Below are 144,179 nucleotides of genomic sequence, written 5' to 3' on the forward strand. Positions count from 1 at the left end.
CTTTAAGTGGCAGATTAGGATATGCTGTAGTTTTTCTAGCCAACCACTGTCTGTCTGAAAATGGTTTTCCAGAATTGCTTATATTTTTCAGATTAACAGACATGATGTTACATGAAGGGCTTGTTTCGTTCTAAATGCCTACAAAAAATAATAGGAGGCTTTAAGTAAGCCCATTTTTAAAGCCATTTCTAGGTTATTTCTAATTATCTTTGTAGTGTCCTCATTATTAAATGTCATTCCTGTTAACAAAGTCCATTGCCTTATCTGGGACATTGGTCTTAATGTTCCATCCATTAGAATCCAATTTTAACAATGACAGAATGATCTCTCACTGCGTTTCATTGTCTGCATCTACAGGCATTTCATTATTGCTTTGTGACTGTCTAGTTGGAAGATGAGACTGTCCTGGCTCTGAATGCTTCCCTTTTGGGATTCTCTATTACTGTAAGGCACAAGCTACCAGGAAGTTATCCTGCGTAAAGCTCTGCTGAAATTAATTCAGGATGAATGTAAGATAATTTCCTAGTGGATTTTGCCCTTTGGTAAAGGTACACATTGGGAGGGGAAGTTTAGCAATAACAGAGAAACGGCTTTTTATGTATTTAATATTTTAATTTACGTTTCATTTTTAATTTTAATTTAAAATTGATGAGGTGGTTTTCAACAATTGAAAAAAATAATGGCAATAAAACACTGTATAAAAGTAGGCAAAACCAACAGCAGGATAAAATTGTTACAACCCTTCTGAAAAGGATTAACTAATAGCAGAAAAAGAGAGGAAAGAACCTCTGATATAAATTAGTTTGCAACAAACAAGTCAAAAACAAAAACATAAGGTCAGGGCAAGAATGAAAACCCATGAAAAATACACCCATCTAACCAACTAGAAAAGGTCTTAAAGGACATCAGATTTAGCACCAGACAGGCAATTGTGTGGAGTATATTTCATAGGCATGGGGCCCACAATGGAAAAGGTTCAGCTGCTGTGCTCAGTTGCTGTCAAGACCTCCCCTGAGCCAGTCTCAAAATGGGATGATGAGTAAGAAAAGGAGTACACCTGTGGCACCCCAGGATGTCCAAGAAGGCACTTGGAAGGACAGCACAACACTTTAAGTCTGGGCAGGACCAGAGCTCTCACTCTGGTGACTGGAGGGGTAGAGGTATAAAAGTCTTCAGTTGGGATCCCACATGTGCAGATTCAACACAGTGTAATGTCAGTAGGTATACCTGCCTGGGTTATGCTCTGCTGAGTGAGTGCTAGCTCTCCAGAAACTATCCTGTTTCCTTGTTTATTATTCCTTTGTGGATGTTCAACCTGTTACCCTTCTACCTGTGTGGGGCTGTGGCTATCACCTCTGAAGGTAGGGGCACATGGAGCAGAGTTTTCAGTGAAGATCCTTCAGAAGAGTTTGTTTGCTATTGTTGTGGAATTCCGATAAGCTTCTACAGAATTCCCAGCTTCCAAATAACATAGTTTGCAAACAATTGCATTAGTATAATATGTTCAGTTTGATTTTTCAAATATGTCTTCTATCCACAATCACTGTCTCAATAAAGTTTTGAGATGTATTTTAATTCAATCAGTTTGAATTAAATGAAAAAACGTAATAAATGTTTGTGGAGGAAAATCTGTTATACCATCAGATTAATTGCAAAGGTCAATAGTTCAGCTGTGGAGCACATACTTGACCTGTCCATTCTCTAGTTAGAAAGAGCGTGAGCACAACGGAGAAGAGAGGCCTGTGCTTGAGACTGTAAAAAGCTACTGCCCACGCTGCTAGAACAAATTTTGCGAGAAACTGGAAAAGCAATAAATTCCCTGACTTAAATAATTGGCTCAACAAGGTTAAAGAAACCTATGCTTTAATTAAGCTGACATACTATAACAGGGGTCTGCAAACTGCGGCTCCCGAGCCGCATGCGGCTCTTTGGCCCGAACTTGGTTCGGAGGCCCAGCTCTCACACCCGCTAGCGCCGGCAGCCGGCTGCGGAACCGGCGCACCTGAGAGAGCGAGCGAGAGAGAGCAGGCGAGCGGGCGCGCTGTCTCTCCCCCCCACACCGTGGAGAATGGCCGGGTCCCCCTTTCCCTTGCCCTCAATGGTTGGGAGGCTAAAGCCTCCCCTCCCCTCTAGCCATGCAATTGCTGGGCGGGCGGCTCGGCGGTTCCTGGCCCCCCCGCCTATCAGCTGTTGGGCGGGGCGGGCTTCCTTTGGTAGACCTGGCCTCCGGCTGAGTCCCATTGGGAGGCCATGTCTACCCACTGGCTTTCTTGGCGGTAGACCTGGACTCCGAGGAGGGGAAAAAGTCCCCCTTCAGAGGCTAGGTCTACCAATTGGCTTCTATGGTCCTCCGGAGGCCAGGTCTACTGCCAAGAAAGCCAGTGGGTAGACCTGGCCTCCCAATGGGACTCAGCTAGAGGCCAGGTCTACCAATAGGCTTTTATGGCGGTAGACCAGGCCTCCAGACGAGGACTCCGGATGGGGACAGGGAAATGGCAGGGACTTACAATTTAATTTTTATCAATAAATAAGATCACTATTAAGTATGATATCAAGTTTTATTCAGTGTACCTATAGTTTAATTAAGACTTAAAACTTTAATTAAAGTTTATTAAGTTAATAAACAGTGTACCTACCTATATAGTTTAAGAAATTTGGCTCTCAAAAGAAATCTCAATCGTTGTACTGTTGATATTTGGCTCTTTTGACTAATGAGTTTGCCGACCCCTGTACTATAATAATGATAAAAATACCGAAGAACTTGATGCTCGCTGGAATTCAACAGTTTTAAGGATGGAGAAAGTATTCTAATGTGTAAATTGTAGAGAGTGAGTGATATAATAATAATGTGGATTTTAGTTAAATAGACAAATAGAGTATTGTTTGATTAAGCGCTATGGGTATTTTAGTTATATTAGCGCTGTTTTAGTTTTGTTTTTAAATAATTTGTATCACCAGTATTTGATTTTTTTAAAGTAATGTTATATCTATGGGTTTTTTTCTCTTTTTTATTGTACGATTAAATGATTAACGGGTAGGTGGACCAAAGTTTTAGCTGTGTACATGGTAGCTCCTTATGGTCAGTTTGCTTTTTCCCTTTCCTGCCCAGTGGCACTCCTGCTGGAGTCACCTTTCATTGGCTATTCTTTCCATTTTAAATTATGAATTATTAATAAATGTAGTATCTCTGTTTACTGTCACTGAATGCTAAACTCAGATTGAATACAAGAAGAGGAAATCACACTGGCCTGCTCATGTTTCAAGGTTCTGCCAGTATTAAACTACTGTTAGTGGAGACCTGTCAAAATATGGCATTTGCCCATTGCAGGTGCACAAAACAACAACAAAAACAACAACAAAACAACAACCCTCCAAGCCACTTAAAATAACAGTCTCTGGACTTAATAGACTTATTACAGAGCTTGCTGCACCCCTCCCTCTGATGAACCCATGAGCAGGGTCTGTGGACTTGTGCCCCAAAGCCTGGCCCTAATAACATCGTTGCTCTGAAAACCCTGGAAGTAATGAGGGTCAGCGTTTGAGCCTGCATAGAGTATTTTCTCCTCACCATTGAATAATCTCAGTTCGTTTATCATGTACATGGAATGGAACTTGGAAGTGACAGTTTGTCCATGCCCCCACCTTTTTTCCTAGGTGGAGTCCTAGAGTGAATGAAATGGGATACTTATTTTTAAAATTTCTGATCTGCTTTCTCCAAAAAACCAAAGTAACAAAACCAAACAATACCCCTTGCACATTAAAAACAATCATAGTTACTTTGATGCGTATATGGTGAAATTATTAAAAGTGTCCTGCCGCTGATTCATCAACAGAAAGCCATCTGAAGTAGAAAGGTTTTGCGCCCTTCTCAAAACCCCTTTAAGATGAAGACTCCCACCTTTCCGTAAACAAGGCATTCTAGAATCTACAGGCCACAGTGCTAAAGGTAAATGCCCCTATCCAAATCTGAAGCAGCATTAGAAAACCTGACTGCAATTAGTGTGTGTACCTGATATAGAGAGAAAGGTACATAGGTCCAAGACCATGTACTGCCTTTGAAGTTAAAACCAGCACTATTAATTGGATTCAGAAGGATGCCAATAACCAGTGTGGAAGTTTTTCTGACCTTGTCAGTCAAACTGTTCCACCAGGTGGGAGCCATGACACAGCATGCTTGGGTAAGAAGAAGCTACTATTTTCTGTAGGTATCTATATTTAGGATTGTCATATTATGATGATTATTGAAATAAAAATGTATTGGTTGATGAAGAAATATTGGATAAGGGCTGATGTTTTATCAGGCATACTACTTTACTTCTTTTATATTTGTTGGTTAGTTATTAGGAGAGGATTTATGGTTAAATTTATGCTTAAACTATATACCTGTAAATGTGGTTTACATAATACATAAATTAAGAATGCTTCTGTATGGGCAATCTCTATTCTTGCTGGTTTATTGAGTGGCACTTCCAAAACACCTTGCTTAGGTGAATGAAGCTGTCACAGTAGAACACAGAGGGAGAGGAATACTGCAGATATGAGAGACCCAGGCCATAAGAAACTTTAATAGCCAGCACCTTGAATTGAACCAGGAAAAAACTTAATAGTCAACAGAGTAACTACAGAATAGGTGTAATATGCTCACTCCACCTACGTCTTATAGTAGTAAAGCTTCACCATCTGTACCTTCTGACGTTTCTGAGTTGTCTTTAAGGGAAATCCCAGGTAGAACTCATTGCAATAGTCTATTGTTGAGGTTAATGTTGACCATACTGGCTGGGTCAAGTTAGGCAACCTATCTGCTAAATGGAGGGAAGAAAGCATTTTTGTTGTTGGATTAACTTGCTTCTCCACAGAATAATCCCCTTCTTCTAACTGAGTCAGCCAGGTTCAGTTGAACCCCACTGAATGTGGGAAGCATAAGGCTCTCCAAGATCTTGCTGACTAGCACCATCTCCATATTGCCAAGATTCAGTTAGCCACTTGACTACAGTAACCAGGCATTGGCTCAAGACATCTATGGTAATGATCCAAACACAGAACTGGATGTCATCAGCATATTGATTCTCAAAATCACAGACAAACTCTTCACAGGACTATACATAAAGATTAAACAACATGAGAGATAAAACTGAACCCTGGGGAACAATAGTCCCACAATGATCACATCTGGTCTCTAACAACTATATAATGAGTTTATTCTGTAAAAATATTATTTAAACCAATCCAAAGAATATCCCTGGATGCTTACCTCTGTCCCCAAACATCTTAACAGGAAGTCATGTATCAAAGATACTGATAAATCCAAAAATAGCAACAATGAAATTGTCTACATTCAAATGGAGATCAGCTAAAGCCACCAATGCTGTTTCTGTCCCATAACCAGGCCTGAAAACAGCTTGAAAAAGGTCAAGGGCAGACATGTCATCCAGGAAGACCTGAAGATGCCCCGCCACCATTCTTTCCATTATTTTGCCCTGTGAGGGTAGATTAGAGACTGGAAATAAATGTTCATGTCATTCTTTCCCAATTATGTTTGTTAAAGGAATGGATGAATAATTGCCTCCTTTAGTGACTAAGGAAAGGTGCTCTTTGTTAATAATTGATTCATAATGGAACCAGGGGAATCATTAATCTGCTCCTTACACTCTTTCAGTAACCAAAACGAAGTAGGATCAACAGTAGAAGTGGTGGCCTTCACAACTCCAAGATCCTGCTGACACCCATCAGGGTAACCAAGTTGAAATTATCTACAAGGGATATAGTGGATACCTCTAGTGCCTGAACCTGCCATACAAATGAGAACATTATTTGAGAGACGTTGAGCAAAAACTTCACAAAAGTGTAATAGCCAATTCTTGAAAATTCAAAGACATACGATTAGGAGTCAAGAAGTGCTAAAATACCCTGAGCAATTGATCCAGATGTGAACAAGCTGATGCAATGGTAGCAGACAACTAAGATGTCATTAGAGCTATTAGCACCACATTATCAGCCTTCAAATAAGCTCCATATCATGCTCAGTCAGATTCACTTTGTTCTTTGCCAATGATGTCTCCGCACCTCTTCAAGACACTGAACTTCATAGTAAACCATGGTGCTGGATTTGCCTTGGGGGGAGAAGACGACATTGGAGAGCAGCCCTGTTAATCCCTTCCAGGAGCTTTGAATTTCAAGCTTTCATTGCAGTGTCAACATAGCTGCCATTGGGGAACTTAAAACCCCCACAGCATTTATGCATGGTTGCTATAACCTCCTTTATTCAGTGTTTCAGCCAGGATCTAACTTTTCAGTATGCACGATATCCCATTCCTTGGTAGCTCGATGCTGTTTTGATGCAAAACCAACCCAGGTCTTCCCGTTCCTCTGTTAATCTGACTTTTCTCTCTCCCCTGAGCTCAGCCCGGCTCAAAGCAGCGTGCAGATGACTAAACAGGGGGGAAACACAGAAGATTGGCTTCTCTCACAGCCAATCATGAAGCAGTGTATAAAGAGGCAGGGATTCAAGTGCTTCCTGCTACCTCGGAGCTCTTTCTGAGCAAAAGAAAATCTTTTTAAAAACGAGGCTTGGATTTCTCCCTCTCCCACTTCTTTCAGATTGCTCCATTTTTTGGTTTTTGTTCTTAAAGTGCTTTTTATGTGGCGGTTGGGTTTGGAGGGAAGGAAATCTTCTCTCACAGTGAGCACTGCGAAGTAAACCAATGACAGAACAGCATTTAAAGGGGTGGGACTTGATCTGAGCTTGGGAGACTGCTTTTCTGTATTCATGGCTCGATTAGCACGTAGTTTCGTCCCTGATCATTCAAGCCAATGCATTCAGTTTCCCCCAGATTGGGTTACATTAATGTGCAATGAACCCAGGTCCAACCAGGGAGATCCAACCCATGCATAGATCCACAAATCTCTGCAAGTGGATCATTTTAACTTCCCCCCGCTGCTGTGGAAGGGGTTGTTTTCACATTAATGCACGCCTTAAGCAGACAGTGGCCAAACCATGGCAAAGGTTGAACAATGGCATAGGATGTGATTCTAATAATGGATCCATTCCAGGCTACCTAAAAAACAACCATCCATTTAAGGCCACCATGGAATGGGGGCAATTCAGATTGAGGCAGTGATGCCGGGTGTGTGTTAATCCTTCTCCTGTGCCATTTTCCTGATTTCAGTTACTCCTCCAGAGCTGTTTCTTAACCTGTGAAGAAAAGCATACAAATAGCAGCTCTGGAAGGATGCTTAGTACTGCGTGGTGGAAGGAACTTTCTTCCTAGCACCAGAACCGTTATCCAACTCTCCACTTCCCTTGCTTTCAAAATGACAGATCTCCCTGATTCCCACCATTCCCAGTCACCACCACCTCCGTCTCTTAGGGAGTCAGGGATAATCTATTTGTCCTCATTCAGTCAAGTGCAGATCCTAAATATTAATTCAGGACAGACAAAACAGTCTCTTCACGTTTAAAGAAAGAGGTGGCTTGTTGTCACCACTATACTTATTTATTTATTGTAGTTATAGTCCACCTTTTTCATTGAGACACAAATTGGATCACACAGCATAAGTCAGCAATAGTGCATGCAAAGAGACATCTAGTAAACACAGTGTAGATGGATACAACCCTGACTCGGATGGCTCAGGCTAGCCCAATTTTGTCAGATCTCAGAAGTTAATCAGGTCAGTCAATAGGAGACCACCAAGTCCAGGAGTGCTACACAGAGGCAGGCAATGGCAAAGCACCTCTGTTGATCTTTTGCCTTGAAAACCCTATGGGATTGCCGTAAATTGGCTGCAATTTGAAGGCACTTTACATACACACTTAGGTTGACACAATCAAATGAGGAGACATCTAATGAGCAATGTACTATGATTACTGAAATATGAATGAGTGTAGCACAGGGGTGGGGAATGTCAGGCCCAGGGGCCGTTTAAGGCCCGTGAAATCGTTTGGTCTGGCCCTTTGTGGGTCCTGGCAGATCTCTAGCTCAGAAGGATCTAAGACTGGTGATCCGCACCCTCCGGTGGACAGGAACAGCCTCTATTCAAGGCAGATGTGAGTTTGTTTTGTCAGAAAAGGAACCTATTTTCCCCCTTGCAGAAGAGTCATTAGCTATGGAGCTGCTAGGACAGCCCAATAAACTGTGTTAACCCTTTCCCACCCGGGCTGTGGGACAGAATGCGCGCGCGGGTGGGGTGGGGGGAGTTCTTAGGCAGCGTGTCCTCATTTCATCCCTGCAGGGGGAGGTAGCAGGAGCCGGCTGCAGAATCTGGCCCCAACCGCGTGGAGCAGGAGCAACTCCGTTGTGCAGCTGGACGGCTATGCCCGGCTGGTGCAAAAGACCATCCTGTGCCACCAGGTGGGCGAGTGCGCCACTGGTTGGATGCCTGCCTGCGTGCACGGGTGTGTGTGTGTGTGTCATCTGGGGCAGCTGCCTGCTTGGGGCTCGGTTGGCTAATTTTTAAGTTGATAATTTGGCACGGCCACCGAACGATGTTCTAAATATCCAAGTGGCCCTTGGTGGAAAAAAGGTCCCCCACTCCTGGTCTCAGTTAAAGGAACGGGCAACCTGTCTTTTCAGCCGCCTTTTCCTGACGCTTCTGTCCCTTCACAACATGAGGAAGTTGCCCGCGTGACGCTTTCCCCACTGCCCATTGGGTTTTTATAGGCCGACTTTCTCTACCACTTAAAAAGGACAAGAGTCCAGTAGCACCTTAAAGACTAACAAAAATATTTTCTGGTCGGGTGTGAGCTTTCGTGAGCCACAGCTCACTTCTTCAGATACAGCTCGAATGTGAATCACATCAGTCTTTAAGTAGAGGAGAGTGAATTCAGACAAGCATTAGTATGTAAATGTTAACAGTATGTAAATGTGAATAGCAGGCTTGATGGGATTAGGTGTGGTATGCAGAAGAGTCTGTGATGTCCAGGGGAGAGATGGGTGTGGAGAAACCAGCATTGGTCATGGGCCATGAATGCAAGGTCTTTATTCAGCCCACGTAAATGCACTGACTTTAGTTTGAATATCAACTGTAATTCAGCAGTTTTGAAGTCTTTAAGGGGCTCCTGGACTCTGGCCCTTTTTGACTACCGCAAGCAGACCAACACGGCTGCCCACTGGGAATTAGCTACCACTTAAGGGAGGCTCCAACCGGCTTACGCTCACCTTCCCTTCCCCTCTCCGCAACAGACCCCCTGTGAGGTAGGCGGAGCTGAGAGAGTGTGACCAGCCCAGCGTCGCCCAGCTGGCTCCATTTGCCCATTGGGTAACGCTTCAGGGGCTGGGTTGTAACTGGTCCAGCTGGTGACCCCCTCCTGCCGGCCCCTCCCCCTCCTCCCCCACGCGCCAAAGGCGAGGGGAGGGGGCGCGCGCGGACAGTGGCGGGAGAAAGGGCGGGCGGGGTCTTTCAGGCGTTGTCCCCGCCCCCTCCCCTGGCTGGGGCTGGAGGCCCCGCCCCCTCCCTCCCTCCCTCCTCCGCGGAGCCGGCCAGGAGCGCCATGCGAGGGGCGGCTGCAGACGGCAGGTGCCAGCGCGCCTCGCAGCACTGTGGCGCCGGGGCTCCAGCGGCCTCGGGAGGCTTTCCCCACGGGGGACTTGGAGCCGAGCATGTCGGTGGCCACCGGGGCCGGGGAGCCGGCGGCCGCCGCCGGAGCCGGCGGGAGCCGCGTTTTCTTCCAGAGCCCCCGCGGCGGCGGCGGCGGCTCTTCCCGGGAGGAGCCGGGGGTCGCCCCGGCGGCGGCGGCGCACGTCCAGCAGCAGCAGCAGCGGCGCCATCAGCAGGGCAAAGTGACGGTCAAGTACGACCGCAAAGAGCTGCGCAAGAGGCTGGCGCTGGAGGAGTGGATCGTGGAGCAGCTCGGGCGGCTCTACGGCTGCGAGGTACCCGCCGGCGGGGCCGGGCGGGGGCGGGCCCCGCCCCAATCCCCCCGGGGTCAGGTCGGGGCCGCCCCGCGGTCCGGGCGCCGCGCCCAGCTCCTGCCACGCAGCCCTGGGGAGAAAAGGCACGGGGGCCGGAGCCGCCTTTCTGCCCGGCTCCAGCCAGGAGGTGGCCGGGATCGAACGCGCGGACGTTCTTCCCTGTTCCAGCCAGGATCCAGCCAGGATCGAACGCCACGAACGTTCGAAGAACGTTCGTGGCGTTCGATCCTGGCTGGATCCTGGCTGGAACAGGGAAGAACGTCCGCGCGTTCGAAGAACGTTCGTGGCGTTCGATCCTGGCTGGATCCTGGCTGGAACAGGGAAGAACGTCCGCGCGTTCGAAGAACGTTCGTGGCGTTCGATCCTGGCTGGATCCTGGCTGGAACAGGGAAGAACGTCCGCGCGTTCGAAGAACGTTCGTGCGTTCGATCCTGGCTGGCACAGGGATAGAACGTCCGCGCGTTCGAAGAACGTTCGTGGCGTTCGATCCTGGCTGGCACAGGGAAGGACGTCCGCGCGTTCGATCCCGGCTGCGTCCTGGCTGGAGCCGGGCAGAAAGGCGGCTCCGGCGCCCGTGCGCTTTTCTCCCCTGGAGTCCGCCTGGGCCCATCTGTCCGAGCGAGGCACCCTCTGCGGCACCCTTGAGCTCGGCGCTGTTTCTGCATAGTGTTTTCTCCACCCACCCCGGCAATTGTCTGCCCATGCCTTCTGATGGAAGGAATGTCTGAAATCGTCGCCGTTTTGGAAGGGCTTTTAACTGTATGAGGACCTCCCTGGCCGGGCGGCAGGGGCAGCCGCCTGCAGGTGTCCCTGGCGATCTTGGGGCTCCCCTCGCTTCTTGTCCAGTGTGTGTGTGTGTGATTTGTCTTTTATTTTCCTGGAAAGGAAGAAAGTGGACAGTTCTCACTCCAGACTGCAAAATCCCCTTGTAGGGGGTGGGGTGGGGGGTCTCTCCAGCGGTCTCTAGGCATTTTGTGGTGGAGGGGTTTCTCGGTGCTTCTGCGTGCAGGGTCTCCTCCCCTGTGTCGCCTGACTGCATATTCCACTGTGGTGGTTCTGCCTACAGCAGCTGAGCTGAAATCCTGCGCCCTGCATGCGGAGAAGCTCTGATTTGCAAGGGTGATTTCTTCGCTGTTCTTCCTGGCTTTGACACCTCCTGCTTATGAGGTTGCCTGCTGTTGATAATTATAGACATCTTGTAAGATGATCAGTCTGCTCTGTGATCTCTCTGTGTGATGGCAAATTGCAGGTTTAGGAGGCAACTAGATTTAATTGGCTTAAAAATCCATGGTTTCTTAGGCTAAGTGGGGTCTCTTGACTTCATAATATTGTGGAAAAGGGGGAGACCGTAGTTGTCATTTTCCAGTTTCTGTTACCTTTGCATTGTAAATTCGACCCCGTGGGGCTTTGATAAGACTGGCAGTGATTAGATGTATTTTTAAAACTGAGTATTGCCTATCCCAATTTTCTCTCTAGCCAACTTGGAAGAAAAGAGATCAAAGCCCTTGGGGAGGGGATTAGATTTCAGTGTTTCTAAAGAGACGGTTTGGGGTGGAATGTGTCCAGGCTTGTGTGCACAGGCAAGCTAAATGGGAATCCGGTTTATTTTCTTATATACTGGGAATCTTTCTGTTGAAAGACCAGGGGCTGTTACATGGGAACAATGCTCAATGCAAGAGTCAACTTCAGTGGGGGTCGATGAGCAGGAGCCAAAGGGAATCATTCAAATGCTCATCAGGTTAGCAAACAGTGCACTCCCCCCTCCCAATAAAAAGAGAGAGTGATGGGAAGAACAAATGCTTGATTTCCGCTGCATTAAACAGGTTCTAAATGTGCCCTTGGGGACTTCTGTTCCTGTGACTTTGTCTGTTATGGTAGGTAGCTTCTTTTTCAACAGCAAGCTAGAGAAATAGCTTTTGTCTGTTATAAACCCAGGATTATTTAGTCCTGGCAGCTGCTGAATAGTTAATGTCAAAGAGGTCTGCTTCTCACTGAGTTGATGAACCTGGCTTTGGGCTGGAGTAGCCATTAAAACTGTGACTGAATGCTGTTCTAGCCCCACCACCTTCAATTCCCTGCATATTTCTGCCTAGATGACAGGAATCCTTCTTCTTATATAGTAGTTTTCTATGTGAGGGAATTCCTTTTTTTTGGGGGGGGAGTGAGTATTCTAGCATGTGAGGCCTACCCTGCAGTCTCAATTGGTATATTCCAAGTATGGATTTACCATTTTAGTGAGGGCTGTACTAGACTTGAAGGAGCCTGTTTTGTCTTATTTCTGCTGTGTCGCCATAAAGCAGGGGTAGGAAAGGGAAAATAGACCCTCTGCCCTCAACTTTTCATACGTTGCTGTCAGTCTCAGGCATTTGCCTCTAGCATCCCTCAAGCATACTCATCCAGACAGGTAGATCTGAAGCAGTAAAACTTTATTAGGAACTAAAAAGCAAATTAAAAGAACTAATTGCTCGCAGGCAAGCGAGGATAGCAATGGAGAGCAAGTACAGGCTACCTGCTTAAAAACGTTAGGACAAGAGAGTAAGATAAACATTGCTAGGCAAACGGTGTTTGTCCACTTGCTAGGCAATGTTTATCTTACTCTCATGTCAAGAGCCCGTCTGGATCTTGTGTTTAGTGAAGAACCTGACATTCTGCCCCCCTTAAGGCCCCTCCACCTCCCCTAACAATGGACGAGGGTTCTCAGGATAGGCTTCATGAAACTGGCGGACCAGGCGGGGGGCAGCTACGTGGTGTTCCGCCACCCACTCACCATGACTGGGACTTAGATGTTTCCAATGTACCAGGTAGTGTAGGGTCTTATTATGCACCCGAGAGTCCAAAATTTTGGAAATCTCGTTCTTCACCTTGAACCAACACCAGGGAACCTGGGGCAGGTTCGGGATGCCACTCGGAGGCAGCCACATAATTTTTAAACAAACTGATATGGAACACTGGGTGGATACCTTTCAAGGACTTAGGAAGATTGAGTTCCACTGTGACTTCATTAATGAGCTGAGACACCGGAAAGGGTCCCACATACTTTTCACTGAGCTTCTTACACGGGTGAGGGGAGCCAAGGTTTTTTGTGGACAGGTAGACCTTGTCTCCCACCTTGATGTCCCACCCCGAAGAACAGTGTTTGTCCACTTGAGCCTTGTACCGGCTTTTGGCCTTTTCCAGGTTCTTTTGCAACCAGGGCCAGGTGTTTTGCACTATGTTTACCCACTCATCCACCTCGGCATCGGTCTCCCCACCCGAGAGACTCACGTTTTCCAAGGGACCGAAGTCTTTACCATACATCACCTGAAAAGGGCTAAACCCAGTGGATTGGTGAGTAGAGTTATTATAAGCATATTCAGCAAAAGGCAAAAGATCCATCCAATCGTTTTGATGGTAGTTTACATAGCAACGTAAGTAACATTCTAGTACCGAGTTGACCCGCTTGGTCTGACCATCAGTCTGGGTGTGATAAGTGCTGGACAAACCTTGTTCCACCCCCACCAACTTAAGAAAAGCCCTCCAAAACTTTGCCACAAACTGTGGGCCACGGTCGGAGACCACCTTACGCGGGAAGGAGTGATATTTAAAGACATGTGACACAAACATACGAGCTAGTTTCTGAGCCATGGGAAGCCCCGTGCAAGGGACTAAATGTACTTGCTTAGAAAAAAGGTCCATTACCACCCATAGTACAGTTTCCCCCCGGCTGGGAGGAAGATCCATGATGAAATCCATGGTTATAACTTCCCAAGGAGCCAAAGGTGTCTTTAGAGGCTTTAAAAGTCCGGGCGGCTTCCCCATCACCTGTTTGGCGGAGGCACAAGTGGCACAGCTGCGAATAAGAGTCCAAGTCCCACCTCATTCCCAGCCACCAAAATTGCCAGCGCAAAAGGTGCAAGGTCTTGACGAACCCAAAATGTCCTGCTACTTTCGACCCATGGCCCCAACCCATCCCCTCCCTCCGGAGAGTCACGGGGAAGTATAATTTGTTTTCCAGAAACCAGCACCCGTCCCTTTGAACCATTTTGTCAGGCAGACTGTGCGTGGCTTCCTCTGCCTGACACACTTGAATTAACACAGTTCTGAAGGAGTCTGGTACCCCCTCCAAGGGGCCTGTTCTCCCTGCCTGTGAACGGGTGAGAACCGCCAGTCCGAGCAAAATCCCCTGCTGCTCCGGAGTAAAGAGCGAGTCCGTGGGACGGTCCACTTTACTCTGATACTGGGGGAGGCAGGAGACCGCATCTGCCAGGTGGTTCTGCTTGCTGGGTACATGCTTGGGACGGGACCGGCACATTTGTAATCCGAGACCCCGTTGGGTCGAGTGGGGTAGTACTTGGCACTTCCTGGCCGGTTGACTTGAGGTTGAGAGTGGTGGTTTCTCGTTTCCCTCCAGGAGTCACGCTGTTCCGATGGTCCTTGCCTCCTGTCCGAGTCATCTCCACCTTGGCCGGACGTTGAGTTGCAGGGGAAACTTCGGCTCAGGAAGGACAGGCGGCGGCAAAATGTCCCATTCCGCCACAAAGTAGACACGCGCCATTCTGAAAGCGTCGTGCCCTCTCCGCCGCTGGGGCAGCCGCCCTCCGCGTAGGCCAGTAATTCCCTTTGGGAGCTGCCCGCTTCATCCGCGGCCCCAATTCTTGTGCTTTACGTTGTTTAGACAGGTTCAGCAACTGCTGGCGGTTTTCATCTTCCACCGCTAGCTGGATGCACCCCTCGAGATCAGGGGAGTCCCCTTGCATGAAGGCCCAGTGTAGTATCTCTGAATTCAAGCCTTCACAGAAATACTGCACACGTGAAGCTTCCCTCCAGTCCACAACTTTACTAGCTAGCAGTTGGAATTCATTTGCAAACTGCATCACCAACTTGGATCCCTGGCGAAGCTGCAGCAGCGCCGTCTTGGCCCGCTCGCTTTGGTGTGGATCCTCAAAACGCCGTCTGAGTGTGAACATGAAGTCATCAAGGGTCTGCAGCGCACGGGTCCGTAGATCATACTGCTGGACCATCCAGGCCGCCACTTCTCCTTCCAGTAGCGAAGCCACATACCGCACCCGGCTCTCTTCCGACTGGAAAGCGGCTGACTGCTCCCTAATAAAACCATCCACTTGGATAAAAAAATAGGGAAGCTTGTCTCCAGAGCCGTCAAAGGACGACTGTAACTCCCTCCGGAAGACTGGTAGTTGTGGTGGGGGCGGTGGGGGCGCCGGCAGCACCGGGGTGCAGGTGCCTGCAGCGATGGAGGCTGTGGAAGTACGAGCAGCCCCAGGGGACCTGTCCCACCACGGGCGGAGCAGGGCGTGCTCGACGTAGCTCGTCCACATTTTGCCATAGTCCCTCCAGTAAGCCCCGCAGTGTAGCTACCTGTTCGACCAGTTCATGGTTTTGGTGCTGGAGGAGTCGGTAATCCTCGTCCCGCTCTCGCCACTTCTGCGTCTGGAGATCAAAGTCCTCGTCCCTTTCCTGCCATGTCTGTGTCTGGCGCAGTCCCGTGCCCCACAGCGGCTGTTCTTCAGGGACCCCCGTCGCCCCCATCCAAGAGCCGACAGTATAATCCCAGTCCTCCTCCGGCAAGACGGAGCCCGCTTCCCGCCACCGCCGGGTATTAACGTGTGAAGGTACCCACTGCCGAGGAGACTCAGCCAAAGCTGCAGGCAAACGTCGGGAAGTCCGGGCATGCCTCCATCCATGCCCCAAGACCTCGGTTTCTCCTCCGGAACCTTGGGGTTCACCGGCTCCTCCGGCAACCTAGGCTCCCCTTCTGAAACTGTGAGGTTCACCGGCTCTTGGTCAGGAGCAAGCGGCTTCGTAGTGTGGGGTACTTTGGGGTCCGGAGCTTCATTCATTGTGTGGGGGAGAACATGGCACCTCACCCCGAAAAAGGGAATTGCTATCCTAATGTCAGTCTCAGGCGTTTGCCTCTAGCATCCCTCAAGCATACTCATCCAGACAGGTAGATCTGAAGAAGTAAAACTTTATTAGGAACTAAAAAGCAAATTAAAAGAACTAACTGCACGCAGGCAGGCGAGGTTAGCAATGGAGAGCAAGTACAGGCTACCTGCTTAAAAACATTAGGACAAGAGAGTAAGATAAACATTGCTAGGCAACAGCGAGATAGGCATTTCCCATGAATGAAGACACAACACGCCACAGCTGTGATAACAGGCACTAATGAAGTATACACAGGAGCTTCCAAGCCCTGGGATCCAAGGACTTGACTTGTGGCCAGAACTTGGCCTGAACTCATGTCAAGAGCCCGTCTGGATCTTGCGTTTAGTGAAGAACCTGACTGTTGCTTCCATAGGCCCTCATATTGGATATCTGAGCTGGCTTGGGGAGAAAAGTCACTGAAGCAACTGGGGTGGTTTGGTTCCCTGCACTTGAATGCTGGTGTTTGTTTTTTTTTAGTAAGATTCTCACCTCCACTTTCTACTTCAACCAGGCAGATGTGAATAAACAAATATGGCTGCCCTTCCATGCCTATTTCAGCCCTAGGCTGTACAATACACTTGCATTGATTCTATAAGTACTACATCACAGTGACCTTTAGAATAGTAGCCTAACTGGGAACTAATAAGAGAACAAAAAATCTGACAATTGCTTCCATTAGAGGTTCCTGTAGTCACATGAAACATCAGTGCTAAAAGTGGAGGAAGCAAATCTGGATCTTCTTTTGGTAATTTTGTCATCTTCTATGGAGTTACCAGTAGCACGATGTAATGGTGGGTTCAAATACCCATTCAGCTGTGAATCTCACTGGGTGACCTTGGGCTGTGTCATTCTCTTTCCGCCTGACTTATCTCACGGGGTGGCTGCGAAGACAAACATGGCGGAGAGAGCTTGAGCTCCTTGGGTGTTTGGGACTGAGCTCTTTGGAGGCAGCTCAGGATAAAAACGTGGAGGGATTGCTGTACAACTCCTCTCACTCTAAACATGGCCCTCTTGCAGTTATATTTTGTAATCCAACAAGACAATAGTGTGAAGTCTGTATGTTCGTTTTCCTTAATTGTCTGTATGTTCGTTTTCCTTAATTGTGAGTATGGTACTTACCAAATTAGTGAATGCCATTAAATTAGTAAGTTACCTGTGAACCTTGATGGTAATGGTTTGGGGTGAGCATGTAGCCTCAGCTGTTCTCCTTTGCCTCCTCACTTCTCAAACATTCTCAGACAGTTTTAGAGTTATAGAGGATTGGTGGTTGTATTGCTGACACCTTCACCTTCACTTGTCTTTCCAATCTGGGATGGGGAGAAGGGGAAGTGGGCTGGTTACCTGCTCCTTCTGTTCAGAGCATCAAGTCCAAACATTCCTCATCCTCTGCAATCCTGGAATTTCCTTTGGGGATGGGAAGATGTTTAACATTGTCTCCCTTGCAAACGATGTTGGGAACGGCTGGGGGTGGTCTTCCCTGTGCTACAGCTTTACTGTGCCCTGCCCATCCCTGTGCTGTCCCCATCTTTGCTGTAGGGAGTGGCTGTAGTCCTGGGTTAGGGGAAGGATGCAATAAGAGGATCTGGAGAATGAGGTTGACCTGGAGGAAGTCAAGGGAGAACAATGGGGCAGAGCAAAGGAGGGGCTGGAGCTGCCCCTCAGTGGGATACAAGTATGGAGGAGGTGCTGGAGCTGCCCTTTGGCTTGAGGCCACCACTGCAAGTCTTTGCAAGCCTCCCCCCTAGATCTTAATAATTGAGGGCATTTGTCTCCCACTTCACAAACTGGGTGTGAAACATCAGTGTGGGTGGACTTGTTTCTCCATTTCTCTCCCCTCCCCCTCCAGCCCAACTTGTGGTTGGTCACTCACTCCAAAGTCCAAATTGGACGTTAACATTAGATGCATGCAAGTGTTCAAGAGATTATCTTTCAAGTGAAGAGAAGACATGAGAGGCTGCAAGCTAAGCATAAGACAGGTTTGCTCGACCTTTCCCCTCCAGTTATTTTTATGTTCCAAACAATTAGCTCATTCTAACTGGTGTTCTTGCATGCTGGGGAAAAACATATGAGTGGATGTAACTGTGTGCAATTGTAAGGAATCTGAGCAAGGAAAAATGGCTGGAGTTAGAAGTGTGGCAGCTTCTCTCTAAGCTTCCCACACAACATGTGTCAGAGCGGATGCAAGGATGGGTAAAATGGATGGATGAATGAAAAGATGTGTGTTTCTGAGGTGTAATGTCCATTTTGGCGTCATTGAGCTTGGTTCTATATTGGGGTGGCTTTCGGGGTAGAGGAAAACTAGCCTTTATGCGCTCCTTCCTCCTCCTATATAGTTCTAGTTTCCCTTATATGTTATTTTAAATAACTCATTGGGATACAAGTTGAATGTTGGGAATTGGCTTTTACATATAATGATGAAATACTCAAAATGCTTTACTAATTAAACATTGCTGCTTGTGAGTGTCTTTGGCTGCTGGTTGGGATTCATTCATTCTGAATTGAGCATGATTGAGTAAATGAATGAGTGAATTTTCAACCTGTACAAAATACTTTTTTTATTTTGTTGGGCTGGGTGGGCGAGAATGGCTTCTCTCCTTTCTTTAATTTTGGCATGCCCTTTGTAGCATGGGGTTGTTAAAGCATGGGAATATTAAAGCAAGATAAAACATTATGTGTTGTGCACATAAGGCCTTGTGTACTTCCAAACTATTTTAACTAAGATGATATAAACCCTCAAACAGCACTATATAAATGCTAAGTGTTGTCATTTGTGTGCCATAATTGTGGTGCATAGATCAGGAATGTTCAAAACCTGCAGACAGAATTCAGTTTTCCCTGTTTCTAACTGCTGAGGAAAATCCATTTGCCTAATGGAATGTGGATGTTCAGCAAATTTGCCTTTGGTACATCAGTGAGAAAGACTGGGTGTATTTTTCTTTTGATTTCACTGCATCATGGGTCTAACAGGCTTAAGGCAGCCTGAAGATATCTTGGGCTTGTGAGAATGAAAATGTTCAGCATTAAATGAATACATAATAGTTACCCAAATAACGTGCACAATTTTGAAATGCCACAATTGACCAGAATTCACGAGTCTTTTGGTAATGTCTAAACTCATAGTTCAGGAAGGTGACTGTGGAAATTTTTATTCTGGCTTTCTGCCTTGCATCTACTCGAGTTCAAATTCATGTTATTTGTTAACTCTGTATTTAACAGACTGAGTTTGTTGTTGAATCGTTCATACACTGTAGTCCACAGTAAGTTTGTATGGCTTATGTACCATGATAGTATATGAATTTACAATGACAAGCACAATCACTTAAATGCAGAGTTAGTGGGTTATGTGAATTTGCACTGAGGAATCTGGAAGGGCAAAGGTGAATATCTCTAATGTTTAATAGCTTGAAGGCATTTTCTATAGCTAGCTTTTCAAACCATTAATTATTTAGAACGTCTTGTCCAGAGCAGTATATAGGTAAAAGTTCTCCCCCCACCCAGTTTCTTCCAAAATAACTTTGCTGTAGTTTTGTATGAATGGTTCCCTTCTATGGAGTAACACACTGGCAGGTTGCAGTCTATATAGAATTGCAGTCTGTCTATATAGAATATATAGTCTATATAGAATTGCGGTATTAACAGTATGAGTTCACCCACCGAGTCTTAGTTGCTCAGCAGTTAAAACAATTCTGTTAACTATTCTGTAATATGTAAATGTATTATTTTAAAGCCACACCATTTTCCAAAGAGCAGGGAAATAATGTGTGGGGTACAATTATTTCTCTGTTATTATTATATATTGCAAGTGAGGATGCAAGTTTTTACACCAAGAAAAAAAAACCCCATAGCCTTTGGGAGTTTGTTAAGACTGATCCTACCTCTTCCTGTTACCTGGTTTATCCTAATTTATAGGTACACAAAGTAACCTCCTTTGGGATGTAATTCAGAATTGCAACAATACATGAGCTGGCTGTGTTCTCACCCGTTCTAACTGAAGGGGATGTCAGAGCTGGTAAAATATACTTGAAAAACCTTGTTGTTGATCCTTGTAAAATTAGTAAAGCCGGATTAAGGCGGTTCTCCTTATAGAAGTTGTACTTAGAATTCAGTTTTGATCCCAGAAGGCAGCCCTTCTGGCTTAACCCTATTATGAAATGAACCCCAGGCAGCCCTCTTGCAGTGCTGGTGCCGGCCAGGTGCAACCGGTTCTCTTCCAAGCTGTGTGTGGGAGGGTGGTGCTGGCCTTAGGCATCTTTCTCAGTGTCCCTGAACCTTTGGCTGCCTTTTAGCCAAGTACAGGAATGAGAGAACATTCTGATGGATGAATGGCTCATCCTGGGCCAAGGTAGGTGCTAGGAAGTGTGAAGCGGGTGGCTCGCATTCACCATCAAAGGGTAGTTGGTATGCACAATAGGAAGGCTTTATCTGATGGATGATCCCTGATGGCCTGTTAGGGCTGTAGCACAAATAGATACCAGTAGCTCCCAGAGATGCTTATGAATTAGGCACCTTAAAAAGTATGGAAACTTCTTCTGCATGATGGTTTCTACAATGTTTGGGGAGTAGATGTAATAACAGTCAAGTAGCTGTTTAGTGAATGTCGTTACTTTCCATGTATATGTTGATGAATTTTGAAAGCCAGTGATGTTGGCATTAGAAGTAACCACGTTGGTCTCTTAATCCACATGGCTAATAACATTTGTAGAAAGTAAGTTGTGGTTGCATGACATTGTGGGTCATACATGAATTGGCTTTGTCACAAGCTGTGTGCTACTTCTGGAATGAGATACCCATGGTAGTGTTTCTCGCCATTCTCTTTGCAGCTTCCTTTAAAAAAGAGATGATGAATAGCTCTCCACTTCTAGAATAAGAAAAAGGTTCACACCAAATGTTGTATGTTATAGTATAGAGCAGGTGTCCTCAGCCTTGTATATTTACAGATGCTCTTGGAATTTTGAGGAAAGGTAGTGGGTAGGACACCCAGATGGCTGCCGTGATGGTGTGGCCTGTTGTGCAGCGTTGGGCGACTCCACGTCACGAGTCATTTTACAGTGAAAGCAGCTGCTTTCGAATGGGAAGGTGCCAAAGCCATGCTTCCTGGAATCTTCTGAAGCGCCTCCAACACGGAGGAAGCAGAGGAAAGCCAGAATTGGCTCTCTGCTTCTGGGAGGAGATGTTTCTTGGCTTTGGTGCCCAAAGAAAGGAGGTGCACAGCTACTGGGGAAAGTTTCCAAGTCCAGAGACATAAGTGAGTTTAGAACCAAGCTGAGACATATCTGCCCCAGATGAGCTCAGCACTCTGGACAGTTAGCTTGTAGTGATAACTTGAATCTTCTTGGGCTTTTTGTTCAGCTGAAGACTCTTTGGGTTTCATTCCAAGTCTTGAGAACCAAGGGGGCACCAGGAAACATGCTGGTAAGTGCTGTGGTTCTCCAGGCACCATTCGGGGTGGGGGTTTGCTTAGAGCAGTGTTCTGTGGGTAATGGCTGCACCTGTTGCCATTTTAAATGAGTTTCTTTGTAGGTACGTCAGTGATTCCTGGTGGCCATGTTTGGGAAGATGAGCGCATGCTACAAAAGAAAATTGCCTGCTAATAGTATGATTGCCTTCCTGAATCTCAGTTTAGATATTTGTCACCTTGGCTTGTAAAATGTGTGATCTGCAAAATGGGAGTTTTATGAAGTCCTTAGTTAGGTCTCAGCATGTAATTGACAGAGTGTCGGACTTCTGGGAACTTTTGGGAAGTACAATGGGTCTATAGTAGTTGGCAATAGTGCTTGTAAACAGAGCAATGAGGAAGGGAGTTGAAACTGTAAATACGGTCTTCAGAGAAAAGATTGTATGTAGGAAAAGTATTGAACAATGGCTTTAATAGAATTCTTCATAGCGTGTGTTACTTTGAAAACCTTGAAACCTGATGTGTGTGATATGACAGAGCTTTCTATATTTAGGACATAAATTATTCATTATTCAGGGAACTCTTCAGTATTTTTAACAAAAGTAATGGGTATGATAAAGCAGAAGGAAGTGATTTCAGGACGGTTAGTTCCTGCAGTAAGAATGCAATTTAATTACTGAAAAAAAGAGGGCAAGTAGATTGATGTGCATACAGTATATGCTGAAACCAGATGAGAATCTGAAAACACGCAGAGTTGATTTTTAAGTCCCAAATGCACTAAAATGCTTTCTATATTCTTAAACGAGGTCAAATAGGAATCAGGTGTGTATATTAACAATTTTGTAATGGAAGTGTTTGAGAGCAAATATCACCTCAAACCTAGTTTTATAATACACAATTGACAGAGAATAGAAAAACATTAATACTTCAGCCTGCTAGTAATGGGGTGTTGGAAGCAGCCCTCACAGTAGGATGCCCTTCATAATCCTATGCGGCTCACCCTGCCCCTGTCGAACATTTATTTGTTTGCTTCATTTATCCCCTGCCTTTCTCCCCAGTGGAGCCCCAAAGCAACTTACAGCACCCTCTTCTTCTCCATTTTATTTTCTCAACAACCCTGTGAGGTAGGTTAGGTTGAGTGCCTGTGATTGGCTCAAGGTCATTCAGCAGGCCTCCATAGCAGAGAGGAGATTCATATCTGGGTCTCCCAGACTCTAGTCGGACACTCCAGCCAGTACACCACATCATGATGAATTAACTCAAAGGAAAATAGAACACTGACGTCACTTCAGCTTCTCTCCCTTTTGGGGCAGCTGTCTTCATGCGTTGTGGTGGGTGGCAATGGAGGAATGCCTGTCAAGAGCATGTCTTTCTGTTGAACTGACCCTTTGTGCATAGCTTATTGGCATTGCCAGGCCTTCTTATGGTGTGCAGTTCCCTTTTACTTCTGTGCCTGATTCTGGTGCAAAACTTGGCTGAGCCAGAAAGAGATCTGTGGGGTTGTTGGTGGTAATGCTCTGAGATATGTATGTCCTTTAACATCCTTGATGCTTTCCAAGCCTGGGGAGATGAGATTGCAGTGGCCAGGAGGAAGCACTGTTTGACTACATTGGGTAAGCAGGAGACCATGAGGGTGTGTACAGAAGTGCACAGAAATGGAAGTCACTGTGCTCTAGAAAGCTCACTCAGCACATTATCTCACACACATTTCTCTTGAACAGAATTCAGGAAGAACAATACCTACCATGTTTAGCTGCAGGGGATGGTGGAGAATGCTGATAAACGGGAGTCCCTGTGACATCAGGAGAACTCTGGCTTCTCTTTGGAGCAGTTTTTCAGGTGTAAAATTATGAATTGTCTTTTTCCAGAAGTGCTGCATGATTACTTTTTTGCTTGGCTAAATACAGAATTTTTCAAACATCACTTTAAACAGACCACCCACTAAAAGCATGGGGAAGAGGCAAAAATGATAAGGGAGTCAGCGTCTGCCATGGCTCATTTGAAGTGAATATGGAAGGAAGACAGGCTTGACCAGAGAAAGCAAAAATAATGCTGGGTTCTTGCCTGCATACTCACTGACCCCCCCAGTTGAAAACGCATTGTTTTTATATTGCACCCAGGTTACTAAATTACCACCCCACCAACTGATCCATAGACATTTTAAAACTAATGGGCATGATCCAACCAGAGTTAAACATGTGCATGACTGTCTCCTGTAGAAATCACAGAGCTTAAAAGTGCTTTGTTTTCTTTGACTTGGGCTTTTGGAACATGTTACACTCCATTTTTAAGATCTGATAGTGAAGGAGCTAAAGGAAGCTTTTTAATCTGGTGGTTTTACCCAGTGCAATGTTTTTTTCCAGGGCAGAAGTGGAGCTTTTATATCTTACAAGCAGGTGTTATGCCTGGATCCTTCAGTGGTTGTTTGGGTTCTTTGCACCCTCCAGCCAACGCTGGAATGAATAATAGTTGGAGACCCGCTGCAACTTGCCAAATGGTTTAGTTGGTTGGTTATTATTTGGGTTGAAATAACACTTTCTGGATCAGTGGCATGGAAATGACACCAGTCTAGATTGCTTTGTGAACGTGTGCACTGGCTTGGACTTGTGCACCAAACTTTTATCTCGTTTAACTTGTGGACTTCTACTGTTCTACTTCTGTGGTTCTACTGTTCATTCAGTGCATGTGCTTTGAGGGTTTTTTTTTGTGACTGCTTGTTTTATTTATATACTTTATTTGTATCCCAGTTTTCTCCCCAGCTGGGGCTCAAAGTGAATCACAACACTCTCCTCTCCTCAATTTTATCTTTACACCAGCCATGTGAGGTAGGCTGAGAGTGTATCACTGGCAAGCTTCCATGGCAGAGTGGGGATTTGAACCTGGATCAAGATTCTAGTCTGACACTTCAATGGCTACACTAGAGATGTGAGGGCCCAGGAAAAATTTGGGAGAAGTCATGTTTTTTTCTGAGCTCCCCTCATTTTCCCAATGGAAAATTTGGAGGAGCCCCTAGTCCCAAAAGGAGCTCTGCCCTTTTTTGCAGCTGAAAAGAGTCTTTGGGGGGGGGGGGCGTTTCTGTTTGTATGGGGAGGAGGTAGTTGTGAATTTCCTTCATTGTGCAGGGGGTTGGGCTAGATGACCCTGGTCGGCCCTTCCAATTCTGTGATTCTGTCAGTTAGGATGAGGGGAAGTGTGCAGCGCATGCAATCTGTGGTCCTCTTTAATCCCTCCACTACAGTCCTCTTGAGTGAGGAAAAAAACTTGTCATATAGAACATTTTACTCATTCCAAATGTACAGCTTGAAAAAAAAATGAGGACCTTCTCAATTTTTCCAGTGGAAAAAATTGGGAAATTTTGGAGGCCGCTGGGGAAAAAAAGTATACTGTAGACATAGTATTTTTTTGGTTAAATATAAATATTTTGGCAATGATTAATATGCTATAATGTGTTTAATGTTCAGATAGATACTTTTATTTACAGCCATTGGCCAGCTTACAAAATTCAATTTAATGTTCAGTGTTTTCGATACTATAAAGTTGAGCATAATATTGAAACATGCTAGCAGTCCAACCTGTTGCGACTCTATGAGAGAGTTTCTAGCCCAAAATTACACATCCTTTGAATTACTACAGAATTTGTTTTCTACCTTCAGCTTTTGTTTGCAACTCTTTCTCAAGAATTGGGTATACTTGCCATTTTCTTATACAACAGGAAAATGTTTACATTTTGAAATTCCACAAATGTCAAATAGAACAATTTTATGTTGACTAAGTTATAAATAATGCATTTCATGTTGTTAAATCAGTAAAAGGAGCATGGTGGGGGGGGGAAGTGTTGTATATGTTTCCATTTTCTCCCCAAATTTCCATTTTTTTCTGTGTGACTTCAAAATTTCCTGAAATTTTGTATCTATCCTACACCCGCTACACTAGGAGGCATCTCTGTATACCACTTTTAAAGGAGGAAATGGACTTTTGTATGACAATATAAAAATATTTATCTATTTGGCTTGCAGTTGTTCACTATTTCAAGTAGAAAAAAAATCCTATTCTGCAGAGAACGACTCTGTCCCCCCATTACCCTGGTGGCTTAATGAAAGTTGCTTTGGTGTAGCTTCTGATGCCATTAGAGCAGGGGTGTCAAACTCATATGTTATGAGGGCCGGATATGACATAAATGTCACTTGGTCGGGCCGAGCCATGTGTGCCAAATCAAACAAACAAATACCATAAAATATAATGCCGGGTACTAGAGATATGAACTTAATAGAAGACACAGGTAAAGTCAATTAATGATATTATTTTTGTTATTGTTTTAAGCATGTTTGTATTTTAAGTAAAAAATAAAGTAAAAAAATAATATCATTAATTGGTTTTGCCTGTGTCTTCTATAAAGTTTGTATTTCTGGTACTTGGTCTTTAATTTGATCTGGACTGGAGGGTGACTGCCTTGGCTGGCAGAGCTAGATCTATATATTTTTTGAAGTGGGGCAAAAGTACAACATAATGTCCCTGTATATTATATACATGTTTTTCTCTATATATAGATATATAATATACGTATATAATCACCAACTCAATAAACGAAGTCTGTTTTGAGAAGGGAAAGGTGAGCTACAGCAAAAGAGGAGAGAGGAAAGGGGTGGCGGGAAGGAGAGCTGGAAAGCAAGTCCGATGGGAGCTTTGAGAGAAAAGCTAGCTACAGAAAAGGTGGGCCTCACCAGGATCTTGCATTGAGTCATGGCTGCGACCCTTTTTACTGCTGCGTCTCTGAAGCCCCCTTGCAGCCAGGAGCGGCAGTGTTGCCGCCTCACCTGCTTGCAGCTCAAGCAGAGCACCTCTTTCCTCCTCTCCCGGGCTCCAGAGATAGCTGTTCAGTCCGCTCTGGGGCTGGGGAAGGCAGAGGCTGGGCAGTGCAATGATGACCTGCAGTTTCTTGGCTGAAAAGAGCTCATTTTCTGGCTTGCAATTGCGTCATCTAAGCCCACCCCAAGATCTGGTACTGTTGGCTGGCAAGCATGCAGTGGGAATGAGGGGGGGAGCGGGGGTGGCTGCCTTGGCTCTGCGGGCTGGATGAAAGCCCTCGGCGGGCCTGATCCATCCCACAGGCCGTATCTTTGACACCCCCGCATTAGAGTAACTTGAAAAGCCCCAGACTACGTGGGGTTATCCCATGATATGGCTCCTCCTCATGTTGTAATTGCCCTGGTTTCTTCCCATGTGGGCTGAGGTTTATTATGCTGACTGATGGGAAGGAGCCACACTACCATGGCAATTGCATCTCCAGTGCAACATCTCCAGTGCAACACAAGGTGTCCTGGTGCTGGCGGATACAAAGGCCAGAGGCAGGCAGTGTAGTCAGGAAACCAGTCCAAGGTTGAGTACCGTGTTGTCCAAGGTTGAGTACTGTGTTGTCTAGGTCCAAGTCCAAAGTGTCAGTACTGGATGGGCAATCTAGGTCCATAGTCAGGTATGGTTCTGAGGTCAGAGTAACAGGAGTCCAGAGAATAGCAAGAACACATAGCCAATACACGGAGTGTGTGCAGCGAGTTGCTCCTACAATGGACCTCTCTCATTGCCTGCCTAAATAGGCCCTTATCTTGTTGGGATAGCAGACCAGCTGTTGCTCATTTGGCCATTTCTGTCAGGTTCTTCACTGAACGCAAGATCCAGACGGGCTCTTGACATGAGTTCAGGCCAAGTTCTGGCCACAAGTCAAGTCCTTGGTTCCCAGGGCTTGGAAGCTCCTGTGTATACTTCATTAGTGCCTGTTATCACAGCTGTGGCGTGTTGTGTCTTAATTCAAGGGAAATGCCTATCTCGCTGTTGCCTAGCATCTTATTCTCTTGCCCTAATGTTTTTAAGCAGGTAGCCTGTACTGGCTCTCCATTGCTAACCTTGCCTGCCTGCGTGCAGTTAGTTCTTTTAATTTGCTTTTTAGTTCCTAATAAAGTTTTACTGCTTCAGATCTACCTGTCTGGATGAGTAGGCTTGAGGGATACTAGAGGCAAACGCCTGAGACTGACAATTTCGGCATTCCAAGCCCAGTGGAGTGTATCAGTCTCATTACTGTTGTGGGCTAGTGATCTACTCTGGGCTTGTAGCCTGGCACTTCGTTGCTTTTCTTGTATTTCTGTTTTAAGCCTTCTGTGCCTCTGCTCCAGTGGCCTTGGTGAGCCCTCCGGTGATGCTGACTGTGACTGGATCTCAGGCACAGCTGGATCCCCTGAGCTGGAAGGCTTTAGAAACAGTGAGGCCTCCTCTGCCTGCTGCTACTCCTCTGTTCTCACACTGCCTTCTGTCTCTGTTTCCTCTAATCTGAGGAAGTCTCAGCAGGCTGACCCACGACACAAGGAAGAGCTAATTATGAATACTTTCATGTGGCTTATTAACTCCTTTTTTAGAACTTTGTAAAATCCAGTTTACCTTTATTTTGCTGCTGCCTCAGAAAAAGTCTTTATAATATAGAAGGAAGGATTGCACATTACAGGTATCCTTAGAAGGGATATATCCAGAAGCTGAGAGCATCCTCCCCTCTCAGTCATGGGGTCCATGTTCCCAGAGGCTAGGCATGGTGTTGGCATAGAGAGCAGATGATGCCACCAAGTTTGGTGCATAGTACAATGGCTTAGTAATGGCATAGTATATGGCTTAGTTTCTGCCAATAGCCCTTTACTACCTACTGGTGGTAGCTAAGTACTGTTTCACTCTCTCTCATAAGAATGAATGACAGCCATTCTTTGGGTAGTAACAGGGACAAGGGGATGGTTTCATTTGGATGAGGTCAGAACTGTGGACAGATAGCCACAGCGGCTAATGGTTTTATTCCTCCATCAGCTAGGTTTAAGTTTAAATTCTAGTTACTTGTTGAGTGGAAGCCACTGAGAAGGTTTTGCATACCTTCTTCAGATAAAAACCCTCAGTCCGGAACCTGAGTTCCATTTTGTGATGTGATCCTAGTTTGTGATGGAAGCCTGGGAAACTGTCTTTCTACTAATTATATAATCTGTTCTTCAGGGATGCTGCACTATGCTTGAGAACTGAATGATTGTAGAGGGCAGCGTTCCTTTCCCCAGTCCATACAACATTTGAGTATCACTTCTTCAGCCAAAGAATGCAGTGAGGTGAAGTCAACTTGTCTACCAACTGGAGTTTGGCATCTGCTATGTTGGAAGTCATGTTAACAACCCAAAGTTAAAATGGGCAAATTAGCTGCCATCCTCCTACTCAGACAGTAATCTGTATGGTGCTCCATGTTGAACAAACCATTCACCACTGGTAGGGATTGCTGTGAGATTTTCCGTATATGTGTAGGTCTACTTCAAGAAGCATGGCATGATACATTGACAGCCTCTTAATCTGAAGCATACAGTCAGAGCTACTTCCTTAACTTCTTGATTACTACTGGATCAAACTCTACATCTGGTTAAAGCATACATTTCCTCCTATAGTGTGTTGTGTGTGTGTGTGGGAAGTGGACAAGGGTTAACTTGGTTTGGGATTTCTTTCTAAAGTTTGTTACTGATGTTCACTTTGGGGATATGGAAGTAGGTTTCACAGTGAAATATTTGTATCAAGTATTCAAATATTCACTTTCCAGAAATAAATATAAAGTTGTATTAAATGTGTGGCTGTATTTGTAGTGTACAGCATTCCAATAGAGGAGCCTTGAGAATTCCTTTAACCCCTTAACTGGTTGAAAACTTCCCTTCTGGTTTGTGTACTTGGACAGGCAGCATGGTGAAGCAGAAATAACATGCATCCTTAGCTGAGTGATACAGCTCATAGTTGAGAATTTTGAATAAACCTTCATTGAATAAACCTTCAGGTGCTTTTCTGCAGGGGATCCCTATACCCGTTATGAAAGCAAACATTCTGGAGTACTTTGGTATTGATGCCTTCTACCTGTGGTTAATAAGCCTAATAATTAGACAGTACGAAAAATTGTTCCTGCATCCTGTAGTCAAATCTATTGCAGCGCTTTCAGCTTGACATATAGACTTCTGCAGCCCCTCATTGCTCCCCTGCAGGCAGGCAGTGCATTTTACCATCCTGCCCACACAGAACATCTGCGGCCATTTCATGCAGTTGATATTGTAGATAAAAATGCATCCTCTGAGCCCAGGTCCACTGGATTATATCTACTTGTGATTTCTGTTTGAAACCTAAAATACTATAAAACTGAATTTTCTCTGCTTACACCCATTTTGCTTTAAGCCTATCCAGTTCACAATTCAAAACTGGCTTTGGCTTTCTGTCTGCAGCTGGTGGCATTCAGAATTGTATTTTGTGTTGGCACCTTCTCACTGTGTTCAGTTGCTGGGCCTGCATACGCTCCAGGGGCATCATGGGCAGGCCATGCTTCATTTTAAATTGGCTACATTTTGAGCGTATGAGTTACTGGTGCATGTGTACATTTGGTGGACTTTGTCATGTTGGTGCATGCTCAAGTACTTACTGGATTAAGCTAGAGTTCCCAGGCAACAATATGAGAGTGGGCAAGGCTGAAGTACTTGAGATACAAACTGTGAAGCTGTTCTCTACTCCATCTACCCCTACAGGCAAGCACTTGGGGAAATTTATCCCCCTCCCTTTTGTATGGCCCAATGAGCCCTGGAAATGCAGTTCAAGATCCCATGTATACCAAACATTTGCAATACAGTTTAGAACAGTATCAAGCTGAGGGTATTGCTGATAGTTGCCATCTGATTGCAATGTGGGATTGTTTGCCCATCACTGATATGTATGTGGACCTTATTTAACATTATGGATTCATGTGGACTGAGTCAGTCAGTGGGGCTTCCAAGTAAAGGGTTTAGGCTTGCTGCATTAGTGCAAAATGAGCAATGGCCCCTTTCCTTTCTAGTGTTACGGTATGTTGATGAGGCTAATAGGTAACAATGCCGTTCATGTGGTAAATGTTAGTGGGCTTAAATACACTTGGGTACCGCTTTGCTTATTTTATGATGTACCTGAAACCTGGCTCTGAACAGCTTTATCCTTTGGATGTCATAAATATTAATACATAGGCCTTTGGTTAGCATGAATGAAGTTATATGTCCACCTACTTCAATGAATGCTGCCATGTGACTTATGTACTGTGCATAGGAGACCTCAGAATTGAGTTGGTTGCCATGGTTACTTACAGGCCTCGTTCATATGCTGCAGAAGCAGTAAGCTTTGCAGCATTTAGAGAGGATTTGCACGTTCAGTTTATGTACATGATTAACTTATCCTCTCTGGTACTTTGAAGTGGTGGGGTGTGTTGAACTTTCTATTCTGGCTCTGCATGTGAAGAATATCTTCACATGCTTTTTGTTGCAGAGGTATTAAGATAATTGGTGGCATGTGACCTGCCCTCAGCATTACATTATGATGCAAGGAAATGCATGAATTAGTTCGTATAACCAATTATCTTAATACCTCTGCAAAGTAATTTCTACTTTGAACATCCTTGGAGTATTTTATACAGCAAAGATCTACTTTTTCTGGATATTGTGCAACAGAAGCTTGCAGTACTAGACCTTTTCTCAAGCTATTGTCTAGTTCATCATTACAATGAGAACCTGAGCAATGGCTAAAGCTTTATAAAGATTAGAAAATCCATAGTTTCATTTTAATAAGACAGAATTTGCACATTCTTTGACATGCTGCATCCAGCTGTTGCTTCATGCGTAGTATCCACATATCACTGTATAGTGTAAAGGTTGTTTTGTGATATGTGGATACTACGCATGAAGCAACAGCTGTTCAAAACAGAAATTACTTACCTGTAATTCAGTCTACAGATTCTTATATAATAACAGTGACATGATTTAAATATTAAAATTGTTGACAAATATGCCAAGTAGACTCGCGTTTGGATGCTTGAGAGCTTAAGCACCACATTTTAAATGTGGCATAGTATTAATAAAATGTGTGTATCAATGGTGTTTATGCATGGCTGGCTGTTAGATCTCAAGAGGAGCTGTAAATTAGAGCAGTGTGAAGTTCTTAATCTGGCAGCCCCACTCCCATCCTTGAGGAAGAGCATGGGGTGCATACTCAGTTTTCCTTGCAAAGGAATATGTTCAGTCAAATAGGATTGTGGTGAGTTTGATACCTTTTTAGACCTGGAAGCAGGCTCTGATTAGATCTTCAACTTCATGGGAGATGGTCTCATAGATTGTGCTGTGGAGTGCTGTCTGTTCTACAGCAACATCATCAATATAGCTAATTCTCTACCCAGCCAAATCTGAGGATACTTAAATCCAGGACAAGACGGATCTTTCTGCAAACGCAGACAATATCACAGGTTTGCATACCTGTGTATCTGTTGTGCTTGTTTGACTATGTCCCAATTAGGGTTGTGCATATCGATAAACCCGAATTGAAAATAAACCCGAAATTAGCCGTTTCGGCAATATATGTGTTTTGGCTTTACCGAATACCAAAACCTGGGAATAAAGAGCAAGCCAAATAACTGATTGCTTAATCAGTTGAATAGGTAGTCGGCTTTCTTCGGCTTCAGCTTTCTTCAGGCTTTTCCCTTTGGGAATTTTTTTAATGAGCTCTGGGGGAGGCATTTTTGGAGGTCAGAGTTCCCAAGTTTTCAGGGTAGCTCCAAGGGACTCTACTTGCACTCCTTAACTACCATTTGCACATAGTTCTTGTTGCTGTTTTCCTGAGGGTTTCTTGTTCAGGGAATGGCCGATGGCCTGCCCCCCCAACTTGGGTTGTGCCTATGCCCAGCAGAGCTGGTTGGTTGACTGGCTCCTCTTCCCTCCCTGCTTCGTAGATCTGTGGCCCTTTTCCAGGCTATTTCCCCTTCCTAGCCCTCCTAGCCCACCCCTGATCCCTCGTTTTACCACTATGTAATGTGTAGAAGTCTCAGAAGTTAAGCAGGGTCAATACCTGGATGGGAGACTACCAAGGAAAACTGTTATCTCTTTGGGTATTTACAGGAAGACCAACATAGCTGCATGGCAGCTAGCAATTCAAATGTATTTTAGGGAAAGTGTAGTATTCTTACAATACAAAATGATATTTACTCTTAATGGCTTCGTTATTGCTAAGTGGGCATAAAATTATAAGTGGAGGAAACTATTAATCCCATAATCTTTCTAGTATGTAGTAGCTTGAATCTCATCTGCCATTCTGTTACCAAGTCATATAACTTATCTCATTGATACTTCCGAAGCAACTTGCACTACAGATGGAAACAGTTACATAATCCTAAAAAAAGTGACTATCATTCTCAAACTTCTTGGAAGAGAAGAAATAAAATTGAAGGCCCAACAGAATCTGAAACTACCATCAATCCAACATAACCAATCCCCAACCTCAAAGTCTTAAAAGGCAGTAGAGATGGCCTTGCTGGGTCCCCACACATCACCCAAAGAGTTGCTTAAGATGGTATAAGAAGGGCACCATTGTGGTGGTACACCAGCACCACTGAGATACAGCAGCTGGCAACTTATTCCTACAGTAGGCTGAAACATCATAGGGTATGTGCAAGCTGTATCTGATCTGGACAAGAGCCCATTAAATGTCCCCTGAGGTCCCCTGCATCCTCTTGCTTCTCAACCTTGACCTTTGGGATGAGAACATCCTCTGCAACTGCTCTCTCTATCCATCTTTCAATGCTGTGTGACAAGAATCTCCTCTCCTCACAGTTCAGGGCCCTGTTTTTCCATTGACCCCAGAACTAATTAGCAGCTTGCCTTTCAAAGACCTATAGAATGGCATAATATCAATAAAAATATTTCATATATCATAAAAGGAAACAATATGGAAACAACAAGCAGATAAATACAGCAGCAGAAATAAGAGCTATAACAAAATAGCAAAGAACTTGAGAGAGCCATGGATCTGATATTCAGTTATAAAAGAGGCTCTCAGAAACAACCTGGTGTCGGCCAGCCTATAAACTACTACTGGCAGCATATGTCACTGAGGACAGAATTCCATAGTCTCTGTCCTTTCTCAGAGTATGCTGAATAGGAGCTAATATTAGATTCCTCTTGAGCTCCTAAGAGGACTCATCACATTCCTTTCTCCATTCAGGTCCTATTAAGGCAATAGACTAGCCATGGCATTAAAACTTTCCAGAAATCTTCTATAACCAAGTGTCTTGGTGCAGGCGAGGAGCGAGGGCTGTAAGCGTAGTCTGGGGAACAGTCCAAGGTCATTCACAGTGAAGGCAGAGTCCGAGATATCAATACAGGCAAGGGAAGTCCAAGGTGTTAGTCAGAGCTAGTCCAAGAAGTCAGGATACCAGGAATCCAAAGGATAGCAGGGAAACAAGGCCGGTACACCAGGAGGTTGGTGACAAGTTGCTTGCACAACAGCCAAGCCTAACTGATGGCTTAAATCCCTTCCCCTGCTGCTGTAGCAGAGCCAGCTGATGCTGATGAGGCTGAGTTCACAGGTGGTGCTTCAGCCCTGCTCTTCCTCATCACTGCTACCGGGGAGGTTCCTGTGTAAAGCCTTCAGTCTAGTACTCTGCCATCTCTGCTGCATTGCCAGACGAACCTGTTTTCTTCTCTGCTCCAGTGGCCTTGGCGAGGCCTCTGGAGACACTGCATGTTGCAAGGTGTCAGGTCCAACTGGAGTCCTTGAGCTGGCAGGCTGCAGGCATGGTGAGTCATCTCCTGACTTTGGCTGATCCTCTATTCTGGCCTCTACTTCCTCTTCGTCAGAGGAGGTCTCTGCAGGCTGACTCTCTGCAGGCTGGCTCATGACACCAAGTCCCATAACCTCTGACTTCAGTTATGACCATAAGGGGTGGTTGTAGCAAAGTACTCTGTCACTAATGGCTACTAGTTTACTGAGTATTGTGCATTTGGAAGGTTTGATCTTTTTATTTTGGTTTCCCCCATGCATTGCAATACACTGCAGAGCTTCAGTAAATATTATTGAAATTTCTGCTCCAACGGTTATAGTATTGGGTAAGTTGACAGGCAGGATATACCCTGGAAGACATCTGGGACCTCATCCATAGGTCTCACGTTTGCTGAGGTTTGACTATGAATGTCATGCCATTTAACATGTATGCAGTGTGAAGGTCACTGTAGTATTCTCTAACTTCCATATGTAGGCCTCTGTTTGTCAGTACGTATTGGTAAAATCTAAGGTGATTTGGAGAACTAGGGAATGTTGGCCTACAAAATCAGGATGGCTTTCCATTCTTAGTTGTGTCACACTGAATAGACTCAAAACTAGGCTGCTGTATTTTCTTCTTTGCTCTCATTCCTGGACTATACTTCATAGTAAAGTATAATCATTCCTTGAAACTCCAAGTGTATTATATGTGGGTACTTCATTTTTAACATTGTTCATAGGGTTTTTACAGAATGAGAGCACAACCAGTGCTGCCTATTGAAAAATCTCAGACGATCTCAACAGGATTACTTTTGTGGTGGGCTTTTGCTTCAAATGTTAAGAGGGTAACTGTGTAACTGAGAAATTGATTCAGCCTCCTTTGTACACTGAACCTGCTTCTGTGCAGGCTTCAGATGACGAGCTTAACTGCTGGTCCTTGGGATTTGTTGCTTCCAACAATGGCAGCAGCAGCATTAACATGTTTATTGCTGTGTACAAATCTGAGTGCAGTATGATACAGAATGGATGTACATATTTTGTGGGCATAACTTAGAGCAGACAGGTCTTGACCCTTAAGGAAAACACGTAGACTACAAGTGAAACTAGCTGGTTGATCAGAAACCCCTACTGCAGGCGTTTCCAACGTGGTGCCACCATAGTACGAGTACCTTTACTGTGTGACTGAAGGGAAGCCGTGGCAGCCACTTTGTGGATGTCCGTGCTTCCTGCGGCAGCTCTTTTGTGGCTGCACCCACCACACTGTGTCAGAACTCCAATGGTGCCCACAGGCTCAAAAAAGTCAGGGACCACTGCCCTACTGGGACACCAGTACAACAGGATCACTTAAAGTTTTCATCAAAAGTCTAACATGATAATACTTCCTCATCATGTCCAGCTACTCTGATTCCTGGATATTTCTTTTTAAATGTTTTTATTTCTATCCCATTTTTTCCTCAGGGACTCAAAGCAGCTTTTCACATCATTCCTCCTTCACTAAATCCTCATAACAACAACCTTGTGAGGGTAGGTTAGGGTAAGGGACTGTGATGGGCCTGAGGTCACCTGGTAGGCTTCCATGGTGTTGAGCAAGGGATTCGAACCCAGTCATCCCAAATCCTAGTCCTGCATTCTAAGTACTGCATGAATGATCCGCACATCTTACAACAATGGTAAATCACCTGCCAGGTTTTGTAAATTGTCATATTGGGAACTGATGTTCAAATCCTGTGATTTTGGCCTATTGGAGAAGGGATGAATAATCTACTTGAAAGTATGAAATTTTTCCTAAAGTTGAGATCTTGATATGTCTGATATGAGGAGAGAGGGCACAGGACTCTTACGGTATTCCTATAGTATTAGCTTTATTTACAAATACATGTGGAGCACATGTAAAGAGCCAGTGTGGTGGTCTTGGTTAGTGTTTGCCAGTCACCAAAGTATGGACTCCTCCTTGTCCAGCAGAGAGAGTGAAGACAGGCAAGGAGTGAGCTGGATACCACCACAGAAGAATGGAGGTGATCTGTTAACATGTGGAATCCAAAGCTAATCCGCATGGCTAGTGTGGACTGTAGTCTTTGTTAGTCTGGAGTTTTTCAGGACAGGAAGCCAAGCCTTATTCATTCTTAAACTCTCTTCTTTTCTGTTAAAGTTGTGCTGATGTTTATGAATTTCAATGGCTTCTCTGTGCAATCTGACAAAATAGTTCTACACATGTTAACAGATCACTTCAGGATACAATGATTCCATATTAACATACCACACCCTCATTAGCACATTATCTTGATACTTACAGGACAATGATTAGCACGTTACCTTTGATAATTTTTGCAGGACAATGATTCAGCTCAAACCCAACCCCTTTCTGACTATATATTACTCTTCCAACATACTTGACACTGAGAGACACTGTCCTTCAGTGTTACTCCTCTGAAGATGCCGGCCACAGCTGCTGGCGAAACGTCAGGAAAGAAAATACCAAGACCACGGTCACACAGCCCGGATAACCTACAAGAACCAGATTATGTTTATATTCCATAACAAAAAAATGATGGTCACTGCTTTTAGAATCTGTAACTCCAACAGTGAATTACAACTCGGGGATCACGAGAGCCCCTGTTGACACTGATCCTGTCCTCCACTTCCTCATTTTCACCAACTGTAATTTACTATGACACCTGTCAAACTACGGTCAGCACCTTACCTCCAGTATCACAGTTCATCACACTGGCAGACAGCCCTCATGTATTAATGTTCTCCCCTGAAATGTGTAAAATGCTTACATTTTACATTTTGAGTTGCTGTGGTACTGAGAAGCATCTGCTGTTTACTTCCCCGGCAAGTACTTAATAATGATCTGGCAGTAACTGTACCTTATGCTGTTGAAAACTTGGTTTTGTTTTCTTGCCAAGCCATATTATCTCTTTTGGGCTTCAGTATGCAAGAAATGTGGATCATGCCTAGAAACCTTCCCCTGAATAGTTGATTATATCTTAAGTAAAATTATTAAGCAATTTTTAAACAGTGTGCTATGCAAATTGATGGAGTTTGAACAAGTGCATGTTGCCTCCAAACAGGTAACCAGTGTGGTGTAGTGGTTAAGAGTGGTAGACTCTAATCTGGGAAACCAGGGCCGTGTCCGCACTGCACGTTTGCTGCTCCGATTTATGCGGGGTTTCCTTGCATGTTCGCACTTCATCTCAACCAAAGGATTTCGGAGACGTCTTCACAGCAGAATTTCTCTGCGTTAAGAGGATCCTCTTATACGGTGAATTATTAAAATGAAATGGTTTTCTCACGCGGAGCTTTGAAGTGTGAACATGCAACAGGTCGTTGCAGGAACGTCTTGCAAGGAGGGGGCTGGGGGGGGGCTGGAGGAGGAGGGACCGTTTTGGCGACTGGGGAGAAAGGCTGGTGGGAGAAGGATGCGGAGCTGGGCGGAGCTGAACTAGGAAGGAAAGGGGTAGTGCCGGCAAGCATCAGCGGGAAGGGGCCGGATGTTGAGGGCTGGCGGGGGAGGGGAAGGGATTGCAGGCTTGCAAACGGGGGAGGGAAGGGAGGGAGGCGCTCCCAGCTGGGGCTTCCTCGCGAGCAAAGGCGCCTAGGCTGGGATCGGAGTGTGCCCTGCTGCAGTTCCCCCCAGCCTGCCAGTCCCCTTCCTTTCCCCACCACTCTTCGTTGCGCACAGTGGGGCTTGCTTCTGAGTAAAAGCGCCTCGGCGAGGGCTTTGCCGGATCGCGTCCTCGGGCGCCGCTTTCCTTTCCGCGTCTCCGGAAGGATCAGGGAGGCATCCCGCAAAGGTTTACTGCTCCCGAGCCTGGAGGTTCCATGCTTTGCTGTCAGGGCTAACAGCTGCTGATAGACTGCTCTGTCCGCCAGGAAGGTCTTTAGCCCTTTAAGCGTCACAAAGGCAGCGCAGTGGGAACAGAAATCATGCAAACTTTATTTAAAAAGCGGAGAAAGGCAGCGCGGTGGGAACAGAAATTTTATTTTGTTTTGGATGCTTGTGTACTCGACACGTATAAATAGCAAGGTAAGTTGCTGGTGCGTTCATGGGCCAGGTTGGTTTCCCCACTCCTTACATATGAAGCCAGCTGGGTGACCTTGGGCTAGTCACAGTTCTCTCTTGTACTATCTCAGCCACACCTACCTCACAAGGTGTCATCTTGCTATAAGCATATGCTGGAAGCACGGACATTTGGCGCTTTCAAATCGTTTCCAGGACCATAGAGTGCGATCAGACAAAGATAAGACATTTGTTTAAGCGTTGTTTATGCTTAGTGTGTTAGGCCTTTACGTAACATTAGGCTAGTTGCTCTTTCAAGTTAATTGAACTAATAACGAAAAAATGGAGGGGAGAACTAGATATCTGATCTCTGACCCCAGGAGTCTCCTTTCCCTTTTGAGCATCAGAACTGCAGTTGTAGTCTTTGCTTCTGTCAGCCATTCTCTGATCGGGTACCTACTTGCTGAAGCATCAGAATGAGATGGGCTCGACTCAGGCTTTCATGTTTCAAGAGTTCTAATACGATCAGAGAGAGCATGCAGTTCTTAAGATTTGGCTGGGACCCATTCCTGCCTGGAGTGACACCACAGCTGAGCACCTCAAAATGCTGTTGGAGATTTTGGGTTATGGTTTCACTGGTGGTGCAGTCACCCAGTGTGCAAAGTAGCTCACCTGCCCAGCTTTATGACCTAACAAGCATTATTTTTCCATGTGCAGGACCTCATTTCACAGTAGCAAAAAGTAGACAAGACCTACTTCTGGTCTTGAAATTCATTGTTAGACCTCTGACCTCCAACAGATGAATTAGTGCTAGTACTGAGAAGACAAGGACAGTGGTCTCTTGTTGTTTGCTTTTGCTGCCCACGAGGGTCCCAGATCTTGGCCTGATTCCGAAGTAATTCTAAATTATTTCTTACCAGTATAGGAGTTTCACATAGTTCTATAGTTCAACATGGCATCCGGAATTCTATAGATCATCTTGGTGAGGCATGCCTTTCCTCTGCTTTTCAAAGTCAAAATCTCTCAACTCTAACTGCACGTTTTCATGGAAGGTTTTGCATTGGATTTGCCACTCTATAGATGCACATTTTCCCCATCTGAATTCTCAAAACTCTGCATGGCGGCTTATTGTTGAGTTTTGAGAATATGGATGGGGGAAAAGTGCATCTAAAGAGTGGCAAATCCAGTGCAAAACCTTCCATGAATAAATGGCCTAAGAAACAGAAGAGCATCAAGTGTTAATGAATATCTCTACATCTAGTGGAAATGTTCCCTAGAAGTCTCACTTGGTTATCTGCATTTGCTTTGATGGAACTCCTGTGCCTAAAGGGTTGCCTGACGTGCAAAAACTTAGCAGGTGAAACTTCTCCATCTCCATTCCACGGTTATTGCAATCCAGGCTTGTTAAGGGCACAGGAACATAGCTAAAAAGAAAAGGTTTTCAACTTCTGTAGTTAAAGGTAGTCTGTGTAAGCACCGGGTCATTACCGACCCATGGGGTGACGTCACATCATGACTTTTACTAGGCAGACTGTGTTTATGGGGTGGTTTGCCAGTGCCTTCCCCAGTCGTCTACACTTTACCTCCAGCAAGCTGGGTATTAATTATACCGGCCTTGGAAGGATGGAAGTCAACCTTGAGCCGCTACCTGAAACCGACTTTTGTCATAATCGAACAGTTACTGCTCTAAATATTTGTTCTGGTCTGTTTCCTGTAGGGGATCAGTCGATGGAATCAGCTTCATGCCCCTTTGCAGATATAACAGCTGCACTTGGAATTTCTGTGTTTCTGTACAAATGTACCATGTAGTCTGGAACCTGTTGACAATATGTGTAGATCCTTTAAATTGCAGTACATACTGACAATCGGGGCTGTAAAGCCTTTGCCATAAAGCCAAGTTTACTTTTTTTCTCCAGGAATTGCTGGTGATGTGTTACTTGTGAGATTAGTAGTAGAAGTAGGAATTGAGACTTTTTTTGTACATCCATATCCTAATAGATTAATCTATAATGTTTGCACTGCTTTTATTGCTTGGTTTGCATATTGCACAAATTAAGCATCCTAGGTTTGGGAACCCTGTGTTTGGGGGACAATTATCCTGAAATAAATATGGGAAAGAACTAGTGTGTGTTCTGTAGCTAGAATTAAGAGCTGTTTACACTTATCTCTTAGTTCTCTTGGGAAATGTTTTCAAAAGCCCTGTTAATTGACTATCAATAAAACTTGAAGGGATTTTATTTATTTATTTTTTAAATTTGTAGCCCTCCTTCACTGGCCAAAGCCAGATCAGGGCGGGTAACATCATTTAAAACCATGCCAGAACAGGGCAACAATAAAAATTAGCAATAAAATTACATCTTAAAATTCCACCACCAAGGATGCTGCTCAGTTCTCGTTATACTGCGAGAGCCACACAGGGGGCCATCCCTTCAGATCCATATGATTTCACATTTAGGGGAAGGGGAGGGGGGTAGGCTAGCAAAGATGATACCCGCGGCTGCTGTCAGTTGTAGGCCTGGTGGGAAAGCTCCGTCTTGCAGGCCCTGCAGAACTCCTTAAGTTCCCGCAAGGCCCTGATGTTACCAAGTACAGGATTCCACCAGGCCGGAGCCAGGGCCGAAAAAGCCCTGGCTCTTGTTGAGGACAGCCGCATATTCTTAAGGCCAGGAACCACCAGCAGGTTCTCATCAGACGATTGCAAAGTCCTTCGGGGCGGGGGGGGGGGTTCCCCAGGATATAGGCATCCTTGGGCCCACACCATGGAAGCATAGGGAACCCAGTTCAAGGTTTCTTGATAAAGTAGCTTGCATTGAGTGTAAATTGCAATACTTAATTTGGATTTTTTTAAATAATGTGTCCTTGCTCCCCAGAAGCAGAATGGGGAAAAAACCCTTGCTTCTGCTATTGATATCAGGAGGTGGGAGAAGGGCTGCAAGCAATGCAGCCAAATAGCAGTGCTCTAACTAGGAGGCCCTTTGCCAATCACTGGGGTTTTCCGGTGCTAACCGGCTTAATCTAAATTCTGGTTTGTTTTTCATTTAACATTTTCTGAAGGCAGCTGAACAATGAAGAAATTTTGAATTGAATATAATACCATGTTGCTTCAATTTATTGTTAAAATTCAGGTTCCTTGTGAAATATGTCTCCTTCCAATGATTCTTTGCTTTGCATTCCAGATACGGGAAAAAAACAAAAACAAAAAAAGAAGCACCATAATGGGCAAATTGGACAGTGTGTAATTTTTCACACATAAAGCCTGTGATTTTCATTTGAAAATTATTTCCATGTACAAAATTTGTACACAATTGTCTTAACATCCCAGGAATGGTGACTTTTTACTTGTCAACTGATTTACTATTCAGGTCCCTAAATGGTGCTTTGTCTCCCATTCCAGGCAGAACAAACTGTTTTCATTAACTTGTTAGTTATGCTATTTTTTAAGTTCTCCTGCTAATATTTGGCGTTTTCATGAATTATAATATAGCAGTGTGCTTTTAAATACACAGTGACAGTATATCAGAGACACTTTTTGAGGGCATTGTAATTCTGTCACTTTTTATTCATCTTAGGGCTCCATAATAGAACTGGCAAAGATTAAATGTAGATTGGTTCTTGGGGGTTATCCGGGCTGTGTGACCGTGGTCTTGGTATTTTCTTTCCTGACGTTTCGCCAGCAGCTGTGGCAGGCATCTTCAGAGGAGTAACACTGAAGGACAGTGAAAGCCTTCGACAATATTAAATGTAGAGTCCTAAACCAAGTTAATGCAGTTACATAAATATTAAACTATAGCTAAAGTCCTGTTGCATTTGAACTAGAGAGGGGGAAGGAAGGAGAGTTCTAGTATGTGTTCCTGCGTGGCTCTCTACACCTATTTTGGACCATTCAAATACTGATTCAGTTTCTTGTTAAGATCCGTTTCTAATGCTAAAGTCTTCTGTTCACGTTTAGAAACAGCCAGAAAATGGCTGAGTGTCTTCTGGTGTATCTAGTAAGGCTAGGGTTGCCAGGTGCCCGGTGGTGGCGGGCAAACCCCCGGTAATTCACCCTTCTGCCTGCCGACCACCTTACGTACACACCGCGCGCACAGCACTATAAGGCCACCTTGCGAGGGGCCTTATATCACTCAAACTCTTAGTTTTACCACTCAAACTAAGAGGTATAAGGCCCCTCGCGAGTAAACCTCAGCTCCATAGCCTCCTGCCGGAGGAGAGGGAGGACCTGGCAGCCCTAAGTAAGGCACAGGACATGGAAATAGAGCCTCCTATACTGTGCAAATGGTTCTTCATACAAGCATCTGAGTGTTGAGGTTAATTTGGGAGCAACTTCTTAGAAAGCAGTCATCTCCCTCCATCTTTCTCTGAACTTTGAAGTTTGAACTTTGCAGTGCTTTCCAAACTCTTTATCATCAGCTTCAGCTTCCATCTTGGCTTGGTCCTGCCTTTCTTTTTACTTTGAGCAGGTTTTGCAGCAACTGACCTCTGGTGACCTTGAACCCATCTCTATGCTCCTGATTGTTCTAGGCCACATTTGGTGTCTATTCCCAGATCTAGGCATCAGTCTGTAACTGCTAGCTGGTAAAGGTTGGAGGCCATCTAGGACTTGATTGTGATAAGCACACAATCGCTGGCAAATTTTGAATTTATGTGTGTAGCCCATTTGTTCTTACCGTGAATGTGATAAAGTCTAGTGGGGTCTGCTAACAGACTCAGGCTTTACTTGTGCACAGATGTTGTCATATTGAATATTCTAACTTGTCATAGTTTTATAGCATTCCGGTCACAGTTAGCTTATTAGTTAAGGACAGCCTCTTCAGTGCATTTTAACTATCCTTTATCATGACGCTGGTAGAAGTAGAAGAACAGTGTCTGTCAGTATCAGGCAGAGAGAAAGCAGATGATTATGGAAGAGAATAAGAGTTGAAAGGTAACAGTTAAGATAAGAAGACCAAAAACCCCCAAGGCTTCTAAAATAAAATAACTTATTTGTAGCCCACCTTTCTCACTTCAGGTGGACTATACATCGCGAAACAATGCAGTTAGATAGCATGATATATAATAAACAATGTGATAGTACTAGGATTAGAAATAATGTAAAAAAGTATCCAGCATGATATGCCAAACAGTGCAGAAGCTGGAATTATATTAGACAATACAGTAAGAGCAGGATAATACATACACGGCAGATAATACATACCATACTCAGTGGCATAGACTCTAGTCCTATTTCCTTTATAAAAGCACCTTCGTAGTATATACTCTTACACGCCTTCAGACTGAAACATCTCTATCAATATTGTATAACTTGGTAGACTAATGAGTGATGAGTACATTTCTAATGCCCTTGTGGAAGACTAGTCGAAGCAGTAACGTTGGTAAATCGTAAGTGATCTTGTTTAAATAGTGATTAATAAGAACTGATTTCAAAATCAATCCATATGGCATAATCAGATAGTCACATGCAGTTGTATTCTGAGGTAGTGTGGAAAGGTAGTGGATTACACATTCCCTGGTCATCATACATTTGCTGGTCATCTTCCAAATGTATAGCCTGAAAGCAGATGCCCTAGAGCAGAGGTGTCAAACATACGGCCCACTGGCTAGGTCTGGCCCCTTGAGAGCTCTTATCCGGCCCACAAGCCAGCCAAGGCAGCCACACACTTCCAGTCCTGATCTGGGCTGGTGAGGCATGGCCCTGCCTGACCAAGTGACATTTATGTCATATCTGGCCCATGTAACAAAGGAGTTTGACACCCCTGCTCTAGAGCAACTTCTTCAGACCTGGGAATCTACTTTTAGCCTCAGTATGGGCCCACTCTAAAGTTTTGTCACATGTCCACCTTCCCCTTAAACAGTAACAAAGTGGTGCTGCTGCTAGTGTGTGCGCCCCACTAGTTGAAGACTGGTGCTCTAGAGTAATTGCTATAAACCTGTGTGCTCACTTCTGCTAGTGATGATGGCTTACTAAAAATTCTGGGGGAACTTTTTTGATTAGCTCAAGTCATGTTATGTTTAAAATTTGAACTTTAGTTGTCTGTTGTCTTGTGTGTTTCTAATACAGGATTTAAAAAAGTGTATAAGTCTGAGAAAGGACAAGCCTTGCCTACATATGAAGAAGTCTTTGTTTAACTTGAGCTTTGAACATATCTCATTGCTTCGTCTCTGATAGTAAATCTTGTGACAAGATGAAATTGTAAATGTTTATCAGTCTTACGGCAATGTGAATGTTGGCTGGATCCCTGATGTTCTGAACATGAAATGCATGGGGGGAACCTCTTTTTAATTTCTTGTATTACAAGTGTAGGAACTTGGAACAGAAAACGCTGCTGAACTTTAATATGTCAGCCTTCAGACAAGAGCCACTGCCACTGTCTTCATAGTACTGATTCTAGATTAGTAGGGGACTGCTTTCTTCTGGCTGAGTGTAAAACTCAGATCTGGCTGAGTTTTTTAAGTAGTTGGCCTTGGCTGTTTAGTAGAGCTTATTGGCCATCTGTTCTGTCTAGTTCGCCACATGGTAAAGTTGCACTGAGCCAAAACACCGACAGAACAGCATGTAGCTAAATAACTTGCTCTGGTGTATTAAAATGGGTTTTATTCTGAATAGGTTAGAAAGGGGTTATTAATGGGGGGAGTGGGTCCTCCCTGCCAGGTCTAATACAAGCTCTCAGGTGTAAAGGGCATTGCATAGGGTTGGTGAATAAAAAAGGAGCTTGCTAGCATTAGGGTAGGCGTCCCTAGCTGACTCTTATTCTGTTTCAGTCCAGCATCCCTCTTCTCGGCGGGTGGGCACCCGAGCCAGTTACAACTGCTTGACTAGACTTCTTGCTGTTGTTGCAACCTGCTGACTGACGACGGTACTAATAGCACTGCCAGCTGTCCTTGAGTTTGTCCATTGCAAGAGGCAATAGGGTGAAAGTAATGTATCCCAGCTCTGAAGGGGAAAATCCCCCACCCCCCCGGATTGTAAGTTCTTGAAACTTGGTGCCTCCAGTCTTCCTCTTGCTCAGGAAAATTGAAGTGGCAGTCCATAAGAGTGTGACAGAGCTTCAAGGCAGAGTTCAGAATGCCTCCCCTCCCCTCGGCCAGTAGTAAAGCTGGTTTTTTTTTTCTTTTTTTTGCTGCTTGACTTTCCAAACTGGCTTGTGTGCACCGTTCTGAAGCCCCATCATGTCTAAAGTAGGTAGGCTATGTAAATGAGAAGAAACTACCCTTCTTCCACACTGCATCCATGACCTTCAAACAAGGGGAATTCAAATCTAAAAAAATAAACACGGCCTCATTTGTGGAACTTTCCCTCTTTCAAAATGTTTGCAAATTCATTGGGCCTTTGAGGTTGTTGAGAAAAGTCTCCTTGCTATATATATAGTGACAGACTAGACTTGGCTTTCAGTGTGTGAGCAAGGGCCTTGGGCTATGAAATTTTAAGTTACATGAAGCAACAACTGCAATCAGGTGTACCTGCTTTGAACCTGTCAGCCCAGACCACAAGAAGTGCTATTTATAATTGCAGAGAGCAGCAAGATTAATTCTACAGGACTGTCATAAGGTTAGAATGAGGAAGTCAAGTGGGGTGAGACAGCAAAAAATTAGAATTGGTTTGGATCTGAATTTTGAATTCAGGGTCTTTATAGAGGCATAGAAGGAAGCACTAGTCAGGCCACAAGATGTGCAGGCTCTTAGCCGAAGCAGGAATAGCAGAAGCAGGAATAACTTGAATCTGGGGTCCAGGATGGGCAGGTGGGAAAAATGTAGGTAGTGGTGAACATTCTGATGTTTGTTTTGGCTTGTAAGACATGAAGCTAGAAACCTCTAAAGCAACTGACGTATTGCTGCTCAGTCATAGTATTGTGTCGGAGGTAACATAGGCAGGTAATGACTACAGGAGAATTACACAACTTTAAGGTTGACAGTGAGGAAATTGAAATTGTTCAAGACTTTCTATTCCTTGGCTCCACCATCAACCAAAAGGGAGACTGCAGTCAAGAAATCAGAAGGAGATTGAAACTGGGAAGGGCAGCCATGAAGGTGCGAAGATTTTTTGAAGTGTAAGGATGTGTCACTGGCCACCAATACTAGATTAATTCATGCCATCGTATTCCCTATTACTATGTATGGGTGTGAAAGCTGGACAGTGAAGAAAGCTGATAGGAAGAAAATAGATTCCTTTGAAATGTGGTGTTGGAGGAGAGTGTTACGGATTCCGTGGACTGCCAAAAAAACAAATCAGTGGGTTATAGATCAAATCAAGCCTGAACTGATCCTAGAAGCTAAAATGACTAAACTGCGGCTATCATATTTTGGTCACACCATGAGACGACAAGAGTCACTGGAAAAGACAGTCATGCTAGGAAAAATTGAGGGCAGCAGGAAAAGAGAAGACCCAACAAGAGATGGATTGACTCAATAAAGGAAGCCACAGCCTTCAATTTGCAAGATCTGAGCAAGGCTGTCAAAGATAGGACATTTTGGAGGCCTTTCATTCATAGGGTCGCCATGAGTCGGAAGCGACTTGACGGCACTTAACACACACACAACATAGGCAGCTGTTATGGGCTTGGAACAGATGTCATTGGGTTATATGGACCTATGATCTGACCTCATATTAAGGCCATTTCATATGTTCATGTGTGTTCATATCCTGCAACATATATGTGAGAATAGGCTTCAGTATCTGAGAAGATAGATTCTGTCCAGAGCCCATTAAGAGCCACTAATCTTCACTTGGAGAATGGTGGGTACTGTATCAATCTAAGCTAGGAGTATGGAATACAATGGGACGTAGCTTTTTTCTTTTTTTAAATAATGTTTTATTTTTAAAATGGAGCAAAGGGGTAAGGAAAATACAGAAAACAAAATAATTCAGATAAAGGAAAAAGATTACTTATATGCATAGACGTTACATGGCTGCATGGCCTACAGAAGTCAAGACAGTTTACCCAACATAGAAGTATAGTTTATTGAAATATCAAGATTTTGTCGATTCTAGCCTTCTAACATCAATTGTTCTACTGCACTCCATTAAACCTTTATATGTTAAACTAAATTATGAAAAAATATATATCAATTTCTTACTGCCTGGCCTGCACAGGTCGTTTTTCTCAAGATAAAAATATGATTTGTGAAAGCAGTTCTAACCTTCTAACACCTACACTCTTCTATTGCTAAACCTTTATGCACTGATAATAAAGTTTCCATTTTTAAAAAAACAGTTCGTAGTATTGTTCTTTTTTCACTAAGTTGGTCATTTTGGCCATAATTGTGTATTCAGACAGCTTCTCCTTCCACTCTTCTAAATCTGGAAGTGATATTGTCTGCCATTTCCTTGCTAATACAATTCTGGCGGCAGTTGCAGCATATTTAAACAATTCTCTGGCTTACACTGGCAGTTCTGATGGAGTAATGCCCTAGAGCATGCTCTTGGGATCTAAGGGAAGCTTTAGTTGAAACAGTTTTTGGAACTTGTTGTGGATGTTCTTCCAATATATCTGGACCTTTGGACAGGTCCACCAGAAGTGGAAGAAGGATCCATCTGATGCATTACACTTGTAGCTCCTTTCTTGATGGCACCAGCCAGGCAAGAACATTGGCCTTGTCCCAAGCATTGGGTATTAGAGAGACAGTTGGACTTGGATCCGGGAGGCCTGAGTTCGTCCCCACACTACCATAAAGCTCACTGGATGCCCTTGGGCCAGTCGTTCTCTCAGCCAAACCTACTTCACAGGGGTTTTGTAAGGATGAAAGGACAGAACCGTGTATGCTCTGAAATTCTTGGAGGAAAGGCAGGTCAAAACAGTACTAGATCATATTTCAGGGCGCTGCACTGGAGCTGCAGTGGAGCAAAGGGAATACAGAACTCTCTGCATGATGACTCTCAGGCATTTCTTGCACAAGTCCTGATCTAGGAGTCGTCCCATGTTATGTGAGGGTATAGGTGAAGCTTTTGATATTGGATAGTTTGAGGGTGGTCTGTTTTCCTTAACCTTTCTTAACTTCACCTCAGGTAGGGGCACCTATTTATCAAATTGGAACTCAGTCTAGTCAGTGTGTGCATTTTTTAAAAAGCTGAAAGGGAATCTGCGATGTACAAAGGAGTGTTGATGAATTATGCTGAATTATTCACTGAGTACGGTACCGGTTCAGCCATCACAGTTGCAGTGGCACTGGAGGTTTTCCTCCTCAGTCATCTTGAAATGAAAGCTCTGCCTATAACAGATCATGGCTCAAATCTCCTGACTATATAAAGCTGCCACCTTTTTGCCAGGGGCATTATTGCATGTCGTATGACATTGCATGCCTACTTTCAGTGCTGCAAGCCAATCACCCTGAGACCTCTTGGCATTTTCATCAGTGGTCCAGATGGCTAGTATTTGATTGTGTGCCTGTTTGTCTCTCTTTAGAAAGGTTTCCAATGAGTAGCAGCTAAATTTTCAGAGAACCGCTGGATTTAGTTCTGTTTAAAAACATAGCTTGCTAATCCAGAACCATTAGCTTCCTATAACATGCCTACAGTAATGGAAAGAAACGTCGCTGCTAGTTGACTTCATTCAGAGTGCAGATTATCAAGATTTCCCCCCCTCTTTTTATGTAAGCATGTCCTAAATTGCATTCTACACAACTGGGGGAAATGTAAGAACATAAGAAAAGCCATGTTGGATCAGATCAAGACCCATCAAGTCCAAAAGTCTGTTCACACAGTGGCCAACCAGGTGCCTCTAGGAAGCCCACAAACAAGACAACTGCAGCAGCATTGCCTTGCCTGTGTTCCCCAGCACCTAATATAAATAGACATGCTCCTCTAATCCTGGAGAGAATAGGTATGCACCATGACTAGTATCCGTTTTTACTAGTAGCCATGAATACCCCTCTCCTCCATTAATATGTTCACTCCCCTCTTAAAGCCTTCCAAGTTGGCAGCCATCACCACCTTCTGGGGGAGGGAGTTCCACAATTTAACTATGCATTGTGTGAAGAAATACTTGCTTTTTATCAGTTTTTAATCTGTCACCCTCCAGCTTCAGCAGATGATCCCGCATTCTAGTATTATATGAGAGGGAGAAAACTTCTCCCTGTCCACTCTCTCTGTACCATGCATAATTTTATAGACCTCTATCATGTCTCCCCTTAACTGCCATCTTTCCAAGCTAAACTGTACTTGAAAGCCATGGTCTCACTCTGAATCAGGCTTACACACCAACTGAGAATTGAGTTCTGAACATGGAGCATATGTCAACAGCCCTGGGTGGGACAGGAGGGCTTCATAGCATGGGCATTGGCCTTCAGCGTGAAAGCATGCCTGTCCCTGTCAGCTGCCTTGAGGGAGCCTTTGGAATCCTCAGCAGGCATAACATGATTTAGCATGATTATCATAGCAGTACAATTCTTACATGCTTTCAACACTTTGAGTAGTACAGCTTTTTACAGCAATGCTGTATAGGACTGGGTAGATCAGTGGTCAAAGAGTAGTTCACACTAAACCATCCATATACTTGAGTATGTGGGCACAGCACTTCTGGCATTAAATAGTAATAATGTGATATTTCGTAAGTAGATTTCTTCGAAGCAATACAGAATGCTTAAGAGAAAGAATATTGAAAGAATGTAGGCTTGGAGTAAAATTGCATTGCAAAAGTAATGTGAATGTTAAACCTTACATTGGCCAGAATGTTCCTTTGCATTGCAAATACCTCACTTCCATGTTAAAAGATAGAATGTTCATATATAGAAGAAGAGTTGGCTTTTATATCCTGATTTTCCCTACCTTTAAGGAGGCTCAAACCAGCTTACAATTGCCTTGTGAGGTAAGTGGAGCTGAGAGAGTTCAGAGAGAACTGTGACTAGCCCATTGTCACCCAGCTGGCTTCGTGTGTAGGAGTGGGGAAACAAACCCGGATCACCAGATTAGAGACCGCCGCTCATGAGGAGGAGTGGGGAATCAAACTTGGTTCTCCAGATTAGAGTCCCTCGCTCTTAACCACTACACTACACTGGCTTTACAGCCAGCTATATATAACCAGGTAGCCTTCAAAGATGACTTAAGCCTTGCTTGAAAATGCTCTAAAGCTTGAGTAATGGACTTGTGTTTGGTGTTTTGGTAACCTGTGATTAGTTTATAGATTAAATCTATTGGTAGGATGAGGAGAGACAGTACGTTTTCTTGTGCCATTTCTCTTTCACAGCTTTCGGTTGAAGAGAAGAAGCTGCTCCAGCATGTGGGGAGTTGGAATAAGCAGCCTTATTTTCCCTGTGAAAGTTGCAGTCACAGAAGAAGAAGAAGAGGAGGAGGAAGAGTAGTAGTAGTAGTTGGTTTTTATATGCCGACTTTCTCTGCCACTTAAGGGAGACTCAAACCGGCTTACAATCACCTTCCCTTCCCACAACAGACACCCTGTGAGGTGGGTGAGGCTGAGAGAGCATGACTTGCCCAAGGTCACCCAGCTGGCTTTGTGTGTAGGAGTGGGGAAACAAATCTAGTTCACCAGATTAGCCTCCGCAGTTCATGTGGAGGAGTGGGAATCAAGTCAGTTCTCCAGATCAGACTCCACCTCTCCAAACCACCGTTCTTAACCACTACACCACACTGGCTCTGAAGCAGGAAGGAAAAATATCTGTATCCTGCTCCCTTTGAGGAAAGACACTCCTTAATCTTCCCCCGTCAGACTAGCCACAAAGTTAATGTAGAGGAAAGGCTGCTGTAAAGGTTACCCAGAGCTGCCCTGGTTCCTTTTTCACAGCTACCTTAGGGGTTATGTTTGCACTCCTCAGCTGCAGCTTTTCATGTTCTTTTCTTCTTGCTTTGCCCTTAGCTTTTCTTTAGTGTACAAACACACCTGTGCCTTAAAGTGTGTGCGCGCACAACTCTGCTATAGTGACAAAAGGAGACACGGCTTATTTTGCAGAAGTACAGATTGTTTCCCTTGTTGACGTTCCCTGTTCATTGCACACAAATGAGTTTATTGCATTATGAGAAGGTAAAGGTGCTCTTTCTTATCTCAGTCCTCACTGGCTTAAACTTGTTTCATATTAGTGGAATTGTAATTCATGCGTTGCAGCTTCACTTTGACACACACACACACACACCCCAAGTTGCTCAGTGCTACTTAATTCCTGTTACTTTTGTGCCCCACTTGAGAGCAAGTGTGGTGTAGTGGTTAAGAGTGGCGGACTCTATTCTGGAGAACTGGGTTGGTTTCCCCACTCCTCCACATGAAGCCTGCTGGGTGACCTTGGGCTAGTCACAGTTTTCTCTGAACTTTCTCAGCCCCACCTACCTCACAAGGTGTCTGTTGTTTGGAGGGGAAGGGAAGGCAATTTGTAAGCCGGGTTGAGACTCCTTGAAATTAGAGAAAAGCGGGGTATAAAAACCCATTATTATTATTCTTAATTAATTCCTGTTGCTTTTGTGCCCCAGTTGGAAACATTTTCCAAAGGTCCTGCCAGTAAAAATTGATTGTTATAACTTGAATACAACTCAGACCAGTTAGGTTGGGGGGCATCCTTCCACCAGCTTTTAAAAAGCTATTAAAACAAATGAGCTATTTAGGCAGATAGAATGTCTCACTTGCATCATGTTGAGGGTCAAGTGGTATGATTTATATCTATAAATCATCAAAACAAACCTAAGCTTAGTCAGGAAGGCTTCATATAAATTTTTTGCCAGCGGCAGGAAGGAGACAGTCCAGAAGTATCACCTGTTTTTAATGTAATGAAGGAAAAAAGACATCTCCTTAAAGATGGAAAGTGTTTGTCTAAAGAATCTAGATTCTCTGAAAATGGTCTTGTATAGAAAATCTGGTTCTCTTGACCAGGTTTAAAGAAGCATCTCAAGGTAGTGCATGAAAATTTCTTCTAGATGTTGCACAATCCTTTCTGATCAAAGAAACTGTCTCTTAAATTCTTTTGATCACATTGTCCTTTCCTGAATGTAACCAGTTCATTTAAAAGATGTTAACATCTATTAAATTAGTCCAGGCTTAAGGGTTCTTTAATCTGACATGGTGCTGGGAAAACTTAACATTCTGATGCATTTAACATTGTGCATTGCATGAAAACTGAGACTTTTCTCTTGCCATTTGTCCATTGTACAAAAAGAAAAGTGGGGAGAGAATGTGCATGAATTGCAAGTTCTTCATCCTTTACTGTGATAGAAGTCACCACACTGGAAAAAAATGAGGCTGGAAGTTCTGTCAGTTGCTGAAACAGTATCAGGCACCTGATACTGAATACTTTATAGCTATCATGAATGTAGTATTCCAGAGCCTATCCCACATACTGCTACTCATCACTGCCAAGGTATACTGTTTTTCATTCCTCTGCTTTACTCTGGATGCTTAAGTACTACCTCACCAGGTACCTGGGACTCGGCAAAAGCCTTCGTAGGGCAAAGGAAACACCAGAAACCTGGCAGCCACCATGATTCTTTGTATTCCTCTTCTTTGGAGGATAGGTGTACACCCCTTGTCGTTGGGGTTTTTTTTACGTGAAAGTTTGAACAGAATGAAAGTGCGGATTTTATGAGCAGGGTGTAGAAATCAGTGACCTGGTGGATTGTGAGGGAGCCTCTTCATTGTGGCTGTCATTCAGAGCCACAAGGGCTCCCTTCTAGTGTGTGTGGGTCACATGTAGTTACAGAGGGTCTGCTGACTTTTTCATGGGACTGCAGTAGAAGTGGTGAGAGCCTTGCTGAACTGATACACCATGCACTGGAGGAAGAAGGTTTCTAAGACAGGGCACATGGTTTCTTGGAGGCTCTGATGAATGGGTGGAGCGCTCTTGCTCTGAAGCATAGGGAAGCAACTTAATTTCTCTTTCCAGTGGAGTCTCAAACAGAAGTTTGAAGTCACAGAGATTTTTCTCATATTTTGAACTGATAGGGCTGGATCCAGTTGAACATATCCATATGCACAAGGAGGTGGAGATGATTTTTGCTTGTTCTCTGTCTTGTGGCAGCCCCCCAGTGCTGTTTCTGGGGGGTCCCAATTCCCAGGAGCTGCACTGAGGAGGCATTTGGGACTGTGGTGGGAGCAGGGTGGGGAGATAAGAAAGTCACTCTCTGCATGTGGAAATTCTATTGCCTGTAGTGAATTCTGGTGGGATCCAAGCTATTCATTGCTTATATTTTATGTGTGTATCCTACCTCTACCATAGCTCAAAGCTGCTGAAGAGGGACATCAAAGAAAATTTCAACATAGACTAAAACAAACTTGCATACCATCTCCTTCCCTTCCTCTCCCCATAACAGACACCTTGTGATGTAGGTGGGGCTGAGAGAATTTGGAGAGAACTGTGACTAGCCTAAGATCACCCAGCAGGCTTCATGTGTGGGAGTGGGGAAACCAACCCTGTTAACCAGATTAGAGTCCGCTGCTCATGTGGAGGAGCGGGGAATCAAACCTGGTTCTCCAGATGAGAGTCCACCACTCTTAACCACTACACCATGCTGGTTCTCCATTAACCATTGCCCATTCAAGCTAAGTAGAACTGATTGGCTCTACAGGAAGAACATCACCTAGCAGTGTGTGGTCAGAACTGAGCACAGAATCAATAAGCTCAGAGAATTCAGCAAAAGCCTTGCCAAAATAGGACAGCCGTGTATAACTTCCAAATTCTGTTTTGCACTTAGATATGAAAGTAATCAGTGTCACAATCACTGTGTGCGCTGTATTCCATACAGGTTTGTTTAATGAGACTTGTATTCAACAAGTATTCAACATATGTCCAAAAGCTACGTTCTGCAAATTAATGTCTCTAAAATGGGTTCTTTACCCAATGCAATCTAAGGAAAGTCAATTGGCCTCTGTGAAGGAAGATACTCACTTTTCCTCAGATGATAAAAGTATAGAGATAACTGGAAGCAATCATTCTCAGCCAGACACAAGCGTAGGTACTTGTTGGCCAACTTGGAAAAAAATCATATAATTTGGAAAATGTTCTATTATGAAGATTTATGTGACAGACAAGGGGTTCTTCTTCAGAAAAAGCTCAGAGATGAGTGGGCAGAGCTTGAAGGCTCACTCTTGGAGTTCTGACAGAAAGACAGGATTCGAAGATTGGTAACGTGCCTGATAAGAAGCTGTGAACAACTCTGAGAACCAATTGGAGTTCAGTTCGGTCTAAACTGTATAAAAACACAACCTGTGGCGTGATAGGATGGAGACTGGGAGGGAAAGGGCCCTTTCTCAGGTCACAAAGAGGGAATAGGCCCTAGAGAAGGAGATATTCCAGTTACAGGGGTGTGTGAAGGGATTACTGCCTCTGGTGTGGGGTACTTCAGTAGTGAGAACAGGAAGAGAGAGTCAAGGAGGATTCTCCGTACTTCTGAGTTCTCTGGGAAATAGAGGTTTTTAAACTCTGCCTTTCCTGATAGTTTGTAGGAGAAAAAGACACCACTGTACTACTATCAGGAGATTAGGAAATCAGTACAGGGGCGACAAAAATGTACAATAACAATTACTGTTAAGTGCAACCAATGTTTATCCTATGGTGTCTAAATACAACTATACATATAAACATACAGTGTTATGTACAAGCATACAAAAATAACAAGCACAACCAAACAAGTCCACATGGATGGTGACACAGACACTAACAAAATTCACAAAAATGCAAGGTCTTTGGCAAGGTGCTGCATTCTTCTATAAGTCCCATGCAGGTAAGTGTGCAATTCTAGCAGAAGGCTGCCTTAATGATAACTACCCTTCGTGGGAACTAACATGCATCCAGCATTTTGAAATTTAATCTTTAAGATGTGCAATATTAGAGGAATCTATATGAAGGACTGATAAAGAATTCTACCCATAAGAATTTGAAACGGCCGTATCCTCCATCAAGTTACTCCTCTAAAATTGGTATTTCTGCTAGAATTGCACACTTACCTGCATGGGACTTATAGAAGAATGCAGCACCTTGCCAAAGACCTTGCATTTTTGTGAATTTTGTTAGTGTCTGTGTCACCATCCATGTGGACTTGTTTGGTTGTGCTTGTTATTTTTGTATGCTTGTACATAACACTGTAGGTTTATATGTATAGTTGTATTTAGACATCATAGGATAAACATTGGTTGCACTTAACAGTAATTGTTATTGTACATTTTTGTCGCCCCTGTACTGATTTCCTAATTTCTTGATAGTTTAGCAGCAGAGTCTGGCAAAAGAACATCTATTGGAAAATCTAAGAACTGAACTTAATTTATGAACTGAAGCTGTGAACTGTAACCAAGAAGTGTGATTTTGTGCCATCTAAGCTATCCAGTTTTGCGCTTTCCCTTCAATACAGTTTTCCCCTCAAAATCCATCTTTTGAATACTGTTTAATAGATTTCCCTGTTATCTTTCACAGTGGGTAGCCGTGTTAGTCATTCTGCAGTAGTAGAAAAGGGCAAGAGTCCAGTAGCACCTTAAAGACTAACAAAAATATTTTCTGGCAGGGTGTGAGCTTTCGTGAGCCACAGCTCACTTCTTCACAAGCTCACTTCTTCACAAGCTTTCGTGAGCCACAGCTCACTTCTTCACAAGAAGTGAGCTGTGGCTCACGAAAGCTCATACCCTGCCAGAAAATATTTTTGTTAGTCTTTAAGGTGCTACTGGACTCTTGCTCTATTCTACTCCTGTTATCTTTGTTAACTTTAAGGAACCGATGGTGTCATATTTCTTATATGATGTAAAATAAGGTGGGGACTGGAGAAGGAGAAAAATAATCTCCACATAACGCTCTCGGGCTAACAAGGAGTAAGTGATTCCCCCCCCTCTCCCTCAGAACAAAATCTGATTACTGGGAGATAGTAGTAGCAAGGAGGGGGTGGTCATAGTTTGTCACACCAGTTGAGGAAAGAGTTGTCATTTTGTGGAACCATTTAAAAATGTAACCGGTTTTTGGAATAATGACAGATGAGTAGCCAGTTCTTTGTGTCAAATAAGAATTACACCTATAGAACAGGTGTGTTCTCCTCGGAGGCAAGGGCATCTTGATCTGCTGGTGTTTTCTGTTTCTCTGTCCGGGGAGCCAGGACCAAAAACTTCACTTCATGTCTCCACTGGCAGGAAAACAGCCTGCTAGACCCAGTTTCCATCCTGCCTTTGAGGGGAAGAAGAAGAAGAGTTGGTTTTTATATGCTGACTTTCTGTGCCACTTAAGGCAGAATAAAACCAGCTTACAATCACCTTCCCTTCCCCTCCCCACAGCAGACACCCTGTGAGGTAGGTGAGGCTGAGAGAGCTGTGACTTGCCCAAGGTCACCCAGCTGGCTTCGTGTGTAGGAGTGGGAAACAAATCCAGTTCCGCCGCTCATGTGGAGGAGTGGGGAATCAAACCCGGTTCTCCAGATCAGACTCCACCACTCCAAACCACCGTTCTTAACCACTACACCATGCTGGCTCTGTGTCTATGCACAGCTCTGTGCCTTAGGTCTAGGTTAGGAAAGGTTTCTGTCTATTCTTGCCTTTTTTTCTGTTCTTATTCTTCTCCATGCTCCCTTCTACCTAATCTGTCCTGGTTGCCCTCTGTCTGAGTTCCCCTCCTACCTTCCTTCTGCATTCTCTTCTCTCCCTGGTTGGGTAGAGATCCAAGATTGCAGACGCCACAAAAGTTAGGAAGGACAATTTACTCTTGGTAGAGAACTACCGGGTGGGGGGCTGGTCCAATCCACCCTGAAGAACACCGACTCTCCCAACAGCTGCGATAGCAGACCCTTCAGGAAGGAAGACCTGGCTGGGAAGCAAGGCGGGGATCAGTCGGAGCCAGTGCAGCCAAAGATAAAAAAGGCCTGAAAAGCCGTGCCGCTGCACTCGGCTCACAGGAAAAGAAAGTGCGGCATCAAGAGCGTTCCCACATCTAAGGTCGGGGGAAAGAAGTCCGATTCCTCCCCAAAAGCCTCGACCATGACCCAGGGAGGTCCTGCGGCTCCTATGGCTTTGGCTTCTTTGTCCTCCACTTCGGCCGGAGCTGGTAATATCCCCCCCTCGGCTGAAGCGGCAGGCGGGCGCTCCCTTACTCATGAGGAAGCCTATGATCTCATCAATGTAACCCTTCAGAGGCCATGGCAAGCCTTCCAGGCCTTTCAAATGAGGCTTCTTCCATTTACCTGGACGGGACCTTGTGGCTCTCCCTCCACTTCTTCCACCCATTCCCTTAATGCTAGGGAGGAAGACTTAAACGTTGATTCCCATGGGGCCCCTTCCACCCAATGGCGCACTAAGGCGGCCATGAAGGCCACAGGCGCAGCATCTGCCCCTACAGGCCATTCTGACTCCCCTTCCTCTAACCTTGACTCAGGTGACGAGGAGCATGAAGAGGGGGAATTTGATTCTCACAAGGAGTTGTCCTCCTCGGAGGAGCAACAACCCAGGTTATTTTCGGGGGAAGATTTCCAGAGTTTACTGAACAAGGCCTTGTTGGCACTTGATCTCAATGAAGACCAGGAGGTCTCGGAGGAACCTAAGCCCAAATATAAACAGGGAGTTAAGGAGTACTTCCCTAGGAAGCAAACTCAAAATAACTTGGTTCCCTTCCCAGAATTTTTTTTTTTTGAGGGCAGTCAAGGATGAGTGGAACAATCCGTCGTCTAACAAGCAGGTCCCTCCAAATATAAGAAAGCTTTACAATTTAGAAATTAATACATTCCCGGATTCATTATGTCAAAAAAGTGTCACCTTAGCGTGCCTTAAGAGTTAAGAACTCGTTCACTGTCGAGATCTTCAGTTTCTTGTGTACTTCTCAATCATACCAACTAACTTTGCTAATGCCCTTTTCAACAAATGTGTCTCATTATAAATTTGTATCATGTTGTTCTGAGATGAATTGAGGCAGGCACCTAAGTGCCAACATGAAATTACTGTAAGCATTTCTGATAGTGTCTGGAGGCTCTTGATCTCAGAATGTTTGTGGCCCAGGATGGATAAAAGCCAATGATTTAAAAAAATAATTAGATATTTTTGATTCAAATCGGATTTTTAAAAAATAAAATGCTTTTTGAGGAAAAATCTATTTAAAGATAGTTTTCTATTTAAGATACATTCTAGTTGAAAGGTTATTCATAATGAAATAAGGAGCAGTTTTTAATTATGTAGCATGAGGTTGTATATTAATGCAATGTTTATTCCTGATTAGAATGGTTGGAATCAGTAATCTGAAATGCAGGTGGTTGCAAAGGGGATGAAGTTCTGCTAGACCACTTGGTCTCAGTGACTATGAAGCAAATGGCTAACAAATGGAACAAACTAATATTGCTTAACTTCAGAGGCTGACATTGAGAGTGACATAAGAACTGCAGTTAGTGACGTCTTTCCATCAAGCTGGACTGGCCTCCAAACCAACCTTGCATGCCGATGTTGCGGGGTGCTAACTCACTTGGAAAAGTGCTTGTGGCTACAGAGTTACAGCTGTCGACTGAACCTTGTTCAAGCTTGTTCAAGAGCAGCATGAACACTTTTTGTATGCACTACAAAAATTTGTTCTGCAGTTCCAAGGCGCAGACAGACCACCAGCACGACTTGTGTTTGCTTCCCTTGAGTTTATAGGAAGTTCCACTGCAATGGAGTTTGCTTGGGCAGTAGTAGCTGGATTCCATCCAAGAGACTCTCCTTTTCTTTACTTAGATAAATAACCTTAATGGCCACTTTACAAGTCTGCATTCCTTTAAAAAATAAGAAGTAGCATCTGCATCTGCTGAAGGTAGAGGAAAGAACTGTTGAATCACACTGCTTTTTAAACATCTGGGCAGGCCTGACTATGCTTGGGGCACATGTTTATATGGACAAATGTAACATGCAGCTTGAAATGTGCAGCTGTTGCAGTAGCAATGATATCATTTCTTTTATTTTCCTGAGTTTGCAAGTTGAATGAGAGATTACACACCTGTTGCTTAGGTCAGCCTTTATTTTGGACAGTTAGTTGGAACAATTACAGAAAAAGGCTAGATTAATTGCTTCGTAAGAGTAGTGATTGGCTTTCCTATCTTGCTATATCAGATGATTTCATATGCACCACTGGCTAATTGCACCTGTATTGCTTAGCTCGTATTTAGAGTAACCGATCAGATATCTAGAGACAATCACATGATTGTGATAAATCAAATTTAGAGAAAGATAAGACTGATATTTTTCAATACATGTGCACTCCTGTGACAAGCAGATCAGATTTCTCTGACTGGAAGTCTCAGAAAAATAAAAGGGAAGATCTATTGGTAAGATTTTGGGTGATGGGCTTTTTTAAAAAAGTAATCCCTAAGAGCAGAGACAAAAGCTGAAACCTGATTTGTTTTAAAACTATCATCAGTTATAATATGAGCAAAACTAGGAATGCTGATAATTTTAGCATGCATTTCTACAGTCACTGGGGTTAATTATTTTCTGTCTTTATTTTTTTCTGTCTTGCTCAGTAAAAAGAATCTTTTCTTTGCTCAATAAAAGACAAAATGTTAATGCAGGTGTCTTGTCTGGTTTGCTAATCGTTCAAGAGAAAAGCACAGACTCTCCCTCTGTTAACTTTTGCATTATCAGAGTTAGAGGCAGAAATGTAAATCTTAGTGAACTCTACGGCTAATCAGTGTTTTCAGAGGCAAGGCCTTGAAACTGTCTAGAGCAGAGTCTCCATTAGGGTGCGGGGGATAATCTCTTGCTGCACAGCTTGTCCTGTTGAGGGCACTCCAGGTTAAATGGCATATGCCAGTATAGCCATAGTGACTGCTCTAGAACATTCCAACTTGGAATATCAGTGTGGGCCAATTGTTAATATTGGACTTGACCTGAAAGACTTGGGAAAGGAATTCTTCAATGGGGGTGGTGACTTAAGTTGGTTATCTCACTACAGAAAATAAGCATCTAATGTGTAGTCCACTCCAAATAAAGATGCAGCCTGCAGTATTTAGGTGTATCTGAACCCTATGTGGGCACTCGCTGAACTGTGGGATTAAATCTTGTTTATATTATGTCAATTTATGTATGATAGCTCTGATTTTGGAGCTCTAACTAACTTTTCCTTAAAGCTTCATCTTGTAAACGCTACCCAACCCTGAATTGAAACTAAACCCAAAAAACAAACCAGTATGTGTTGATTGTCCAGGTTACGTATCTCTTGAAGTCATCTTATTTTGAAAGGTACACAAAATAATTAGTTTTTCAGGTGCTGAAAATGTTAGGTTTTGAAAATGTTAATCACATGCATGCAGTTACTCTTCCAGAATTAATATTCAGTTGTGGACATTGGGAAGCTACCGTACTTCTGCTACAGTTCTCTAGTTTACTAGAGGGAATATTAGGGAATATTAATGGCTTAGTGAACAGGGAGACTGTTGTGTTCCTTAGCAAGGAATTGACAAGACTACACTCATGGACAGCTGGTACGCAAGTTTCCTTAAAAAGTAATATGAGCTCATTTAGTGTGCATTTCACAGTTGCCTAGTTTGTGAACTTTCTACTGTTGTGAATTTACTGCTAGATTCTTCCTTATTGGAAGATGGTAAACCTGTGAGTAATCTTCTTATAAATCCAGGGGCTTCTCTGCATTTCACAAGAGGCAATATAGCTATGATCCAGAGTATGAAATGGAGAAAACAACATATAAGTCACACTTATAAAGCAGCAAATCCCCGATATGGTGTCTGTTTGTAGCTTGAGCCTTGCAGGCAAAATCCAAAGGGTCTTGAATAGAAGCAACTGCCTTCATCATAGCTTGAAATCGCCTTATGTTTTTTGACTAGCCCTACCCCAGGCAGCCATTTTTCAAAATTCCAACTGTGCCCTCAGGTTGAACGTGGCTGGGTAACTTGTGTCACTTGTAAAAGGTGGATGGCAGAAGGAAAGTGAAGGAGTTGGGTGTGTGTTGCCCTACAGATTTCAGAAGTTCATTTCTGTGCCAGTGCCTGGATCCTTCATTGACGCTCAACTGGCCATCATATATAGCTGCTGCTTTGTCAGTATTGCCTCTCCCTTTGACTCCTCCAGTGCCAAAATGTAGATGAACTCCTCAGGGTAATGACAGTTGTGTGTTGCTGTGTATTCTGTGAGGCATTGTGTACCATGAGCAGTGCTATACAAGTAATGAACGTTAATGTTCTAATGAATACTGCTAGTTCCTTAATTTGTGCTTCTGAGGTTTAAAACTTACTGCATTTCATATGGCATTGACAACAAAATTAGTTGTTATGATCTCTCACTAGGCTTAAACTCTTCCTTGCAAGGTCTGAAGCAATGTGGCTAGCACTTGATTTGCCAGTGGTTCATAAGGATTAATCAAATGGATAAAGTTAGATTTGCTGATTAATTTCTGCTGTAATACAGTTGTTGAGAGGAATCTGGATTTTATTGCATTGAAATACAGTAGAGAGAGCAGGAGGTTCTTCGGAGCACCTTGCTGATATTCCTTGTATTTGTTATCCTTCTTACCTATAAAATAGAATCTATTTTATCTAGGCCATGGCAGCCAGATAGTGTTGGTCTTAGTTTCTTAGAAGGGTTTACAAGAAAAAAGGCTTCCATCTGTAATGTAGCAAAGTGTAATTTTTCTTTTTCACAGGCCCATAATGACCAAGTTAACTTCTTCAGTGTTGGTTCACATGGAGAAGCACAAGAAAATAGAGGCTTCATGGAGGGTGAGGGGCACATGTATCCTTATATGTTGCTTGAAGTTTGAGCTGGAAGGGAGGGGCACATTTTGCTTGCTCAACTGCACAGAAAGATCAGCTGACTAAATCTGAACTGGAGCCTAAGCCACAGGGAGGGTGTGTGTGAATGAAAGAGAAATTGACCCATTCTTCTTTTGAACCTGGCTAAAGTGTAGTGAACTAATATTTCAACTTGCTTCTTTCCCAGGAAGAAGAGATGCCAGATGTAGAGATTGACATTGATGATCTTCTTGATGCTGCTGATGAAGAAGAGAGAGCACTCAAATTGCAAGTAAGTTTGACTTGGACTATATTCAAATTTGGGAAAGCATTAAGAAATTTGGGCAACTTATTTCTGACTGCACTGTCTGGTGGCTTACAAGCCACATACACACAGAATGCTGTTTGGATATAACACATTTTAGGCTTTGAGTACATACATGCAAAGTCTTTGTTATGTAAGTCCAGAGATTCTAGAAGGGAAGCAAGTAGTTGGCTGTTTCTTCTAAGGCTGGAACAAATAATGGTGCAGCGATCCAATATAAGACTTGCATCTATGTTAGTAACATGAACACTGCAATTTCCAAAATTGTCTGAGCTGGCCAAGAAGTGTGGGCTACCTCCTACTTCCCTGACAGATGAAGTAATGGCTCAACTTCCTCAAACACTTTGAAGAAGGGAGAATTAGCCACTGAATCACCTGTAAGATGTGAAGAACCATAACTGTAGATATTGATTGCAATTTTTGCCTTTGATGCCTGTATCTTTTAAAGTCCCATGTTGCAAAATGGTAGCAAAAATCTGAAAAGATGCTCATTTGCCAGCAGGTGCAAGAGCAACCCTAGGTGACCAGTTGTTAGATAAAATGGTTGTCCTTCCTCCTCTTTCCCCACCCGAACTGATGCTTTTATTGTTTAACTTCCAGGAAGCGCTTGTAGATTGCTACAAACCCACAGAGGTAAAATACTTTTTCCTGTTGTAAATGTAGAAGCTTGGTGATTCACACTGTGGTGGGGAGTGGGGCTATGTGCATCTATGCATATGAAAATAAAGCTGTGGTGGGACATTGTACTGGCAATTTGAAAGATACAAGAAGCCAAAACGTCCTGAAAGAATAAAAGTATTTAGATGATTAGATGTCATACCTGTGTTTTAACAACCAATGGTTTACCATATGTTGAAATTTAATATGCTAGTTGGGAAAAGGAAGTCCTGCTGTTCTCAGTTGTGTGCTTATTCTGCTGTTGCAGCTGATGTAGAGTTTTGTACATTGTACAATAAACTGTGCTCACTTTTAAAAAATTTAAGGTGGGAGGGGATAAAGGATTGTTTATGTATAACTTATTGTGTTTTTATTCAGTAACATGAATAGAAATGCAGCTTAGCAGGACATCTTATTTTCTGGGAGCACCTGAACCATTGTTCTGACTCAAAATTTCCTTTACATAACTGCAGCAAATGGGTAAAAGCAGTCCACTGAATCCAATAATCAGACTTCTGGGAACGGCTTTCCATTTTTCTTAAAAAAAAAAAAAAAAAAAAAGGAGAGAGAGAGAGAGAAGCTTTTAGGTTACTTAACAACTATCCTTCTAGGGTTGATATTTAAGTTGACAGCTGTCAACTTAAGTTGACATAATTTTATGCTTGTGTGGCCTTTCAAACTTGCCACACAATTGCTGAATCCCTGTTATGACTGAAGTTGGGAGGCATCCTGTGCCCCCATCAGGTCTTTGACCCCCCCAAATAGTTGATGCTGGGAATTATGTGAGTATGTGCTCAAAATGCCACAGGGCAACGGAGACTGCAGTGGAGGAGGAGAACTGGGCAGTCATCGCCCCCACTTCTCAACAACAGCTTGCATCAGTGGAAACTCCCCTGGCACAGGGTCAAGTAGGGATGGTGTTGCTCGGTTCCCTCCCTCCTCAATGCAATTCTGGTATGGTCCCTAGCCTTTTCTCCACAAGGGTCATGTCACTGCCAGCCCCAACTTTTCAGAGGTCTCAGAAGCTGCGGTGGGACATTGTACTGGCAATTTGAAAGATACAAGAAGCCAGTGGCTGCAATGTAAATCTGCATGTTGAGAACTGTTTCTAGGTAATATGGTTCCCACTTAAAAATCTTAAATGAGCCAGGTTGTTGCACAGCAGTCTTCTAGCTGTGTTGGGTCTAATCATGCGGATTTCAGGACATGGGATCATTGCCATGCTCCTCCAAAAGCACCATCTTAAAAAAAGCTGCTTTGCTTATATAGGAATGGAACAAAGTTTCTGATATACCCACATAATCTTGAAAGTAAGCTTGACTGGTTGTATGCCAACAGCCAAAAATAGTTCCCTAGCATGTGTTGCCAATTTAGGAAAGAGGCATATTTTGCAAGCCAGTGAGCACGTGGAGAGTAAATAGCATATTTGGCTTCCTAACGTATTGAGGCGATACTTGCTGATTTGAAGTATCCCCCTAGAGGCTTTCTGTTTGGTTAATCAGTTAATGTATGTGAAAAACGTAAGCAATTGGGACCAAATTGCATGAGATAAGCTTTCGAGTAGTGGGAAGAGACTATGGACATTATGGGCCATGCCTATAAAATAGCTTGCACTAGGTGCATTAGATAAGCAGTTGTGGTACATCAGGTGCATAAGAGAACCACTAACCCTACAAAATAGCTTGTGCATGTAGAACATGCTGCTTGGTTTTCATTGCATGTGGATCTTGCACTTCCCAATACTGCATGGAAAATGGCACTTTGGCATGCAGAAATCTGTTTCTTCGTGAATGTTGTGTCTTCAGGTTTTTTTTCTGACTTCATTCCAAAGCCATTAGCATGCATGCTTAAGGGTGTGCCCAGCAGTATTCATGGGTCTGCATTTGTCCTCTGTGTTTTGTTGCTTGCCACCCCCTCATACCAGCAGTTTCATCATCCCCTACTATTGCCTCCATTTCTGCTTTCCTCTTTTAAATGTAATGCATGGTTGCTGTGCGTAAGCCTGCATTAGATTTCATCAATATTACTCTTTCAAAGTGCAGCACAGGAAGAACAAAGGCTGGAAATAAAGGGGTAGTAGGGAAAAGGGCAAAGAGAATCACTGAACCTCTGTAGGCAAGTTCAAGTGTGGCCAAAATAGGCCACCATGTAAACTATTTGCAAAATTCTGTGCTTTGCAGAACCGCTAGATATACTTGTCACTGACGCTGAGTCGCTGATTCAGAAAGCAGTGGTAAATACTGGTATTTTAATATAACCTTAAAGCATCCTAGTCGGAGTTCCCAAGATGCATGAAAGCAGCATAAACAGATTACCTAGAAAGAGGATCCCTGTCCCTGACTTTACAAACCTCTAGGAAATGTTTGGGGGTTGTAAATAATGACTAATGCCTAATGCTATTAATAAGCCCTCTGTTCCATTCCAGTAAACAGGCTAAAAATAGAACCAGCTAAAACTTCACAGCGAAACAGACAGCTCTGAATGGATGAAGGTGTCATTAGAGGCTTTAATATTGGCGCTGGAAATATTCCTGGCATAATGGTAGTGGTTCCGATAAAGCCCAGAATGGGGGCGGAAGGTTGCCTCTTGCGGTTTCCACTCCATGAATTCTGCATTAGCTAGAAACTCATGGAGAGTCCAAATTTTCAATAATCCTAGTTCTTTGGTAGATGGCAGAATGTCAGTTGCTCAAATACATTTGACCTTTGTCTGAAGGATTTTTAATGTGTTACTTGAATGTCTTTTTTTTTAAACCCTCTACAATTCAATAATTTTTGTTAGCAGCTTCCAGCATCTCTATGTGCAGAAGCCAAAGGCTGATTGTGCAGAGTTGGGCATGATTTCTGCCCCCTTGGACAAACTGTATTAGTCTTGTCACCACCAGCTACATCTTATGTTTAAATGATTGACTAGAACCACATTTTCTTTTCCCCATGTGCAGTAACAGGAACTCCCTTTGATTCCATGCAACATGTTTTAAAGTCAAGTAATTGGTTCTTACATGTGTAATGCTGACTTACCGAGGATCTGTGGCCCAAGAGCACACAGCCCTGGTGTTGTCAGTATGTATGGGCACCAGCAGTTTGTTTTAACTGTGATGCAGTTGAACCCCACATGGGTAAGATGGAGACCACCTACTCTTGCAGTTACGTAAATAACAGGGTGTTGAAATGACCCCTTTGGCTCCCATTAGGAGGCTTAGATCCATGCTTCCTGCATTCTGCTGGGAAATATCTCCGGTAGATGTGGCGGATATATCGTGTTTACCCAATATAAAGTGCTGCCAGCAGAGACAACTTTGTAGAGATGCATATGAGTTTCTCCTTTGCTGCTGAAAGAAATCTCATAGGGAGTTTGGCCATTGGCTAGGCCAGGCTCCTCTCCCCTACCCCCTTCAGGGACAGTGGGAGACTGAGTGAGATTGATTTTCCTGTCCTGCCAAAGGGATGGGGTGGTGGTTTAAAAAAGGGGCATACTTTGTCCAAGCCCAGTTCCCAGCCCTGAAACATTCCAGGGACAGAGGGGAAGCTGACTGGTGCTGCCCATCCTCTGCCCTAAGGCAGTTACAATGAAGAAGTGAGGGGGATTCTCTCTATGATCATCCACAGTCTTCTTGGGCTTCACATTTGTAGAGTTTGATCAGCAACTGCATTTCATTGAGGCTATCAATAGAAACTAGGGCTGGCATTCATGAAACAACTGAGAGTCTTTGGAGAGTTAGGCTGGGAGACTATGGCTTAGTTCTGCATGCACTTCTCTTCATCTGTTGTGGGCAGTCCCCACTGTGGGGATGTCTTTCAAGGAGACTCAGAGTGCCTAGTGTGAGAAGAACATGCTCTGTTGTGGAGGACCTCTGAAATGGACAAAGAGGAGTGCCTGCAGAATGAAGGTCTTGGCTCCAAGACTGACTGTGTTAAAATGGACTTTGTGTGTGTGTGGTGGGGGAGGGGGGTGCTTGTCCATAGTATTGCTTCTGTTGATGTTTCTTTCTGCCCCTTGTGCATTGTAGGATTTTATCAAAGAACTGCTAACTCGGATAAGAGGAATGAGGAAACTGAGCCCTCCTCAAAAGAAGAGTATATAACTGGAGCAGGAGCCATCCTGAGAGATTTGACCATGAAACTGGAACTTTTGAATAGAACACATTCTAGCTTAATCGTTATGAGCAATTTATTTCTATTTTTATTTCATTTCTGGCATTTAATGAATTTGACTTTGTGTTTTTAAAGATTTTTTTAAAGTGTCAGGTTTTTGTTTTTAAATCATGGATTATCAACGTCATGGATGCTGCTTTTACTACTTGAGGATGATCAAAATAATGGGGGGAAACTGCCAAATTAGAGACAATTTCACTGTCCCAGGCAGTAATCCTACCTGATGGATTGTGTGTAGAACTACTTGGGGAAGATGTTGTGTTTTTTTGTTTTTTTACAACTACTTGGATCACTTAAGTTGTACATCAAACTCGTGGATATCAAGATTCTTGTGCTTATGTACATAAATTATCAAGTGAGTTACCATTGCTTCACAGGGGTGGAAGGGAAGTGTGGTCTAGTCAACCATTTAAATGGAAGTTGTAGCAGATGTGGTGTTGGGGGAGGGGGAGGGATGCAATTTGTTAAAGTGAATGGTGCCACTGTTTCTAAATGCATTTAAAGCATTGGGGGTGAATACTTTCATTCACAAAGTAACATATGAGCAAGCTGGGGGATTTTAAGGGCTTAATTTTGTAGGCTTTGAACTTACTTTACTGACTTTGATGCTTAGCCAGATCATCTCCTCTTCACCTCATGGTCTGTTAGGATTGTATTAATCGACTGCCTACGGGTCTGATGCGGTAGTGGATGGTCGGTGCTGTTTAAGGGGAGCTTCTCGCAGGGGGGAATACAAGTGCAGGCAAGCCAACTCTGTGTTTGGCCCACTGCAGTTCCTCATCACTCATCTTTGGCTACCAATGTTAGATCGCTTCTCCAGTGTTGACATCAGCCTGGGGGTGTAGACTTCTTCGTTGTGAAAGCAGGATCCCCAAACTCTTCAGGAAAACATTTCACAAGCTACCATCTGCTGGTAGATGCTAGTCTGGCATTTTATATCAAGGGTGCTCTGAACATAATTTTATTTTTTACAAGACAAAATACATGTTTGTGAACTTTATGTATACTGGCAAGCTTTTTAAAATGTATTTAATTTTGTAATGTTTTATCAATGACTTTATTTACCAGATATTTACTCAAATAAATTAAACAACTTGTGGCTTTGTTTTATATGTATTTTAGCTGTCAGTACACAATTGGAAATTAAAAGAGACTTCATTGTACTGTTATGCAAAAATAGGATGACAAGCAACTACCAACCTGATCCAGATTAATTTCTGCCTTTTTTATTTTAGAAAAAGTCATGAGTTTCTCAACAAATGTATGTGGGAGTTTTCTTGTTAAAAATGCCTCCTGGAATGTTGCGCACAATGCTTTCTACTACTATTACCATTCAGTGTAATTGTTTTTTTCTTTCTAAAACCTGTTTTTTAAATGCTAGAGGTACTTGAATGGCAAGTCAAGTACTGAATGGCAAGTCAATATGCTGAGAAGGCGTATGTGCCATAATGTACAATGATAGCACTGTATAAATAAGCATTTAGGTCATAGCTGACCCCCTTGATGACACCAAAACATGTACAACTTACTCTTTAACTATTGTCACTTTAGTCCATTCATTTCCTTGCAATAAGGGGACCATTAGTTCTGTTGACACCCACTTTTCTAATTTTCACTTTTATGTCACACTGTTCCTTGCACTAGCTGGGAAAGAATGAAACGTGGGCAAGGGGACCATTAGTTCTGTTGACACCCACTTTTCTAATTTTCACTTTTATGTCACACTGTTCCTTGCACTAGCTGGGAAAGAATGAAATGTGGGCAAGGACTGAAGGAGCAAGGTTGATTTTTCTTCCAATAACCTCTTATTTTTGTGGGCTTATGAACACTTAGTGATGTTTAAGGGTGTTCTTGTGAATTCTTTAGTTCCTTGGTGTTTTGCTCATGAGTATTAACAAGTCCAAAATATTTTGGTATATCTAGGCCATGGTTCAACTTTAGGATGCAAGCATAAATTTCTTGCTTGTCATGTAATTAGTTTTTCACTGCTGGATCCTAGAGAGACTAGCATGATTGCAGTGTAACCATAAATGTGAATGAGCCCAGAGAATAAGCCACGTTCGCATGTGACTAGGGCTGTTGAATTAAAAAAAAATCGGTATAGTTCGGATTCGGCTGAATTCGGCCCGTTTAGATTCGGGATATGCCAAAGTCTGAACTCCCCCGCTTCGGGTCCGTGCAATTCGGTGGGAATTCAAAGTTCGGGAAAAAAATTCGGCCGAATAAAGCCATTAAAAACACAACCGCTCCTTTCCACGGCTCTGGGGGGCATTTTTGGGGGTAAAGGTCCCAAACTTTCAGAGGAGCTTCAAAGGACGCTTCTTGAAAGACCCCCCAAGTTTTGTAAAGATTGGGTCAGGGGGGCTGAGATATGGGCCCCAAAAGGGGTCCCCCCACCCTTAATGTGTATTTCTGAGCAGAGCTTGCCGCCCACGCACAAAGGTCCCAGCCCCGACAAACAGCTGAGAGCAAGGGCGGGGCAGGTGTGAAAAAATTTGCAAAGCAATACAACTGCAAAGCAACACAAGCACGCAATGCAACACCTTTGCAACAGTGCAAAGCAACACCTGACACCTGGGAGTTTGCAAACCATGGAAAAGGACAGAGGCAGCTAGCTATGCATAATGAGCAGGAAGGGGTGGAATTTCTCCTTTTGCATTGGACTTGGGACCAGGCAGATGCATTCTTTAAGTCACCATTTGAAAACCAGTTTTGAGCAAGCATCAAAATAACCTAACTGATCTTATGAATGAGGGAAAACCTGAAGACACAAAACTGAAGCCCCCCCTCAAACCAGGAAGAGAGAGACTGGAGGGGGAACACACACCCCAGGCAGAACCGGCAAAAGCCCCCTTTGGCTCCCCCCCACCCAAAGAAACTGCTCCCTCCCCCCCCCCACACAGACTCTGCTTCCCCCCCCACACACACACAGAAAGGAAAAATTATAGATTAAAGCCCCCAAAGGGGTCTTACTGTGGCTGTCTTCTGTTCCATCAGGAGGGGCTGGGGGGCTGGGTAATCCAATATGATTCCATTTGTATCCAATATGAGATCCATATGTATGCATCTCTCGAGGGTGATCCATTCATCCCAATAGGGAAAAGGGGAAAGCCCATATCTCGGGGCCCCCTGACCCAATGTTTACAAAACTTGGGTGGTCTCTTAAGAAGCCTTGTCTGAAGCTCCGCTGAAAGTTTGGGGTTGGCACACCCAAAAATGTGCCCCCTGCAGCCACGGAAAGAGAAAAGGGGGGAGCCGATATTTCTGCCCCCGCTGAACCCATCTTTACAAAACTTGGGTGGTCTCTTAAGAAGGATTGTCTGAAGCTATGCTGAAAGTTTGGGGGCTGCACCCCCCAAAAAGCGCCCCCTGCAGCCATGGAAATGGAAAAGGGGGGAGAGGAAAAAGGGGTGGAGCCCATATCTCGGGGGGCCCTGACCCAATGTTTACAAAACTTGGGTGGTCTTTTAAGAAGGCTCATCTGAAGCTCCGTTGAAAGTTTGGGGTCTGTACCACCAAAAATGCGCTCCCTGCAGCCATGGAAAGGAGCGAATGTGCACAAGCACCCACCCACACACACACAGGAGGATTTCCCTCTCTCTCTCTCTCTCTCTCCCCGGCCGGGCCGCACATCAGCTGATTCCTCCATTATTCAATCCTGACTGATTGGCCAGAAGGAGACCCAGCTTGGCCACCGATTGGCCGGGGGAGGAGAATGCTGCTTACTGATGCCCCGAATTTGCCGGATTTTTTCGTGAACTCCCGAACTCGCTGAATTCAGCCCCCCCGGTTGCCCGCCAGTTTTGAGTTCAGTTCGTCCCAAACTAAAAACCGCCGAATCAAGGGAAATTCGGCTGATTTTCAGTTCGGGCTGAACTGAATCAACAGCCCTACATGTGACTCAACTTAATGAAAGGCTTTGGTTTTTGTGGCAAGCCATCATTATCTCTGTATTCAAACTCCAAACTGTGGTTTTTGCATTTCTCTGCAAACCAGCGTTCCAAATCGTAATTTGTAGCAAAAGTAGAAATCTTTAACTGTCAAGCCATACACTAGCGTGAAAATCCCCTGGATTTGATCATTTACTACCAATTCTTGGTTGGTTGTATCTGAATTCATGCCTAAATGTGATTGTTTTCTTCTCCCTTTAAACCTTCTGCTGCCTTTGTGCAGAATAAGCCTTCAGTTGACAATACATACTTATTTCATGGATAGTAAACCATGTTATGAATAATCCAGGACTACTATCCCAGATGGCTATGCATTTATATGTACGTTCTGATCGTCTGTCAGATCATTTTGTTCCCCTCTCTATTAATCATTAGGTTTGGTGTGTTCCCACTTCCTTTTGTCCAGATTAGGGCTGTTGATTCTGTAAAAACTGAACCGAAAAAATACCAAATAAATGCCATTTTGGTAAATTTCTGGTTCGGGTTTACCGAATTAGCAAAATCCGGGAGGTTGGCAAAGCCGAATTTGCCATTCCTGAAAATTCTGCTTTATCAGGAACATCTTTCCGCGGCTCTTGCTGGGGCATTTTTGCAGGTAGAGGTCCCAAATTTTCCAGGTAGCTAGAAGGGACTCTTCTTGCAAGAACCCCCAAGCTTGGTAAAGATTGGGTCAGGGGGTCCGGAGTTATGGGGTCTGGAAGGGGTTGCCCCCATCCTCCTCCATTGACATGCATTGGCAAAGTGGCTGTGTTCAGAATCTTTAATGTGATCTTTGCAATGTATCTTTGCAAAGTTCGCCCAGTGCCTCCATAGAGATACAATGTGTCTATAGATAAATTGTGTCTAAAAGATAATTGCAAGGATCACACTAAAGATTCTGAACATAGCCACTTTGCCAATGCATTTCAATGGAGGAGGATGGGGGTGACCACTTTCAGACCCCATAACTCCGGACCCCTTGACCCAATCTTCACCAAACTTGGGGGTTCTTGCAAGAAGAGTTCCTTCCTGCTACCCTGAAAATTGGGACCTCTACCTGCAATGCAAAAATGCCCCCCAGGAGCTTTGCAAAAAAAAAATCCCCATTGCTTATCACTGGTGAGAAAGAACTCATTAGCATTTCCTCCTTCTCTTCACATCTAGCCTGAGATCTGGGTCACTGCAATTAAGCTGATAACTTTTTTTCTCCATAGGAATGCATTCAAAACCGTTTGTATTGGTTTTAATGGAGGAAGGGGGGCAACACCTTCCAGACCTCATAATTTCAGACCCCTGCCCTAATCTTCACCACACTTGGGGGTTCTTGCAAGGAGAGTCCCTTCAAGCTACCCTCAAAATTTGGGACCTCTACCTGCAAAAATGCCCCCCCAGGAACTGCGGAAAGCTGCGAAATGGGTTTGATGGGTTTAAATGGCTGAATTTTTCGGGAATTCTGAATTTAAAGCCGAATTCCCACCTTTACCGGTATAGGGGAATTCGGCATTCGGGTTTTCCAGGGGAAAAAGGCCAATTAAACCCAAACCTGAATTTTCCCGAATTCCCCCCCCCCAACAGACCTAGTCCAGATGTCCCTTCAGATTTGCTTAATTTCCTCTTGACTTTGCTTGTAGAATGCTTAGTAGTGTCATCTGCTGTTGCAATCCTGCTACAGTCTCACTGGGGTATTCTTCACAGATATTTGTTGCTGTTTCGACGCTGATTTGCATCGGAGTCAAATTTTGGTTATTCACTCCAGATCCGGCTTTTCCCTGATAGAGGTAGAAAAGCCGCGTTATGTCAGCGGCAAACCAAACCACTTCTGAGCTGTACTTTCCACTAGAAGCGCATTTTGTTTCACGGATGCCCATGAAAAAATGTTTGCTTCGCTCCCCGTGACATCTCCTTTTTCCTCCCCCAAGAACGGTGATTGGCTGGGGGAGCTGCTGCTCTCAGGATGCCCACCCCCAACACACACACACAGCATCGCACCGGCAGGAGGGAGACCCAAAGCAGACTGGCTGCCCCTCTTCAGAACGGTGACAGGAGTTTTGGCTTGGATTTGCCGCTTTCAGGATGCCCCCTCCCAAACACACACACACATAGGATCGCACCAGCTGGAGGGAGACCCAGAGCAGACTGGCTGCCCCTCTTAAGAAGGGTGATGGGAGTTTTGGCTTGGATTTGCCACTCTCAGGATGCCCCCCCAACACACACACACACACAGGAACATGGGAAGAATGGGCGGGATTAGGCGGATTTGGAGCGGTGAGTCATGAGCGGCAGCAGACGTAAGCAGCGCAGAGAAGTGCGCTGTTTCTCCCATGAAAAATTGAAAATGCTTTGGGATGGGGGGTGGAATCTGCGCTGCCATGAAAAAGCTATTTAAATCGGTTTATTGTTTGCTCCTATTCGAAACCGAAGCAAAATCCACCGTGAAAAATACCTCACTGAGTTTGTAGCAACAACTACTACTACAGTAAATTCAGAACAAATCACAGTATGCATATGTACATCCTGTTACCATGAGATTATTTGAGAGAGATGGGCAGAGCTGTGGATATCTCAGCTATCGTTACAAAAATCTCATTTACAGACAACCTTGCCCAATAAAAATGAACTGATCCATAGAATATGTGTATGTGTGAGGTAACTCTCAGTCCTTGCCAATAAGTTTAAAAGGACAGGCTTTGATTATTTTATAATTGCCACCAAATCCATTAGGGTTAATTTGGATGCCCCAAAGTAATCTCATAGAGAACAGCAGATTACAAGCCTAGAACCAGCCTGTTCTCCTAAACTCAGGATCTCAATTGACTGTGCTAATCTAGACAAGAAATACTTTTTAAGAGAACATTTAACCAACCTATCTATACCTGCAGTTTTGTTTCAAATGGGGATGTAGAAACCATTTTTAGATGAAGCTTAAATCAATGTAGAATATAAGAAAGCTAAATATGGAGAACTTCTGGCACAGTTCAACTGAAATAGGATTACCAGGCAAGACCTAAAACTGAGTTTACATAGTGTGAGAGACTGTTTCATGAGGTTCACATTGCTCTGGGATCTAGAGCATCTCTAGCCCAGCATCTCTCTTTTTCTGGCATCACGAAGGAAAAGATAAGAAAAAACACTGAGAGGGCTCCAAGTCCTACCTCTTCTAAAACTAGGATCTGAAAAAAGGATTGCCTACCCTTGTGAGTTGGCGTTTGTGAAAATCTAATCGTGGAGACTCATGCTAATAGGGTTTTATATTCCTTATTCTAATTAAGCAGGTAAGGAGAAGTTTTGAACTATCAGCCTGGCTAAGGTTCAACAAATTCCTTTGCACAAGAGCTAGATATTTAGTGTCAGGGTGACCAACAACTAAATCCATGTTTAAGTTAAGATTTCCTACTCATTAAGATGGTCTGTTGAAAAAAATGGAAGCCAGAAGGCCAAGCAGGGGACTAGAAGTTAGGTTCCCCACATTAAAAATATAGCAAACTAACAAGTATTAGAATAATTAGGAAGTGTATGTTGTCTGAGTTGGCAAGCAAAGAAAATTTCTGAGTCGACTTGACTTTTAATGCTCTCTGTATTTAAGCACATAACCAACTGGCACAACATACAAATCTACTTAAAAGCCTTTAATGATGTCTCATTAATTTTTGGAGGGTAAGTAGATTTCTAATATACCCTAAATAGCTCAGCAGTGTAGCTGCTGAAAATGCCATCCTTTTACGGAATTCCTTTATGGCAAGGTTTCCATACTTCTCCCTCCACAAACCTGGGAAGTCTGAGCTAAAGAGATGGTTCTGTTTTCTTGCCTTTTAGCTTCATGCGAACATAAAACAGTGTTGTGGCTTGCACTCCTACTGATTACACATGCTAAAAATTCTTTTGTTGTTTTACAATGTATGGGAGAGCGGAACTGAATTTTAATTTCTTGGCTACTTGACTTGAAAGGGATGGATTCTTCTCTTGAGCTGCAGTGTAACTTCAGCGATCTAACAATTACTTCTGATGTATTGTAAGATGAGAGTTGGACCCATGGAACTGAGATCTCATTGTGATTCACCTCTTTATGCTTTGTGGGTGTTCTAGCAGAGGAGTGGCATTTCAATAGCACACTGTTAACTAAAACAGCACGAAACCAGAGCCTCTTTAGATAGGGAAACTTGCATGAACAGAGTCATGTTTGGAATAACTTTGTTTGCTTTTAGAAAACAGGAGTGTCATTAATCTGGCTAGTAATATATGTGCTCTGAAGTCCATTTCTCATTTTCCTTTTAAAGCAGGACGGAAGATGGCAGGCAAAAGAGTTTTGAATATGCTGCTGTAGAATTTCACACCTTGGACCTATAGGAATGTGGCCAGACGGATGGTCTGAAGGGGAAACCAAAGGGCTCATGGTTGCCTCAACTTGCTTTCAATAATTTGCCACTTGTGTCATTTTCTGTGTGAATCCAAATTAAAACATTCTTCCTGGTAGCTAGTCCTAAATAGGAGATAACTACCTCCTCCTGGTTCAGAATAGGGTGGATTTCAACATTCCAGCCAAGGCTTGGAACTACCCTTTACATTTTAGTTCATATCCGTTTGGCACCCTATCCCTGCAGGAGATGATGGTAAGCAGAACTAATACTAAGGGGAATTTTTCACGGAGATTTGCTGCTGTTTCGATGCTGATTTGCGTCGGAGTCAAATTTAGGTTATTCACTGCAGATTCAGCTTTTCCCTAAAAGAGGTATAAAAGCCGCGTTATGTCAGCGGCAAACCAAACCACTTCTGAGCCGTACTTTCCAGTAGAAGCGCGTTTTGTTGCTCGGATGCCCATGAAAAAATGTTTGCCTCGGTTCCGCTGTCCCTCCGTGACATCTCCTTTCTCCTCCCCCAAGAATGGTGATTGGCTGGGGGAGTTTCGCGCTCGGACAAGAATACCATCCCTTTTGCTGCCTGCCTGTCTGCCTGCCTAGAGTCCTGGCGCTTCTCTCCCTCCGTCCCGGAGACTGGCGGGCGGGCAGGCGGTACGCCTTCCCCGCCCCTCGCCCGGGATGGGCCTTGGAGCTGGGCCCACACCTCCAAGCCCAGGGGGACGTCGGACGGACGACTCCAGGGGGAGACCGGCGGGGCCACGCCATGTGCTCCTCGCGCGCTGGGGTGGTGGTGGTGGTGGCAGCTCGGTCTAGGGCAGCTGGACCCGTGGGGGGGATGTTCAAGGGAAGGGGCTGTTGGCCCCTCTACCCCAGCGGGGAGGGGGGATTTTTGAGAAATTGGATGGGAAAAATGCATCCTGAGAGTGGAAAACCCAAGGCAAAACTCCCTCCCATCACTCTTCTGAAGAGGGGCGGCCAGCCTGCTCTTATCTCCCTCCTCTCTCTCGATGCACTGTGGCCGGATCATGGGCCGGATCAGGGGCCTTCTTTCCTCTCCCCCCCCCACCCCGCCATTCCCACTTTCAGCTAAACACTTCTCTGGGCACATGGATGCAATTCCTGCCCCCCCAATCCTGTCTATCATTAAAGGGCAATGGGTTCCACACCTATAGAAAATAGAGGGAAGCTTTGAGGAAAGCGCTGCCTTCCCCTCCCCCCACAATTTGGAATCTGACTGTTCCAAAAGCAGAACAGAGCGAGGGTGGAAGAAAAATGGAGGAGACCAGAGGGACTGGTGCTTGTTTTTTGCGCTGGGGCTGGTGAACCGCACGAGGTAATCTGCTGGGCGGAGTTGGGGCGGAGCTGGGGACAGGCATAAACAATGAGCCTGTTGGAAGGGGAGGGCTCCTGCAAAAGGGACAGACCAAACCGTTGTCAAATACAGCGTGCTTTGTTCCCATGAAAAACCAAAACTACATCGAGATTGACAGGGATAAATCGCGGCCATGAAAAAAACATTTAAATCGGGTTTTTTTTTAGTCCATGGCAAAACAGAAGCAAAATCTACCGTGAAAAATGCCCCTAAAATGTATGGTGGGAGTGAGGGTATCATGGGTTCTAAAACTGTAAGGTGGACCCCTGGAGGTCTTGCACTTGTAGGGTGGCTCAGAGTTTAAAGGGGAGGGGTTTCAGCAGAACCAAAGGCACTTTTCTCCCAGCAATAAATTTGTAATGTTGTGGCTACTGAAACTGCTGTGCCAATGATGGCATTTGCAGAGAGACAGTGGAGATGTTCATACTGCCCCAATAGCTTTCTCCTATTCCTGGCTGGCTTTAAGAGTTTGGAGAGACTGTTTTTGAAGGCCAGCGTTGGGTTAGTTCCCCAGCCACTAAACTCTTTATGTCTGAAGTCGTGATATGTAACTGTGCAAGGATCTTGTACATGCGCTTCCTGAAAATGAGATGGTACTGTGGGCGTGTTGGAGGGAAGTTCAGAAAAGTCTGAGAAATTTTAGCCATCTGCATCTGCAAGCCAAGTTCTCCTATACTTATTCTGGCAGGCTAGGTCCTCTTCTCTACCATTGTAGGACCAGTTTTGGATGGCAAACAGTCTCGCGCAGTGCTATGTTGCCATCTCAATGGGCGCTCTCTTCTAAGTGCACAAAATTGGGCAGTATTTTGAGTAATGCTATTTTAGCCCTTCTGTTTATATTCATTTGAATACTTTTTAAAACTTACAAGATTATAAATGTAAGTAAATAAACATTTGATCCTGGTGTCTGTTTACAAGCCTTTGTAATGACCAGTGGCTCTATGTATCCCATTCAGCTGTTTTAGAAAGCATACTTGGCTTTCCTGCATCATTCATGAGACCTCTTCTTGATTTGGGGCCCTTGCTTGTTATGGGTAAGTTTAAAGCTGTGGCCGACTATGGAGTGAATTGTGCTCAGTTTTCATCCACTCTGCACTCAGCACTCAGGATATGAAGATGATCACCATCAAGGTACAGGAATGTACATACTCATAAATCAAAATCCTGTATTGAGGTAATGCTAGGAAGAAATCTCAATTCTGCAGTCAGGAATGTATTAAGTGTTTCTCACTTTTTGTGAGCTGTTAGGGAGCAATATTACAGAGATTAGTTTCTTTTGGATAAAATAGTCTTCTGGTATCTTGAATATCTGTTTACAAAGATACAGTCAGAGCACTGTAAAAGCAAGCAGATTTCTACATGAGGCACCACAATAATTGATTTCCCAGAACAGCCCATGTGGACCCAAGCAGGCCCTAGGCAGTTTCTAGTCTAGTTAAACTTGGATCTCCCTGTCTAATTCTTACTGTATTGAGGTAATTCAAACAGCAGCTGCCTGTGTCTCTCCTGCAAACTCTGTGTTGTATTCTCAAGGCAGAAGAGAAGATCTTCTGGCATTTATAAAGGAATGAGCTCCCACTGAGGAACTAAAACAATCAGCTTGGCAAATGGTGCACCCTCCATGACTTAGAACAGCAGACCAATCAAATTGGGATATATTCTACATAATTCAATTTATCCCAAGAAAGGGGAAGGACAAAAAGCAAGGTAAGGTACCTGCCCCCTACCCAAAGCAATTACTGTGAATGTTGCGAAGCTTGACCTTTTTGTGGCCGTAAATGAGGTGAAGGAACTTTTTAAAAATGGAAGATGAGTTCTGAGGATGCTAATTTCTGAAATGCAATTTCCAGGATCATCCTGTTGGGAAACAGCTCTACTAATATTTATTGCACACTGAAGGGGAACTTTGCCTGCTTTGAGAGAACCAGAATGACGGCAACATGGTGCATTCCCAAGCCTCAGTCCTTCCTGCATGACTCTCTGCCTGGCCTTCCAATGGACCAGTAAAAAGAGGCATTTGAGTTTTTGTTGAGTTTTTTAATGTTTAGATGGAGGCTACTGTTTTTTCTCCATTACTCAAGATGAACATGAGAAGCCTTAACATAACCTTAATATAACCTCCCCCCCCCCAAAAAAAAAAAAATTCTGAGTTTTAGAGAACTTGAATACCACTGCACACTATTTGGGTTAATACTAAAAATGGTATTTCATGGATTTTGCTTGACCCAGAGATTTAAATGGTTAGATATAATGCTTGGATAGTAATGAGTTCTTGCCATCCACAGCCTAGTTTGCTCACTGTGGGTACCTTTTCCATACCATACACCTCTCTTTTTACAGATTTCGAATTCTGAACTTATCTGTATTCAAAACGTGTTTTCTGCATAATGGTGGTGGGCGGGATGTAATATCCAGCATCATGATATGTTGAAAAGGAGAATAAGTATTTTGGAGGCTATTGACAGCTTTTTCAAGTGAGAGAGAAACTACATACCGTCCTAAGACACCCATTTTGAAGCAGAATGCCATCCCCTGAGCTTGCACAGTATCCAGTTCTTACTAAAATGAACAGATTGTATTACATCAGTAAATATGGAATTCAGCAGTGTATGGACTATGAACTATCATGAAGAAGTCATGTAAAAGGTACTGCGTTAACTGGTATCTTCCAAGAAGCATCAAAAGGAATCCTTGAACTGAGCCAGCTCTAGCAAGAGCCAAACTGAACTGAAAAGTGAAACTACTCTTCCTAAGAGGCGGAATTCTAGCCAGAAAGTCAGTATACTATTTTGAAGGATCCATACAACATTATCTGACAAGAAACAGAAACTAAATCATGCTAAGAGAAATGGAAGCAACTTTTTATTTCTCAACATATCAGTGGAGCTTTTCCTTGGTTGGATTGCCTTCATAACTGGGCACTCTCATTATTCAAGTGTTTCTCAAGCTGACATATTCTTAACTGCATAAACCAAGATTTATGCTGCTGCTTGCTACTTCCTGTTTATAACTATGCTAAAGACTGGATTAAAAAAAAAAGCAAGTTTGTATAACCCTCCAGGATTAATCTCATACATTTCTAAGAGAGACTTCCCTCTTGCTTTCGTAGCAACAATTTTAATAGACTAGGGAATTGCTATCACGCAAAAACCTTCAGATCTCAAGTCTTCTTCTATCTGTCATCCAGTTTTCTTTTTATTTCTTCCTATGCTGACCTGGATGGCCCAGGCTAGCCTGATCTCTTCAGATCTCAGAAGCTAAGCAGGGTCAGCCCTGGTTAGTATTTGGATGGGAGACCACCAAGGAATACCAGGGTTGCTGTGCAGAGGAAGGCACTGGCAAACCACCTCTGTTAGTCTCTTGCCATGAAAACCCCAAAAGGGGAAACCATAAGTCGGCTGCGACTTGACGGCACTTTACACACACACATGCCCTTTTGGCATTGGCCTGAATCAGTTAGTTGAATGTTTGGTCCTTAGTCTTAGTGATGGGGCAGACGGCTTAGTTCTCAATCTCTCCTGGGGGGCTAGGTCTTCTACCATTTTTAATAGCAATGGTTGGTTGTTAAATCGAGATGATTTGCTTCTAAAATGTTTGGAATTCTGGATTTTGTAAAAAGCTCTACCTAATGGCTGTAACAGAGTTAAATAACAAGGAAATCTTTATTTTTTGCTTCCCACTTGCTTTTCAAAAGTTGCAAGAAGTTGTAAGCCTGCATTCTTTGTCTTAGATTTTCTTAATCAATTTGCTACACTGCTTCTTTGTTTCTGTGTCAAGGCTGTAGTTGGCAGCTGATTGAGTCAAAGGAATGATTTCACTCTCCTGTGTGAAGTTTCCTTGTATCAGGATGTGAGACAATAAACCTGTTTTGAATGCAGACTTTCTGGTCTATTTGAGAGGATGTGGTGTATTTAACACTATCAGAATTTCAAAAAGTTAGCTTTTAATATCTGCAGTCACAGAAAGAGGTGAAGCTTTTACATTTGGAAAAAATGTACCAGAACATCCTCCAAGATCAGGGTGGGACACACTCTTTCCTTCTCACAAATGCTACAGGTGGGTTATTTTATTTATTTGTTTACATTACTTGTAGTCTATCTTTTCCACTATGACACAAGGCAGATTACACAATGTAAATCAATCCAACCAACAGAATAAAGCATCTAGTAAATATTGTAATAGGATAAGGAATTACAGGACTTTAAAGCAGAGGTTAGATGGGGAGGGGCACGGTCACCCAGCAAGTTTCATGTTAAAGTAGGGGGTTACTTACTACTTACTACATGGGGGTTTTGATAGAGATAAGGCAAAAGTGAATTGCAAATTTTTCCACCTGTACCTAGTCAAGCTAAGCAACCCAGAAGGATACCATGGGCTGTTATACTAAGTGCTGGAGTGGCCCGTGAGAACCAATGGGGATCTGCTTCTGTTAATAAACCATAATAAATCAATGTTTCTTAATTGGGGTTCAGGGCACCCCTGGGAATCTAGGAGACTACTCCAGCAAAATCTGCTAGTCTTTTGCAATCTTTTCTGCCCATCTAGTTAACACAGGCCTTTTCAGTTTTCTAAGAATGGAGGTAAGGACTCTCCACCTCAAGAAGAAAGGATCAGCTTCTGCCTTTTACAAAAGGGAGGAACTCACAGACCTGCTGCCACTTGCAGTTACCTTGCTTCCAGATCACTTCACAATACTAGCCAGAAAACATGGTGAAGGTCACTGGGAAGTAAGGTTGCCAACCTCCAGGTGCTGCAGAGTGGCGATTCAAACCTAGGTCTCACAGATCCTAACCTGAAACACTAACCACTGGCTTTTGTGAGGTGACTGCTATTGAACAGTAGCAAGTAGCTGGGCCTGGGTGAGTCATGTAAGTTGGGTAGTAGTAAGTAACCCAGTGGTTGCTGGTTGTCCTGGCCCTAATGAGTGCTCCCTCAAATGCCAAAGAAAGAGCCCTGCACTGTCCTTCCTTTTACTGGCAGCAACCAAGCCTTGAAAGCTAGCAGTACTATTGTGGTTATCTAGCAATGGCCATTTAAAACATTCATTTGAAACATTCATTAAAGACGTATGTGCGGCTTCTATTATTTTGGACCCCCTAGTGTATTTTTTTAAGATTTCAAAACACCATAAACCAGGTTAAACAACCCAATGGTTGTTGTTTTTAAGATTTCAGATTTTTCTGCAAATCGGGCATTTTTAGAAAGACCTGTCTTGTCTGTTTATGGCTTCAGTCTCTGGATTTAAGTGTCCACAGATTTGGCCATGTTGAGAATTAGATACATTGATTCTAAGAGATCTCCTGGCCCCAACTGAAGGTTGACATCCCTATTCCTGGCACCTTCCCACCTCCGTTCAGTTGACCTCTAACTAGAAGTTATTAAGCAATAAGGAAATTTCTTCCTGCTTCAAAAAAACAGTCCTATTGAGGGATGATATTAATTAGAACTTGGGTCACGGTTTTTAGAACTGTGCGCCCATAGAATCATTTTCTCAGCATTTCTCAACATCGTTAAGAGAAACATCAAAACATCATAAACCAGGTGGTCAAACCCAGTTTGGAAACTGAAGGACTAATGATATGGGGGTGTGGTCAGAAATAACAATTACATCTATATCACAGACAATAATCTGAAGCATCGGAGAAGCTGAAACAAGAACACAGTGTAACAATTATGATGCACAGAAGAAATAAAAGTATAATCTCTGTCCATTGTGTGCACTATATGCCAGATATCAATCAAACTAATTCAGCTATATAGGCTGTGAGTGTAGATCTTACCAAATAATTTTCTTTTTGGCCTAGGAGTGTGCTGTATCTAGTATGTCAATAAAATCTCCCCCCACCTACAGATAGTCATATGTAAAATTTACCAGGTGGCTGAAGCACTGATGGAAGTTGTCCAAAGAGTCCACATTTGGACCACAATCATAACAACAATAGAATCAAAGGGGGAATAGTGCTCAACCTGGGAATAATGGAGCAGAGGACGCAATAGGGGAATCACAGCATAGTATAGACACTGAGATAGATGGGAATACCTGGCTACTCTCAATGAATTCAAGTCTCCGGGGCCGGACGAACTGCATCCAAGGGTGTTAAAAGAACTGGCTGAAGTGATTTCAGAACCGCTGGCAATAATCTTTGAGAATTCATGGAGAACAGGAGAAGTTCCAGCAGACTGGAGGAGGGCAAATGTGGTCCCCATCTTTAAAAAGGGAAAAAAAGAAATCCCAAACAATTATCGCCCAGTCAGCCTGAGATCAATACCAGGTAAGATACTAGAGCAGATAATTAAACAGATGGTCTGTAAGCACTTAGAAAGAAATGCCGTGCTCACTGACAGTCAACATTGGTTTCTCAAAAACTGGTCATGCCAAACTATTCTCATATCTTTTTTTGAAAGAGTGACAAGTATGGTAGATGAAGGGAATGCTGTAGATGTAGTGTACCTTGAGTCCCCCATGAACTTCTTGAAACAAAGCTAGTAAAATGTGGGCTGGACACTGCTACTGTTAGGTGGATTGGTAATTGGTTGACCAACCAAACCCAAAGGGTGCTCATTAATGGCACAACTTCATCCTGGAGAGGAGTGACCAGTGGGGTACCTCAGGGGTCTGTCCTGGGACCCGTACTATTTAATATTTTTATAAATGACTTGGATGATGGGATAGAGATCATGCTAATCAAATTTGCAGATGACACCAAGTTAGGAGGGGTAGTTAATACCCCGGAGGATAGGGTATGAGTTCAGAATGACCTCGATAGACTGGAGAGCTGGGACATAAGTAATAAAATGGATTTCAATAGGGAAAAGTGTTAGGTACTTCACCTAGGCAGAAACAACATAAGGCACATGTACAGGATGGGAGAGAGTTGGCTTGACAACAGTACATGTGAAAGAGTCTTGGTGGACCACAAACTGAACATGAGTCAACAGTGTGATATGGTGGCTAAGAAGGCCAATGCAATTCTGGGCTGCATCAATAGGAGTATCTAGATCAAGGGAAGTAATACTACCACTGTATTCTGCATTGATCAGACCTCACTTGGAATACTGTGTCCAGTTTTGGGCTCCACAATTTAAGAAGGATGTTGACAAGTTGGAGGGTGTCCAGAGGAGGGTGACCAGAATGGTCAAAGGTCTGGAATCCATGCCCTATGACAGGGGTCGGCAAACCATTAGTCAAAAGAGCCAAATATCAACAGTACAACGATTGAGATTTCTTTTGAGAGCCAAATTTCTTTATATAGGTAGGTACACTGTTTATTAACTTAATAAAATTTAATTAAAGTTTTAAGTCTTAATTAAACTATAGGTACACTGAATAAAACTTGATATCATACTTAATACTGATCTTATTTATTGATAAAAATTAAATTGTAAGTCCCTGCCATTTCCCCCTCCCCGTCCGGAGTCCTCGTCTGGAGGCCTGGTCTACCACCATAAAGGCCTATGGGTAGACCTGGCTTCTGGCTGAGTCCCACTGGGAGGCCAGGCATACCCATTGGCTTTCTTGGCAGTAGACCTGGCCTCTGGAGGCCCATAGAAGCCAATTGGTAGACCTGGCCTCTGAAGGGGGACTTTTTCCCCTCTTCGGAGTCCAGGTCTACTGCCAAGAAAGCCAGTGGGTAGACATGGCCTCCCAATGGGACTCAGCCGGAGGCCAGGTCTACCAAAGGAAGCCCGCCCCGCCCAACAGCTGATAGGCGGGGGGGGGGGGCGAGGAACCGCCGAGCCGCCCACCCAGCAATCGCGCGGCTAGAGGGGAGGCTTTAGCCTCCCAACCATTGAGGGCAAGGGAAAGGGGGACCCGGCCATTCTCCACGGTGTGGGGGGGAGACAGCGCGCCCACTCGCCCGCGCTCTCTCTCAGGCGCGCCGGCTCTGCAGCCTGGCTGCCGGGGTGAGCGGGCGCAAGAGCAGGGGCTCCGAACCAAGCTCGGAGAGCTGCACTCAATGGGCCAAAGAGCCGCATGCGGCTCTGGAGCCGCAGTTTTGAGACCCCTGCCCTATGAGGAGAGACTGGGAGTTGGGTTTGTTTAGTTTGGAGAAGAGAAGGTTGAGGGGAGACATGATAGCCATGTTTACATATTTGAAGGGATGTCATGTTGATGAGGGAACTAGCTTTTTCTCTGTTCTTGTAGGTTATCCGGGCTGTGTGACTGTGGTCTTGGTATTTTCTTTCCTGACGTTTCGCCAGCAGCCGTGGCAGGCATCTTCAGAGGAGTAACACTGCAGGACAGTGACTCTCAGTATCAAAGTGGGTTCGAAGAGTAATATATATAGTCAGAAGGGGGTTGGGTTTGAGCTGAGTCACTGTCCTGCAAAAGAATCAAAGGTAATGTGCTAGTCATTGTCCTGTAAGAATCAAGGTAATGTGCTAATTAGGGAGTGGTATGTTAATACGGAACCATTGTATCCTGAAGTGATCTGTTAACATGTCAGGATACAATGGTTCCACATTAACATAGCCAGGATTCAGCCAGGATCGAATGCATGCGTTTCGCCTAATGTGCGTTCGATCCAGGCTAAAACAGGGATTAAAGGAGGATAAAGCGACCATGTGTTTTCGCCCTGAGACTGCTGTTTCATGAGCCATGCTTTGATCTTCCAAAGGAACTATTTTGGATACCATCTGTTGAACATGTGTACCAATAGACTTGATCAACCGCCCCCCCCCCCCAAGGCTGTTGAATTGAACCCTCAATCATCTTATTGTTAGCAAAAAGTTGTTTTAGTTTTTGGATTGTTTTTCCAGCTGGGCAGCATTGTTTTCAGGCAGAGAATTACCTCTTCTTGACTGTCAGTGGCAGAAGGTTCAGCAGCTGTCTTAGTTTCTTTTCCTTTATGGCTCATAGTTTTGAAATTATAACCCTGCTTATTGGAAAAAATGATAACAAACAAAAGTGGAATAAAGTGAGAGCAAAAGAAGAACCAGTTTCAGTAGCTGATATATTGGGAAAGTCTAGAAGGGGACATAGAAAGTGGGCTATGATTCGGAAAACTGAAGCATAGCCTGGGGGAAGTATTTGTCAGTCTCAGACGTTTGCCTCCAGCATCCCTCAAGCATACTCATCCAGACAGGTAGATCTGAAGCAGTAAAACTTTATTAGCAACTAAAAAGCAAATTAAAAGAACTAACTGCTCGCAAGCAGGCGAGGTTAGCAATAGAGAGCAAGTACAGGCTACCTGCTTAAAAACATTAGGACAAGAGAGTAAGATAAATACTGCTAGGCAACAACGAGATAGGCATTTCCCATGAATGAAGACACAACACGCCACAGCTGTGATAACAGGCACTAACAAAGTATACACAGGAGTTTCCAAGCCCTGGGAACCAAGGACTTGACTTGTGGCCAGAACCTGGCCTGAACTCATGTCAAGAGCCCGTCTGGATCATGCGTTGTGAAGACCCTGACAGTATTGGCTAATGTTGCTTTCTGACATCTTCACCCTGTGAGCAGGGGTTTCAGCAACAGCACTTCTCAGGACAGTCTCCTTTGCTAATTAAATCACATCTCTCTTTCCCCTCCCCCTCCAAACCATCAATATAAAAGAACCTCACCAGAACAGGAACCATGAAAGCTTATGCCAGGCATTAAAATAAGTGGGTATCAGCAGGTACAGAGTTGACCATAAGAAAGTGTCTGAAGTGGTGCCTGTCATGTTCTGCTTTGAGCCCCACCCCCCGTCAGACATTTTTGATCAGGGAGATAAGTTACATTCACCCCTGATACATGCTAGAATCCTCTCTGCAGCCCTGCATGTTGGTTTGCTGCTACCAACCCTACCTGTGCGGGCTCAACATTGTAGCCCTGTTCACAAGTTACAGTGAATGCATGTACAATCCATGTACAGTATACACTTGATTTTGAAGATGTGATACAAACCTCACATTTATCTAGGTACTGGCCCCTGGTTTCAATTGACTCTTACAAACAGATGTACACACATGTACACACTGTAACATGTGAATAGAGCTATTGTGTTTTGTAGGGTAGGAACAGATGCAAAAGAAGCACGGACTGCAATTCCAGTGTCTTGTTGAGAGAAGCATATACAGTGGTAAGCTAGGAAACTATGTATAGGGTATAAAGTTCACGTACGAGCACAAAGTGAAATTATGCTATTGGCTCTGATTTATCAACATTCTGGCAACTAGTCCAGAATTCAGGCTTTTGCAAACAATTCTGTCCCCAAAATTTGACTAGGCCATTTTATCCTGTTGGTTGGCAGCTTTGTTTGGCTCCTCTTCCTTACACATGTGGGGAGTGGCTGGATACCAGAGACTGAACCTGCATGCCAAGCAGACGTTCAGCCACTGAACCACAGTCACCCCCTGGATCATACTGTTGACTAACTGTCACTTGCATCTAAATAAACACATACATTTTAGGAAAATGGGCACTTTAAACAATTTTTTAAGGCTAGAAAGACTATCATATTTATTTTATAATGGTTTTCTCCATTGTGTTTTGAACGCCTGCAGTTTAGTATTCTGTTCCTTTGGATTAAGCACCTTACTTCTGAGTTTAGCCTAATTCCTATGTTCTCAGTCTCTATGGAAGTAAAATGCAAATATGTGTGTAGTTCTCTAAACAGAACCCTGCTGCTTTTGAGTTGGTCTTCTCAGCTTCTACCCTCTGCAGATCCCCCTTCCCTCCCAGTGGTGGGACCCTGATATTTCTCTGCAGCCTGAGGGCAACTATTCACATTTTGAAAGGCAAGCAGCTGACTGGTTATCAGTCACCAGCCTCATGCCTTTGAACAGCATTGTTTGCTCTGGCATTTTCTGAAAACCAGGCAAGCAGCTTACAATGGACTGAATGGAATCCCCTTCATACAACCACAAGCCTCATACCAATTCAAAAAAACACAAAGGAACCTTCTAAGATTCCTTTCCACGTACTAACCTCATCTGATGAGAGACACTGCTGCCAGATTCTAAGAAATGGCCTGAATGAAAGCCACTTGTTTCCAATGCAAAACAAAGGGAACCCAAACTTTGATCGTGCACAAGGTAATGGCCTGGGTTATTTTTAACTGTGGCAGGAGTGCTGAATGTGTAAGGCGAATCCTACCAATACAGGAGATGCTTTACATTTTCTCCACCAGTAGAAGAGTTCAGGTTACTGAACTAAACGGGAATAACAAGCTACTGTGCTAATCCTGCTGTTTCTATTTTAAGGTACTCAGTGTATTTGATGGATCACTGTTATTCCAGTCTCGCTTACTAACACCTACATGTACTAGGCAATGTTGGCCTGTGAAGATTCCTCCCACCGCCACCATTTTACAGTGTGATCATTCAACACCTTCCTCCCCAATTAGAAGTCTGGGGGTGTTTTTGGTTTGCTTGCTTTGGTGTGTTTGCTTATTATGGGTCCTCCATGGTATTTCTTTTAATTGATTGGCTTTCTATCTTGGTCCCATCTCAAAAAGCTAGGAGCAGTCGACTGTGTTCCCAGAGTATCTATTTATATAAAACCATCTGAAATAAAAACCTTCAGAAGATGCTCAAGCTTTGAGCTTTAGCAATTCATGAAGGCACCAGAATTTCTTAGCCGGATGGCAGCTGCTAAGAATCTTTCTCTGCACATCCTTGCAGTTATAAGTGGGGCACCAATATGAACCTGAAGGCAACGGGGAAATAGCAGTGCCATGGGGGTCTTTAGGGTACTTTATTTAATTACAAAATTTATACCCTACTTTTCTGCCCTCATCAGGGCCTTCAAGGCAGCTAGCATATTAGAAACATACTAAAAACATATTAAAAACATGACTTTAAAACATAATAAACATACATAATAAAAACATGTCTTTAAAATACACACACACACACAAAATAGCAAGTAAGATGTAGGGGTGGAAGGTGGGATCACTGGGGGAATGCCAGATGAAATGAAAAAGCCTTCACCTGTTGGTGGATGACAGCAACAGCAGGGAACAAATAAATATCCTTGGTGCCATGAGTAAGAAGGCCCTCTCCCGGGTTGCCACCTGCCTAATCTCATAAGGCAGAGGCACCTGCAACAGGGCCTTGGAAGATGACAGTAGTGATTGGGCAGGTTCATAAGGGAGTAGGCAGTCCTTCAGGTATGCTGGTCCCAAGGAATATAGGGCTTTAAACATCCACACAAGCATCTTGAATTGTGCTTGGAGATAGATTGGGAGCCAGTGTAGATAGGCCCAATTAGAGGGATATGGTTCCAATAGCACACTTCAGTCAATATCCTGGCTGCAGCATTTTTCACCAATTGATGTTTCTGAGCACTTTTCAAGGGATCCCCATATAGAGCCCATTGCAGTAATTTAATCTAGATGTTGTTGTGATTTGGAGATGCAAGGTGTTTTGAAGTGCATTGGGGAGTTCTTGGGATCCTGACAGCCATTTAGTTTCCTGGGGAAGACAGTCATAAAATGCACAAAAGAGGCCAGGGAACAGGCGATGTTTCTGCAGATAGATAACGATTTGCCTATCTGCCCTAGAGGCAAGATGGATAGACATTACCAAACATGATCTGGGTATGGAAATGTGTGGAATGTGTGCTTAAGATTGACTGTGGAGAAATTGGGGTGCACCATCCCATGTGGGCAAGTCCCCTAAATCTGGATTGGAGAGGCAGGAAGGCTTAAAAAGTTGAAACATCTGTCAGTCTTTGTTCAAATGTTTTGTCCAAATTCTGGGAGCCAGACTCCTCTGCAGGAAGCAAGAGGGGGTCTGGAGGTACATTTACTCCACAGGCATCCAGAGGATTTTTTCAGAGGTAACTGTTCTGCATTGTTAAGATTAGTTTAGTGTTGTGTTTTATGTTATTTTCATTAGATCTGTAACTGCTAGGCTTTATAGCTATTTTCTCTGTTGGTGCTCCAGCTTAATCTGTAGCAACACAGCCTTTTCCTGTTTAAGAAAGCAGACTGTGATTCACCTATTCCTCATGAGCACTTTAGACCACTCACTCATGTTTAGGAACATTACAATGCATACACAGGAAAGGGCTGGAATAGTTGGGAAACTCAGTCCTTTGCACTTGCTCAGAGGCAACCTTTACCAGGGTTCCCCAAGTCACTGGTATAATTGGAGATTGGAATTTAACTTGGGGTAGTGAAGAGGAACATGCTTTACATGCACACAAGCATGAGACACTCATGCAGGGGGGGTTCTGGTTAAACTGAGAGCAGCGTTGCGACTGAGCTCCGCTCTGCAGAGCGTTTACTCTACTTTTATTTTAGCCCTTTGCCTTTGTTGTTTAGAAACACTCATGTAAGAATATAGACCCAGGACCAGTTTATGACAGGTATAGCCAGGGCATGCACCACAGTGGCCAAACCTTTTCTGCCAGGAAAGACTGCAGCTGGCTAATCGGTCGATGTTGGTAAAAGGCACTCCTGGCCACAAGAACCCCCCGCAAACTACAGACCTGTTCCCTCAAGGGGAGTGCAACCCTATCCAGAAAGAGTGACAGGTCAGACCTTCTGCTCATGAGTAGGATTTCTGGTTTCATATCAGTAGGGTCTCTGAAAAATACAGGGTTGGACAAAAATAGTTTGATGGTTTTCTTTTCCTGTCTACCCAGAAACATTTCTTCCTGGGTAGAGGAAACATTCTATTGCCATATCCTCCCGGACCGTGACAAGTTCTTCATGTTTTGCCCATTACTATTATTGTTATTATATTCTGCTTTGGGGAGTATAGTTAAAACTTAATGGGGGGAGAACGTTGTAATGTATACAAGAAACTTCTACGGGGGAAGTTCTGATTTGCATGTTTGTTAGTTTGGGCCCTGCAGTTAGAGGATGGCTGAGGCAGCTAACGGAGAGGCCGACTGAGAGAAGGCCAAGCAGAAAGGGAGACAGCCCAAAGAACTGAAATAAAACTCTTCTTCAGTCAAGCAAAGCGGATGTGTCCTGTGTTCACGATACGACACAACCCAGCTGCTAAACCAGTGTAATGGTTTAAATTCTGGACTCAGACTAGAGTTCAAGACGCCAGGAAGCGCACTGAGTAACCAGGGGGCAGTTGGTCTTTCTCGGCCTAACCTGCCTAAAGAGCGCTGTTGTTGAAATAAAATAAAAACTCCAGGCTTTTCATGACACAAACCTCTGCAGTTTTGTGGTGCAATTTGTATGTTGTGTTCAAGCTCTACATGGAATTAATTCTGCACAAGCCTCAGAGCCCAGGACAGGATCGAGCTCCTGAGCTCTGTGCCCAGGGGAGGCTGGAAGTGGCTGTCAGGATGGAAAGGCAAGGATCAGACTTCGTGCAGCAAAGGAGGGCGAGTCTTCCCCAAACCCTGTGCGCGGTCCCTGGGCCACCCCGCTTCCCCACAGGCCACAAACATGTAAACTCAGAGCAGCAGGTCCTGCCGGAGGGGAAGGGGGGGTGGTGACAGCAATTTAGCCTCTCCAATAGAAAAGGAGTCTCCAATGATGGTGGAAGGAAAACGGGGATGGATCCTGAGGCAGCCTGTTCCTTTCAGGGATCAGTGGCTCTCTCCCCTTTCCCGGCTCTGCCCCCAAGGTCTCCCGCTTCATCCCCTCCTCACAGAGCTCCCGTCCGCCTGACTGCTGTGGACCGAGGTTCCCTCGACAAAAGATGTACCTGAGAGCACGCAAGCTCCTCATTGTTTGGAGGAAGTTCTCAGAGACCTCAAAGAAGGATTCCTCCATGATTTCCTGGGAGAGACCAAAGGGCAAAACACAGGGGTCAGCGCTCCCTGGACTCTAGCAGGGCTGTTCCTGCCCCCCATTCTCTCCTTCCTCCCATGTCTAATCTGGCCATTGGTCCCTGATCTGCTTCCTTCTCCCTTTTCCACCGGTGACTTGCCCCTTCACTGTAATCTTAGAAGCCCTGCTCTAGATGTTCCCATCAACAGAGCTGAGGTGGGATGACAACTAGGGACAGGACCTTCTCTTTGGGGGTATCTCTCCAAGATTCATCTTAACTGGCCCATCTTTCAGAGTGTTTATGCCAGAAGAAGACTCTTATGTTTCAGATTGTGATGACATTGATTGGATTCCTATTTTGTTACTTTTCTTGATCTGCGTTCATTCAGGTGTTATTTTCTGACTTTGATATTTTTACTGCTATTGGATCTTCTTGTTTATTTTTTCCCCTTTGGTATGGAGGCTTCTTGAATAAATGTTCTATAAAATATGCCACATTTTGTTTTTAATGTTAGCTATATAAATGGCTAATAAAAGGCTCAGCGATATTATGAGGTCATTATAGAAATTATCTGCATACAATTACAGGGGCACATACTTAGGAGTGGAGGGGGTTTAAGAAATGGTTACAAACAACTTTATTGCCTTTACTAACGGTAACAACGATCAGACATTTATTAACATCAATTAAAACATCAATTAACATATTTGAACCTCTGGTGAGTATATATTAATATTAATAAACCATGTCCCGTGAAAACAATCTAAACTGACATTGATAAGAAATATAAGGGCCTCCAAGCAAGAGCTTGCTTTCTCTGGTTATGTCACGGTAAAGACATATTTACTGGCAATAAAATTTTAGTGGTAGTCTAAATCCAGTCTGTACTTTCCCGTTTCTTTTATTTGGTCTTAGTACATGACCAAACAGAATCCAAAGAAATATAAAGGCCAGGTTTAAAAATGTCTCCGTTCATAAAATCTCTACCACTGAAATTCTGAGATAAGGGCCTCTTGTTGATTTTGTCTGAAAATGGGTGAAACACACAGGACAACCCCCCCCCCCAATTTTGCCAAGAAAGATGTCTGGGGTAGTGACATTCACCTGCATATCGGTTTGCATCTGAGCTTTTAAAAATAATGCATTCTCAGGACAGAGGAGACTATTGCTTTCTGTTGTTGCTCTTTGCGAGCACCAGTTAGGAAGCATCACATTACTCCAAGATAAAGACTGGGGTGATAAAGTAGCTTTGTAATGCAGGTTATATAAAAGGCAACTTGACTTATTTTTTCCCCATCAAGTCACAGCTGATTTATGGCAACCCCATAGGGTTTTCAAGGTGTGAAATGTTGGGAGGTGGTTTGCCATTGCCTGCCTCCATGTCATGCCCCTGCTATTCCTTGGAAATTTCCCATCCAAATACTTTCCAGGGTTGAGGCTGAGAGTGTGTGGCTGGGCCAAGGTCATCTAGCAAGCATCTATGATGTGAGTGGGGACTTGAACTTGGGTTTCCAAGGTCCTAGTCTGACTCCTTAACTACTACACCATGCTGGCTCTTGACCTATTATCATCTGGGAATTTAGGAATAGGCGGGGCTAACAAAGAGTCCCATCAATATATGCCTTGTATTTTAAAGAGAAATTGCTTTGCTACACAATTTTCACTGTCCTTGCTCTTAATTTTATTATGTAGTTCTTTTTCTAATTGTTAATATAATTAGATATATATGTTGCTCTTTACTCAATAGTGCATTATTAACATGTGTGACCTACAATGTCTTATTCTGCCCCCTAGTGGTTAACTATGGGTAAACAGAAGGGCCTTTCCGCTTCAAAGCATGCAATAGTTTTCATACCTAGAAAAAGCAACTGGGAGGAATTAAATGCACTTTCCCTGATTTATGTCCCCAGTGTTACATTCTTAATACAGTAAAAATGTCATCCTTCTAAGACTGATGGTTTCGATGGACTTAGAAGGGTGGAGCTCTGCATAGGATGGCATGGTTAGTATGGCATTTTATTTGTCCCTGTTGTATTCTTCTTCTCCCCTAAGGAGCTCACCCCATGGAAGTAAGTAGCAGCCCAAACCAGGACACAAAACAGTCAAGTTACAGAGATGCCAGGCACAGACTCATTGCCTGATCACCCCAGTGTCACAGCCCAAACCAGAACTCTGCCAATACAGGGCAAAGCATGGTGCTTGATAAGCAGCCTGTTGTGGCCTCAGCAGAGTGGCACGAGAGTATCTGACTTCTGGGTCACTAAGAAATCCAGAGGTGATTCTGGCGTGCATGACAGAGCAAAAGCCCAGGAGATAAAAGAGCATTTAATGGTTCCTGTGTTTGGCTGAACAATTAGGGTTAAATGATTTGATCAGGAAATTTGGGGGCATAGGAAAGTTGACCCAATATCAGCACTAACTCGTCTATTTTTTTTATAGACCCAACCATCCATGATCTCATTTCTGATAACAAAGTACAGCTGTGAGGACACCTTTTTGTGGTCATAGGCTCACCTCTGTCTTCCATGGTCCAGCATTCCTGAACATGGGGGATCTGGGATGGTCACCTCTGCTACTCCATCATCAGACCATCCCAGGTCCCCCATGTTCAGGAATGTTGGACCATGGAAGACTGAGGTGAGACAATGACCACAAAAAGGTGTCCTCACAGCTGTATTCTGTTGAACTGGTGAGGGCTGATTATACATATAACACTATGTGGAACAGCTTACAGGAAAATAACAATTCTACTGCTTAATTTCAGTTCCCTGTAGCATTCATTCTTTGACGTGTCTCGGCTGAGAACTTACTGACTAGTATATATACATTTGTCTGTTTTCTGCAATATATCAAACTGAAAAATTAATATTGAGTAAATTATGCAGTAGTTTAATTTCTCAGGAAAATGTTGATAAGACCCTTTAAAAAGCCATCTTAATATCATTTCCCGGGTGACTCCATGAATTCCAAATGCACCTCCTGTGATTTTCCTTCCTCTTGACAATACTTCTTAATTCAAAAAGGGCTTCCTTTTATGCTTTTTCCATATATCTTCTGCTTGTCATACTGTATTCGCATGGCTATAATTTTTCTGGTAACGTGACAGCTACTTCTATGGCAAGATCATTACACAAATCTAAAAATATCTTTCTCTAAATTGGTATTCTCCACTCTTTGCTGAAGTATTGTCATACCACATTGCATCTTTCAGCTTTTAATAATGGTTTCTACAAAATATGTTTATTAAAAAAATAGAATCTTCTTTTCCTGGATGGATTTGTTTGGCTGGTCTGAGGACAGCCCAATAAAAGATATGATTCCATAAACTCTGGGAAACACAGTTACATATACAAATGCACCATTTGGGTACTATACCTTTTCTGTGAATGTAATTCTTTTCCTTTACCTTGGATCAGGGCTGTAGCCACAGAAAACCTGATACTCCTAGCCCATTCCTTGAGGTTTCAGATGTTACAAAATTTTATGTACATATGTCTTTGATCCTTTTACATAGATTATAACTAAGAACGTGCAGCCAGAATTCGGTCCCATTATCCCACAAGCAAACATGTTCCTGCCAAACACAAGGATTCAGGTCAAGGGAGGGGGGTTTATAATGCTCCCAGGAGCAGGTTTTGTGGGTGGGGAGTTAATTTGTTCATTTAAGCAGCTGATTGGCATCACTAAGTAGCCCGTGGCTATTGTCACCTGAGCAACTCCACCCTGGCTCCAAACTCAGCCAGTATTTTGCTGCTGGTTTTTGTTTATCCTTGTCTGCACTTGAGCAGTGCCAAGAAGCACCAAGCCTCATCCCTGTCCTCCAGGGTCTGTAAGGGTTTTGTTGGTGCCTCTCAGTACCCAAGGGCATCCTGTTCCCCACCCCAACCTGCCATACAATGAATGATGTGCTGTTGTGGACATGGCCCAGGCCCTTCATCATATGATGCCTCAGGGTGCTCACCATTTCACCCTATGCTGAGTAACCTGACCTCTGTCTGCCAGCACTAGTTATGGCATAACCAAAGACTAGCCGCCTTCCCCAATATCACATGAAGCAGGCAAAAAGTGATCTCTTAAAATGCCAGTCATAAGAGAGAGAAAATTGCTGCATGGCCCCAAAGCAACCACCCAATCTCATACAGCTCATAGGAGGTGGGGGGGGGGGGGAGCACAACATGGAACAAAGCCTGCATAGGAGTATGCAAAATCCCTTTTTATGGCTGCTCTGAGCCATAGGCTGGGGAATTTACAGTCCTAACCAATCAAGTCTTGTGCCTTCTTTGAATAATCCCTGATAAAGTAAGAAGAACACACACAAAAAAGACTGTTTAATGACGATTTAGATACAGTTCCTAAAAATTCTTACCTGGCCCTGAAGGGCCCAGCTAATTCCATACTGTAAACAAACTAATACCCTAATATATATCTTATATACTAAGAGTGAAGTTGGCCAAATCTTTGGATACTTAAATGCAGTGACAGGATAAGAAAGATATTTCTTCAAACCTGAAAATGGCCCCAGGTTTGCAGAGAATTTTAAAATCTAAAAAACAAAAAAATGGGAAGGGGGCAGTTTAAAAAACCCAAAATGATAAAAAGGTTCTTGTAGCTTTAAGCAATGGATTCCCTCAGTGATTATTGCTAGGTAACAGTGTTCCAAGGAGATAGATCACAATGGATAGCAGTGTTAATCTGTCACTAGCAGTAGAAAAGAGTAGGAGTCCAGTAGCACCTTAAAGAATAACAAAATTTCACATTCCAGCTGTATCTGAAGAAGTGAGCTGTGACTCATGAAAACTCATACACTGTAGGGTTGCCAGGTCCCCCCTCTCCTCTGGTGGGAGGTTTTTTGGGCCGAGGTGAGGTAAAGATCATGCATGTGGCCACGCAGACGAGATTGCATCACTTCCAATTTACACCTGGAACTGCTGCATTGCAAGGGGCCTAGTTTGAGTGGTAAAAGTCCCCTTGCGGTGCAGCACTTCCGGGTGTAAACGCATTGCAAAGGGCCATTTACCACTCAAACTCCCAGTTTGATGTTATCAAACTCCCAGGGATTCAAACTGTAATGCCGGGATTACCTTTGATTGTCCCAATAAAGTAATACAGGAGAGGTTGTCAGGATAAACAGTTCTTTTATTGGCCCAATAAACAGAAGCTGGTGGGGTACTCTTAATGAGGCATGGGGCAATCCACACAGAGAACAAAGAAAGGCATCATCCTTTATAGACTTAGGATAGAGGGCAGGCATTTGGGTTACGTATAACAAAAGAACCAATACACATTAGAAAAGTACACAGGTTGATTAGCATACCCTATTAGCGTAGCCTTAAGGCCCTTAAGGCGTTACATAGATGGCTGCTTGATCTGCTAATGAAGAAACGAAACAGAACATTCCTAACTGACCCCGCTGGTATCCTAAATCATTGCCTGGGCCTCATTAGGGCAGGTGGCTGTACCAGGCGAGCGATGAGGATTTCACTGGCACCTTATAGAAATGGCTGCCAGCTCATGCTAACTAAGTGATCACACGCTAGTGGATCTGAGCCTAAGAGTAATGCTTTACCCCTTATACATGGGGGCATTGCCTTTACATATGTGTGCGTAAGAATATACTTGTGCCTGATGCTAGCCCTTATACCTGAGCATAGCACCTTATGATTGTGTGAGTGTGCATAAATATAAAAGAATATATATTTCCCTATAAATGAAGTTTATAGGCACTTCAAAACTGAGTGGTAAAAGGCCCCTTGCGATGCGGTGCTTCTGGTTGTAAACCGGAAGTGACGTGGCAGGAAGGCGCGCATGCACGCATTACCAGCCGACCCTCAGCTGGTTGGTGGGCAGCCAGCTGGATTGGCGGGGGTTTGCCCGCCACCACCTGGCACTTGGCAACCCTAATACCCTGCCAGAAATTTTTTTAGTCTTTAAGGTGCTACTGGACTCCTACTGTTTTCGACTACAGTGTTCCAAGGCTTGGTTCTGTCAGTAAAGGTGAGGGGGACGGGGCAGAGCCTTTTCCAGGCCTGTTTTGGCCTGTGAGGGAGGACTCATTGGGGCCAGGCCTGACTAGGATTGCCAGCTCTAGGTAGAAAATTCCTGGAGATTTTGTGGTGGAGGTAGGGTTGCCAGGTCCCTCTTCTCAACCGGCAGGATAATTTGGGGGCGGAGCCTGAAGAGGGCGGGGTTTGGGGAGGGGAAAGGCCTCAGCTGAATATAATGCCGTAGAGTCCACCTTCCAAAGCAGTTATTTTCTTCAGGGGGCCAGATCTGTGTCGTTTGGAGTTCAGTTGTAATTCCAGGTAATCTCCAGGGGAACTGGGGTTGCCAGCCTCCAGGTTGGGGGCTGGAGATCACCTGGAATTACAACTGCTCTTCAGTTGTGGGGGGTGGATCAGTTCCCCTGGAGAAAATGGCAGCTTTGGGCGGTGGACTCTATGGTATTATACCCTCCTGAAGTTGCTTACCTACTCAAACCTTACCCTCCCAAGGCTACACCCCCAAATCTCCAGAAAATTCCCAGCCTGAAGCTGGAATCCCTAAGGGGGAACTGATCTCTGTATTGGGACAGTTGTGATTCCAGGAGATCTCCAGGCCCTCCCTTGAGGTTGGCAACACTAGAGGTAAAAAAGGAAGCAGAAAAAGGGGAGAGATGATGGGGACTTTCAGGAAAGGGAAAGAAGAAATAGTGGGAGTGGTGGAAATGAGATGCCTCCTGCAAGTCCTTGTAGGTTCCCACTTGTAGGATGTAACCAGCTGTGCTAATCTAAGCCTTGGTATTATGGCAACCGTAGCCATCAGCTGGACCAAGAGGAACTATACCTTGTCTGAAATACAAGGCATCTGATAAAAATGACAGTGCTATGTTCTGCTCCTTTTCCACAACATGCAGTGCAACTTACCCCACATCTTCATGTTGTTATGCTGAGTGTTTGTTCTCCCTGTCTTCGGTAGCCAATGGTGCAGTGTGGAGGTAGATAAACTTGTTATAAAATTGACAAGATTTTTTCCCATTTACTTTCCCCCAGTAGTTAATAAATGAATGCACATCCCTATTGGACACCTTTCCTCCATTGTGGCTGGAGGGGGAGAAGGAGAGAAGGTGGTGGAAGTGGAGGTAGACTGAGGGAGCAATCCTATGTTGGTCTACTGAGACATAAGTCCGAGGCTGTCTGCTGGGGCTTACTGTCAGGAAAGTATCCTTAGAATGGCAGGTGGAGTCATCTTAAACTTTAAATGCCTAATAAAGGTAATGATGATGATGATGATCTTAAACTCTTCATTAATTATGGATGGTATGAATTTAATTATGATAGCTAATTTGCTTTTATCAAAGCAGGAGACCTGCAATGACTTGTAAGGGACTTTACACCAGGTTTACAGCAGTTTTGCATTCTTGTGGCTCAGTTTTCAAAAGCACACAATTGAAGCTTTTTTTCTAGTGGAGGAGCTAGGCTCAAAAGAGAAGCCATTACAAGTGTTTGTTGTAGATGGCACCACTCTCTGTTTTATACTGGAACTTTGGTTGAGTTTTTGTAAATAAATAGTTCCTTGCTAAGCACAGAGGTCTCTGTGTTAGATGTTGCACAACAGCAAAAAGGAGCTGTTTATGGGCACAGGTTAGGAAACAGGAAATAAGGGGCCTGTAGCTATAATTTTTGGAGCAAGTCTTATTAGCAGCAGGAGCTCTGCTATGGTGATGGGAGAAGCTAGAGCCTAGATGTTTAAATGAGAGAAGAGACTATTAGCAAACATATGTTCGTATGTTGACAGCCTGAATTGTTCGTGATGCAGACAGCGGCAATTGTGATGCAAGGCAATGTCTGCACACAAAAAACCCCGCACTGTTTTAACATCTCCTTTCTCTTTTTTTGTGGGTCACTGGCAAGTCACAAGCTGGTAACTTCCTTTCAAAGCCTTCATCAATCTCCATTGGATTTGAATCTGTAGTTTTCCCCTTGAATGGGCATCACCCTGAGTTACAAAAATCCTGGTACTCTGGTCATTGCATAGTATAGGCAAACCTTACTCTTTCTGCCATCTTCTTTATTTAATAACCCCATTCCTATCAATTGCTAAGTGCTAGATAAGAGTTTGCCTTTGGTCATGCCACTGCACTGGAATGCTGCTGTCAGAACAAGACTCCTTGAGTGGTTTGTTTCACAAAGAGGTCTGATATGGATCTAGTGTGATGTCAGTCACTGCAGTGTGCCCTTCCGTGGTCATGCTATTGAGCACACTTCTCTGCACTAGTGATAAGTGATTAGAAATGGCACAGGCAGTCTTTTTGAGCAAAGGCATTTTGCTGCTTCTCCAGTCCTATAATGCGATCTGAAGCTATGGCGGTTCTGCCCTTTAAATTACTTCAATGGTTGGAACTAAATAATACAAGGTAGCCAGCTCAAAGTTGACTCAGCCTTCCATCCTTCTGAGGTTGATAAAATGACTACCCAGCTTGCTGGGGGTAAAGGGAAGATGACTGGGGAAGGCACTGGCAAACCACCCCGTAAACAAAGCCTGCCTAGGAAACGTTGGGATGTGATGTCACCCCATGGGTCAGGAATGACCCGGTGCTTTCACAGGGGGCCTTTACCTTTACCTTTTAAGGATCTTCACCTCTGTTAAGCATTCTCCTTCATTAACATTACAGAGATACTGGTGAATAAACATCTACAATGCAGTCTATATGGGGTTGTCTCTGAAGACTGGAGAGCCCCGTGGCGCAGAGTGGTAAGCTGCAGTACTGTAGTCCAAGCTCTGCTCACGACCTGAGTTCGATCCCAACGGAAGTCGGTTTCAGGTAGCCGGCTCAAGGTTGACTCAGCCTTCTATCCTCCGAGGTCGGTAAAATGAGTACCCAGCTTGCTAGGGGTAAAGGGAAGATGACTGGGGAAGGCACTGGCAAACCACCCCGCAAACAAAGTCTTCCTAGTAAACGTCGGGATGTGACATCACCGCATGGGTCAAGAATGACCCAGTGCTTGCACAGGGGACCTTTACCTTTACCTAGTGTTGAGTTACCCTGATGTTATCATTACTCTGTAAATTTCCTTGCCCCCTTATTTCTCTCCCCATCATTGGCTTCTGCTGGCAGGGGTGGAGAAGCACAAAGGATAATCCAGTTGTGGGATAAGCAAATGTTACAGAGGAGGAAACTTCACATTTCTAGTGCAGACCTGTGTTTTCTTGAGACACAGTAGTCGTTTATGCATGGGAGTTTTACTTGAGGTTCAATGCTCGCTGGACCCACACTTTCCTGTTGCGAATCTATGCACTAGCAATCTCCAAGCTCAAATCAGGAAGCATTTGAATCCCTGCCCCTTGAAATACTGCTTTGTAATTGGCTTTAGTGCTTACTGTGAGAGAAAAGTCCCCCCCCCCAGAAACCCAAGTGGTGTGAAAAAAGCATTTAGAAAAATGGATCTCTCTAAAAGTAACGGGGGGGGGGGGGAGAAACCCAAGCCTTATTTTTTTAAATCCTTCCTTCTGCCCAGAAAGAATTCTGAGGAAGCAGGAAGCATTTGAAATCCTGCCCCTTAACACGCAGCTTTGTAATTGGCTGTAGTGCTTTCTGTGAGAGAAATGTCACTCCCCCAAGCTTTTGTGTCTTGCGCTTTGTCTTATGCATGGGGATTCACCTGGGCTGATCTCAGATCAAAGAGTCGAGTTATTAGAGGAACAGGAAATCCTGGGATTTGTGAGGGCTGGCTGTGAGGTCATCTCTAATGGACAGAAAACTCATGCATATCTCCAAGGAACAACCAAGACAGACCAGGGGCAAATGTGAGTGAAAGTCCCCATGCATAAATGACCTTAGAGGAGGGGGCATTTCTTCAGAGTATTTAAAAATGTCCAATGATAACAACAACTCCAGAAAATAACAAAATAAGAAAATGTTGTTATATTTTTTATTTATTTCTGTTCAGGGGTTTGGTTTACTCTATTTTTATACATTTTAAAAGCTCCAGAAAATAAATGATTGAGGTCTGAAGGAATTGCCATAGAGCTTTGGTTTCCTGTAACTAATTTCATACCCTGACCTGGATAACCACAGGCTAGCCTGATCTCGTCAGATCTCAGAAGCTAAGCAGGGTTGGCCCTGGCAAGTATTTTGATGGGAGACCTCCAAGGAATACCAGGGGCACGATGCAGCGTCAGGCAATGGCAAACCACCTCTGAATGTCTCTGAATGTCTCTTGTCTCTTGAAACTCCTATGACAGCAGACACAAAAATGAATTTCACAATGTGAAACCCAGTATGTTTTGATTTAGAGAAGATATCAATGATTATTTGGAAGAGAAAGGAACAGTAGCAAGAAAAATCTAATACTACCAAGGACTTGGGCTATTCAGCTCTATTCAAGAGCGTAATGGGAGATCTGATGGAAGCATACTGGGAATGTTCTGTTCTCCATAAAAGGGTGGCATATAAATATTTTAAACACATACGTACATAGAAGAATGAAGTTGATCCATTTCTGAAGTGGTCAGACTGAACTGCTAACATGAACATGCCATGCAATCAATGGGAGGGGGGTCACAGTTGTATCCAAACTTTGGTGTTGCTAGGAGAGATTCATGTGTCTGAAATTGGCTTGAGGGGCCTGCAGCAGTCTGAAGTTGCACCTGTGCTTGCAGTCACATGTAGAATATGAATTCTTAGAACTCACTGATATAGTGTCAGCAACTGGCAGTGACGACTGTGTATTGGGTCATTGGCTGAATGGCAGAAATAATTGGATCCAGACTTGTGTTCATTCCACACTAGCTGTTTAACCTGAAGTTGCAATGTTTTGTTCACTCATCCTTTTATGGACCACCAAGATGACATTGTGTTTAATCAGTTGTATTCCAGTGGTCTCTGTGGAGGCCTTCCATGTTGTTTTCAGACCTGACATGACAATTTTTTTTCACCTTCAAATGTAATTGCAGCACCGTGTGGACAGTAAAATACCATTGAGTGATCCCAGGCTGACTGTCCTTTTGGAATTTCATTTCATCCTTCTCCTTCCAGCTTAATTAGTTCCTTTCTGTTCACAGCAGGATTTCTCTGGCAGCCTTCAGAAATGTTAATTATCAGTTCTTGCTGGGAGGGATGCTTAAGAACTTTTAAAATTTTGAACCAAACCATGTCACTGATCTTTTTATTATTGTTATTTTGTAGCATTATTATGAAAAATAACAACATAAGCTTGATGACTAGGGACTTTGGCTTGCTGCAAAGTGAAAAACCATGACTTAAATCCAGGGCATTCTGCCCAATCAAATCAAGCAGCTGCTAGGAATACCACATTGTACCAAGAAAATGAGAGCCAGCATGGTTAAGAGCATTGTTTTACTAAGTTGATAACTGCACACATCGTATAAGGGAGACATATGTAAACCAGTATTACAACTAGAGTCAATCTTACCAGATGGTTCTTGTAGGTTATCCGGGCTGTGTGACCGTGGTCTTGGTATTTTCTTTCCTGACATTTCGCCAGCAGCTGTGGCAGGCATCTTCAGAGGAGTAACACTGAAGGACAGTGTCTCTCAGTGTCGAGTGTATAGGAAGAGTAATATATCAGAAGGGGGTTAGGTTTGAGCTGAGTCATTGTCCTGCCACAGTTGCTGGCGAAACGTCAGGAAAGAAAATACCAAGACCACGGTCACACAGCCTGGATAACCTACAAGAACCAATGAACTCTGACCGTGAAAGCCTTCGACAAAATCTTACCAGATGTTTCAGTAATTGGTAATATAGTATACAACCTATATACATGCCTGGTTTGATTTAATCTGTTTGTATATGTATATATTTCTGTAAATGTGTACAGGTGTTACATGGGTTTTAATTGACCGCTGATGAATGCCAAATAGGCCGAAGTGCGTCTTGCATGTGGTTAGAGACATCAACCTCAGGAAATGCCATTGTGCTATTTTAATGTTGTTGTTTTTTAAATTAATCTAGATTAAATAATTTTAATCTAACTATTTTTAAAATAATTTTAATATATATAATTCTACCCAGCCTTGGGTACCCAGCAGGTAGTGGTTAAGAGCGGCAGACTCTAATCTAGGCAACCAAGTTTGATTCTCCACTCCTCCACATGAAGCCTACTGGGTGACCTTGGGCCAGTCACAGTTCTCTCAATAGCTTGACTTGATTCAGACAGAAGCAGTGCAGGATGGAGCAAAAGGATGGAGCTTTAGACCCAATGTCAATTACTTGTATTTGACCCTAGTGGTTCTTATCAAAATCCAAACTAGATAGGTACAGCCATTAATGTGTATTACATAGAGCTATTATAACAAGATCTTTAAAGCTAGGACACGGAGTAATGGATTGAAACTAATAGAAAAGCGATTCCACCTAAACATTAGGAAGAACTTCCTGACGGTGAGGGCTGTTCGACGGTGGAATGTGCTGCCTCGGAGGGTGGGGGAGTCTCAGTCTTTGGAGGTCTTTAAGCAGAGGCTAGATTGCCATCTGTTGGGGTGCTTTGATTGTGGGATCCTGCATAGCGGGGGGAGGGTTGGGGTCACTGGGGATGTGGGGGGAGGTAGTTGTTAATTTCCTGCATTGTGCAGGGGATTGGACTGGATGACCCTGGTGGTCCCTTCCAACTATATGATTCTATGATTAGTTGTTGTTCTCTGTTCATTATATCTTCAAGGCTATTAGAATGGAAATCTGTTTTAAAAACATGTATTCCACTACTTCCAGTGGATAGGTTCATGATATATATTTTTGGATACTTATTAAATTAGAATGCATTCAGAGTTGTTAACATTTCTGTAAGACTTATTCTTTTGACCTGAAGAAGTTTTGCATTGCACAGGCTCTCCAGGGAGAGACATGACCTGGAATCAACTTTATATGAGGTAGACAGCAGTCATTTCAGTGGGAAAGAATTACAGGAAGGATGTATTAAAAACTTATGAGGTACTAATAAGATAAGATTGAAAAGTTGCAGCAAGATGGGGACACGAGATGATTGGAAAGATATATTTGGCTGTGCAAGTTCTGAAATGGCTGGTCATTTTAATTGAGGTATCTTTTATATAACTTTCTTCACAAAACCTATCATTCATCTTCCAGACTGTGGTCAGTGGTGACTAATGGAGATTGCTGTCTGGAGGTATGAGCAGAAAGACCTTTTGAAGCATATCATTTTGCATTGCTCTAAAATTAAATCTTAGAACAAAACCCTCCAACAAAATAGTTTAGAAAGAATATATGAAATGTGTACATGGTGTTTAATAAAGTGTGGATTATATTGTGAAGGGGTGAAGATCTGGGTTCAAATCCACCCATGAAGCTCATTGCTTGATCTTGTGCAATTTACCAATGTAGCCAATCTATAGGATTGAAATTTGAATGATAATATTCATAAATATTTATAAAGGGAATGGGACTGCAGGCTATCTCACTTTTTATTGTATTACTTATTATCTTGCTCTTGCTATATTGTCTTCTACTTTTGTAATCCATTCTCCACATTGTTTATGGTACTATTATACCTCACAGTTTATAGTATCTTTATATCTAATAGTGACATGTGATCCACAATCCATAGATTGGGACAACACAGACTCTAATCACACTTTTCAGCAAAGTTGGGGGACTCCCCAGGTTTGCAGAAAAATCTGAATTGTTTAAATGTCTCCCAAATTAAAAAGCATTGTCTGTGCACTTGGCTTCTGTGGCAGCGATTGCACGCTCCTGTCCTAAATCCAGGAGGGTTTGAGGTAAAAAAACCAGTTTTTGAATGGAATTTAAAACAGCCTTATGCCAACTAGATTGAAAGTTGTCTTGTAAAATTAGAGGGAATAAACCTAGTGGATTTAAACAGCCCGATAACCACTGGCAGATCAATAGAACGCATATTTTGGCCTCCACTCTCATCATTCCTTTTTCCAACCTGATCCAGGCATTGGAAACGCATTTGGGAATTTGTAAGAGCAACCTTAAAAACTTTGACTGGACTCTCTCCAATGGTTTAAATGAGGAAGAAGGCAGTCCTAAGAATGATCCATAAACTAATTGGGATAATGTTTTAGCTTTAAACAGCTTAAGGGCCACAGGTGTAAAAAAGCCTCCTTTCGATCTGTAAAATTTTAATATACTAGATTCTGATCTTACCCCAGAGGCTGCCATTGTACAATGAACCACTGACTGTTGGGTGGGAAAAGGAGAAGCTATGGGGACCTTCAGGAAATGAAAAGAGGAGGTGGAAATGATATGCCTCCCACAAATCTTTAGACCCAATTGTACTATACTATTAGTGTACTATCTTATACAATATATTGTTTACATTGTTTCCTAATTTGATAATCTGAATCCTATTGCATTGTGTACTGAATGTCTTACGCTGCTTGATTGCTAGGGTTGCAAAAATTGCTCCACTTTGTTAAAAAGACAAAGCAAAAACAAAATCTAACATAGGAAGACCTGTAAGTAACGCTAAGTATGAATCACAATAAACACTCTTGTAAACTGATGTAGAGTCAAATTCATTTACAATGCAGATAGTACATCAACAACTGACTTCTCAAATACAACTGGGATAATAGGTAATCACCACAAAGGTGACTGAATCAAATCCATGAATTGAAAGCACTCCGCAGAAAATGCTGGGAGGAAGACGCTGGGAGGAAGACGGTCTTCCAGAAGCAATCCATTTCGTGGTTAACTTCTTCAGTTCCAGTTGCCTTCTCTTATGTACTTAATGCAAAGACAAATTACATCACACTGACTTCCCAATTTTAAATGATTATACAATGTTGAACAAACCAAAATATAGTCTTACCTGCATCAGTCCTTAATAACCCACAGCTTACAATCAGCATACAAAATGTATATGTATATAACACCTTTCACAAAGTTCCAACGATGGATACTAACTTGTAATTACACAGGACTACACCATTAATAAAACCATCAGCTAATAAGCTACAGGTGCAACAGAGGAAGAATGAATGTAAATGTTAAAGGGGAATCCTGCATCACAATGTAGCAGTATTGACTCATACAAAACAGGACAGATCATAATCAGCATTTTGCCCATGTGGAGTTACTGTATTCAGCAAATGAATTAAAAATGCCTCTTTATGCAACAATACTCTTTCTCCACTGATATTATTATACTTAGGTAGCTTTATGTGCCACAACACAAAGAATCTTAAGTCCATGTCTGAATGCTTCATCCTAATGAAATATTCTCCCTGGAGGTTGGCAGCCCCATTGATTGCATTGTTTTTATATTTTGTAAATTGCCTCGAATTTCAGTGAGAAATGTGGGCTATAAATAAAGTAAATAAATAAATAAATAATATTTGCTACTAATATCCTCCCTCTTTGCCAAATGGTGAGATTGTGTAAACTGGAAAATATTTGATAGTAGTTTTAGGGGGAAAACCCCACACTTCTATTGTGTGATCAGTGGTTATAGGCGATAAACATATGGTAGTGTTGGAGAAGTAAACTTCAATTTAAAAATTAAGCATAAAGCCCCCATGGATGTTGTTTCTTGCCCTATATTACATCTGTGATATTTTGTTGGGGATTTTTTGTCATCAAGTCCTACCTGACTTATGGTGACCCCACAGGGTTTTCAAGGCAAGAGACATTCAGAGATGGTTTACCATTGCCTGCTTCTGTATAGCGACCCTTGTATTCATTGGTGATCTCCCTCCAAATACTAACCATAGTTGACCCTGCTTAGCTTCTAAGATCTGACAAGCTTGGGCTAATCTGCAATATTAGTTGTCTTAACATTCATTTCAAGGGAACTAGTATTTCTTCTTATTAATTTGGTAGATTTTTACTTTATTGTGACACAAAATGAAAATATTGATATGATCAAGCAAGTCAAAGATTTCACACTCTTTCTTTCTCTGCAAGTTATCTAACTTTAGTCAACTAAAAATAATGGCTACAATCCAGCAAAGGATAGCCATGCTTAACTCTGTGTTAACTTTTCCCATCCTGATCCAGTGTTTTGCCAGGCAAGTGCAGTCTGATAATGTACACATTTCTGTGTTGTGAAATATCAACTGGACCCAGCAGTGGAATCCTGGAAAACAGCATCAAGGTACTTAAGAAAATGAGATGCTTTGTCCTCTTTAGAGTGTTGTTCAGAATGAGGCAGGCGTGAAGCCTGTAATAATGTTGAGAAAAAGCATTTCAAAAGGAGACTGTTGTGGAGGTCCATGTAAACAAGATTGGGTTTAATGATGGGCTCCTGTTGAATCGCTCACTGCAATGAAATGCTTGATCTTTTTAGAGCTCTTCTGCATACAAAGAATTACTGAAGTTATTTTTGTGATACACTTGCTTCTGACATTGTGTGCTTGGCCATTCCTGTACTCTACTCATAGCATATAACAACCTGGACGATATTTGCCTGTTGGTGAAGGTTTCAGATGTGGCATATCCTAGGAAGGTAGACATTCAATTCCTACAGTTTGTGGTCATATACCTGAATACATTTTCATTCTCATTTTTAGAAACTGAGGTTGCAGTCTTGAAGCAACCTACTTTGGCTTGCTTCCATTTTTCTTGGGTCTGTTCTAGAATAAGCGGCTTTTAGGTAAATTACTGTTCAACATGTAACAAATAGATCGTATCACCCATCTACATAAATGACACTTTCTAAAAATAAAATAAATTTGCTCTTTGTCTCCCTTATTTCACTCACATAAAACAATGTCATATACAGGTTTATTTATGTAGAAAATGTTTGTGCTCTTCAAAGACCAGCTCAAAGGAACTGAGAAATTAAAGACTCTGGAGGAAATGATCTAATTCCTGCATGGATGGAAGATTGTTATGGCTAATACAGCAGGTTCGCTGTGGTGACCAAGGGGAATTGACTGAGCTTTTTGACTCACTCAGGGGGGTGAGCCAAGGTTGCCTTCTGGCTCCTTTATTGTTTAATTTATATTTGAATGATTTAACAGCGAATTTTGAAGAGGTTTGTCACCCACCAAAACTAGCAAACCATAGTATTCCAATCTTGTTTAACACTGATGATGAAGTTCTTCTGTCTCGTACAAGAGTTGGATTGCACTGATCATTAAATTTTTTTCCTGAGTATTGTTTTAGGAAAGGGCTTTCAATAAATCCCCGTAAATCAAAGATTATGATCTTCTCTAAGAAGAGAAAACTGCCCTCTTTCCATTGGGTACTAGATGGCATTGATGTTGATGTTGATCACGTTAAGGAATTTGTTTATCTTGGTATTCTCTTTTCTTATAATCTGAGCTGGAACTTTCATCAAAAGGCTGTTTCTAACTGTGTGAATGTGTGTATATGTAATTTGTGTGCTTTTTTTCCTGAAAATGTTAATAAAATATCTTTTTTTTAAAAAAAGTCTGTTTCTAATAAAATCAAACCTGGTGTTGGGGCAATTGTTAATTATTTTTATATGAAAGATAGAAAATACATCCCTGGAGCTATTCAAGTTTTTAATTTAAAAATTATTTCAATTATTCTTTTTGGTGCTGCTATTTGAATAACTGTTGTTAACGAGTCTATAGTCCTCTGCTTCAGTGTTGATGTAGGCTGTTAAATGCCCTTTGGTGCATCACTGGTGTTGTCCTTTGTTCTGAGTTTGGCCAAATGTTTCTTGAAGCAAGGGCATGGTTGTCTGCCTTTAAGCTACAATTTGGGCTTTTTTTTTTTTTTTTTTAGCACTGAGGGATATCTGTTTTTTTAAAAACATGACTGGTATAGATCCTCACGGTGATCAAAACGCACAGCTTGACAGGCAGGTCTAGGAGTTTCCTCTCTATCATCCACTATTTAATACAATTTAAATTGACTTGAGAAACTTCTCTGTGAGCATCTTTGGCATTTGATGTCAAAGGGAAGAGGGAGCCAGAGCCTGAATCTCTCATGCATTGCTGATGCAAAGGATATTTGTTCATTACCCACAAGCTAATGTCGCAGCACGATAGTTCTGCTCACTGATTTGATTACTGCTTATAAAATAATTTTGTGCATTTCTGAGTCCATATATTATTCACCCTGCTCTTCAAGTTTATAATGCTATTGAGACACTTCTCCCATGACAGATCTTTTCCATTCTGTGTGTGCATTAACCCAGACAGCAGTGATTTAATGTGTGTACAGGAGAAAGCAACAAGTTTTAGGCCCCTTAGTGTTTGCTGTAGGCAGCTGGAAGGGCTTGACTCAGCCCATGCAAGATAAAGAATACAAAATTATTGAATGGCGTGAGTCATGCAAGAGATGGGGAGGACTTCTGCCAATGTCCTGTTCTGGCTGCAGGCCCTCACTCCATTGTTTCCAAGCCCATCCTCTCTGCTCTTGGGAGAGGCTTTTCAGGGGGAGGGAGGGAGAGGCAGCAGAAAATCAAACATGAGCTCAAGAAGCTGCCTTATACTGAATCAGACCATTGGTCCATCAAGGTCAGCATCGTCTACTCAGACTGGCAGCAGCTCTCCAGGGTCTGAGGCTGAGGTCTTTCATATCACCTAATACCTGGTTCTTTTCAGTGGAGAGGGTAGGGATTGGACATGGGGCCTTCTGCATGCAAAACATAGGCCTTTCCACTGAGCCACAGCTCTCTCCAAAAATCTTTTTCACTTTTTCAAACGCCTTCAGTTTGCAGTAGCTTAGGACCCTTTCAGTGCAATCCTAGCCATGATTCCTCAGAATTTTATTCAGTGGGTAGGATTGCCAGCTCTGTGTTGGGAAATACCTGGAGATTTTGGGGGCGCAGCCTGAGGAGGGCAGAGTTTGGAGAGGGGAGGGACTTAAATGCCATAGAGTCCAATTGCCAAAGCGGCCAACTGATGAAGTGATCTCTATGGGTTGGAGATCAGTTGTAATAGCATAAGATCTCCAGCCACCACCTTCCAAAGCAGCCATTTTCTCTAAGTGAACTGCTCTCTGTCGCCTGGAGATCAGTTGCAATAGCCGGAGGTCTCCAGTCACCACCTAGAGGTTGGCAACCCTAGCTTGGACGTAGCAGTTCACAGTATGTACACTTAACGATGTCACTGCACTAGCCCTCAATGGACCTAAAAACTTGGAACCCCCTAAAAACCCACGGATCCCACTGCTAATTCACAGCACTGGTACTGAGCTTTCCTTTGCCTTGGCCCCTTCTTTCAAAGGAAGCAAGAGGCAGCAATGGTCAGGTCAATGGGGAGGGGGCAGCAAGTGGCTATATAAAGGAACTACACCCTCCCCCCCCCACTGTCTGCTGTCTGCTGCTGACCTACCGACACTCATGGACAGATTACTACTTGCTGGGTTTTAGACTTACAGGGTACCAAGAGTCCACAGGGGTGGGGGATTAATTAAGATGATCTGCCCCCATAGTCTGATGGATCCAATAGGTTTTCAGACAGCATTGGGGAAATATTCTGCTGATATGTTGGCACTCCTGTTGATTCCCTGGTTGAATTTTGGAATGGGGAAATGATCCAGGCAATTGACATGATTGCAACTAGGTGCGCTCTGTCAGGTCAAAGAATACCCGGGAAGCCCCATGGTTTACTGAGGGGCTGTGGATGACGAAAAGACAGGGAAGAAGGCTAGAGCAACGATGGAGAAAGATACAGGTTGAATCCAACAAGGCACAGGCTAGAGCTCATTTGAAAGCCTACTCCATGGTAGTGATGGTGGCAAAGAAACAATGTTTTCCCACCACTGTTGCATCCGCAGTGTAGACCTGCATAACTCTTCTGGGTAATCAGGGACCTATTGGGTTCTGGCCGACAGGAGGAGGCAGACTGATCGGCAGCCCACAGAAATCATTTTGCTGAGTTCTACATGGATAACAACTCTTGCATCCATTCCAGCTTAAACTCTGTATTAGCAGCATCAGGATTGGATGGTCCCAAGGTACCAATCTGCCTAGGGATACTTTTCAGCTTGTGCAGTCTAATGATGTGGACAGGATTCTTGGAAGTCTGAGACCTACCACCTGTTTCTAAGACTCTTGTCCCCCCCCTGGCTGCTTAACTCTGGGGGGACTAAATCTGGGAGACAGTAAATGCCTCCCTGAGAGATGGGATGGTTGCTCCTGCCTTGAAGAGGGCAGTGGTGAATCCATCCCTAAAAAAACGTACTCTGGATCCAGGAGAGTTGAATTACTACTGTCCAGTCTCAAATGTACCATTCTTGAACAAGGTGATGGAATGAGTGATGGTTAGTCAACTTCAGAGATTCCAGAATGAAGCAGATTGTTTAGATCCATTCCAATCTGGTTTCAGGCCTGGTTATGTGACTGAAATAGCCTTGGTCACTGTCGCAGGAATCCTGAGTCCAGGAAAGTTTCTTGGAGCTCCAGGTTCCCCTCAGTTCATGGGTGGGGTGGAGTGAGTGGCTGGATGTCCAGATCTGGCTGGATGTCCAGAGAGAAAGAGAAACAATTGAACAATCTAAGACCATTTATTATACCATATAACACATTAAAAAAAAACATGTATTGCAGTTACAACCCAAGAAAACCCAATTCTGCACAGTATAATAAGATTAATAAGGAATATATTCCATCTGCGTACCAAGCACGAGCAACACACTTGTGACTTTGGCTTGCAGCCCAGAGTAAAGAGCTTGCAAGGTTTATATACCTTTTTGAGTCCTTAGGAGAAATAGCAGGTGCCAATTAGGAATGTGATTAGCTAGACATCTTCTAGACCTTCAAGAGAAAGAACGTATGAGGGATACATAAGTCATACAGGAATCATGGCTATAGCCAGTTCCCTATCTCAAAGAACATTGGACCCCTGTCAGGTCACCATCAAGGATAATTTCTGATACCAGTGTCTTTTGGATGTTTACACTTTAAGGATGGTATAACTAGACTCTGGAATGTTTGCACTAATCTTAACCAAACTGGCATAGCATTCTTGTATCTCACAGCAGTATATTTGCAAAGGATTATGGGAAGGAGAGCCAAAGATGAGAATCCCAAAAAGGATCCATAGAGAGAAAAAGGCCTAGTCTCAATACAGTAAAATCCCCACAACAGTCACCCTGGTAGATGGATGATATGCACTAGGAGGTGGATGGGGGTGTGACCCTGTTATTTCTCCTGATTCTCTTGGTGGCTTTCGATACCATCAATCATGGTATCCTTCTGGACTCCCTTTCAGAACTGGGACTGTGGGGCACTGTTCTGCAGTGGTTCCCGTCAACAACAACAACAACAACACCTAGGTGGGAAAATGGCATGGGGGAACAGCTAAACCTTCCCATTCCCCATGCCATAACCTTGATCCGGATTGTCCCCTCTCCTTATCCAGCAGCTGTTGTGTTGTTGTTTTTTAAAGAACCAGTAGGATTACCTGTCTAGGATTCCAGTCACAAAAGTCCAGCATCATAGATAGCTTGGACCTGAGTGACCATGAGATGGACATCTGTTCTCCAAGCCTAATGTACTCATTGTCATGCTGAACCATATTCTACTGATACAAGTTGATTTGGTTTGCCCTTGCCTGTATATAGATAAGAGTCCACTAGAAGAAAGCTGGTTTGAGACCCACCAATCTTAATGCCTATCAAACCATGCAGTGGGGTAAGTCAAATGCTTGAGGATTGCCTCTTTTTTGGTCATCTCAGAAAGACAGTGAATATACCCAGGAGGTTAATAACGTCTCTGACGAACTTCCATTGATGAAGGGTGAACCATATTTGGCTTGGTGGGTACAAGTTGTCCTCCAAGCCTACACTAGAATTTTATTCTATCCCACAAAAATGCACATATTGAACATGGTGGTATAAGCCGATGGCTACCAAAATCTGCACTGCATTACATTTTGAGAGAAAGCGGGAAATGCTGCTTAAGGTAATAAAAGCAGGCTTTGTCGAGAAGGAAGGAGAACGATTGATTATATTTTGAAAGGCATTTTGAAGGGCAGATCACCAAGACCCTTGTGTGATCCATGTTGGCTAGCATTGATTTAGGATGCTGTCGAGCGACTCCAGTTATGTTCCACTCCAGGCAACAGCATCTCTTGGAATTCAATGACAGCAGACAGAATCCTGATCTGATTACTTGGAGGGGAGGGGCACAACTAGCTCCAATGTTCATATTGCAAAACTTTTTCTCAGCACCTTTGAGAAGGAAGAGGGCTGATGCTCAGCTCAACCAAGGTGACTCCTGTGCACCGACCACAACTGACCCACAATTTTTTTTTGATGTTTCCTTAGAATATTAGGAAAACTGAGTTGGGTGTTTTCTGTGAATTCTGTCTTACAGAATTGTCATTTCCATAAAATTGGGGTGGGGGAGTGATCTCAGCTTTTGCACTGCAATATAATTTATCCCTTGTCTAGCATGACGATTGGCCGGAACATGCAGACAGCCAATTCTGTGGAAAATCATTAAGATTAAGTGCGAGCAGCCTAAGCTAAGCACTATTTCAGGCTGGATTTTTCCTTCTCCTTCCAAACCTTAAACTAGTTTTTGAAAGATGGCTTGTATTTCAGTGGAGAAAATTGCTCTCCCCTCTCCAGTCCTTGACTTTTTGACCTTTAATGGGGGGGGGGTTGACTGAAAGATAGCTCAAGCAGGTGTGTGTGCATGCACATTTTGCAATGTGGGGTTGCTCAGGGCAATGGAACTGGGGCAATGGAATTGTGCCATAGGGAAGATGCCTGATGCAATGTATTATGTGTACTGGAAAACTGGTTGCTGCCCAGCTGCCCAACGGTTGTATTCTAGTCTTTTCTGCTTTCCATCTTTATAAAGACCTGGTCTGTGGAAATGTTTCTGTTCCTGAACACAGTTGAATGCATCAACCTTTCAGATGTGTGCTGGCAAAACATTAGTGATTCTCCCTGAGAAGGAGGTACTTGAGGCATATTTAGTGAACCTCTCATTTTCCTTCACTGCCTCTCCTTCCTTGAATGAAACTGTCGTGTCCAGGTCTTATTATGTTGCTGGTGAGCAAAATCCTCCCTTTTCCTTTCTTGGAGAAGCAACAGGTAGAAAGAAAGGGATGGGTGTTTCATAGGCGATGAAGAAAAGCTGCTGTTCAGTTCTCTCTCCTTCCTTCTGAGCCTATCATCTGAACATATGAAGCTGCCTTACAGCAAGTCAGACCATTGGCCCATCTAGCTGAATATGGTGTATTGTGACTGACAGGGATTGTTCAAAGTCTCAGACAAGGTAAGGGCTTCCTTAGCACCTATTATGTGAGGTCTTTTCAGGTGGAGAGGCCAGGGACTGAACCTGGGACCTGTACCACAGAACCACAGAATCATAAAGTTGGAAGGGACCACCAGGGTCATCTAGTCCAAGCCCCTACACAATGCAGGAAATTCACAACTACCTCACCCCACACACCCAGACCCTTACTCCATGCTCAGAAGATGGCCAAGATGCCCCTCCTCTCATGATCTGCCTAAGGTCATAGAATCAGCATTGCTGACAGATGGCCACCTAGCCTCTGCTTTAAAACCTCCAGGGAAGGAGAGCTTACCACCTCCCGAGGAAGCCTGTTCCACTGAGGAACTGCTCTTAACTGTTGGAAAATTCTTCCTAATGTCTAGATGGGAACTCCTTTGATTTAATTTCAACCTGTTAGTTCTGGTCCGACTTTCTGGGTCAACGGAAAACAACTCGGCACCATCCTGTATATGACAGCCCTTTGTTCTTGAAGTACTTGAAGATGGTTATCATATCCCCTCTCAGTCTTCTCCTCTTCATGCTAAATATACCCAGCTCCTTTCCAAACCATCTTTGTTGCCCTCCTCTGGACATGTTCCAACTTGTCTACATCCTTCTTAAATTGCAGTGCTCAAAACTGAACACAATACTCTTCAGTAACACACTACAGATCCTTGTGTTGTGGTGGCAGCTGCCACCAAAGCACCATTTTAAAAAATCTCCAACGGTCAATCAGAAGCCTTTCTGGACAAAAGCCCTACCTGGCCCCACCCACTTCCTAAAAAGACTTGGCGAGCACCAGAAGAGATGTCGGCAGGTGTCATGGCGCCCACAAGCACCATGTTGGGGACCCTATTCTAGGGACTTTCCATGGGCAACTTATATTCTTTTCATAGCTTTCCTCTTCAGCTACTCAGGTTTCTAAATTCTTATTCCACTAATGGTGAGGAAGATCTCTTAGCCTCCCTCCAGCCTTTCGTTTATGGCAAAAGGGCCAACTTTATCAGCTTCTTGGGTGGCACAGACCTCCTAGCTAAGGTTGAGCCATCCGCTGGCACTGGGCAAATCCTGCCTCACAATAAATAACTGCCTCAACAGCTTTTTATGTCTGAACAAAGCTGTAATCATCTGACATTCAAGGCTACAAGGAAACAGTCTTCCTGATATACTGGAGAAATGTTATTTGAGCAAATAATTCTGCCTTGAGAGCCAGCATGGTGTACTTACAGTACCTTCCTCTAAGCAGCTCAAGGTATCACAGTTGGTTTTCCCTCTTTCCCCAACAACTCTGTGGGTAAGTTAGGCAGAGACAGAATGACTGGCTCTTGTTCACCCAGGTTGCTCTTGACTGAAGGCAAATATCCATTCTGGTTGCTGTGGCGTCTGTTGATGTGTTTTTATTGAATTATATAATAATTTTAATGTTGTTTTAATTGTTCCAATGTTTTATGTCTGCTGTCTTGGGGTCCCTGATTAGGTGGAACGGTGGCATAAAATGTTTTAAATAAATAACTATCTGGAAATCACTAACTAATGCTCCATTCATTTCCCCAAAAAACATGTAAGTCCAGAACAAACAACCGTTCTAATGAAGTGGCACTCCATGTTTGCAGCTAGGGGTATGCATTCGGCAAAGCCAAACTGAAAAAAAGTCCGAAAAACACCTTATTGGTATTTGGGAGGGAGGGGTTACCCAGAAAAAGGTGATAAGAAAGCCAAAAAGCGGATCTCAAGTCATGCCAAATTTTCTGGCATGGTTCAGGCCACTTCGGCCCTGCCGCCATTTAAAAAAAAAAAATCCCCTCTCCTCACTCACCTCTCACTTACCTGAGTCAGCTCTACTGCCGTAGCCTCCTGCTTCTACGTGGGACTCAGAGGCCGTGATGGGGCAGATGTGCAAACCTGGCCCAGCCCAGTTGATCTGAAGTGCCTATAAACTTCATTTATGGGAAAACATATATTCTTTCACATGTATGTACCCTCATAGCTTTATGAGGTGCTATGCTCAAGTATAAGGGCAGAGCATCAGGCACACATTGAGCCATAGCATCAGGCACACATTGAGCCATAGCATCAGGCACACATTGAGCCATTCTGCACACATATGTAAAGGCAATGCCCCATGTATAAGGGGCAAGAGAACTAATCTTTGGTTCATATTCACTAGTGTGTGAATATGAGTTAGCATAAGCTGGCAGCCATTGCTATCAGGGGTCAGTGATCTCATCCTGCAGGCCTGGTACAACCAGGCTCCTTCACAAGGCCTAAGACCAAGTCATTTAAGGCACCAGAAGCGTCAGAAAGGAATGTAGCCACCTAAATCCCCGCCTCAAACCACACTGATAGGCCTATGCTAATCCAAAGGTGTCCATCATTGGGTCCATCATTGGGTCCATCATTGGGTCTTTGTGTATCTATGTGCTATATTATGTATATTGTAACCCCCCTGACCAGAGGTTATAAACGTCGTTGCAATCCTTTGTTCTGGTGTGTGAATTGTCCTGCGCATTTGGGGCAGTTTTCACCCGGTATGTATATCAGGCCTAATAAACAGACTGCTTTGAACTCTCAACCTCCTACTGTGTTATTGTCATTGGGAATTAATACAGTAACGCAGGCATTTCAGATCCAGGCCTGCAACTCTGCACCGAGCTCGGCCACCGCAGCCCCCAGGTCTCCTGTGGGACTCGGAGATCGTGGTGGGTGCAGAATTCCACCGCCACGGCTTCCTTCAGGTGTAGGGTGGCCAACTGCCAGGTAGTTTAAGCAAATAACAGCACCAGCTCAATTAATAATGCAAGCACAATTATCATGTATTCTCCAGTTGACAACAAAACATGTAAAATGTAAACTTAAAAAAATAATAAAGAATGGTTGCTTCACCAATATTTCACAGACTGCTAGGTTCAGTCATTATAATCACACAATCAGTTCAACATAAACTTAGTTTCAACGAAACATCCATGTATTCCGGAGACATCAAGGGAATCCAGAAAAATCCAAGGAATGGTACAGTTTAAATTAATACAGTCCAAATACAGTCCAAAACGGCACTTCCGGATAAGTGAGCGTTTCACAATCTGAATTGCTTCTTCAGTTGTTTAGTTTCTTTAGAGTCCATTCCCTTGTGGGTATCGTTATCCTTAATAGCGGGTCCAAAGACCTCAACAAAAAGACCAGCTGACCTCGCGGTTCCTCAGCGGGTCCAAAGACCTCTAAAAAGACAGTGAATACAACATGCCATAACTATCCGTATTACTTAACAATTAATATTGGCATAAAGAATGAAATTACTACTACTGCCAGGTAGTAGCAGGAGATCTCCCGCTAATTCAACTGATCTCCAGCTGATAGAGATCAGATCACCAGGGGCGAAAAGGCACGGTCGCTTGAGCCTCCTTTCTTCCCTGTTCCAGCCAGGATTCAGCCAGGATCGAACGCACGAAGGCTGGAACAGGGAAGAAAGGAGGCTCAAGCGACGGTGCGTTTTCGCCCCAGGAGAAAAATGGCTGCTTTGGCAACTGAACTCTATGGCATTGAAATCCCTCCCCTCCCCAAACCCCGCCCTCTTCAGGCCCCGCCCCCCAAATCTGTTGGAAATACAATGTCTAGTGCACAAAGATTGATCAAAGGAAGGAAGATCAGCGGGGGGCAGCAAGTGTGAGAGTTGGATAGATAGAAAGGTTGTGACCCTTCACCCTTGTTCGGTTAGTTATGGACCCTAGTTAGAAATAAGCCTGTCTCTCAGTCGTTTGCCAAGTTGGTGGTTTCTGAATAAACTCACTTTGTTTAGTCCTTAATTAGACCCAGGATCATTCTTAAGAAAAACTCCATTTCCTTCCAAATCTCCCGCCGGTTGGGAACAGGGACCTGGTAACCCTATTCGGGTGGGACTCAGAGGCAGCTGCCCCTGCCATTGGAGTTCAGGTAAGTGAGGGGAGGAGGAGATGGGGGTAGAGATGGGGGGGGTGTGTAAAATTTATATTCAGGTCTAATGGACCTGAATTTTTTCAGGAATCATAGATTTTCCAGTATGAGGGTTCAGAAATATCCAGTGTTCGTGAAAAAATTCAGGTCCATTAGAGCCGAATTTGAATTCTACAAGGTTTTTTTAATTTTTTTTTTGCACACCCTTATTTGCAGCCATTAAGAGTTATTCATAGTTTACTGTGATTTCTTCCAAATTAAATTACCCTGGATAGGATTAGATTTTGAAACAGCTATACAATTGTCGAAGTACAGTTATTAGCAAACAGAAAGGAAAGAGAAGGTATTTTTTTGCTTTCTTATAACCAGGAAGCAAAGAGTCAGCTGCAGCTCTTGCAAAATCCCATTACAGAGAGATAACATTTTAGGGGGCGGGGGGAAGCAAACAGTGCAGATCTTCATTCCATTTACCCCTGGTGGGATTGTTAGCATGATTTTAGGCAAATAGAGTGTTAACTCAATTTGTCATCAATTTGGAAGAGGACCACATGTTTTCATAGTCATTGTAAGCCATATCTCAAAAACAGTAAACCATATAGCTTTTGCTTTATCAGTACTAGCTTATTTTCTGCTTTGTACGTGAAATCAAGCTGTTTGTTACATCAAATAGAAGGGGACTGAGTAATTTCATGCTCCCTTAGGTACATAATGGTGCACACAAAAATTGCTTATTTGCAGTTTTATTTGAATTGCCTGCATGGCATTTTCTTCCAATTTATCTGTGCTTTCCTATCCCAAATGGATTTGTTAAAGAAATCTGTATTTTAAGCCTCCCAAGGTTTTATTTAACTTGCCTATAAAATGCTATTGGCCTTTCAGAAGGTCTATTGTGACTCTTCATGTCAGGAAAATGCTTAGCCGTTTCTCATATGTATGTTCACTCACGTAAATGAGTGCAAATTTGTCTATTGACTAGCTTTGAGGGCCGCTTCACCCATTAATAAAATTCCTGATTCACATTTTGGTTTCTCATGTATGTGCAGCCGGGGCTGTGTTTGTGTGTGTGTGTGTGGTTTGAGCTCACATACCTGTCACTATGGTTTATACAACCATCAGTATGAGCTGGGACCCATCAATCCCTTTGTGACACTGATAGATAGCATTGCGAGGAGGTGTCTTCTTGTAGGTTTCCTTCTCTAAGGCTTACATCTTCATGAAAAAGACCCAGCAGCACTCTTGGAATGATGGTCCTTTTGTTGATCTTGGGGCCCCTGTAAATGTCACCACCATCTTGCGTCAGCCCTGCCCTACAGTCTAGCATGTGTGGTGTGCTGGACCGGAGCACAGTAGCTTTGCTCCTTAATGTATGTGCCACACACCCGACTATGTACAAAAACTAAATGTAAGTTCCTTCAACATAGGAATTTGTGTTCATGCCATAGGTAGCTTCTCAGTTGTGAGGAACCTGCATGCACAGAATTCATGACATTCATGACTCCTTTTCCCTGACTTTGTCACAATTTGGATTTATTTTTTGTCACTTGATGCTTACACTTTGTAATCGCTTTCTGCCTTCTTGAGAAACACATGAGGGAAATAATTTGCTGTAGCAGTGAGAAGAATAATGGCCAGCACAAAGTTCAAAGCCCAAAAGGCAGCAGTGGTAAGACCAAGGGGGAGCGTTGGGGTGGTTTCAGAGGGGCTGGAAAACCTGGGCCCAAGGGACCAATGGGAGGAATTACCAGCCAGGACTGAGGGCCCAGAGTCAAAGGGCCAAGTCCAGCTGGAACTGGGGCTCAAGGGACTGAAGGCAAACCTTGGGGGCTAAACAGGACTAGTGGCTGATGTAAGGTCATAAACTATGCATGGTGGGAAGATATGGAGGTCTAACAGTAGATGTAGAAGTCTGGCACAATTTTCAGTGTATAAGCCATAAAAGTGTAATAAATGGCCTAGGACAGTGATGGCGAACCTTTTAGAGACCGAGTGCCCAAACTGCAACCAAAAACCCATTTATTTATCGCCGAGTGCCAATGCGGCAATTTAACCTGAATACCACCCCCAGAGGGGGCCCAAAGGGAGAGGCTAGGGTTGCCAAGTTCCTCTTCGCCATGAGTGGGAGGTTTTTGGGGTGGCGCCTGAGGAGGGCGGGGTTTGGGGAAGGACTTCAGTGCCATAGAGTCCAATTGCCAAAGTGGCAATTTTTTCCAGGGGAACTGATCTCTATTGGTTGGAGATCTCCAGCTAGTACCTGGAGATTGGCAACCAGTTCCTTAGTGTTTTCTCTCTTCATATCAAGACAAATGGAAAGGTGTTTGAAGGATGGCTTGTGGGCACTTCAAAGGTGGAATAGGACTGCACACCCCTCCGCCCGCACAGACCCAGAGGGCGCTGGAGAAGCCGCTGGAGGGAAAGAAGGAAGGAAGGAAAGAAGGGAAGGGAGAAGGAAAGGGAAGGAAGGGAGGGAGAGAAAGAAAGAAAAAGAGAGAGAAAGGGAGAAGGAAATGGAGCAAGGGAGAGAAAGAAAAGTAGGGAAAGAAAAGGACAGAGGGAGACAAAAAGAAAGAGGCCATTTATGCATGGGAGGTTTTGCCTTGGATTTGCCACTCAGTGGGGCGTGGCAGCGGCGGCAGGCTTGTGAGAGGCGAGCAGGGTAGGGCAGAGGACGCCTCTTTCGCACCCACCGGCCAGCCACGCCCCTCCACCCGCACAGAGGGCGCCGGAGAAGCCGCCGGCCATGCCGAGTGTGGGCGCTCGGCTTCTGTTCCCCACTCTCCCACCCACCTGGCCGGCCACGCACGCTCCAGTGGCAGCAATGGCGGCAGCTTCTGTGGGAGAGTCCAGGGGCCACCCCCAATGATGTCGGAGGTTCCCCACCCCTGGGCTACAGCCTCCCCCATCCGGGGCAGGGCAGAGCCGGAAAGGCCAGCGGCTTGGAGGAACCGCGCGTGCCGGCAGAGAGGGCTACGAGTGCCGGAAGTGGCACCCGTGCCATAGGTTCGCCAACACGGGCCTAGGAGGAACAAGGGAGGGTGACCCTGCTGGTCAACGCAGCAGGCCTCTGACTGGAGGCCATGGTAAGGGGTGACAATGGTACTGAAGAGCAATATGCAGGGTCCATCTGTATCTCTTACATGTAATGTTTGGAATGTATAGTGTGTTATTTAATAAGCACATAAAGGTATGTATGTTTAACAAGGTGTGATACATATTGAAACTGAGTGAAGATGATGGTGTCATCCTACTCCATTCATTGAAATTTTTTTTAAAAATGCTGAATGAACCCTAATTTGGAAATGGTTGTTGCAACTCCTCACTACCTGCTGAGAAATAATAATCAGACAAATCTAGTTCTCTCCTTACCATCTAATAGCTATTATCTTTCTTTCTTTATTTGCTTAATTGATTTTGATTTATTCAATCAATCACTCGACAGCAGGTCAGTGAAATAAAAGAGTTTCTTTTGGTAGTCACCCAAGTTCCCAGTCCAAAAATGCTCGGCCAATTAACCAATTAAGCTGAGGAAGATTGTTTGTTTAAATTCAAACAGCCCCCCGGATAAAACAGGATTAAAATTAGGTAATAGTAAAAAAAACCCTAAAAACTTGGCTAAAACAGACTTAAAATTTGTAAAGAAAAAGAGTAAATTGAAACTTATCTCTGGGAGCTGATAAGCACAACTCACACCCGTACCGCCATCTTGGAATTCCTCAATGATATATAAATGAACACCTCTATACCAAAGATAATAGCACAAACACAGTATAGGTCACACAAAAAACCCTATTTTGATTGATTTATTTATTTTAATAGCAAGTGGCTTGTATATATTTTCCACACACTCTCTCATCTGTGGAGCCTCCAATGCAGATTCTCTTATCATGTCGCTATATTGCCCAAACCAGTAACCGTGACAGGCCTGTAATGTAAAGAGAGTCCTCCACACATGATGAACTAGAACATGAGTCCCAGAGTAAAAAGGCATCATTTGAGTCTCTTTATACACATCCAGTTTAAACAGAATAAATATCCCATGGAGGAAAAGATGGAAGGGAGACAAATACTTAACCAAAAAGAAAATGTATTGCCATAACCAAGATACAGAATTGAAAGGAGGGAGCAGAACAGACAGAAAGACTGACTTATGCATTGGCAATAATACAGCAGCAGTTTACATGTGACAGTCCGTTAAAAACCATCCGCTGTACACTATCAGTTTGGAAGTCTTTAAGCAGAGATTGCATGGCCATCTGTCGGGAGCGCTTTGATTGTAGGATCCTGCATGGCAGGGGGTTGGACTGGCAGGGGGTTGGACTTGTGGTCTCTTCCAACCTTGTGTGATTTTGTGATTTTGTGAATCCTAGTGTTCATTTGTAAAGATTAAGTTGTAAATACCCAAGCAGAGATACTTCTAGTGTCAAAATTGTGTTTCTTGTCCGTGGCTAATCCAGAGATACCAATGCAAAAAGATAGGTGATAGGTTGCACCAAAAGGGACCAAAAGGTATAGTGGGATAAGCGGGAGTGCAATTTTGGAATAAAAAGGGAAGCTTAGCTAGGAGAAGATGCTCTGGAGAAGGACAGTTGGCTGTAAGGCTAGCTGGTGAGATCAGGGGAGGAAGAAGCTATGACAAGGGGAGCAAACAGAGAGGCATGGGGGGTCAATTCAGGGAGGAAAGCAGAACGAGAGAGAGAGAGAGAGAGAGAGAGAGAGAGAGAGAGAGAGAGAGAGAGAGAGCATATCCCACCTTTCTTGGTGAAGAGGGTCCAGTGATTTCATACTCATGGTGCTGGAAGAAGGTTCTTCAGTGGAACCAGCTTCCAGATTTGGGGGGTGGGGAATCCAGTGATTTCAGCACTGGAAGAAGGTTCAGATGCAGAGCCAGTTACAAAAACAGAAGGCTTAAGATGCCCTTCTTATGCACCTGGATTTACCTAGGTGCAAACAGGGGAAGCACTGATATTGGTTGAATATGATGAAGAATTAGGATCTGTGATGGCATTGGGCCCAGAGTGCAGGATCCAGCTGTCCACTGGTGGAATATGGGCTGCATTATAATTGGTGCAATTTTAAGATCCAAGACCCGATTGGTCAGAATCTGAGCAGTCATAGAACAGGTCAGAATTTCAGTGGTAAAAGGGTGTACCAAAGGATGTACCAGGCTGATATGGCGACCAGAGATTTGTCTGGTAGCAAATGATTGAAAAAAATGGGTGTGGCCCAGACTAGTTGCAATAGCTAAGGGAAGGGCTGATGGGTTTTCCTGGGATTTTGATTGGATCACCAGGAATGGCTGCATTGTCAAAGAGATTCTATGAGATTTGGGTATTGTCCAGCAAACTTGGGTCAGCATGGTGTAGTGGTTAAGAGCAGCAGACTCTAATCTGGAGAACTAGGTTTGATTCCCCACTCCTCCACATGAGCGGCGGACCCTAATCTAGTGAACCGAGTTGGTTTCCCTACTCCTACACATGAAGCCTGCTGGTGACCTTGGGCTAGTCACAGTTCTCTCTGAACTCTCTCAGCCCTACCTACCTCACAAGGTGTCTGTTGTGGGGAGAGGAAAGGAAGGTGATTATAATCTGGTTTATGACTCCTTTCGGTAGAGAAAATTGGGGTATAAAAAGCAACTGTTCTTCTTCATTGCTCATTGCCACAGAAGTGAGGAGCCTCTGAGGGTCACCCAAAACATTCTTGATTAATGTTCTCCTGGAGCATTCAGACAACCAGGCTACTTCCTCTTGAGAACACCTGGTAGAATGTGGGACCTTGTCTTTAATATCAAAATGGTTGGATTTCATCTGAGCCTCTGACTTCTGAAGGGGTGCAAAAGACATAGGTCTTGGGGGAGCAAGCTACAGTACTGTCGCAGCTATTCCTCTAGAACGAGGTACCTTTTTCTCACATGGTAAAGGTGTGTTCTATGCTTTATGGGCTCCCATCCAGCCATATTCGATATGGTCACACAGGGCAGCAGACTGGGGCATGAAAATGGCCCTGAAGCAAGCCAAGCTGAGCAGTCCTCGTAGTGCTAAAAGCCAGCACTGCAGGACCACTCAGCTCAGTGGGTCAAACAATGGGCATCAGCTCACCCATTGCATCCTCCCCTAAACTGGCAACAGTGCAGGAGGAGACAACTGATGAGCTGACACCAGCTGGCATTGCTGGGCAAAGTGGCCCCTGAGTCATTGGCAGAGATGCTGGGGCTGGCAGAGTTGGCTGTGCTTTCTTCTGGCCACCAGCAGCCCTCTAGGGTAGCGGCCCGTCAGGAAATTTCCCTATAAGGTAAATGTCCAGTCCACTCCTGGTCACACAAAATTCAAATCATAAAAATATACATTTTAATTGTTTGCAGGCAATTTTTCTCCAGTTTACTTCTTACCTGTTAATTACCTAATTCTGAAATACAGTGATAAGCAAGTACGATTGATTAATACTGCGGGGGGAAGGGGAGAGTACGCTTATCTTTCCAGATGCAGAAGGCAATCTTGAATTGATTAGCTGTTGCTCTCAGCAGGAGTCTGACTGCCGTGCAAGTTGTGATAGATCACTCATAAGGGGGTGGGGAACAGTACTGCGATACTCTGTAAAACAGCAGCAACTTTGAATAGCATAGCAGCCCACACAATATCTGTACAGTGACCTGTAAGGATTCACAGTGTGGTTCTTGAGTTTAATTTCTATATCTAATAGCCAAAGCCTGGCCCCATGCAGATAGCTAGATCAATGCAATGCCTGCTGTAGCTATGGTTTACAGTTCTGTGAGTCTGGGATGGCAGAGAAATCTTACTTTGAAAAGACCTCAGAAACTAAGCAGGGTCAAACCTGGCAAGTATTTGGATGGGAGACCACCAAGCAATACCAGGATCATGACACAGAGGCAGTCAAAAATTTTTGGAGGGTAACCCACCTTAAAATTAATACTGATGTCTACACATGCAATTGCACAGATGCTACAAAAACATAAGAACAGAAAGAGGTGTCCTGCTAATTAGTCCAGTGGTTCACTGACTCCAGCATCCTGTTCTATACAATGGTCAACTAGCATTTTAAGTTGCTATGTCAACTCACTGGCACTGGCCAGAAGTCATAGGAGAAACAGGATGGGGGAAGCAGGTGGAAGGAAAGAGGGTAGCCAGCCTGTGGTGAGGGAGGCAAGTTGGAGCAGGCAGCAAGGGGAAACCAAAGCCACAGCCAACAGCAAGGAGGGAGGAGGGGAAATAGTATGTATTCTAACCCCATGAGTCCTCATGGGCTTTCCTCTTGTAGAATCAAAATAAGTGAGGGAAACCCTTTATAGTTACTTATATACATATACATATAAAGTATATGTGATGATACAAATTTTCACGCTATCCAAAATAGTTCAGACAACTATGAAAAACAGAGCTATTCAAAAGAATATCCATATGAAGAAAAGGCTATTTAAAGAACATCAAAATTCTGACATTTGCTCCAAAGTGTCAAGGCTGCTAAACGAGCAGCAGTGACACCAAGTTGCAGAAAAGTGGAATGGTGTGAATGGCTGAACAAGGAACAATTCACCCAGAGATGAGAAATGCACTTTCCTGTGAGTTTGGGGGGAAATGAAGAGGTGATTGGGGACGCACCTATTTCTCTGAATTGCTGCTTGGTGAAACTTGCTTTGGGCTTCTCTGTTCTGTTTCCTACTAAGACCTCAGATGTAGAAAGGAGGAGGATCTCAGGATTCTCCTCAGGTTAACTGTTCCATGTCCACATTCTGGTTGCCCAGATGACCAGGCAGCAGCTTTCTGCCTGACCACCATGGGATTGGTATGCCTCCTTCCTGGTTGCCCCAGCAACTAGGCTTGCCAGCTGTGTGTGGGGAAATACCTGGACATTTTTGGGGTGGATCCTGGGGAGGGTGGAGTTTTGGGAGGGGAGGGATCTCTGCAAGGTACAATGCCATAGAGTCCACCCTCCAAAGCAGCTATTTTCTCCAGGTGAACGGATCTCTGTCGTCTGGAGAGCAATTGTAATCGTGGGAGATCTCCAGGCTCTGCCTGGAGTTTGGCAACCCTACTAGCAACTGAAGCTGAATTAGGTTCTTTTCCACTTCGAGGACTTTTGTATCTGGGTGAGAGTGTGGCTCAATCCTCTTCTAGATGTGTTAGATCCTCAGTGTGGCTTTTAAACAAACATTAGAAGAGCATCCATGAATGATAAGCTCACTTTTCAACAGCATTCATAACATGCTATGTATTAACTGTACGTTCTTTGAAAGACTGAAAAACAGTTTTCTGCTCATCCATACCCCATTCATACTTTGTAAGGTGAAATCAAGAATCTAATTATCTCTTCACAGCACACTATGGATTTTTGTGAAATCCATTTGATTTAATTGTGTGCAAGAAGGATCTGTCCCATGAACGGCAAGTTTGTTGTCTTCATTTAGTATTCATGGAGACTGTGCAGCACTGATTAAAGGGTGGCAGCTATAAATAGAAAGGCAGATGCCAGGCACTGGCATGCAAGGGCTTTCTGCATATTTTGACTTTCAAGCAGATTGCATTGCTTTATTGCTCAGTGGTGCGTGGAGCTTTGCGTTCTCTTAATCATTGCCCACAGGACAATGCAGAAAATGGCCAAATAATTTTATTGTGAGATGTGGTTTTCTAACGTGTAATACAGTAGGGCCAGAAACTAGAAGCCCAGGCCAACACAGCCCCTGAGAAATACTAGTTGTCCAGTATCTTTTTTACTGATCCTTCTTTCCATTTGCCTAAATTATTGGATATTTCAGTCCATCTTTTACTTTATGCAGATGACTCAGTTTTACTTTCCCGAACCCAGGTTGGTCTTCTCTGAAAAGGTTCCATACGTATTGTTTGCATGAGGAACGATCTATAGATTTTACTAAAACTAAAATTATTAAGTTTGCTCCTTGGTCTTCAACCAAAAGAGAGACATGGATAATTAATGGGTGGAAGATTTCTCAGGTTTCATCATTTAGGTATTTTTCATTCTACCTTGTCTTGGAAATATCGCATTATCTTGGAGATATCATAAACAATTGGCCACTCAGAAGTCTATTGCTTATATTACCACGCTGCTTGTCTAACCTGGATTACAGAATGGATAAAATATCCCGAAGCCAGACATGTTATTTTAGAACGAGCGGATCTTGGACAAGGTTTCCACAAAGTCTTGTGGGACTCTACAACAAAAATTCAAAAGGACAAAGCACCAGAAGATTACGATGTTAAAATAGCGCTAATGAAAGTATGGAAAAAATATAAAAAGAGAATAAGTCCTTCTCCACCATCCATAATGTCGCCAGTCGAGGCTTATCATGATAACGTTAAACTGAAACCGGGTGTTCATCTTACTTATAATCAAATGATAGAACCCACAGGAGAAATTAAAACTTTGACTAAACTCCAAGAAAAATTCCAAAAACTGAATTGGCTGACCTACTTACAACTGAGGTCTAATTTACAAAAAGACTGTTTTTATCCCCAGCCATTTCGTGAACTAACGGAATTTGAGCAGATAACATCTAAAAATGATTTACATTTACTAGGTAAAATTTACAAGCTCCTTTTGAAATATGAAACAGAAGAAGAACAAGTGAAAATTAATATGATAAAATGGATGCAAAATTTTGGAGAAATGATTAACATGGATACATGGGAAAAACTCTGTACTTTTGAACTGAAATATACCATCTCCCAAGAAGTGAAAGAAAATTGGTACAAAACATTTTATAGATGGTATCTGACTCCTAACATGCTTTCCCAGATGACCACTCCCGGTAAAAGGGGCGCCTGTTGGAAATGTTTAGATACGGATAGTTCCTATTTTCATGTTTGGTGGACATGTCCAAAGATACAAATATATTGGAAAAGAATTCATCAAGAACTCCAGTCGATGCTAAATACTAAGTTCACATTCGATTCAAAATTCTACTTACTCAGTATAGTGCCACAAAACTTGCCTTCAAAATATCATGATGTTTTTAAGTATGCTACAACTGCAGCCAGAACGGTTCTGGCAAGAACCTGGAAACAAATTTACATCCCCGAAATAGAAGACTGGAAAGAAAAACTGTTGGAATACGCCAGTATGGCTAAGATGACTTTCGAGATAAATTTAAAATCCAGTGAATCCACAGAGCAATTTGATGACAAGTGGGCGTCATTCTACACTTATATGACTTGCAGCTAATCAGATGAAATATGCTGGCAATGTACTACATAATTTGTCTTAAATAACTGAATGACATATTGTATTAATCTCTTTTTTTTGTCATAGAAATCGTTTTATAATATACAATTTATAATATACAATTTACAATATATTACTGAGCTTATTTTTTAATATCTATTGTTTTTATACTTACAACGCTTACCCCTCCCTTTTTTTCCTGTACCCCTTCAATTATATAAATAAAAAATCTATTAAAAAAAGACAAAAAAAAAAAGAAGAAGTCTACTGCTACTACAAAGGCAATTTTGCAGTTTTTCCCCCCTAACAGGGCACATTATATTCCAGCAGCTATTAGAGTCTTTAACTCAGTGGTGATTTCACAACTTGTATGATGCCCCTTTATGGATTTCTGCTGTAGACAATTCCACAAATCGAGTGCAGTCCTCATTCCTTCAAGCAATTGGAGGACTCCCTGGGTACATTTCATCATTGGCCCTTTGTTATGAGTTTGGTCTTAACTCAATAGAAGCTTGTGCCTGGGTACATGCCTTTAATTTCTGGTTTAATCTATTTTTGAGGGTAGCTTGGTAAACTTAACTCTCAGGGACTTTTATAAGACTCCAGCTTTTTGAACAAAAGTTATCACTTGTAAATCTGAAGATGGAGGACCTTTTATCTTTTTCTGTAGATCAATGTAAAACATGTGGCCAAATTGATCTATGCTAGAGATAAGAATTACACTAATTTTGATGCTTGGAGGACATGTTCTTTGCTTGCCCTGGGCCTTTTATCTAAGGGTAAACTTCCTTCCTATTTGGATTCTCTGGTTAGTCTAAAGTTATGTAGAACTTTTATGCACTCAAGATTTAATTGTCCCCTTTCAATGGTTTTGCTGGGCCATCTGCTAAAGATCCCTTTTTCAGACTGTGTCTGTCCCTGCCTTCTTCAGTCAGTGGGCTCCTTGGTACATATTCTTTTGCAGTGCCCTTATGTGTCCCAACTTAGGCTAAAATGGATTATACCATGTTTTAATAAATGGTCGGTGTTTTCTCAAGCAACTTTAGATCAAAAGGTTCAGTTCCTGTTAGAGGACTCTGACCCTCAATGTATTTATTTTGTTGCTCGTTTTTAGAGGCTGCAGAGAAGAGTCAAAGGGGGGTGTTTTTAGATATGGATCTTATTTAAGTTTTATGATTTTATTGTTCAAGGACAGGGGGGTTGAGTTAAATAGAAATAGTTGTCCAGTATTCTGTCTGGAGGCAAGAGACAAGTAGAAGGAATGGTGACAATAAGACTTGCTGGCAACCTCCTTTGTAGGCCTGGAATGACTTCGCCTCCACTCTCCCATTTCTTTCCCCTAAGAGCCAGCATGGTATGTGAGTAGAGTCTGACACTTGTCAGACTAGGACTGAGGAGGTCTGAGTTCAGATTTCCACTCAGCCACAAAGCTTACTGGACAACCTTGGACCAGTAATTCTCACTAGATGTGAAAATAAAATGTAGGTGAGGAGGAACATGGAATATCAACGGGAAAAACAAAACAAAGTGGCAATCCTGTAAAACAAGCTGCAGACCCAGACTGAAAAGACCCTCTTTCATTCACTGCTATTTAAAGAAATGAAGGTTGCTTCCATGCAGAGTACTTGCTCAAGCTGCACTACTTTCTGAGGCATTCGATCATCTCCCGTCTGGGTTCTGCTGCACATTTTCCCAAATCATTCCTCAAAGATTGTACTCAGAGCAAGTTTGAGGAAAATGTGCCTTGATTTCTTCTAAATGCCCATGTTTCATTCTGTGAAACATTTAATAGCATGCAACGTTGGATCATGTTGTCATAGAGCTGTTGCTGTTGATTTTGTTGTGAAACAATTTCCACTCTCGGCTGATTTATTTTATTTGTATTGTTTTTAATTTGTAAGCAGTGCTGCAGGCCATGTGCAGAAGAGCATGATATCGGATTCTCAAACAATTAATTCATGTAAAGGCAAACTTACGCAGATGTGGCAGTCATTCTTTTGCCAGAATACACAGATTAGATGTTGCATGTGAACTGGAGACAAATCAGGCTAACTCAACAATGTGCCCAAGAAATATCCAGATTGTAAAACAAGTTCAGAAGATGTCTACATGTTATTGTGCTGGCCCAGCCAGCTGTTGGGGAGTATCCAGTTACAGAGATGCTGCAACTTGGCAAAGGCTGGATGTAATCACTAGGAATGTCACCAAAGCAGAACAGAAGCCGGGCTGGAGCCTGACGAGAGCTGAAAACAGTAGCCGAAGTCATCAAACTGGGTCAAGGTCAGTCAGGTCAATCTGAGGGGTCAGAAATCTGTAGAATCATTGCAGAGAAGCATCAGCAGCAAAGGTCTCAGGTCCTTTTGCAAAGTTGTGTCTGGCCTTCCCTCAGTTGCTCAGTGCGAAAAAATTAAAACCAACGTATGACCTCTCTCATGTGTTGGGCCCATCACAATCTGATGGAGGCCCAAGGCAGTCAAAGAGACTATAAAGTCTTGGGCTGGTCCTGGTGAGGGATCCTCAGCATGGATATTGAAGTCCCCCAGAACGATCATTGTAGGAGTCTCCAATACTACATCCGACAGTACCTCTGCCAACTTATACAGGGTGTCCTGACAAGGTTCCTTTAGAAAGATGCTAAGTTCCTTTAGTGGCATTACTTGACAGGGTTGAATCTACAGCACTGTTGTAGAATGGGTCAGGAAAAAAATCCCATTGTGGAGTTCATCATCAGCTTTGCATCAGCTTCCTGGCAGGAAGATGCATCTGTAACAAGGTGTTTATGCCCTCTAGTGGCTTGCAAAGGAACATTGCCTCAGGATGATATTCAGGAGTTGTGAATGAATAGGATCACAAATTCACAGCAAAAAGTCCCAAAACAGAAGCCACATCAGGCTAGATGTGGAAAACCTTGGGAAACTTCTAGTTAGATGTTGAAAAACTTTTTTTCCCCCAGAAGGAAGATCAATTTCAGACTATTGATTATATACCTGTTTTCTAGAAAAGAGTAATTCTTTTCTCTATGGAGGACAGAAGCATCCTAAGAAGGACTGGATGGGTGGGAGGGAGATAACAATCACAGGAAAAAACTGCTGTTTACAAAGGAGTCTGTATTCCCTCTCTATTCTCTCTCAGGGCAACTTAAAATGCTATCCTAAACTTGATGGGATATGAGCCTGAATTGCTGAATCATGCTCAGCCATTATTACACATGTGATCCCAGTGGAAGTTCAAATGAAAGCCCAAATGGGTCTGTTCAGTGAACCTCCACCTCCACATAGAGATGGGAGGAAAGTGGAAATTGGGCAGGTTGTGCATCAGTACACATGTACAGCTTGGATACTTTCTTTTTTTCTTTTTTTTTTTTTTCCCCTTGGGAGCAGGATCTGTTCTTATATATAAATTTTATTGGGTTTTATAATAGAAATTTTCCATTGCATTAAACAACATCTATAACAATATCGAATTTCAATTCTAACCTAAAGTTGTTATAATTCCATATCATATAATAAAAAAGAGAAAAGAAAAAAGAAAAAAAGAAATGGAAAATTTTTTGACTTCCCCATCACCTCTATCTGCCTCTTAATAAAAAGTTCCTCCCGTCATAGGTAATCTAATCTTGATAAAATATCAATACCATATATAAAAAACCATAATCTGTTAGTAAATATAATTATGCTTATTCAATATGAAAAAAAAAATCAAAAATAATCCTCTGGATCAGATTAGAAAATATTCTTCCATTCTTCCCAATTTTAACTCATATTCACAATAATGCATCCACGCCCCCCATTCCCCCAAAAACCGAACGTCATTTTCTTCATTTAGAATAGCTGTGAGTTTTGCCATTTCTGCCACTTCAAACATTTTAACAATCCAGTCTTTTTTCTCTGGAGTTTCTAGCCCTTTCCATTTCGCTGCATAAAGCAGTCTCGCAGCTGTTGTGGCATATATCAAAAAGGTTCTTTGTGTTGCTAAGTCGTCTGGAATCATACTCAATAACATCATTTCTGGTGTTTTGGATATATTCTTTTGTAGTATTAGTCTCAGTTCGTTATAAATCATGTCCCAGAAGTCTTTGGCTTTGTCACAGGTCCACCACATGTGATAAAAGGAACCAATTTCTTTGTTACATTTCCAACAAATAGGGGACATCGTTTTATAAATCTTTGCAATTTTCTTGGGTGTTAGATACCATCTATACATCATTTTATAGATGTTTTCTCGCACTGACTGTGCTTTTATTCCTTTTAAATCTTTAGACCATAATCTTTCCCATTTATTTAAAACAATATCATGTCCCACATTTTGAGCCCAATCGATCATAGTTGGTTTAATCGTGTCCTGCTCACAGTATATTGTTAAAAGGAGATTATACATTTTAGAAATCAGCTTTGTATTATTGTCTAGTATAATCCTTTGAAAAGGAGATTTTTCTTTAGAGAAACCTTTTTTTGCATCTTGTACAAAAACTGATTTGATTTGGTAATATTGAAGCCATTGTAAATCATCCTTAAGCAGTTGAAAGTCTTTTAGTGAGCATTTCTTTCCTTCCCAATTAGTAAGATCTTGATAAGTAATAAATTTGTCTGGTCTAAGTGGGCGCAAAGTTAGCATTTCTTGGGGCGATATCCACATCGGTGTTTCTGGTTCCAAAATGTGTTTATATCTCATCCAAATACGAAGTAGAGAGGACCTGATTATATGATTACGGAATGTTGCTTGTAGTTTAATTTTATCATACCACAAATAACCATGCCATCCACTTAAGTTATTATAACCTTCCAAGTCTAGCAAACGTACATTTGACAAATTCATCCAGTCTTTTAGCCATACTAAAGCTACCGCTTCAGCATAGAGTTGAAAGTTAGGCAGTGCTAAACCTCCTCTAGTTTTTAGATCCACCAAATATTTACAAGCAGTCCTTGGTTTTTTTCCTTGCCAGATGAAGTTTGAAATGTCTTTCCTCCAAGTTTCAAAATATTTTGTTTGTGATATTATTGGTAAATTTTGGAATAAGAAGAGCATCCTCGGTAAGACATTCATTTGGATCGTTGAGATACGTCCCATTAATGACAATTTTTTGTTTGACCATATAATCATATCAGTTTTAATCTTACCCCATAACTTGAGGTAATTGTTGGTTAACAGATCTTTATTCTTTGCAGTGATCCAAATTCCCAGGTATTTAACTTTGTTAGCTTTCTCCCAGCCAGTATATGATATAAATTCCTGTTGTTGTATTTCCGATAAATTTTTAAATATTATCTTTGTTTTTTCTTGATTCACTTTAAAGCCTGATACTTTTCCAAAATCATCCAAAGTCTCCTGAAGTATATTCATTGACTGTGTTGGGTTTTCCAAAATTAGCAGTAGGTCATCCGCGAATGCTCTCAACTTAAATTCATGTTTTTTAATTCTTAGCCCGCGGATGTCCTCCATACTTCTTAGTTTCACACATAGCGGTTCCAACACCAACAAAAATAAAAGTGGAGACAAGGGACATCCCTGTCTAGTCCCTTTCGTGATTTGGCAGTTATCTGACATTGATTCATTAACCAAAATTTTAGCTTGTTGGGAGGTATAAATAGCCGATATACCTTTCTGAAAACGATCTCCAAAATTCAATTTATCCAAAATCCGTTTCAAAAAGTTCCAAGAGACCATATCAAAGGCTTTTTCTGCATCCAAAAATACAAAAGCCGCAGTTTGTTGAATATTATGGTCATAATATTCCAGTGAATCTAGTAAAATTCTTACATTGTCTTTTATTTGCCTTCCTGGTATAAAACCTGCTTGGTCCTCATGTATAAGATCCTTAATAAATTGCTTTATCCTACATGCCAAAACCGAAGCAAAAATTTTGTAATCCACATTTAAGAGCGATATAGGTCTGTAATTAGATGTTTTTTCTGGATCTCTTCCTTCTTTGGGTATCAGTGATATAAATGCGTGTGACCAAGTCTCCGGGGATGTTCCCTCGTCCAAAATTGCATTGTAAAGTGAACCAAAAAATCCAACTAAATTGTCACTAAAAGTTCTATAAAATAGTGCAGTAATTCCATCTGGTCCAGGTGTTTTATCCGTTTTTTGTCTCAGTATTGCTTCTTGTATTTCTTCCCTTGTTACTGGAGCTTCAATACATTCTCTCTGGGTCATTGACAAAGCTTTCATCTGTATTGAGTTTAGAAATTTGTCTATTTTCTGTTTTGGAGTATTTTCTTTCTGATATAACTTAGAGTAAAATGAAACAAATTCTTTCTGAATTTCTGAAGTTGAATAAACTGGTCCTTTAGCAGTTTGGATTTTTGTTATAATCTTCTTTTGAAATGAGTCCTTCAGTTGTGTTGCTAAAAATTTTCCTGGTTTATTTGCATATTCAAAATACTTTTGTTTAGCAAGTTTCAGATTTTTATTCATTTCCTCCATTATTACCAAATTTAATTGGTGTTTAGATGCAGAAATCTGTATTTGAATTTCTCTTCTCTCCTCTTCCTGTGTTACCATTCCTAATTTCTGCTCCAAATTTTGTAAATTCCAAAGTATGTTGTTTGTAAATTGCAATTGAGTCTTCTTCCAGGCCGAGTGTTTCTGTATCATAAAACCTCTCAGAACAGCTTTGAATGCGTCCCAAACTGTATTTAAAGAAGTTTCCCCATTAAGGTTAATTTCAAAAAAGTCTTTCATTAAAACCTGTAATTCCTTTTGTATCTTGTTGTCTTTTAAAAGTTTATCGTTCATTCGCCATCTAAATGCTTGTTTATTGTTCCAATCAAAGGTAACAGGATTGTGATCAGAAAAAGTTCTAGGTAAAATATGAATTTTACGTAGTTGCGTGAAAATTGATTTACTGGCCCATATCATATCGATTCTGGAGTGTGAATCGTGTCTTGCTGAATAAAAGGTGTATTCTTTAGCTGTTGTATTCATTGTTCTCCAAATGTCTTGTAATTCTAATTCTGAAGCCATGGCAAAGAAAGTTTTAGGCAAGCATCCATCATTGATATCTTTTGCTTTTGATTTTTTGTCCAGAGATGGGAGAATAATTCCATTGAAGTCGCCCATCAATAAAATTTGGTCTTGTGCGTACTGGGTTATCAGGTCATGTAATTTTTCATAGAAGGATTTTTTCCCTTCATTGGGTGCATAGATTCCAACCACTATTGTCCTTTGTCCCAATATTTTAGTTCTGATAATTACAATTCTTCCTTCATTGTCTTTATATACTAGTTCTGGACAGAGACTGGGGTGGGCATAGATTACCACTCCCTTTGTTTTAGTTTTAGCAGAAGCAATAAATGCTTGTCCAAGCATCTGTTTCTCCAAGTATTTTTTATGCTTTGAAGCTATATGGGTTTCTTGTAGGCAGATTAGGGAGTATTTATATTTCTGTAGATATTTGAAGATTCTGGCCCTTTTAGTTTTCTCATTCAGTCCATTTACATTCCAAGAAATTGCTTTTGCCATAATGTAGTATTTTTTAGCAAAATAAAAAGTCTATAATTTAGTACCACCTTCTGCACCCTGTACCTCTTCTTCTTCCTCTTCTTCTTCCTCCTTCTCTCCAGGTAATTCTTTAAGGTCCATTTTATATTTTCTCAAAAATTTCCCCACATCTGCTTGGGATAGAATTGTCGTTTTCACTTCCTTATAGGTGAAAGCCAAACCTTGTGGCATAATCCAACGATATTTGATGCCATTAGCTTTCAGTATAGACACAAAGTCTTTGTAGTTATTCCTCTGTGAAAGTAGATGCCTTGGAATATCCTTCAGTAGTATAAGAGAGGAGTCTCCTGCTGACACTGGATTTTCATAATGAATCTTCATAATCTTGTCTTTAACTCTGGTGTCATAGAACACTATCATCAAATCTCTTGGCTTAGATCTTCTCATTCTAGCAGGTAGTGGTATCCTGTATATTCTATTAATGGCTTGTTTCAATTCTTGTTCATCTATCTGAAATAAGTAGGCCAAATTTGGTATTGCAGATTCTTTATTATCTCCCATCATATCTGGAAAATTGCATATACGAAGGTTGGTCTCTTTCACTCTCATCTCCATCATTGCCATTTGATTTTTTGCCGCCATCTGATCCGCTTGTATTGTTTCAATCTGTTTTTCTTGGCTTGTTAATTTTTTCTTTGTGTCCTTGTGCTCATCCATCACTTTCTTAATTGATACATCCATCGCTTGCATATCTGTCTTCATAACAATCATTTGAGTTTTTACTTCTTTCAAGTCTCCAGTGACCACATCCAACTTCTGATTAATAGCTTGGGATGCTTGACCAAGATTTGTCATCATAGAAGTCAACTGTGCCATCTGTGCAGACATCTGTTCAAACTGTTTATTTGTTGCCTCAGTTTGTTTAGTTAGCATATCCTGTAACTTTTTTTCCATGGTCGAGGTTTGTAAAGAGTCCCTTAGTTTAGTATAGGCAGGGCTATGTAGTGAGCCAGAGCGGGGTCGAGACATTTACATTCAAAAAAAGCTGGTAAAATACATGTCCACCGACAGGCCCTTTAAGGTACTGGTTAAAAGATGATAGTTCAAAGATCAGCCTAGTAATTTTTTCGGGTTGAAAAGAGTCAAAATTGGCTTTAAAATTGCATTTTAAAGTTTTAAAATACCAGTGAGTTTTTTTGGTCGCTCTAGATCGGATTAATCAGGAAGTAAACAGGAAGTTACTAGTGCTGCAGACCTTCTATCGCCTCTTCTCGATGGTTATTCCTTCAGGAATGATTTGAAAGTAACTCGAGTGCGACGGATATTCAGTCCCGCGGCTACTTCCTGTTGTTTTAGTTCCAATGATAGAGAGGGTGTTATAGAGAGTCTTCCGTTCCAGGCACTCCCTTACTGCAAACGTGGCAGGAATTCGCCGGAAAATCAGGAAGAGAAATCACCCTCCCCTTCCTTCGGACCTCTCATTGGTGATAATTCTTGTCAGTCTAAAAGGTATCCTTCCGACTCTTTGTTATGGTTTAGGCTGATCGATCCGATAAGGCTCCTGTCGCTAATCCCGATGACTAACTCAGATCAAACTTTTTCAGTTCGGATTATGGAGGGGTGGGGGTCCCAGAAATATTCTTATCAGCCTCCCGTCTGTTCAAATTTCTAGTAAGTAGACGAAGAGTTCTTTTGTACTCACTTGGGTGTCAAGAGGTGAGGTTCTTTTCTTTATGTAGTCCTTATGTTGGTATTAAGGCGGTGGAGGGTAGAGCTTGCTGCCAAAGTTGCGTTTTGGCGATGTCCTTCCCTAGTGCCCTCGCAGGACCGGCGTCTAGGACTCCGAGGGGCTTAAAAAAGCCCCCTCAGAGTACCTAGGAGGTCAAACCGCGTTTGCGGGCTGCAGGGAGTTCCTGCTTTCCAACCCACTTGCAAGGGTCGGATTGGGGTATCTATGTACCCCAAAAATAACGCAAACTTGGATTTCTCCCAGGACAACCTGGGGAAATGGAGTGCTCTCTCCAACGGCACCACCGGAAGCCCCGTGCTTCTGGGGGGCAAACAAAACTGTGGACACTACATAAGAACATAAGAAAAGCCCTGCTGGATCAGACCAAGGCCCATCGAGTCCAGCAGTCTGTTCACACAGAGCCAGCCAGGTGCCTCTAGGAAGCCCCCAAGCAAGACTACTGCAGCAGCACCATCCTGCCTGTGTCCCACAGCACCTAATATATTCAGCATGCTCCTCTGATCCTGAAGAGAATAAGTATGCATCATGACTAGTATCCATTTTAACTAGTAGCCATGAATACCCCTTTCCTCCATGAACATGTCCACTCCCCTCTTAAAGCTTTCCAAGTTGGCAGCCATCACCACATTTTGGGGCAGGGAGTTCCACAATTTAACTATGCGTTGTGTGAAAAAATACTTCCTTTTATCTGTTTTGAATATCTCACCCTCCAGCTTCAGCAGATGACCCCGTCTTCTAGTATTATGCGAGAGGGAGAAAAACTTCTCCCTATCCACTCTCTCCAAACCATGCATAATTTTATAGACCTCTATCATGTCTCCCCTCAGCCACCTTCTTTCCAAGCTAAACAGCCCTAATCGTTTTAACCGCTCCCCATAGGACAGTTGGTCTAGTCCCCTAATCATTTTGGTTGCTCTTTTCTGCACCTTCTCAAGCTCTGTAATATCCTTTTTTAGGTGTGGTGACCAGAACTGTACACCGTATTCCAAGTGTGGTCTCACCATAGATTTGTACAAGGGCAGTATGATATCAGCAGTTTTATTCTCTATTCCTCGTCTAATTATGGCCAGCATGGAATTTGCCTTTTTTACAGCAGCCGCACACTGGGTTGACATCTTCACTGAGCTATCCACTACCACCCCAAGATCCCTTTCTTGGTCTGTCACTGCCAGCACAGATCCCATCAGTGTAGATGTGAAGTTGGGATTTTTTGTCCCAATATGCATCACGTTACACTTGCTCACATTGAGTCTCATTTGCCATTTTAATGCCCATTCTTCCAGTTTGTAGAGATCCTTTTGGAGCTCTTCACAGTCTGATTTTGTTTTAATCATCCTAAATAATTTGGTGTCATCTGCAAACTTGGCTACTTCGCTGTTCAACCCCAAATCCAGGTCATTGATGAACAGGTTGAAAAGCACCGGTCCCAACACAGATGCTACATGTTAGATGTTACCAGAAACTCTGGACCGGCATTGATTGAAAAGGCATACAGAATTAGACCGAAACAGCCATCTCTATGGAATACCTTAGCAATATACTATCTTCTGTCAGAAATATGCAGAAGCCCTGACCTGGGATAAGTATAGCTAAGTCTGAGGCCTCTGACACCTCTCAAGGTGTGAGAGTGCTCTAGAAAGAAAAGTGGATGAGGCAACTATTCTTTTCTCCTTCCCTTAACACTTTAAAAGAATAAAAACACTTTAAAAGAAAATGCTTGAAGAGAGGAGGGCATGTGGGAAAACTAAATCTCTAGGTCTACTGGTTAAAAGCTTGTTTAATTAACGTAAATGTTCCCTCTGAGGGAAATAATATAGTCACAGACTTCTGTTATCAACCATATATGGTGTACATTTGCCTCTTAATGGGAAACACCACAGAAATGGTTTTGTGTTAGTATTTTTAATTAATATGAATTTCTTATGCATTTTATAATGTTAATAGTAATGGATTGATCCTCCAAGATGAGGTTTTACAAGAACGCAATTCTCCTGAAGCGCCCCCCCAAAAAACAGACAAACTAGCACTTGATTCAGAGCACATAAAACAGACTAAACCAAAAATGGCCGTGGCTTTGAAGTAATGATCTCAAAAAGTGTATATTACTTTGCCTCTCACTTGTCACAACTGAACTAAATGAAATCCTTGTTGTTCAGTTGTGCTTAAAGAGAGAAGTGGAGGGGGGGATACAGTTATGAACACATGAAGCTGCCGTATACTGAGTCAGACCATGGATCTATTGGGGCCAATATTTTCTACGCTGACTGGAAGCAGTTCTCCAGGTCTCAGGAAGAGGTCTTTCATGTTAGAAGAAGAAGAAGAGTTGGTTTTTATACTCCACTTTTCTCTACTTTTTAGGAGTCTCAAAGTGGCTTACAATCACCTTCCCTTTCCTTCCCCACAACAAACACCTTGAGAGGTAGGTGGGGCTGAGAGAATTCTGAGAGAACTGTGACTAGCTCAAGGTCACCTAGCAGGCTTCATGTGGAGGATTGCAGTGCCAAACCCGGTTCTCCAGATTAGAGTCTGCCACTCTTAACCACTACGCCATACTGGCTCTCTTTTGAACTGGAAATGCCAAGGAATGAACCTTGGACGTTCTGGGTGCAAAGCAGATACTCTGTCACTGAACCACGGAAAAAAGCTGATATATCTTTTCCTAGCTGATGAAGAAGTGATTAAACAAAATCTATCTCTGTGGTGAACATTAAACCTAACAATGCATGTATGGAAGTTTAGTCACTGAATGAAGGTTCTCTGCAGCACATGCAAATAAACACTACTCAAGTTAGATTGCTAGAAAAAGATCAGAGTAAAAGTGATCCCAAAATAACTCCCCCCCCCCAACAGGAAAAATGTGATGGGAAAACTTATGGCTCCAGAGAATGTGTAGAAGACAGATGATAAACCAAAGCAGTAAGGGGCCAGCTCTGACACAATAACGCTGTGAGTCCTCGCCCTGGGATGATCCCATAAACTGAATTCAGCAGACAGCAGTCAAATGAAAGTAGATTTATTGAGACAAATCAACAGGTGAAAGAGGCTTACTCAGAGTCAAGGATACTAGTGAAAACCAAACTAACAGTACACAGTTTAAGTAGAGAAACAATGTCAGGGTAACCCCAGTCACCATGGCAATTCCCCTCCCTGGAGCGCCCACTGGGATAGTCTCAACATCTTGGAAACAGGGTAGCCCTCGGCCTTGGTCACGGCACCTGGGCTTAACCACAACATTCCCCTCTCAGGCCATGCCTGACATTCTGCTTCCCCAAAGGCCCCCTTACTTTCCCAAGGCGGGCCTGTGCGGATAGGCGGCATGGAACTCTCGGATTAGACGAGGGGCGGAAACGTCGCGAGAACGCACCCACTCATCCTGTGCAGGACTAAAGTGCTTCCAACGAACTAAATATTGCAGGGTACCACGATGTATGCGGGAGTCCAGGATTTTTGCCACTTCGAAATGCTCTCCCCCCCCCCCTGCCATTTCAGGCACTTCAGGTGGTGGTTCAGGATGCCACTTCGGGGAGGGAATGTTTCTTTAGCAGACTAATATGAAACACGGGATGAACCCTCCTTAATGACTTGGGGAGGGACAGTTCCACGGTCACCTGACTGATAATTCGAGAGATTGGGAATGGGCCCACGTATTTGGCACTGAGCTTGCCGCACGGGCGGGTAGACCGTAGGTTTTTGGTAGACAGGTAGACCAGGTCTCCCACCTTGCAGTCCCATTCCGGCGAGCGGTGCTTGTCAGCCTGAGCCTTTACGTTTGGCACGTTCCAGGTTTTTAACAAGCCACGGCCAGGTCGTTTGGATCGCACACACCAACTCAGCCACGTCAGTACCTCCCTCCTCCCCAGGAACATTAATACGGCCAATGGGGCCAAACTCTGCACCATATACAGCCTGAAAAGGACTGAACCCTGTGGACTTGTGGACGGCATTATTGTATGCATATTCAGCAAAGGGCAGCAGGTCTGTCCAATCATCTTGATGGTAATTGACATAACAGCGTAAATAACATTCCAAAACAGCATTGACCCGTTCCGTTTGACCATCCGTTTGGGGATGGAACGCACTAGACAGACCTTGTTCCAGCCCGATTAATTTGAGGAAAGCTTTTCAAAACTTGGCCACGTAGGTGCCCCCCCCTGTTGCTCACTATCTTGAGCGGAAAGCTATGCAGCCAGAAGACATGTGACACAAATAGGCGGGCCAGTTTTGGGGTGGAAGGGATACCCGCACAAGGTACAAGATGCACCTGTTTCGAAAACAGATCTGTAATCACCCAAAGTACTGTTTTTCCCCCACTGGGGGGTAGATCGGTCATAAAGTCCATTGCAATGACTTCCCAGAATCTGCAGGGGGTCTCCAAAGGTTGTAAAAGTCCGGGCGGCTTGCCTGGGGTCTCTTGGCAGATGCACAAACGGGGCAGCTGCGGATGAAGGAGTCCACGTCTGATCGCATACCCACCCACCAAAACTGTCTTCTGAGTAAATGCAATGTCTTAAGGAACCCAAAATGTCCCGCGGTTTTGGCGCCATGCACCAAACCTAAAACCTCCCCCCTCAACACTTCTGGAACATACAACTTAGCATCCTTGTACCACAACTCCCTGCATTTAACTAAAGCAGCTGGTAGAGTCTGAGAGGAGATCTCTGCTTGACAAGTGTGAAGGAGAGCATCCTTAAAGGAATCAGTTAGTTTCCACCCTTCCACCCCGTCCGCTTTGGGAGTTGCGCTGGAGGGCGGCTCGGAGGGGGATGGAGCCGGCGCAGTCAGAGGGAGCGGGGTGGAGCACTCGGGTGGACAAGGTGATAGTACAGGCAAGGAACGTGGATTGGGCGGCTCTGTCGGCCCAGCTGGACATTGGGCTCCCCCCCTTCGAAAGCGGTGGCGGTGGGGACTGGACTTGAGACCGGGTTTGCACTGCCAAGGAGCGCAACAGACCACGTTGGGCGGGGATAAAGAGTGACTGTGTGGGTCGATCAACTTTGGTAGGATATTGGGGAAGCCTGGATAGAGCATCAGCCAGCAGGTTTTGCTTCCCCGGTACATGTTTCAGGACGAATCGAAACTGGGCAAAGAAGTCCACCCAACGCACTTGTTTTGCAGACAGTTTGCGGGCTCCCGTCAGGGCTACTAGGTTCTTGTAATCACTCCATACCTCAAAAGACAGTTTAGAGCCTTCTAAAAATGGTCTACACACTGTAAGGGCATGCTTAACAGCAGCGGCCTCTTTTTCTCCAATGGGCCAATTGAGCTCAGATTGAATGAACTTCTTAGAGAAATAAGCGCACGGATGCAATTGACCATCCTCCCCCTGCTGCAAAAGTGCACCTCCCATTGCTACATCGGAAGCATCCACCTGGACTATGAACATTCGATTGCAATCCGGGTGCTGCAAAACCTGTTCAGAGGTAAAGAGCCTTTTGAGAGTGTCAAAAGCAATTTGACACTGGGGGGTCCAATTAACCCGGGCAGTAGGCAAGACAGCTGCACTTCCCTTCCCATTTGTCTTAAGGAGGTCCGTGATGGGCAGAGCAATTTGAGCGAAACGGGGGAGGAACACCCTGTAAAAATTTGCGAACCCGAGAAATCTTTGGACTTGCTTACGAGTAGTGGGTGGTTCCCAAGTGATCACTGCCTGCACCTTTTCAGGATCCATAGTCAGTCCGTGGTGCGAGATAATGTAGCCAAGAAAAGTTAATTGTTTCTGGTGGAACTCGCACTTGGACACTTCAGCATAGAGCTGATTGTCCCTGTTGCAACACTTCTCTCACTAAGGCAACATGTTCCTCAATGGTTTTAGAGTAAATAAGAATGTCATCCAGATAAACCACCACTCCCTTGAACAGCAAATCATGTAGGATCTCGTTTATGAGTTGCATGAAGACCCCCGGGGCCCCTTTCAATCCGAAAGGTAACAAAAGAAATTCAAACATCCCAAAGCAACTTGAGAAGGCTGTTAGAGGCTCATCCCCCTCCCTAATCCTAACTCGGTAATATGCTTCGACCAAATCCAATTTGGTAAAAATGTGCCCCTACTTTAGTTGTCCCAGGAGATCCGAGATTAAAGGGATAGGGTAGGCATTAATTTGAGTAACTGCATTGAGTTTCCAAAAGTCAGTACATAAACGTAAATCCCGTTTTCTTACGCCAAAGAAGGCTGGTGCAGAATAGGGCGCGGTGGAGGGTCAGATGAAGCCTCGAGCCAAATTCTTGTCTAAAAACTCACGGAGCACTGTTCTTTCAGTCGGGCTCATTGGATAAATCTTACTCTTTGGCAACTTCTCATCCCCCACCACCTCAATAGCACAGTCTGAGCGGCGGTGGGGGGGCAATACGTCACATTCCCACACATCAAAAACATCCGCATAATCCTGGTATTTGGGAGGCAGCTGGGAAGGCTTGACAGCGTCTGAGGCTAGGGCAGGGGTTGATCGGATTACTGTTTTGACAGCAACTTCGTAACGGTGCTGTTCACATAGCTGGCTATTAAATGCTAAGGTCTCAGCCTCCCAGTCTATGGTGGGACTGTGTCCCTTGAGCCAATTTGCTCCCAACACCACCGCGTAACGCACATTGGGCAAGCCGCAGCAAAGTGACCCATGGCCCCACAAACGAGACAGGCCCCCCTTTGAAACGGCGACGTACAGTCTTGAGGAGGTTGGGCTGGTCTCCGCAGGGCTGAAGCAGCAGCCTTGGGTGGGTTCTTCCAGCTGTCCCCCTCTCTAGCCTGGCACCGGGCTAGAGTAATGAATTGGTGGCAGCTTTCAACTTCCTCCGCTAACAGAATCCAGTCTTCCAGAGTGACTGGATCCCTTTGCATATATGCCCAGTTCAAAATCTCAGGGTTAAGAGCGGTACGGAA

At 43.4% G+C, this 144,179-nt stretch overlaps 1 protein-coding gene across 1 annotated transcript; it reads left to right on the forward strand.

The window, feature by feature from the left end:
- The first annotated feature begins 9,596 nt into the window (after positions 1-9,596).
- On the forward strand, positions 9,597-66,572 carry PPP1R14C (protein phosphatase 1 regulatory inhibitor subunit 14C). Its single transcript, XM_056853277.1, has 4 exons — positions 9,597-9,869; positions 61,612-61,695; positions 62,329-62,361; positions 66,395-66,572. The coding sequence occupies exons 1-4, from the start codon at positions 9,597-9,599 to the stop codon at positions 66,467-66,469; spliced, it is 465 nt and encodes a 154-aa protein (XP_056709255.1). The 3' UTR covers positions 66,470-66,572.
- The last annotated feature ends 77,607 nt before the right edge of the window (positions 66,573-144,179 follow it).

The sequence above is a fragment of the Euleptes europaea genome, chromosome 7 (assembly GCF_029931775.1).
Source record: "Euleptes europaea isolate rEulEur1 chromosome 7, rEulEur1.hap1, whole genome shotgun sequence".
Taxonomy (NCBI): domain Eukaryota; kingdom Metazoa; phylum Chordata; class Lepidosauria; order Squamata; family Sphaerodactylidae; genus Euleptes; species Euleptes europaea.

Coding starts and splice junctions, on each gene's coding strand:
- PPP1R14C (XM_056853277.1), top strand. CDS start 9,597: ATGTCGGTGGCCACCGGGGCCGGGGAGCCGGCGGCCGCCGCCGGAGCC. Junction 9,870..61,611: donor GGCGGCTCTACGGCTGCGAG/GTACCCGCCGGC, acceptor CTTCTTTCCCAG/GAAGAAGAGATGCCAGATGT. Junction 62,362..66,394: donor ATTGCTACAAACCCACAGAG/GTAAAATACTTT, acceptor TGTGCATTGTAG/GATTTTATCAAAGAACTGCT.